Consider the following 118,575-nt stretch of genomic DNA (forward strand, 5'->3'; position numbering starts at 1 on the left):
TTGGAAACCAGGAGAGAAAGTGTGATGTTAAGGAGGACCACTTTCATCTTATGAAATATATAATATCCCTATTTAATTACAAGGATCAAGGTAGTTGCTTAGGCTTTTAAGTGAAGCACAAAGGAAGTACAGATTTTAATCTATGGCAACCATATAAAAATGGAAGGATTAGAATAGCAGCTCCTCTGCATTAAAAAGATCCAATCTGAACAGAATGTTTCCTGGACACCACCCTTTGGAGGTTAACTGGTTGACCTTGGCATCTCAGGACCCTTCAGAATGAGCATGGGAGTGGCTCTGGGGTTAGAGACGTTCTGGTTTCCTTCCTGGTTGTTTTGCCATCACCATCTAATCTCTGATGAACAGAAGGTGCTGACAATAAATTTGTTCAATTCAATTCAATTCAGTTTATTTATATAGCGCCAATTCACAACACATGTTGTCTCAAGGCACTTCACAAAAGTCAGGTACATACATTCCAATTAATCCTAACCACTAAACAGTGCAGTCAGATTCAGTTATTTATTCAAATTGGATAAAAAGTTTTTCTATCTAAGGAAACTCAGCAGATTGCATCCAGTCAGTGACTTGCAGCATTCCCTCCTCCTGAATGAGCATGTAGAGACAGTGGACAGTCACTGGCATTGACTTTACAGCAATCCCTCATACTGAGCATGCATGTAGCGACAGTGGAGAGGAAAAACTCCTTTTTAACAGGAAGAAACCTCCAGCAGAACCAGGCTCAGTGTTAGCGGCCATCTGCCACGACCGACTGGGGGTTTGAGAGAGCAGAGCAGAGACACAAAAAGAACACAGAAGCACTGATCCAGGAGTACTTTCTATGGGAAGGAAAAGTAAATGTTAATGAATGTAGCTCCTTTAGTCGTTTCACCTAGAAAGAAAGAACAGATAAACTCTGAGCCAGTTTTCAAAGATAGGGTCTGAAAGAAAGCACATATAATTAGTTACAGTTAAGCTCAGTCAATTGCCATGTCTAGGAGAGAGAAAGGGTTAAACACTAAAAGACAGGGCTATGTGGATCATCGGTAGATGGTGAGCATTAAGTTGTCGCCAGCAGAAGCTCGGACGATTCCCCTCTCCAGAAAGGTGTCACAGGTAGACACAGAGCCAGGCCAGGTGTAGCTTCTAGGAAGAGAATAGAGAGAACAAGGTTAAAAGCTGAAATAACAGCAAATAATGCAAAATTGGAGAGTAGTGTGAGAATGTAGCGAAGAGGGTGAAAGTGGTCGTTTTGTCCTCCGGCAGCCTAAGCCTATAGCAGCATAACTACACAGATAGTTTCAGTTCAGATTATTTCGTTAAACGGCGCTTATTTACAACAATGTCGTCTCAAGGAACCTCACAAAGGGTCCCTCTGATGGTCATTGTTATACTAAAAACCACAAGGATTGGGATACCTCTCTCTGTTAGACTGATTATAACCATTGGAAAAGAGAAGGGGTCATACAGGTAGCAGAAATGGAGATTGTGTTCACATCCATTTTAACAAAAATGTATTTCCTTAGAATTTTTAAAAGATCAAAACTATATGCATGCAAGCAACCCATAATAACACTCAAGACATAGGAACATTTTTTTTTCTGTTTAACCAATGGATATAACTTATACAGTTTTTTTTTCTTTTTTTTCAGACGTATCAGAGTAGTTTAATGTTTTCCAGGAGTCAAAAAGAAAACTATGATAAGGGCTTTGAGAGAAGTGTGAGGAAATTATCAAATGTTAATATTTTCCATTTTATTTTAATTGCAAACCAGTGTTTTTGAGCGGCACTGTTCTATCATGAAAACAAGTTGACGTCCAAACTGTTGTGAATACTTACAAATACTTTAATCAGTAGGGGGTTTGACACGAAACATAGATTATTGTTGGAAAACGGTTCTGTCTGCTTATGGTGATAAAACAACACGTAATCAGCTTTAATTTGTTTGGAAATTTATTTTAATTAAGTGTGCAAGTGATTCCGCAGTTGCATTAATGACACATTTATTAGTTTATTTGTGCCACTGCATCTGGGATCCCTAGCATTGTTGAATGATAAGAAGTGTGATCAGAGTTCACAGAGTTGTTTTCTGTCTGTCAGATGGTGTTTGTGTGAATGCAGGTTGTGAGGGTTACTCAGTTCCAGCTGGGACTTGATAACGCAATTTTATCAGGTTCTTTACATTCTTTGCAGCTGATAGCCCCCACCAGCACGTATTTAAAAAGAAGTCATGGCCTTATTCTTAGTATTATTCTTAATAATAAAGTAAAAATGCACAGAAACACAAGCCATGCTTTAAATCTCTACAGACAAGATTATATGGTATTGCTCTAGCCTAGCGCAATTTCATCAACAGTCTGGTGAGAACAGCAAAGCTGGAATATCAATTTTCACCCCACCAACAAAATGTGGGCACAGCTATGCCATAATTACCTTAATCCATTAGTCGAAAGGAGGGTGAGGCTGCAAAGGGTGCAACAGAGGACAGAGCAGACAAAGCAAGGTCAGGAGGAGAGCACATCTGTAGTGTGAGGTCAATTTTGGATGACCTCTCTGAGACTGATGGAAAATATTTAGTCGCCTGCAGCCAATGGGCCTTACGTGAGGGGAGACTGCTGATGTTTAAAGCAAAGCCAGGATCTGTTCAGAGGCTGGATGGCCAACAGTGAACCAGTAAATCTGTTACAGTGCTGTGAACAGCAGAATTACACATGTTTGCCAGACTGCCTCTGTGCCACTCCAGGGTGGAGTGGAGTTTCAAGGTTTCCAAAGTGAATATTTGTTGAATTAAACAACAAAGTTTTAAATTGTTCATGTGAAGTCAGTAAATGCGGGCTATACTGTTCACCTTAAGCACGGTAATAAAAGAAAATGGTCAATATTGCACAAGAGCTGGCAGAAGGGTTTGCATATTAGCCATAATTGCATTCACTTGAACATAATACATTTGTTTACTGTCATGTGTAAGGTTAATGTGTATTGCAAGTAAATTATGTGTCCACTGTTGGAAAGCTTTCACGCTTATCTCCATGATGGTTTTACACAACTTAGACTTTCATCTCTAACTGCATGCGTGCATTGCCTCAGTGTGGCCCTTAAACTGTGTCTTTTTGCATGTATTTTTGTGTTATAGTGAAGGCAAAAGGGCCAACAAGTGCTAAGCATCTCTGGGAACTCCTTCAAGACTGTTGGAAAACCATTTCAGGTGACTACCTCTTGAAGCCCATCAACAGAATGCCAAGAGTGTTCGGAGCAGTAATCAAAGCAAAAGGTGGCTACTTTGAAGAATCTAGAATATAAGACATATTTTCAGTTGTTTCACACTTTTTTGTTCAGTATATAATTCCACATGTGTTAATTCATAGTTTTGATGCCTTCAGTGTGAAGCTACAATATTCATAGTCATGAAAATAAAGACAACTCTTTGAATGAGAAGGTGTGTCCAAACTTTTGGTCTGTACTGTATAACCTATATATATTTGAGGTTAAAACATATGAAAATTTTGTCACTTCCAAGGGTTAAAAAAACAACAAAACAAAACTTATTTGGTATTTTTATGTAGTGCACTTTCATTGTTGAACATAGTAAAGTTTTCATTCGACTGTGTTTGACACACAACTGCAGAATTTCCTGAAAGCATATTTCAGTTTAAATTAGAATATATGTTGTTTTGCTAATTCTGGAAGTCATGCACTCTTTGCTTTTTCACATTAAAAGGAATTGCAGCCGTGCTTTCAGGACTAATCATACTCTGCTCAAGTTTCTGGTAAGTCTCTGGTGATGCCCTTGAGCTATTGTCACCTGGATCTTACATTAACAATAAACTGCAGAATTCACAAGTACAGAGTCAGCAAGCTAATTAAAATTAGAGCTAAAGAAGAAAGAAAAAGGCCAGAGGGAAAGACTTCTTGGCATCTTTAGGTGAAACATATTATGATACATTTTGGTTACTGACCTTTTAAAGGAGAGAAAATTATTATCTAATGAAAGCAACTGTTGAACAGGTACTCCCCTTGGTTAACTAAAATGTATGTAATCATATCAGGTTTAGTTGAAATCGACACCTAAAAATAAATATTCAATGTTAATCTTACTAGCACAAACAAGTTATTGTGAAATGTCAGTCTCATAATGTAAAACAAACAAAAAAAACAATTTCAAAAGATTTCAGCTTGTTATATATAGCCAAGCATGCATACAGAGGCAATATACTACTTCAACAGGGTTCTCAATATGAGATCTGAGAGCTATGTTTTAGGCATCTCTAGCCTTTTTTGTTGTTCCTACTTAAAGAAAAAAAAAAGTTTTACATTTTATCTTCATCCTTGTCTAATAAATTATGACACAATGGAATCTGTGGTATGTGGTTTCTGGGGGTGTTCTTCATCTTTGCCATGACCTTATGTGTTTATAGTGTAGTTCATCAGTCTGACAACAAAATGATTTTATTCATACTGGTAGTTCTTGAACGACATGCTACGTTTTATTATTTCTGAGGAAATTGTGATTGGAATTAGCAGGCTGATTTATGACGTTGTCTCCTATGGGGTTGTGCTGCCATCTGTAGATCTCCAGCAATGCACCAGTAATAATTTCGGCTGTTCTTCGGTTTCTTTCTGGTATAGCTCTCTCTTGTGCCTCGTTGTTCCTGAATCAGAAAGTGTACATGTGAGAACATAGGAAACACAGCAACATGATCATACAAAACTATTCCAAAATGCATGCATACCCACAGCCTAATGAGAGCTATTCGGACCTTTTTTCATGTAACCATTGAGAATACTGATGAAACCCCTTTTAAAAATAATGTTTTTGTTCTTGAGTTATTAAATGACTCACAGTTAATTCAACAACACATTATTATTGCATGTATTATGTTGGAGTGTAAAGGGTTGGACCACTGTGTTTAGGAGGTAGTATTTTTAACACACAATACACACTTAAAAGTTCTGTTGATACCTTTAAAATGTGTGTCCTACCTTTAAATAACATTTATAGACTATAGTTTAAAGTTCCTTGAAATCCAGTAAGAAACTAGAGTATATACAACTCAACTTATGATGTTTGTATTGTTATAAAAAAAGAAGTACTATTTGAAAAATAGTAAGAAGAGCTTTAGTGTTCTCAATGTGATTTTGTAAATGTAACACTTTTTTCAGTTTCAGTTTATGTTATTCAATAAATAATATACTAAATATCACTTATTAAATCAAATAATTTATAATAACATTTGTTTTTTCACAGCCATACAACCTAAAGCTTTCCATAGGAAACCTTGAACACAATGAAAAATGTGAATTCCTGTTCCCAAAGTCAGACCAAATCTCATAATGCTAACTATACCTAACCATAGGTAATGTCACATTTGCTCTTACTGCAAAAAGACTAAGCACCACATTATGTCTGCATTGTTATGGAATAATGTGAACCATCTGACCATCTCTCACATACAAATTGCATGACCTTCTTCACAGTCCTGTTAATGATATATGAGGCTTTTGTATGTTTAAAAGCTGCAGCCTGAATCACCTTTTGATAATGATGTCTTCTCAGTTGGTATGCAGCTAAGACGGTTAAAATGTCATCTGACTGTAATTGTGAGCATAGCCCTTCAAACATTCCCAATGGGTGTAGCATTTAATGTTCATTTGAGCTCTGTGTCAAACACATGGCAGTAAAACCCCAACTGAAGTCCAAATTAAGATGATTTAATTGAACTCATTAGAGGAACATTTAATTACCAATGGAGTGTAATTGAATGTTTCTCTGAAGTGAAGTGATTCCCAATTAAATAGAAAAGACTGGGTGGAAACTGTTTGATTCTCAGACCTATTGTCAGGACACAGAATGAGCTAAAGAAGATTCTGTTGGATTAAAAAAAAAAAACTAATTAAAAATATTAGATGGTTGATAATTTCCAATAAAATTGTGGAAACAGATTTCCATCTGCTCCCTTAGTTATCATCAGGATCAGGTTTTGCTTTCTCCCAATGTTGCTTTCTAATGGGAGATGTTACTCGGAAACCATGGATAATAAAGTAAAAGGAGGCTGTATTTAAAAAGGCAGGTGTGCTGCGACTTAAATGATTTTCCTCTGGATATTTGTTGTTAAGCAAAGGCTAGTATTGTCCCTGCTGTTAAAGCTTGTGTATGTCATGGACTTTGGAAATTCCTGAACCACAAAGTCCTCACACTTGCCTTATACATCACAGAGAATGTTGTCCTCAAGAAGTATACATATTGCAAGAGTAATTAAGTCAGTAATAAGTATTGAACATGCATTGCTATATTCTGTACATTAATTTTTTAGGGGGCTATTGGCATGAGACTCACATGAAATATTGGTAACAACTGAAATAATCCACACATACAAATAATAAAAAAAATGAGTCCACAAATTGTATTATTTGTAAAGTGCATGGGAACAAGGCACTAAGGAAGTGGAGACAAGGAAGAGCAAATAGGCCTGCAAGGAAAAGAAAATAGCTGAGATCGGTCAGTATTTAGAAAGTTATATAAAGTAAATAAAATACTTTAATGTAGACATTTGGCATGCTTGAACAGAGCAGTGCACAAGAATTGCCTTTATTTTCCAGACAGTTATCACATGGTTCTTGTACATCCACAGCCGTCAAATTACTTGTTAAGCGTCTCACTGTTTTCTGAATGCACTTCCCATGGTCGCATAGGAACTAAATTGGCCAATAAACGTTCATAAACTAAATTGGAGTTTGTGAACCCAGAGTCCTGACACTGGAGCGTTCATGGACAATGACTCCCAGTAGTCTGAAACACATCTTCTAACTTGCCTGACATTCCAATCAACAATTACAGCACTGGGCCCACCAATCCAGACTAAAACACCTACTTGCATAAACAATGGCAACAGTGTTCACATACAACGGCAACTCTCATTCCTCTGTCTCCTTTTCTCCTTTGCTCCCACTGCAATCCCGTTATTATTTGTAACACATGCATTAGGGACTCCTCGGTCATTTAATGTTCTCACATTAATGGAACAACCGTAACAGCTGAACAGGTCTTGGTAAATTTTGTATAAATACTCTCACCTGTTGCCCACCGCCACAATCTGGGTTTTATATTCTAGGAGGTACTGGTGAACTTCACAAAATACATTGAATCATGAGGAAGGAACATTTTGTGAAAGTATTGAAGCAACATCACAAGACATCAACCAATGAATAAAAGGGTAGAAACAAATTGTTCTTGAAATGACCCTAATCATACACCCAAAATATGAGTTTTATTGTGGCCATCATAAATCCCACATCTCAGTCCCCAGGAAAAATTGTGGGCAGAGCTGAAAAAGTGTGTGCAAACCTGACTCACCAACTTCTGTCAGGAGGAGTGGGTCACATTCCATCAAAATATTGTGAGAAGCTTGTGGAAGGATACCCAAATGTTTGTCCCAAGACATACAATTGAAAAGACAATTCAATCTGAAAAGACTCACAAAGAAAAGGATGGCTATTAGAAAAGTTTTAATGATGTGAAATTACATGGTTATGTCTTTGGCGCTCGGACCTGGGAGGAAGACATGAATGCTGAGAATGACATGAGTTAATATGAACTTTTGTAAAGTTTAGATTTAGAGATGTCTTCCCCCCGGTCCGACACTGGTGGTGGATTGGCGGCCAGGGAGCGAGGAAGCTGGGAGGAGATGGGAAGGAAGATGGTGGAGGTGGAGTGGAGGAGGGATGAGTTCAACTGACAAGCAAGGATGAACACCGCTGAAGGTCCTTTAAAAACAAGGCATCGGAAGGTGATTGGATGGAGAATCAGGCGGACAGGATGCTGATTGGAAGGCCGGGAGACGCAAAGAAGAGTCATTGGAAGGTGGAGGCGGTGAAGGTGAGTCTTTCATTCTGAATTTTAATCTAAACTCCATTTCCACTGAATATCAATGAAATAAATGTATGTAACAAAAACACTTTGAAATTGTCTTGCTCATTTTCTGTCATCTAACAAATAGAAATAATCCCAAGTGACCTATAATAGGTAATGTTTGGTCTGAGAGTTAGATAAAAATGGTAATGTGTCTTTCTGTACATTGTATGTAAACATTTGGACATTTGAAAGTCAAAGAATTACAACTTGCTTATTACAAATCAAGTAAAATACTGGGCTTTTTAAAGTTCTCAGATTAATTTTCTCCTTCCTGGCACCTCTTAATTTTCCTATTTTCTTCAAGGTACTTGAAAAACTGAAAGCTGCTGAAATGCTTACTGCACAGAAGATTGCATGTAAAATTTTATTTTCCAAGTTAAAACATCCCATATGCAATTGTAAACAAATAAACAGCTACAGACTTTGGAAATATTCCTTAACAAACAGTACTTGTTAACTTGACACAGCTGTGACAATGCAATAGTCATTTCTTAAAAACAATAAGTTCACATGCGGTTGATTTATTACAAATTTAGGTGATGCATGTAAAATTGCTGCTACAACAATCCCAGCTTCTTAAAATGAGTTAAGGGTGATGATGTTGAAATATAGAGGCTGATTAGCTACCATTTAAGTAGGCCATGCTTCAGCTTCTTTGATCAATGCTGATCAATGTGTAAAATGATTTGGCAAGTGCTCAGCTGCAAACAAAGTGAAAAATGCTTTAAAGCAAACACAGATCCCAATCTTCTTGGTGTGTTGCATCACAGATCAATTGAACAAGCAATGTCTGCCATGAGCGCGTTTGCTGGTGGCTGCTTTTCAAAAGCATTTTGCAGCAAAGTAAGCTGACTGCTGGCCTGTGTACGAGCCCAGTCTTGTGCAACGCTCCCTCAAGAACACATTTGTTCTCCATCTGTGAATGTTACTCTCACTCCATGTAAAGCTGAAGTTAAGACACAACTCAAGATATGCTGCCACTGATTTTCTTTAACATCCCAAAAGACTAAAAACTACATGTCAAGTAATTTTATGACTGTGACTTGGCAGGCTTTTCAGGAATCATGAAAGCTCAGTCAATGCATAAATTAAACGTCTTTTTTAGTCATCTAGACCTTTGGCTGCAGGAGTGTGTCTTGATGACAGCTATGTGTTTCCTGTTGCACTCCATTCAGGCTGCATCTGGCTGCTAAAGACATTAGTCTAGGCTGGAAATATTGTTACTCTGCCATTTGGACTCATATGTCTGCAGACTCACAGACAAACCTCAGCTACAGAGCAGCAGTGGAATACATCCATTAAAGACCATTACTTTATATTTGATATTTACGTAATTATAATGAAGTGCAGAGTGAATCAGATTTTGTTTTTGGTGATTGCTGAATACAAATAAAAGGAAATTCTAGGTTTTGACTAACAGACTGTCCTATTGTGGGTTAGACATATGTATTTCGAATTGTATTACTTAGGTTATAAAAATGAATCAATTAGCATTTAATCAATTTCTCTAAGAATTTTTTAAAAACAGGGTGATCATGTTCATTGTTTGGAGAAATATGTGACAAAGACAAAGAGTTAATATCTTGTGTCTGCTTCTGCACAGTCACATTCATACATGTCCAACCTAGAATGTGTCGTTGTCCAATGCTGTGAGAACTCTCTGGTCTTTTCTTCTTTGCCTGTTTTGTTTGGTTTAGCAGGGGCCAGAGGTTTGGCTTTGTCTGTGTAGGCGGAGTTTTCACAAATCCAACTAGTTTAAACTGCCTGGTAATAGTTGGCTGAGCACCAATCCCAAGTTTCGCATAATTTATCATGTTTTCATCTTCATCCACAAAATCCCTTTCTTGCACTTATTAGAACAAAGTGAAGGATTAGACATGTACAGGGGGTGGACAATGAAACTGAAACACCTGTCATTTTAGTGTGGGAGGTTTCATGGCTAAATTGGACCAGCCTGGTAGCCAGTCTTCATTGATTGCACATTGCACCAGTCAGAGCAAAGTGTGAAGGTTCAATTAGCAGGGTAAGAGCACAGTTTTGCTCAAAATATTGAAATGCACACAACAATATGGGTGACATACCAGAGTTCAAAAGAGGACAAATTGTTGGTGCACGTCTTGCTGGCACATCTGTGACCAAGACAGCAAGTCTTTGTGATGTATCAAGAGCCACGGTATCCAGGGTAATGTCAGCATACCACCAAGAAGGATGAACCACAACCAACAAGATTAACTGTGGACGCAAGAGGAAGCTGTCTGAAAGGGATGTTCGGGTGCTAACCTGGATTGTATCCAAAAAACTTTTTTCCCCACATCCGGGAGAGTTACGGTGTGGAGAAGCCCCAAAGAAGCGTACCACCCAGACTGATGCATGCCCAGAGTGAAGCATGGGGGTGGATCAGTGATGGTTTGGGCTGGCATATCATGGCATTCCCTTGGCCCAATACTTGTGCTAGATGGGCGCGTCACTGCCAAGGACTACCGAACCATTCTTGAGGACCATGTGCATCCACTGGTTCAAACATTGTATCCTGAAGGCGGTGCCGTGTATCAGGATGACAATGCACCAATACACACAGCAAGACTGGTGAAAGATTGGTTTGATGAACATGAAAGTGAAGCTGAACATCTCCCATGGCCTGCACAGTCACCAGATCTAAATATTATTGAGCCATTTGGGGTGTTTTGGAGGAGCGAGTCAGGAAACGTTTTCCTCCACCAGTATCACGTAGTGACCTGGCCACTATCCTGCAAGAAGAATGGCTTAAAATCCCTCTGACCACTGTGCAGGACTTGTATATGTCATTCCCAAGACGAATTGACGCTGTATTGGCCACAAAAGGAGGCCCTACACCATACTAACAAATGATTGTGGTCTAAAACCAGGTGTTTCACTTTCATTGTCCAACCCCTGTACGTCTTAAAGTTAAGACTACTGGATTGTACGTGTTCATTAATAATCATACTTACTGATAATTGAAATAACATAGTAAACAACCAAAGTTCAGTCATCCTCAAACATATTGATTATGTAACTTTAGGTATGCACTTTGATTATGATAAAAAAAGAAAACAAGTGATAGCTTCTTCACCTGAAGCAGTAAACATGATAGTGGTTTATATTAGCCTGTAAATGCCTGAATAATAGGGCAGAGAACACTTTTGGCGACTTTATTTATTACTGCTTATCATTTTTTTTTTACACTTTCTTCAAATTCAGAGGTGTACATACATCTCTGTTGTATTTTGCAGCATTGCTTCGAACTGTATTTCCTGGCTCAAACTTTTTTGGTGAGATTATCATAAATGTTTGGTGAAAGTTTGCCCAATTTCACAGAACAGATGAATTTAAGTCAGGTTTGTAAGCGGCCTTACTTACACGCAACCTTTCAGCTCTGCCCACAATTTTTCCATGGAATCGAGATCAGAGCTTTGTGATCTGTATTCCCCAACTTTGACTTTGTTGTCCTTTGTCACTAATTTGGCTATATACTTAAGGCCACTGGAAGACCTGTTCTGCCCAAGTTTTACTTGGCTGATGTTTTGAGGTGTTGCTTCAATTTGTCCATGTAATGTTTTTTTTCCTTATGATGCCATATTTTGTGAAGTTCACCAGTCTCTCCTGCAGCAAAACACCCCACAACTTGAGCTCCATACTTTGAGATTAGGATGGTGTTCTTAGGCTTGGAAGTTTCCTCCTTTTTCCTCCAGACATTATCCTTATTGTCAAACACTTCGATTGTTGTTTATTCTGACCGCATGATACATTTCCAAAAATCAAGGATTTTGTCCCCGTGGGCATTTTTAAATATTACATAGAGCAGCAGTATTCAGTTGGTATGCTACTCTGTTTTATGTTTTATTTTAGTTTTAATTTTAGATTTTTTTGGAGTAATGTCTTTTTAAGCACTGAGTGACATTTTACCTGATGGTGGTGCAGGAGTGGTTTCATTGTGAATAACGGCACTCTATTAGCCAGGATCTTCACAATGTCTTCTGCTTTTGTGCCATTTTGTGTCAAAATAAGTCCATCTCAGTATCTATTTTCGTCTTGAAAGGCAAGGGCACTCCAATACTAATCATACTTGCATATAATTGTTGAAATAGATGAAAGTGGCCCCATCAAGAATTTCGTTCCATCCTGCCTGACATCTTGTTTGATTTCTTTTAATGTTTCCATAATCTCATGAAAAGAAGCAGCATGTATGTGATGTTGACTACATCCTCATGTGTACCTGTATTTCACTTTTAAATGTTTTAAAAACATTTTAAAAGTTTACCAAGACATGACATCGTCATCTAACCATTCCTAAATTGCTTGAAAATATAGTAGTTTACGTAAACGTCTGACTTTGAAGAAAGTAACAAAAACAACAAAGAAATATTTGGAAAACAGAAATAACCTATGTAATCTTAACCAACCTAAAGCAGGAAAACTTTTTTCTAATTCAATTTTAGACAGTGAAAAAAAGATTTGGCTTTTCATGTATGTGTAACTTTCTGGTTTCAGCTGTACAGGTCCTTCTCAAAATATTAGCATATTGTGATAAAGTTCATTATTTTCCATAATGTCATGATGAAAATTTAACATTCATATATTTTAGATTCATTGCACACTAACTGAAATATTTCAGGTCTTTTATTGTCTTAATACGGATTATTTTGGCATACAGCTCATGAAAACCCACAATTCCTATCTCACAAAATTAGCATATCATTAAAAGGGTCTCTAAACGAGCTATGAACCTAATCATCTGAATCAACGAGTTAACTCTAAACACCTGCAAAAGATTCCTGAGGCCTTTAAAACTCCCAGCCTGGTTCATCACTCAAAACCCCAATCATGGGTAAGACTGCCGACCTGACTGCTGTCCAGAAGGCCACTATTGACACCCTCAAGCAAGAGCGTAAGACACAGAAATACATTTCTGAACGAATAGGCTGTTCCCAGAGTGCTGTATCAAGGCACCTCAGTGGGAAGTCTGTGGGAAGGAAAAAGTGTGGCAGAAAACGCTGCACAATGAGAAGAGGTGACCGGACCTGAGGAAGATTGTGGACTGAGTCTGGAGTAGAAACATCCAGAGCCACCGTGCACAGGCGTGTGCAGGAAATGGGCTACAGGTGCCGCATTCCCCAGGTCAAGCCACTTTTGAACCAGAAACAGCGGCAGAAGCGCCTGACCTGAGCTACAGAGAAGCAGCACTGGACTGTTGCTCAGTGGTCCAAAGTACCTTTTTCGGAGGAAAGCAAATTCCGCATGTCATTCGGAAATCAAGGTGCCAGAGTCTGGAGGAAGACTGGGGAGAAGGAAATGCCAAAATGCCAGAAGTCCAGTATCAAGTACCCACAGTCAGTGATGGTCTGGGGTGCCGTGTCAGCTGCTGGTGTTGGTCCACTGTGTTTTATCAAGGGCAGGGTCAATGCAGCTAGCTATCAGGAGATTTTGGAGCACTTCATGCTTCCATCTGCTGAAAAGCTTTATGGAGATGAAGATTTCATTTTTCAGCACGACCTGGCACCTGCTCACAGTGCCAAAACCACTGGTAAATGGTTTACTGACCATGGTATCACTGTTCTCAATTGGCCTGCCAACTCTCCTGACCTGAACCCCATAGAGAATCTGTGGGATATTGTGAAGAGAACGTTGAGAGATTCAAGACCCAACACTCTGGATGAGCTAATTGCTGCTATCGAAGCATCCTGGGCCTCCATAAGACCTCAGCAGTGCCACAGGCTGATTGCCTCCATGCCACGCCGCTTTGAAGCAGTCATTTCTGCCAAAGGATTCCCGACCAAGTATTGAGTGCATAACTGTACATGATTATTTGAAGGTTGACGTTTTTTGTATTAAAAACACTTTTCTTTTATTGGTCGGATGAAATATGCTAATTTTGTGAGATAGGAATTTTGGGTTTTCATGAGCTGTATGCCACAATCATCCGTATTAAGACAATAAAAGACCTGAAATATTTCAGTTAGTGTGCAATGAATCTAAAATATATGAATGTTAAATTTTCATCATGACGTTATGGAAAATAATTAACTTCATCACAATATGCTAATATTTTGAGAAGGACCTGTATATTCTTGATTATAAAAAAGATTTACCAATTAGTCCTGAATAACAAACCCTTCAACTAGAAAATACATGATGCTTCTTACTGAATAATTCTGCACCTTGGACTAACAAAAATGATTGTGCTCTGTAAAAACCAAACCATTTTTTCTTCTGTTTTTTGTGATGTAGTAATTGAGGATGATTAGTTTTAGAACGCCTGTCTTCAGACCACAAGAAAAATGCATGGAACACTAATTGGTGCAGATGATGGTATGTGTTAAGGCTTACTGGCTGCAGCACTGGTACCCATCAATGAAAAGAAAAGTCTTTGCAAACAAAAGTAAAACATTAACAGCTCCTAAACAAGCATTGTTAGCTTTAGTGACATGTTGAGGCTAAGTTGCAAATGGAAATGTTTTTTCGCTTTCAAGCATTTTTGGTTATGTGCAAAGTCAATGGACAAGAATGTGTGTCAGTAGACTTTAGCAAACGTTTTAAAATAAATGTACAATTTTACCTTGTTTTTTTGAAAGTATTCCATACCTAACAGATTTGCATTTCTACAGCACAGTTTGTAATCACAGTTCCCCTGGATTCCAAGATGGAAAGTAGTAATTAAAATCTGAAATGTACAAATTGCCACATTTTACAGAAATTACACTTCCTGTATGCACATGAAGCCTTGCAAAATAATCAAGTGATTTTTTTTTTTACTGTTGTTAAACGTCAATGTATTTTAAAGGGATTTTATGTAACAGACTACACAAACCAGTGTATACATTCGAAGTGGAAGGAAAAACTGCATCTATTGGGATAGGTCTCTTCCAGCTTTTCACATTTAGAGATTGAAGTGTTTGTCAAATGTTTTTTGTAAAATAGCTTAGTTCAGTCATGGAGAAACTCTGTGCCGATCAATTTGTAAATTTTGCAAAAGGTTCTGAACTGAACTAAGATCTGAACTTTGACTGTGCCCTTCTAAGACATGAATACCCTCTGATCCAAACCATTCCATTGTAGCTTTGCCTCTATGTTTAGGGTCCGGCTGGAAGGTGAATCTCAGTTCCAACCTAAAGTATTTTTCGGCTTCTTCCTGAATTGTCCTGTGTTTAGCTCCTTCCATTTCCACATGAACGCTGACCAGCTTCCCTGTCCATACTAACTAACTGCATCCCCACAGCATGAAGCCACCACAACCATATTTTACTGTTGAGATAATGTGTTCAGGGTGCAGCTTAAAGTTTTTGCTTATCAGACCAGAGCTCCTTCTTCCACATGTTTTGTGTCCCTTACATGGCTTGTGGCAAATTGAAAATATCTGTCAACAATTCCTTTCGTATTCCCACTGTTTCATAAAGGGCAGATTTCCTGAATGCTTGGTGGTTGTGCCATACATTTTCCATTTTCAGGTAACCAATTAAGAGGTCCTCCATAAGACATTGAAAGTTTGGGTCCTTGTTAAATACCTTAAACCCAAATTTAAACTTCTCTACAACTTTATACCAGACCTGTCTGCTTTTTTCCTTGTTCTACATGTTGCTGTGTACACACAGGTAGGCTCTATTTAATAACTGACTTCACAACACATCGCCGTAAGGCACTTTATAAAAGCAAAAATCAATCAAATCATATAGACAGGTTCCAAGTCATTTACATACATTCTAAATAGATCTTAGTTAATAAACAATGCAGTCAAGTTCAGTTTATTGTTCAAATTGGTTAAGAAGTTTTTCTTTCTAAGTAATCACAGCAGATTGCATCAAGTCACTGACTTGATGCAATCATTCACTCCTCCTGAATGAGCATGTAGCGGCAGTAGACAGCCACTGGCATTGCAGCTTTGACTTTGCAGCAATCCCTCATGATGAGCCTGCAGGTAGCAACAGCGGAAAGGAAAACTCCCTTTTAACAGAAAGAAACCTCCAGCAGAACCAGGCTCAGCGTGAGCAACCATCTGCCACGACCAACTGGGGTTTTGAGAAGACAGAGCATACACACACAAAAAACAAACTAAACAAACACGGAAGCACTGATCCAGGAGTACTTTCTATGTTAAAGAAAAGCAAAAAGTTAACAGCAGTAGTGGCTTCAGTAGTATTTTATTGAAACCACAGGAGAACTGGGTCCGTCTTTCTGGTACAGCACTTTGAGATGGAGTCTTACTAAAAGGACAGGGAGTTTCTGGGTGAACTTTACATCTGAGTTGACAAAAATGACATTCCGGGTTCCCCAAGCTCATTTTATAACAAACAAGATAAGTTACCATAACTTAACAGATGACACACAGCTCTACATTTCAAAGTCACCAGGTGATTATGAACCCATTCAAGCATTGGCTAGATGCATAGAAAAAATCAATGCATAGATGTGCCATAATTTTCTTAATTTTCTGAAATAATTATTTTTGGACCATAGAGCAATCAAGAGTCAGAACACAGCTTTATATATTACAGCTAGAAACCATTTATCAGGCCTGAAATCTGGGTAGTGATGGAGTCAGACCTGAACATTTAGAAGCACACAAAGACAATTACAAGGAAGATCTGTAGAGTTTGGTACCAGCATAAAATGTTTGACAGATGCTTTATATGCAGCAATTAATTACCCACATCAAGCTGCTTAAAACCTAATAACTTAACACACTGAATACTACCTTACATATTGAGGTGATACTCGGTCAAGTGAAGCTTTCCTTGAGGGAAATGTTACTTTTAAAGGTGCTAAGCCCTGAAATTTAGGCCAATTGACCTAGGACCTATGAATGAAAATCAAACATGGTTTAATTGGAGGTTAAAGGTTGTTATGGGTCAGTGATCGTCCTTGCAATCTACATGTTAAACACACTCCTTTGGGAAAAGGAAGGATGGTACATTGTCTGACCAGATCAGCTGTGGCGGCCTAATTAGATGACACAGGACGGCGTGGATTGTCCCTTTTTTTGAGAATGTATGTAAAAACGTTTATCTCCTTGTGCTGCTGTTATAGTTTTAAATAAACCTAGGTTCTCCTCTTTTTTTCTCTCTTGTAATTTGTAAAACACTTTTCCCTACCAACAAGGATTTATTGTTTGAAGTGTAATGAAGAGATGCTCCTTTAGGGAACAGCTTTCTCAGGGGAAAAGACAATTAGTCCTTCAACAAACAACACAAATCAGTTGCTTTAATTAAACCCCTCCCCATGATTGCCTTGCTTTGGTTTCCAGCCATTCCCTCCCCTCTTTTTCATCTATACATGTCTGTTTCTTTTGCAAATAAATTTGGATTTTGATCCAGAGCCAGATGACATCCTAATAATTTATTGTGTTCTTGGTGTGTTCCTAACCAGTGGATTAGATGGATATTTGTTTGTGGGGTTTGTGGAGTTAGCACTAACAGGATTTACCATCTTCAGAGTATATCAAAGGCAGACTCCTTTGCTAAGGACTAAGCACTTCACCAAATTAAAAAGTGACCCACAGGTAGCCACTCTGTGCTGTTTGTGCCGATGGGCCCTGACACTAATTGCTTTCTAACTCCGTTACAGTCACCATCAAATTACACACTTCAATTAAAGTGAAGAGGAGTTTGAGGAAGGTGTGAGACCTTATCCCAGTAAACCAGTGGGATATCTTTCTTATGGTATTGCACAATGAACATTTAGTCAGACACAAACACCACAAAAATGACATCTGTTTTTCCTTTTAATGAGACAATGAAAAGGTTGAGCTGAAAATACATAAAAGCAAAGGAAGACAAAAAGCCTAGAAAGTATCGGTGAAGCCAAAAAGCAGAGAAAACAAAACTGAAACACCAAAGGAAACAACTGAAAGCATGTGTGATCTGGGAACACTACCTAAGCACCTCTAAATGTGCCTTTTCTTTAATGCTAAGTGCTGAAGCAGTGAGAGGAAGGCAGGATGTTCTGCCGCATATGCATACACAACATCCGGTGATGTTGGGGATCCCCACGCTAGTCTTTCACTTAGAGAAACTCTATCAGTATACCTCAAGATTTCCTGTGCTCATCAGTGTCAAAGAGTTATCTTTAAGTGACAGAATGGGAAACTCTTTCAATCCTGTAAACTGCATTGAAGCATCTGACTTGTGGTTTGCATAAATGTGATAGAAGTTGCAATGTCTTTTCTTGTTTTTGAACAATAATTGGATTAGGTTGTGTTAGCTCAGAGGCTGTTGTGAAGGAACTTGCTCGGCCATTCAAAGAAGCATTAAGGAAAAAAATTACCAAAATGCTTATTATTACAAAATACAAAATATAGGGTTTCATTTGTGGAATTGATCTGTTTGGCTCAGCATGAATTCGGTATATTCTCTGCATGCTTTCAGCTGACACAATATTTTTGGGAAAGTTGTGCAGCTCAGTGAACCATAACCTCAGTTCATGTGCCGGGTCAAAGGATGGGGGTGGGACTTCTGTACAAGATGCTTTACTGGCATCGAAAGACGTACAGCTTTCCTGGAAGAGTCCAAATAATGGGGGAAGAGAACAAAGAGAAAAACTGTTTCCCTCAGACATCCAGATCAGACAACACACCTGTAGCAGGAGATGAGTGTGTAAAGTGGCGCAATCAGGGTAGTAATTCCATCCATGCTTCTTACCCCTGCAGGCATAAACTAACCTAACAGCCTTTGTTAGTGACAAATAGCAAGAGAAAGGTATAGTTGGAAGTGTAGTTGTTGAACTTGGATGATTGCCAAGTAGCAAGCAATCAAATACGTCCATTGTATTGAATATTGTGCTACAGCATCTTCTCAGATTTCTGTTTTACCCCAGCAAGCCCTTTGCGCAAAATCTCTTTCTCTTCTTTGTATTCAAATGTTGATAGTTTCATTTAATAACTGCTTCGGGGCACTGCATCTCTCTATAGCATACAGTGGCCATGTTATACACCATGCATAATGTGTTTACATTTGTAAATATAAAAAGAGGACAGAATAGGAGGGGGCACTTACATTAGGTAGGTCACATTGATAGGAGTCATGTTTTATTGTAATGCAATATCACATGTTTGTGCTATAACTTAAAATACATTCAAAAATTCAACTGAATCTTTTCATTTTCATTATGTTTTTTCCAATATCTTGTAAGAGCTTGTTTCAGAGATGTTTCTCTGTCATGCACAACAGGAGGGGGTTAAAAATGTAATTGTAAACTTCTCAGTAACAAGGAGTGCAAGCATCACTCTTGTCAAGTAGTTATGACTAATGCTTTCAAGAGATATTTAAAATTTAAACATGTGGCATATGTGTAAACTGTAGACCCACCCAAATAGTAAAAGCAAACAAGTAAAGGAAGTCAAAAGGGAAGTAAATAAAGTGAAAAAACTGTGGATTGGATTTTCTTGAATTGTTGCTTGTGGTATATTCGACAAGAAGCAAAAACACAGAGAAAAAGAGTTGTTCACCAATAATTCATTAATTACTGTGACTTTGTTTATTATTACCAGGACATTTATTGTTGTAATTAGTAGTAGGAGTAGCAGTAGTAGGAAACTCAATAAATGTAGAAAGACTTTATCAAGTATAGAATATTTATTTACTCTGTTAACCGGGACTTTATTATAAACTATCACCAATATAGTCAGTGACATTTCCTTTAAAAGGATTCTGACAGAAAAGTAATAAAATAAAACAAACAATCTTAGCTTTTGTGTTACATTTCTAAAATTACTATTTCAGTAAGAAAGTTGAAAGTATATGTGCATTTAATCTAGAAATTCTCATGTTGATATAATTTATTTCTTTGTTGGACTAGCTACAAGTCCAGTATAATTACACCATAGCTGATAGAATTAAATGAGTTACACCAATAGCACAACTGTTGCATTTTGGTGAAACATTGTGCATTCAATTTTGTAGAATTTGTTCTGTAGTATGATGTGTGTGCCATAATGCTGCTACACAGAAGTTTCTTTCTGGTCCTCTACATGCAGAGGCATGCACTGAAGTGGGACATCTGCCAACACAGAAAATCTTTGTGTTAACCCATGTTTTTCAGGAAGCAATAGTCAGGGTAATACTTTCCTCGCCTTTTCAACAAGAAAGAGTGAGAAATATATTGTCTGCAGAGATGGAACATAATCTGAGAGAATGACCAGACTGGTGTTTCTTTGCTGTCTGCTGGTGACAGGAATATGATTTTGCTGATGGTGTGAATAATACAATTACACAAGATGTCTTTACTATTCAGTCAAATTGTTAAACAATATTTGTAAAATTTCTTATTGGCAAATTTGGCAAATGCTGATACTCAGACATATTGCTTTGCACGTTTTTGACCACATTGTAAGCTGCATTCCATACTGCAATAATCTGAAATGCAGAAATGTTAAAACTTAAATGTGTTTCTTTATGGTTTAGGCTTCAAAACTGTTCAGTTACTAACACCCCCCCCCCCCCCCCCCCCCCAACAGTATAACTCACACACATTTGAGTAGTTAAAATAACCATAGATCCCAAAACACTGTCAAATTCAGTACTTGTTTTCACCAACTTCCAAATATCCTTCTTCCTGAGGCGAGATGACTAAAATCAAAAGATTCACTTTCCCTAAACAATTAATGCTTATGTATGCACACATTAAAATCAGTTATGCATTTAATGGGCCATGTTAACCTAAGAAACGTTTTTTGGAGGATGCAGGGATCAGAAAGTGAAGAGACAAACACACAAATTACTTTACATTTTTGCCACTGGGGTCACAACAGTCATAGCCTTTAAGCTTAATTTTTCTCTTAGGCTTCAAATTAATGCATGTTACTAAAATTTATTTACTAAATTGGGCTTTTCTGTTCCTTGTTTAGGCAAGAACAAATGTTCAGTATCATATTTATGCTCTATTTAGTCATCAAAAAACTTTAATTTCCAGCTGTGTGCAACATCTGCCCAACTGTAAGGTTTTTGACAAAGTTTCACCCTGTTGTCACATGTTTGTCTTTGATAGAGCTTAGTGGGTAGGCCTTATTTCTATAAAAGGCAGTGCTGTCTTCTATGTGCAAGAGGCCTTAGGAGAGAGAAAATATTGGCACAAGGATAGCGTGGGTTTGTAGTTGTAGCTGTATAGTGACAGACTGGTGAGGACATGCTGCAATCAGTTTGGTTGTAGGGAGAGCAGAGTTAAGGTACAATTATTGTAGCAGTTGGGTTGCAAATGCATTGCTTTGAGTGCTGCTGGGACAATGTAGGTGCGATGAAGTCCTAGCCTGAGACTGAGGCCAGCTTTACAACTCCAGCTTCAAATTCTCTTCATGACCAAATCATATCAGTGCACACATACTAAATGGTAAATAGACTGAATTTATACAGCGCTTTTCCAGTCATACCCACCACTCAAAGCACTTTACACTAGAGCCACATTCACCTAGCTGGACTCTCTAACACACATACATTTACACACCAATACGCAGATCAGTAGGCAACTTGGGGTAAAGTGCCTTGCCCAGGGGCACACCACATATGGCAGGAGAATGCTTGAATCCAGTCCACAACTTTCAGATTGCAAGATGACTAGTCTTCCATTTGCCACCATCACTGGCACCAGGATCATAACGTTCCCCCACACATCACATAAGCAAAATAATCATTTTTATGATTTACATGCATGTGTTCAATTTGTAGCTAGATATGTCTAGCTCAACCCTATGTCTGCTGACCAGGGAGAAACAGGAAAGAAGGAAACTACTGTATAAAATGATAATGACTGATTTTTTAAAATAACTTCTATGATTTATCTAACAGAAATATACAGGTTTTGAACGAGCAGATCAGTATGATAGACCTTTGACAACAGAAACATGTAAATACATGTTGACTGTACTTATTACCTAACCCTGGACTTATTTTTTGTAGATTTTTTAATTGTGTTTCCTTAAGTAAACATGTTCATTTCACCTGCCTGCCTGCCTTATTGCTTTTAGGTCCTGCTTTACACTATTACATGATAGTCAGTGGGTCTCTTTTACATTTTTGTCATAATTCTAATAATTTGAATGGCACACAAAGACAAACAAATGTTGCACTAATTTTAGTCACATTAGCACAATGATGTTTGGAATCGAGTTTTCATAAAATGCAGCCTAATTCTAAGAGATGGACCTCATGGCTGGAAGAAGTCATGCGCATAATTTGTCATGTTAACACCTTGTGTTTTAAAAGAATCTCCCCATGCTTTGGCTGCGCACAAAAAAGTGAATCTGATTGAAAAAGACATAACATTTGTCCTTACAATTTGGTCAACTGCCAAGTTAATTTTAGTTGAACATCAGGGGGTACACCCCTTATAGTCCACTGAAGCTCTGAAGATTACCTCCCTCTGCTAGTTTACATCTTCACTTGGTTTTTAGCCATTCTCCTAACCCTGTTCTTTTCTTTCTCTCGACCTGAGACCAATTTGTTGTGGCAGGCATGCATCTCCAGGTCCAGATCTTGTTACACTAATTTAGACTTTGTTGGAAGATTTTGAATTTTGTCCAGACTGGATAAAGGAGGCAGTGCGCACCCCTTAGTGCCAAACAGAGAAGAAAACCGAGATGATATGGGGTGTTTGAGATTTAATAGGGCAGCCTTGTGTGGTGTGCCAGCAACATGATCTGTAGGCTATAAAATCAAAAGTTTTTTTTTTTTTTTTTTCATAGCTGTTTTCCAATTCATATGCCAAATAACCAGAAACTGTAATATTGAGCACACATGAGAACAACACATAAAAGTGATCTGTCAAAACCAATACATCTGTTAGTCTGGCTGTCATTTCAGTGGTTCTTCATTACAGCTCTCATCATGATAGTTTAATGGTTTTCCTTTTCTCTACAGTCATCCTTGTCCCTTGACAAACAGACAAAAAGGATAAGATAGGATAATAATAATTATTTGCCAGATGAAATCCTGCTGCATTCTGTGATACAGGAAGCAGTGGCCATAGGATTTGTGCTCAGAAGGAAGAGACGCTACTATGTATTTTTTATTCCACCCTATTGTTGTTTTAGGGATTGGTTTGATGATGAGGTTGAGCTGGGGTTGAAGTGTTGAACAGGGATGTCCGGCAAAGATAACCATCTTGAGGCAGTGTATTGCAAGCCTGGTGATGGTACGGAGCCTATCACAGATGAGATAACACGTCTTTCATGGTTCAGTCACAAACAAAATGCTTAGGTAAGCTGCACTTTTGTCTGGCATCCAATATGTGCAGGTTCCTGTGAAGTAATTTGTCTAGAGTCAAAATTCAAAGAAAATTCTTAGTCATTATGATGCTTTCTAAAATGTTTATGCTATATGACTAAAGCTTTGCATTTTTTTTTTAAGGATCTAACCCATCTTCTCAAAAACTATTGGCCTAATATTTGGTTGACGTGAAGCACAATTGCTTTGAATGAAAAAAAGAAAACATTCTGGAGTATTTATGAAGTTCAGCTTAAGATTACTTTGTTTATATGTACACTTATTCTGCAGCAAGATAGCACATTAACCATAGCACCTCAGTTCTAAAACAATAAAACATAGATTGAAGAAATTTTAATGTAATGGAATGTAATGTGATAAAAAGGATACCTGCACATTATAAATAAATAGCAAACTAAAACCAAAACAGTTTTCAACAGGATTAAACAAATCTAAAAACAAGCAAAAACAATGGTCTTAGTATTTAAGATTTAATCATCACTGTTTAAATCTGTAAAAATTAGAAATACAGTTCAAAGTAGCAATGCTATAGAACCTAAAATGACCAAAAGTCTAAGTGTTTTTGCAAGGATTTACACGTTTACAGATTAGAATCATACATTAAAATGTTATCTGCCAGCAGTCATATGAATTAAACTGTTAAGCCCTAAGGGGTTTTAGAGCAATTTCTGCCTGAAATACCTTAAATAAATCAAGTATAGCTCCAGAGTTATAAGGCCTACATGCAACTTTTGGTACCTGTGTAAAGGTAAGACATAAAATAATATTTTTCCAGTGGAACCACTATTGTAACTGTTACCTTGTATGATTTATTTGTGATTAAACAAAGAAAAAAATAAACATTTTTGAGCCTCGCCAAAAGTTTTTTCTAAATGAACATTGCAAAACACTATGGAAATCCTTTGGAATTCTTAGGAGAACCACCAGGTTGCATTAATCCACATCTTCATTATAACTGCAGCAAAATTGGCCTGAATAAGTTGAAGCATATATGTTCCACAAAAGTTTTAGAGGACAATGTGCCAGGCGGAAATGGCCATTAGACAAAGTGTGCCAAAACATTTCCACTGTGTTTTTCACTTCATAAAAAGGAAATAAAAGGGAATCTGGTCAAATAAAAGTGCTGATTTCCATTGTAGGAGTCCTTCTGCATATAACATAGCCTTTGGTTATGATATTTACTCTGTGTATCATCAAAATGTACAGTTTCAAATATAGCTGGAAGCTAACAGAGTAGCACGCAAGCTAGCAGCCGGCGAACAGCAACCAGCAGACTGCATTGTGCAAGCAAATTACATCACCAGAGAAGGAGCTAGAAAGACAAGTTATGCCTCATTAGACAGGTGAGTGTCTCTAGTTTGTTATGATATGAGACATGTGGGGGCGCTGCAAACGCTCCTGTACCGTTATGTCTACAGAGTCAGCAATGTCTGAGGGACCTTAAAATGTCATCGCCTGTGTTTAAGTTGCTGTAAAACTAAAAGGTATTTGTGCAAAACTCATTTGGGGAATTGTTTTGTGAAGCTTAAAGCCTCCTCTTGCGATATATTTAAGAAAAAATAAATTGGTGGAGTTTTACCTAGTTTTATAAACCGCCAAAAAGGGTCGTGACCTAGTGGGCCCGCTGGCAGTCCGGTCGGGTTTAAGAGGGTTTAACAAATTCTAAATCAGTTTCCTCATGTTATGAATTTAATAAAGGTTTGAAATTACCAGCATCCACATAATGTTCAAGAAGAAAGCATGCAACTAGCATGCACAGTATATATTACATTTAACAATTATCTCTTGTCGGTCTCTGTGTCTCAGCAGTCCTATTATTATCAAAAAATAACTGGACATTCATTAGATGCTAAGCTTAAGGTTTCACGTCACTTGTTGCCACTTTCCTATTTCTACATAACATGAAATCCACTGAGTTATTTTTGCCATGTTGCTTCAAAAAGGCTAATGTGTGCTTCTTTCTATTTTGCTGACATGTTTTTCATGTAGCAGCCATTATTAAATCTGTATGACTAAACTGAACATGTATAAAAACAATAAACAATTTTCAACACAACATGACCAGAAAAAAGTTAAATGTTGAATTGGCCAGCGTGATAAGATAAAGTCATTTAGGCCTGAGCATCATCAACAGTCTTTGCACCAACCAGAGTCTTTGTTTGTCTCCTACAGAACGGTAAGAAGCAAAGCTGCAAACAGAGGGCAGAGAGAGCCCTTCAGAAAGTAAACAAGCACATAATTGAAGAAACAAGGAAGAATAAGGCATCTGAAACATGTGGGCATTATGGGAATGCTTGTTTGAGTGGACAAAGACTAACTGTGATGGCTGAAAACTATGGACTTGTCCCTCCTAGTTTGGAACAGATTATAAAATTATGACCCAAGTCCTTTTTCCCACGGACCATAGGTAAAAGTACTCTGGGCCAATTTCACTGACAGACATTTCAGTGTTCAAACAGAGAGTGGGCAAATATGTAGATATCCATTGTGAATTAATATGTTTCCTAAACAGTGATGAGTTTATTGACACTGAACCTTTTCTTTCAAGCTCACAATCCTTCAGACTGTATCAAAAATGGTAACTGAAGCAGCCTTCTGTCAAACATAAGGCACGTTGGCCATTTAAGCTGTTTTCAAACAGCTGAAGACTCGTTTTGAATACGGCTTAAAAATGGCATGAACATTTAGTTACAAATGTGACATATTGGCGTCATTAACAGTATTTTCATACTATACTTCAGTTATAATTCCATTCACACTGGCTGACAAGCAGAGAGTTTAAAGAGAGTCGTTTTTTCCTTGACAGATTCTTCTTAAACATCCAATTTTCTATTAACATGAGACCTAGGGCAGCATGTGTCACAGAAGGACATAAATCTTCTCTTTCCCTTCCCCCCCTGCCTGGCCCCACACAATGTCTGGAGGAAGAGAGTACAGTTCAGCTAGAGCTGCCTTTTCCTTAACCCTGTCAGGCAACTGAAAAAGAAAGACTTGTTGCAGTTTATGCTCAACTTCTTTGCAGTTAGCCATAGTAAGTCACAATATCAAAACTATGTTCATTTTCTAAATCTTGAAAGAACAAGGAACTAATAGATAAAACTACTAAATAGACCACTGGGTAAGTGCTCTATCTCCAGCCCTGGTGACAGTCATTAGCAGCTTATGCTCTTTTAAAAGAACTACATAAAACTAGTGATGGATGACTTCTTACAGGGGTCTCTCCCAAAGAGAAGCTTAAACTGGTCTAGAGATGATATGCAATTGGTGAAAAAGGGCATTGAATGAGTATTGGATACTGGCACATAATCACCCAGAGCCTACACGTGTCTGGTTCGAATCTCTTTGAGGATACCAAGTATTAACGGAAAAATGATTCTGGGAGGTCTCAGACAATGGCTTCTGTTTATACAATTTTTATCTAGTATCAGGTAATCCTCTGTGAAAGAGCAAAGCTAGAAGTGACTGCTTTAAACACATTTATCTTTTATTTAAATGTAACAAAATAAACTGAAGGTTTTTCCTACTAAATTAGAGTGCATGTCGGGAGTCAGAGTTTGCAGGTACAACAAAGACAATCAGTAGAATGAACCTGCAGTTTAAAGCATTGTGGTAGGTTATGAGTTATATACAAAAACTGGTCCCTGCAGAGGCAGTAATATATGTAAGCAGCTGTGCATGGATACACATGTACAGAAACACATAAGTCAAGCTATCACCTATCTGTCATAACTCTTGTGGTGAGTAGAAAATGTTTAATAAAAATAAAACAAAAACAAAGCAGGCATGAGGGGATCCAGACGTGGAAGACTGGCAAGGCAAGGCAAGGACAGAAACAGTCAAGGATATGGACAAGCTTGCCATGGCATGGCCAAACAGGATACTCAAGCAAGGAGTAAACAGAACAGAAGGGTAAGTAAAGTGGATGGCACAGGTGAAAACAAGACTGATTGGCACGTGCAGGTGTACTGAATGAATCTGATTAACTAAACAAAGATACTGGGAATATTCCAACAAAGAATACTAACAAGAATAACTCTGGAAAGAGTATAAAGAACACAAAAATAAACTAGAAAGCTAAATGAAAAAAAAAGCATGAAAAACACCAAACAAAATAATAAACAAAGAAAAATGAACTGATATGGCAAAAACCATTTAGAACATAACCCAAAATATTAAAAATCATGAAATATTTTGTTCACTTCCAAAGGTAAACTGTTTATTGATGTCTCAGGGGGAAGTAGAATTCCTCATGTAGGAAACAACATGAAGTTCAAAGTTCACAAAATAATACTCAGCCCTTATTAAAGGGCACAAACCTGGATACATCAAATATTATTTTTAAGTGTAAAAGCAGTTCTCTTTGTTCATACCTTCTCATCAAGTCAGTGTTTCAGTATCATAATTTTCTTTTTCATGTGAAAAAATGTAACTGCTGTTGAATGTGACCACTGCAGCGCGAAAAAACCCAAAATGTCCAAAATATTCAAAATTATTTGTGAAATCCAATTTTACCACTGGTGTAAAGTCAAAAAGGTAGGGGTCAAAGTTAATATACCTCTGATGTGACATAGGTAGTTAAATGGCCTCAATAAGCAGACCAAGGTAATGTTGCACATGAACAGGAAGTAAACGTGTTTTTTTAGCTGGTTATCAATATTTTTAATGTTTTTTCGGCGATTCCAAGATTCTGTGTACACAATAATTTTCTATGTCCACATTTGTGGTTGCAGGTTTAACCTACTTGTATTGTTATTTTATTAGGTATCATGCCCATCTTTCAAGCCTTACTGTATCACTGACCTGATGCAGAAATGGACAAAATCATTAGCCTTTAACTGTACTCTCATTAGTAGTAAACGGGTGTTAATTCTTAAAATCCAATCTGATGGTTTCTAATGGGACTGGGAGAAAATAGGACAAGGGAGGAAATCCTGAGCCAGTCAATTATATTGCCTCATGAGTAGCAAGGTTCTGCTGAGAAGGTTGCCTTTGGACACATCTGCCTCCCATTGCAGATTTCATTCCTCCCACAAGTGCACACATTCCTCACTCCAAGAGAATGAGCATCTACACTTCTACAATCTAGTATCTTCTACAAATAAGTAACCAAGGTGAAAACACACCCTGTTTACAAGCTTGACAAGTCAGGAGTTAATTACAGGCTTTGAGATGTAACCCATGTTATGAGGTATACTTGAATAAGTACCATTAAAAGTATATACAAACAACTAACATTCAGTTTAGTAGTGTTAACAATTGTTAACTGAGCTTATGATATACAATAAAGCATCAGCAAATACAATAAAATAGAAATTGGTTAATTTTAATGCAACCTAAATTTTCAGCAAAAGAGCTGAATACATTACTTAGGCACATGTATTTCCTGCATGACTGCGTAAAAATAAAGAAAATCCATAAAATTGCTGCAACAGTTACTTTGTAAACTAAATAAACACATTAAAGGTAGAAGCTGGTGTCCAAAATCGCATGAGGTGTTGGCTGAATGGAAACGACACAGCAATGTAAAGCAATGCAGGCAAAAGCTTAAAGTAAGGCTGGAAAATGGCAGCTGTCTCCAGCGTTTCCTAAAATGACACCACACTCAATGGCATTCTCATATGTCTGGACAGGACATGAGGCTTGGGGCCTGGCCAATACCCATCACCAGGCACTGCTGTCGGGCCCTGAGCTCAAGAATCCGCTCTGTACTCAAAGCCTCAATTAAAACTTAAAGCAGACAAATTTTAAAGTCTGCCAAACCAATCTTGTTTAGAGGCGTTTCATGGAATGAATGAATGTAAAATCTGAAAATTATGTATAAATAAATTGAAAAGGCATACGAAAAAGAAAAAGTTCATCACACAGCAATAAATACCCTCCCTTACTTTAACGAAAATATGGCAATGGTAATCAAAAAGTAAATAATGCAAAGTAGGTTTGCTGAAAAAAAGAAATGGACACAGAGGCAATAAGTGACAGGGTACTAGCTCAGTTTTGTCCCACTGAGAAACCTCCAAACCACTGCTTCTCCAGAGGAAAATGTTTTGACCATCCTCTAAGTGCCCATTAACTGTCTATTCCCATTCCAGCCACACTCTGCACTGTGCTCTGGCATAGTGGGAGCTTTGGCCAGAGCAACCCACAATATTTCAGAGAAGCTGAGGCAAGCTGAGAGCAGAGACAGGTAAAAGTATGTGCAGAGAACTGTACATTTCCTTCTCCTGCTTGAGGACATGTAGGTAAGCACTTTCACAAACAGTGTTCATAGAGACACCAAGAAATTCAGCATTTAAACAGATGTTCAAAATACATAGTGGTGCACCTTTGCTAGGATTTAACTCAATCAAGGATGTTAAAGTCTTCGTTACCTGCAGCTCCTTGCAATTATATTAATCCCCCTTGAGATTTTTCACATTTGGTCACATTACAACCACACACTTTAGTGTATTTTATTTGGATTATATATTATAGACCAATGCAAACTGTGAAATGGACAGAAAATGATATACGTTTTTCTGATTTTTCAAATGGAAATCTGAACAATGTAGCATGCTGCTGTTTACATGTGCCTGTACTCCAATACCCGTAAATAAATTGGTGCAACAAACTGCTTTCAGTAGTCACCTAATTAGTAAATATGTTTTTGTGTTTTATTTGATTAAATTAAATGCAAATACAAGGTTTTTCTGAATACCTTGGAACTTGGTTAGAAAACATGACTGAACAATCAGCAACACACCAGACAAGTCAAAGATAAAGATGTCACTATGAAAACACCAAGCCCACAGTGAAACATGGTGGTTCCTGCAGGAAGGTCAATGTTAATTTGAAAAGGAATGGTGCTAAATAATTCAATTCAATTCAATTTTGTTTATTTATATAGCGCCAATTCACAACACATGTCGTCTCATGGCACTTCACAAAAGTCAGGTACATACAGTACATTCCAATTAGTACTAACCATTGAACAATGCAGTCAGATTCAGTTATTTATTCAAATTGGATAAAAAGTTTTTCTGTCTAAGGAAACCCAGCAGATTGCATCGAATCAGAGATTTGTAGCATTCACTCCACCTGGATGAGCATGTAGAGACAGTGGACAGTCACTGGTGTTGACTTTGTAACAATCCCTCATACTGAGCATGCATGTAGTGACAGTGGAGAGGAAAAACTCCCTTTTAACAGGAAGAAACCTCCAGCGGAACCAGGCTCAGTGTGAGCGGCCATCTGCCATGACCGACTGGGGGTTTGAGAAAACAGAGCAGAGACACAAAGAGAACAAAGAAGGCAGGTACATACATTCCAATTAATCCTAACCACTGAACAGTGCAGTCAGATTCAGTTATTTATTCAAATTGGATAAAAAGTTTTTCTGTCTAAGGAAACCCAGCAGATTGCATCCAGTCAGTGACGTGCAGCATTCCCTCCTCCTGGATGAGCATGTAGAGACAGTGGACAGTCACTGGCGTTGACTTTGCAGCAATCCCTCATACTGAGCATGCATGTAGCGACAGTGGAGAGGAAAAACTCCTTTTTAACAGGAAGAAACCTCCAGCAGAACCAGGCTCAGTGTTAGCGGCCATCTGCCACGACCGACTGGGGGTTTGAGAGAGCAGAGCAGAGACACAAAAAGAACACAGAAGCACTGATCCAGGAGTCCTTTCTATGGGAAGGAAAAGTAAATGTTAATGGATGTAGCTCCTTTAGTCATTTCATCTAGAAAGAATGAACAGATAAACTCAGAGCCAGTTTTCAAGGTTAGAGTCTGAAAGAGAGCACATTGAGTTAGTCACAGTAAAAGCTCAGTCAATTGCCATGTCTAGGAGAGAGAAAGGGTTAAACACTGAAAGACAGGGCCATGTGGGTCATCGGTAGAGGGTGATCATTAAGTTGTTGCCAGCAGAAGCTTGGACGATGCCCCTCTCCAGAAAGGTGTTACAGGTAGACACAGTCAGGCCAGTTGTAGCTTCTAGGAAGAGAAAATAGGGAGAACATAAAGTTAAAAACTGAAATAACAGCAAATAATGCAGAATTAGAGAGTACTGTGAGAATGTAGCGAAGAGCGTGAAAGTGGTCATTATGTCCTCCAGCAGCCTAAGCCTATAGCAGCATAACTACAGAGATAGCTCAGGATAACCTAAGCCACTCGAACTATAAGCTTTATCAAAAAATAGGTGAACTCTAAATACAGGGCAATCTAAGAAGAAAATCTATTATGGGTGGCAAAAGCCTTGAAACCCAGTCAGGGATTTATCTTCCAGCTCCCAATGACCCAAAAGATAGCCATAAATACAAACTAATGGTTTAAATCAAGGCAAATTCACATGTTAGAATGGCCCAATCAAGTACCTGACCAAAATCAAATTATTGATCTGTGGCAATATTTGAAAATTGCTGTCCAGAGTAGCTCCTAATCCAGTCTTAATGATCTTAAGTTATTTTGCAGAAAAGAAAGCTAAAAAGCTGTTAAAGGCATAACCCTAAAAAACCTGCAGCAGTACTTGCAGCAAAAAGTGATTTTGCACTTCTAAAAATGCTGTTTTGTTAAAGAATTTAAGCCAAACTTAATCTTCTTCAAATTCACAATGATTTACAACTTTGAGTGTTTTATTTAACAAAACCCTATAAAATACTTTGAAGTTTCGGCTTGCAAGGTGTTACCTTATCTTATTTATGGTGTTACTTATTTTTCTTTATTTTGATAATAATTTATAATAATATTGGGAATATTGTTACGGTTGTGAGGGCAAGTGCCAGAACAATTTACAAGTATTATTAGCTCATTTACTATCTGCCATTTCCATCATTTATTTTAACCTCCTATGGTGAGAGCGATTGCACCCCAATTAAGGTGTGATAACTAATCAATATTTGCATATTCTGCAAGCAGGAAGTAAACGATTAGGTTCTTGGGAAAGGCAGTACAAATTACAGTGTTGTCAATGCTGTAAGACAGAGAGAGAAAGGCAAACAAAGCAAGCTCAGGGATAGGAAGCACACACTGATGCAAATAATTAAAGAGCAGGTTATCTTTGTAGATACATACTTTACCTTTTTCCCTTTAAAATATATATATATATCTGGATATCCTTAGAGTTCACCTAAGTAAAGATTTCTGAAAATAACATCAATTTGTGTAGTACTGGAAGAAATGAGTTACATCTTGTCCCTGGTTTGGTGTTTGGTATTCGGGGTGGGGGTGGGGGTGGGGGTGGGGGTGGGGGGGGGGGGGTTGTACCACCCAAGCTGAAGTTTGTGGTGCAGAGAGCATATGAGGAAGTCTGTTCCAATGATAGCCAGAGGCAAACCACGGACAAGCAAACCACAAGTGGAAACAGGGAAAACCACCACAATCTCTTCAACCTCATTCCCTTATTTCTTTATTTACTGTACCATGCTGCAACCTTAAAGACGAGGAGAACCATAAAAACTGATGGCACCAGAGATCTATTTTCAAATACTTTACCATTAGTGTCCTCTTTAAAATTCATCTTAGCTGTTATATTTTCAGCACTCAAATTCGCAAAGGGCTTGGGTTACTTGAATTTAAAAGGGTTGAAATATTAAATTACATACATTAAGATGCCAATAAAGGCAGATTCTGATCTTTGGTAAGACATTAACATATAATCTCTTAAACATTCACAATGACAAACACTCTCTAATATAAGTAGTCATCCTGCTTTTTTGTTGCTTTTCCCATTAACTCTGAGGTAATGAATCTTCATCAAAGCATAGTGCTCTAGAACATGGTGCAAGCTATCCTTTATGAGTGGGTAGACTAGACTTGTCTTCTTTTGCTCTCAGTCAATCTGGTAAGATAGGGGCAGTACATTGCAGAAAACTGAGCCCATCAAAGGGAAACATCACATACAATAAAAAGTGTGAAATCACTGTATACATAAATCCATTATGTAATTATCACAGCAAGATACACAATCAACAGTTGCTCCTTAGCCGGTTTGTCACTTGATAAAAGTAATTTTTTTTATTTTGTTGGTAAACAGTCTTGGCATAATCTAAAACTGCCCTCTGTAGCTCATGTTTACAAATACTATAGTATCTAAAGTATTTGTAAAATAAAAATAAAAAGTAAGGCATTCAGAAGTTAAACTTTTGGTGGAACTAAGACAAAGAAAAAAGGAATCGATTGATTACAGTTCCCTTCCTTTGATGAGGCTAATCCATGTCTTATTGTGAGAATGTTAAGAGTATTACATTTGCATATCAAAAGGTTTTGGACTGTAGGTACTCCTTCTTACTATTACTAATGTGTTGCAATAATCTCTTTAGCCGTCAGAATTAATGAAATAGGGAGATGGTATACGTAAGATTCTACACGTGGATTTGTGTGTGTGTGTGTGTGTGTGTGTGTGTGTGTGTGTGTGCATCTCTTTAAATCCCAATCTTGTGGGAGTCTTGTGTGACGCCTGCAGAGGAACTCTGTGAAAGAAGCATTGTGCAGAGGGAGTTTTCTCCTGGTGGGTAAAGCTTGTAAGCTGCTCTCCTCCGCATGGGGCCTGCAGTCTAAGCTCTGAGCTGTGGTCTGGATGGCACCAGAGATTGCTCCCTCTGAGACAAGGCCAGTAATAGCCATGCTTGTTGCCCAGAGAGAAAATGAGACACACAGAAAATATGTGAAACAAAATGATACTCGAGAAAAGACAGCAATGGAAACAGACAGAGAGAAAACAAGAGAAAACGTGTTTTAAAAAGTGATTAATGGATGAGTTTTTTTTATTTGCACATCTGGTGACTGGATTTAATTTGACCTTTCCTGTCATTGACAGCGCAGTGAAATATGTGCTCATAATTGAATATAATGAAAAGTAACCTGTTCAAAGTAAAGTTGAATGCATGTTACAAACTTTTGTTTATTTATGACTTCAGTGTAGAAGGTGGTCTCTATTGTGTCGCCCTTACAATGTCAGATATAGAGAGGATATCTTTAAATAAACTTCCTTTGTGAAGTGTCATATTACATGCAACTGAACAACTAAATCTAAACAGTTATCTTCACATACATTTTCCTGTAACCCCAACAATCTAAATTAGACATAGAAGGTATCAGGCAATACATCATTTTCTGTACACATTGCCAAACGTATGTCTGCTTACACATAAATGTGAATTTGAGTGATGTCCCAGTCTTATTCATAGGGTTTAGAATGATGTTAGCCTACCCTTTGCAGCTATACCAGCTATAACTCATCTGGGAAGGCTTTCCACAAGGTTTTGACCATTCCTCCAGAGGTGCATTTGTGAGGTCAGTCACTGATGTTGCCTGGATTGTAGGGCCTGGCTTGTAGATCCCAAAGGTGTTGTATTGAATTGACAGAGGAATATTGTGTAGGCCACTAGAGTTCTTCAACATAAAAAATCAGTCATCCATGTCTTTGTGGACTTTGTATTATGCACTGGTGTGCACTCATGTTGAAAAAAGAAGGCCCTATCCTCAAACTGTTCAAAGTTGGGAACATAGGAGTCGCTTTCACTGACACTAAGGCCTCACACCATAATTCACTCTCTCCCAAATTTTACACTTGACAGTATCCAGGCAGGCAAGTACAGTTCTGCAACTTACAAACCCTGGCACGTCCGATGGATTGCCTCACAGAGAGGTATGATTTGTCAATCCATAGAACTCCTCTAGAGTCCAATAGCGACACGCTTTAAACAAGTCCATTAAATGCTTTGCATTAACCTGCTGATTGAGATTTGGCTTGGATCCAGCTGCTTACCAGTGGAAACCCATTCCAAGAAACTCCCGAAACATTGTTCTTTAGCTTCTGGATGTTCACTCCTTGAAGTTCAAATGATTGGAAGTAAATATCCAGGTGTTTCAGTACACCTTGTTCAGTAGGTCCACCTTGTCTTTAGAAAAGTAACAGGTAGTTCTTATAGCTGTCTGTAGTGACATTTTCTACTGCCACTCCTGCCACTAATTTGTTTTTGGTTTTTTTGCACCACTGCTTCTGTGTTTTTGTGTGTGTATTCTCTGTGCTCTCAAACCCCTAGTTGGTCGCACTGGTCACACTGAGTCATTTTCTACTGGAGGTTTCTTCCTGTGAATTGTGTTCTCCTCTCTACTGTCATTACATGCTTGTTCAGGAGGAGGGTTTGCTGCAAAGTCAGTCACTCAATGCAACTGACAACGTCCCCTTACATAACTTTTACCTATTGGCATATTAAACTAAACTTGAGAGCATTGTTTAATTACTGAGATTAAATTGGAATGTATGTAATTGACTTTGAATCTGTCTATATGATTGGACTGAATTGAGTGCACGTTTTTATTTTTCATTGTAAAGAGCCTTGAAAAAACAATTAACTGTACTAAATTAAGCTAATCTCAGAATCTCATGAATATAGCTATTGTGACTCTCTGAATTTCTGACTTTTTTGCACTACACGCAACAGCGTCAACTGACCCTTGTCTGTGATCTATCTTTCTATCTTTGGTGGTTTATTGCATGATGATAAATTCAGTGTAGGTGTCACACTGCTACTAAATGTAAGGATTCATGTCAAACATGAGACTGGTGATCTATCACTATTGCATCGGGATTTCCAGGATCTGTACTGATCACACCCACGGATAAGGCCACGTGGTAACAACCTCGGTTAGCTCGACACCACAGGAAATCAATACCAGGCACTCAAGGTCAATGTACTGTTGGGAAACTACTTAAGCGCTGACGGATGGTGGGCCTGCCAGCATATGAGACAAGTCAGTGACAGCTCCTCCTCATACTCTCATATGTACACACATTCAGAAATTAACAAATATATATTTCCTTGAATCATATGATTTTAGTCTGTGCCTTTCAAGATGGGTTTCCTGATTTAAGATTTCATATAACACATCGATATTCAAAGAGACCAATATTGTATCCTGGTCATATATTTAAGTTCTAAAGTAATAAAATATATGTTTATACATGTATATATATATATATATATATATATATATATATATATATATATATATATATATATATATATATACACAGTATGTATATATATATATATAAAACATGCAGTGCAGGATCTGCCCACTACTCCAGTAGATACTAAGTGAAAGGAGGAGAGGTGAGGTAAAAGGAGTGTGTTTCACCTTCAGAGAGTTAGTAGGAATGATTCCGGAGTACATCAGGAAGATAGTACCTAATGATGAATTGCTTAGTGAATATTCCAGGCAGTAGAAACCCACTGTGCAAGAGGAGAAACAGAAAAAACAAACATAGAAGGCATCTGCGTGACATGTACCACAGGCAGATTAAGACAGTGGAAAGAGATGGTTGTACCAAGGGACAGTGGAGAACCCACTATTCGGATTATGCAAAGACGTCGCTGTGACAGACCAACTGATCTAATGGCTAATAAAGTGAAGAAAAAGGTGTTCATTATAAAGAGAAAGAGAAATACAGAGTATTCAGAACAGAAAGATATTGTGTAGGACATGTAAACTCCCAGGATGATTTAAAATTACCCAAATGAAAAGGACAAGTTTCTGTTTTTATTACACCTCAACGAAAGAGGCCACTGACAAAAAATAAGAGATCAATTGAAACTTTCAAAAAAGACTTCCAGTGTCCAGACTTCTGTTTTCACAGAGAATGGGTCCCATGGTCTGTTTATACCCAGGTTTAAGCCTTGCCTATGTCTTTGCTAAAGTGCAAAGAAGTACCTTCCAAAAGTGTGCGAAAGTATGTATGCACTGCTGTGTACTATATCTACTGGTATAGTACTTTGTTCAAACTGATCAACCTTTATTGGTTTTATTTTGCAAATATTAACTTATTATGAATTTGATCCTTGTACATTCCAAAAAAGCTTAAATGGGGCAGCAAAAGACTGGGAAAGTTGAGGAATACTTAAAAAAACAACTGTTTGGAATATTCCACAAGTGAAAAGATTTATAGGAAACAGGTGAGTGTCATGATTGGGTATAAAAGCAGCATCCTGAAAGGCTCAGTCATTCACCAGCAAGGATGGGGCGAGGTTCACCACTTTGTGAAGAACTGCATCAGTCCAACAGTTTAGAAACAACAATGTACATTTGGAAGGAATTAAAAGATTACAAAATCTACTTCCCATAATATTATCGAAAGATTCAGAGAATCTGGAGAAATCTCTGCACGTAAGTGGCAAGGTCAAAAAACCAACACTTAAAGCTCGAACCTTTGATCTTTTAGGAGGCACTGCATTAAAAGCTGACAACATTCTGTAATGGATATTACCACATGGACTCAAGAACAAACCATTGCCAGTTAACACAGTTTGTCTCTACATCTAGAAGTGCGAGTTAAAACTCTATCATCCAAAGCAACAGCCATATATCAACAACACCCAGAAACTCCACCGGCTTCTCTTGGCCCGAGCTAATTTGATATGGACTGACACATTATCCGGATTGTTATCAGCGCAAAGTTCAAAAGCCAGCATTTGTGATGGTATTACGTGTGTTAGTGTTCATGGCATTGGTAACTTGCACATCTGTGAAGGAACCATTAATGCTTAAAGCTACATACAGGTTTAGGAGCAACTAAGCTGCCATCCAAGCAACATCTTTTTCAGAGACGTTCATGCTAATTACAGCAAGACAATCCCAAGCCACATTGTGCACATGTTAAAACAGCATGGCTTCGTAGTAACAAAGTGAAGGTATTAGAATGGCCTGCCTGCAGTCCAGACCTGTATCCTATTGAAAATGTGTGCACAATATGAAGCACAAAATAAAACATTAGTGACCCTGTACTGTTACGCAACTGAGGTCATACATCAAGCAAGAACGGGAAAGAATTCCACCTACAAAGCTTTAACAATTAGTGTCCTCAGTTTGCTTATTGAGTGTTGTTGAAAGGAAATATGATGTAACACAGTGGTAAACATGCCCCTGTCCAAGCCTTTTTTGAAAGTTTTGTCAAAATTTGTGAATATTTACAACACATAAAAGGTTAATCAGTTTGAACATTAAATATACTGTCTTTGTAGTGTATACAGTTGCATATAGGTTGAACAGTATTTACAAATCATTGTATGCTGTTTTTATTAACATTTAACACAGTCCCATTTCCATTGGAATTAGGCTTGTATAAAACCACACCTCACAAGACACATATTCACTTATCTTTTTTTTTTTCTCAAACATTCTTTTACCGGTAAAAGTTCAATACAATTAATTTCCTTTTCCTGAAAAAACAGTGCTGGGCTAGATGCCAATAATTCAAATCTGACAAGACAAAAACAAAATGTCCCTTGTACATTTAATTCATATTACATAAGGCCACATGGTGCTTTCATTGAGGTTACAAATGTGTGCTAAACGAAAACATCAAAGACCTACATCCTGTGCAACAGTTACAAGCTTTCATTGTAAGACCTCAAGAAAAAGTCCGGGTTTATCAAGAAGCAACAAACTGGTTTTTAACCCTCACACAGGAAAGCCACAGAGAGACTTTTCGAGTAAGAGATAAAGTGTTTTTAGTTCAGTAATTCACATTCTTACTTGGTATGGGTACTGGATTGCCTAATGTAACTGTTGTCACTTACAAGATATCTACAATTGCTTTTGATATCTTTCATTACCATGACATATAAATGTACAGAATTAAAACACCATAGCCACAGATACAAAACATTGATGTGCTTCTGATAATAATATGTACTGCTAAGAAGTGCTGCATTTAGCAAATTCAAAGCAGTTCACTCAGTCTCAATGAGAGGGAAGTTTTAATGTTTTGGTAAGTCGCTAGGAAATGTGTTACAGTCAAGCTTATGTCTTCTCAAATTGCAAAAAAAAAATATTTGGTGTCACTAGATTATGTAATAGCAAAAGAAAATTTCTGCTTACTATTGTTTCATTTATGATCTTCAGCAAAAATGAAAACTTTTTTTATATTACGTATCCATTGCATTATAGTGCCAACTTAGTGTGGATTATTTATATATTGAGATTTCTTTATGATTGGTTATGCACAGTAACATCACACATGTGAATGTAGACACGGTTGTGAGCATCACCAAAAACCAGACTTTAACAGTGATTATTGTCCTAATCTACACAATGGTTTATGTGGGTCACCATTGAGATGGTCTATTTCTCTTACTCCAGCTCATCTAAACCTTATTTCATTTATACCTAGAAATAATTAGTGGATTTAGAGAGCACAACATCTTTCTGTATCTGCACTCGTTTCTCTAACCTATTTAACGTCTGCAGTCACCCACACATATTGTAGCCAACTGTGCCTTTAGACAACAATCTAGATTAACTGGCTTCCAACACCATGTTTATGCCCCTTTGTCTCAATGCTATTGTTAATACATATAGACTTTGCTTTTCTTGCTGCTCACCATGATTTGCGTGTATCATGAACATTGCATCAACATCACTAGGCAGGACAGAAAGTAAAGAATTTAAGCACTGGAAAAAAGTAGCTTCTCTGTGGGGATCTGAAGTGAGAGGAAAATGTAAATAAAATAATTTCCCGTGAATGTAATAAACCAGAATAAACAGTAACAGCACTGCGTTTGACAGTGTACATGGACAGGGGTGAGCTTACTGCAAGATGATAGAGCGCTGAGGGAAATATATGTATCCTGCTATACACTGTTCAAAAAAATAAAGGGAACACTTAAACAACACAATATAACTCCAAGTAAATGAAACTGTCCACTTAGGAAGCAACACTGATTGACAATCAGTTGCACATTCTGTTGTGCAAATGGAATAGACAACAGGGGGAAATCTTTGGCGATTAGCAAGACTCACTCAATAAAGGAGTGGTTTTCCAGGTGGGGACCACAGACCACTTCTCAGTGCCTACAGGTCCTTCTCAAATAATTAGAATATTGTGATAAAGTTCATTATTTTCTATAATGTAATGATGAAAATTTAACATTCATATATTTTAGATTCATTGCACACTAACTGAAATATTTCAGGTCCTTTATTGTCTTAATACGGATGATTTTGGCATACAGCTCATGAAAACCCAAAATTCATATCTCACAAAATTTGCATATTTCATCTGACCAATAAAAGAAAAGTGTTTTTAATACAAAAAACGTCAACCTTCAAATAATCATGTACAGTTATGCACTCAATACTTGGTCGGGAATCCTTTTGCAGAAATGACTGCTTCAATGCGGCGTGGCATGGAGGCAATCAGCCTGTGGCACTGCTGAGGTCTTATGGAGGCCCAGGATGCTTCGATAGCGGCCTTTAGCTCATCCAGAGTGTTGGGTCTTGAGTCTCTCAACGTTCTCTTCACAATATCCCACAGATTCTCTATGGGGTTCAGGTCAGGAAAGTTGGCAGGCCAATTGAGCACAGTGATACCATGGTCAGTAAACCATTTACCAGTGGTTTTAGCATTGTGAGCAGGTGCCAGGTCGTGCTGAAAAATGAAATCTTCATCTCCATAAAGCTTTTCAGCAGATGGAAGCATGAAGTGCTCCAAAATCCCCTGATAGCTAGCTGCATTGACCCTGCCCTTGATAAAACACAGTGGACCAACACCAGCAGCTGACACGGCACCCCAGACCATCACTGACTGTGGGTACTTGACACTGGACTTCTGGCATTTTGGCATTTCCTTCTCCCCAGTCTTCCTCCAGACTCTGGCACCTTGATTTCCGAATGACATGCAGAATTTGCTTTCATGCGAAAAAAGTACTTTGGACCACTGAGCAACAGTCCAGTGCTGCTTCTCTGTAGCCCAGGTCTGGGGAATGCGGCACCTGTAGCCCATTTCCTGCACACGCCTGTGCACGGTGGCTCTGGATGTTTCTACTCCAGACTCAGTCCACTGCTTCCGCAGGTCCCCCAAGGTCTGGAATCGGCCCTTCTCCACTATCTTCCTCAGGGTCCGGTCACCTCTTCTCGTTGTGCAGCGTTTTCTGCCACACTTTTTCCTTCCCACAGACTTCCCACTGAGGTGCCTTGATACAGCACTCTGGGAACAGCCTATTTGTTCAGAAATTTCTTTCTGTGTCTTACCCTCTTGCTTGAAGGTGTCAATAGTGACCTTCTGGACAGCAGTCAGGTCAGCAGTCTTACCCATGATTGGGGTTTTGAGTGATGAACCAGGCTGGGAGTTTTAAAGGCCTCAGGAATCTTTTGCAGGTGTTTAGAGTTAACTCGTTGATTCAGATGATTAGGTTCATAGCTCATTTAGAGACCCTTTTAATGATATGCTAATTTTGTGAGATAGGAATTTTGGGTTTTCATGAGCTGTATGCCAAAATCATCCATATTAAGACAATAAAAGACCTGAAATATTTCAGTTAGTGTGCAATGAATCTAAAATATATGAATGTTAAATTTTCATCATGACATTATGGAAAATAATGAACTTTATCACAATATGCTATTTTTTTGAGAAGGACCTGTATGCTTTCTGGCTGATGTTTTGGTCACTTTTGAATGCTGGTGGTGCTTTCACACTTGTGGAAGCATGAGACGGACTCTACAACCCACACAAGTGGCTCAGGTAGTGCAGCTCATCCAGGATGGCACATCAATGCGAGCTGTGGCAAGAAGGTTTGCTGTGTCTGTCAGCGTAGTGTCCAGAGCCTGAAGGCGCTACCAGGAAACAGGCCAGTACACCAGGAGACGTGGAGGAGGCCGTAGGAGGGCAACAACCCAGCAGCAGGACTGCTACCTCCGCCTTTGTGCAAGGAGGAACAGGAGGAGCAATGCCAGAGCCCTGCAAAATGACTTCCAGCAGGCCACAAATGTGCATGTGTCTGCACAAACGGTTAGAAATCGACTCCATGAGGATGCTATGAGGGTCCGATGTCCACAAATGGGGGTTGTGCTCACAGCCCAACACCGTGCAGCACGCTTGGCATTTGCCAGAGAACACCAGGATTGGCAAATTCGCCACTGGCACCCTGTGCTCTCGATGAAAGCAGGTTCACACTGAGCACTTGTGACAGATGTGACAGAGTCTGGAGACACCATGGAGAGCGATCTGCTGCCTGCAACATCCTTCAACATGACCGGTTTGGCAGTGCTCCTGAATGCTTAAATATGGTTTTAAGCATGATGTTCACATTATGGATTTGCATCACCATTTGTTTCCAAGGTGATTTATAATCAGGTAAGCATTCAGTTTGTACCAGAAGGTCTTGAATCAGTCCATGACTTTATCACTTTCAACATGGACATTTAAGATTTTACACTATTGGTATTGCTGTATCGTTAAAAAGCAGCCATTTAAAATCTTTGAGGTCTCTTATTTCCTCATACAGGCTGAAAACATCCATGTTGGTTTCGCTGGTGGCTGTAATTAGACCTTAGATGTGAATGTGTTTGTCTATATATACACTGCTCAAAAAAATAAAGGGAACACTTGAACAAAACAATATAACTCCAAGTAAATCAAACTTCTGTGAAATCAAACTGTCCACTTAGGAAGCAACACTGATTGACAATCAATTTCACATGATGTTGTGCAAATGGAATAGACAACAAGGAGAAATCTTTGGTGATTAGCAAGACACACTCAATAAAGGAGTGGTTCTGCAGGTGGGGACCACAGGAAACAGGCCAATACACCAGGAGACGTGGAGGAGGCCGTAGGAGGGCAACAACCCAGCAGCAGGACTGCTACCTCCGCCTTTGTGCAAGGAGGAACAGGAGGAGCACTGCCAGAGCCCTGCAAAATGACTTCCAGCAGGCCACAAATGTGCATGTGTCTGCACAAACGGTTAGAAATCGACTCCATGAGGATGCTATGAGGGCCCGATGTCCACAAATGGGGGTTGTGCTCACAGCCCAACACCGTGCAGCACGCTTGGCATTTGCCAGAGAACACCAGGATTGGCAAATTCGCCACTGGCGCCCTGTGCTCTTCACAGATGAAAGCAGGTTCACACTGAGCACATGTGACCGATGTGACAGAGTCTGGAGACACCATGGAGAGCGATCTGCTGCCTGCAACATCCTTCAGCATCACCGGTTTTGCAGTGGGTCAGTAATGGTGTGGAGTGGCATTTCTTTGGAGGGGCGCGTGGCCCTCCATGTGCTCGCCAGAGGTAGCCTGACTGCCATTAGGTACCGAGATGAGATCCTCAGACCTCTTGTGAGACCATATGCTAGTGCGGTTGGCCCTGGGTTCCTCCTAATGCAGGACAATGCTAGGCCTCATGTGGCTGGAGTGTGTCAGCAGTTCCTGCAAGATGAAGACATTGAAGCTATGGATTGGCCCGCCCATGCCGCAGACCTGAATCTGATTGAGCACATCTGGGACATCATGTCTCGCTCCATCCACCAACATCACGTTGCACCACAGACTGTCCAGGAGTTGGTGGAGGCTTTGGTCCAGCTCTGTGAGGAGATCCCTCAGGAGACCATCTGCTGTCTCATCAGGAGCATGCTCAGGCATTGTAGGGAGGTCATACGTGAAGGCCACACACAATACTGAGCCTCATTTTGACTTGTTTTAAGGACATTACATCAAAGTTGGATCAGCCTGTAGTGTGTTTTTACACTTTAATTGTGTGTATGACTCCAAATCCAGGCCTCCATTGGTTAATAAATTTGATTTCCATTGATGATTTTTGTGTGATTTGTTTGTCAGCATATTCAACTTTGTACAGAACAAAGTATTCAATGAGAATATTTCATTCATTCAGATCTAGGATGTGTTATTTGAGTGTTCCCTTTATTGTTTTGAGCAGTCTGTATTAAATTAATTCCTTTTCAAGTTCTAAACTTTTGTACAAAATACTTTAAAGCTTATAAGCCTAAAAGCTATATTTTGGAGTGATGAATTAATATTCTTTCAACATTCATTGAATAGAAACCAAATTGTTGAAGGCATACAAGTGTAAATTGTGTCTTTGTTTACTGGGTCACAAATTCCACCTTTTTTAATCTTTTTTAATGTATCAAGTATTTATCTTGTTAAGCTTTTTCCAGCAACAACTAAAGGTTGTCGTGAGGTTTCTACTGTAAATTTCATAAAACATATCAGAAACTCAGGTTACAATGTTGAATGACCCCTGGAGGGTACTTAGAAATCTTAAATAAGTCTGGGCCTGGGAGTCAGCCGCCAGTTTGTACATGAAAAATTAGCCAGGCCCTGAGACACTGGTCATTATGTGGTCACCACTTTGCTTTTCCACCATAAGTGGGCCAAAATGGACATAGTGCTGGGCCAAAGAGATTCATGGTAGAATCTTCTGGAGGAAAAGTAATGGCTCTCTAAATTGTGGAATTACCTGAAGAAACCACAAAAGTGAGTAAAGTTTACAATGATTGAGAGGATGGAAAAGGATTAGAAATGAAAAGAAAGAAGAGAGATGCAGCCATTGATGTCTGCGTGTGAGAATAATGACTGGTGTGAATGCCAACATACTCTCGCCAGATCCATTGGCATACATGAAGAGATGCCATAAAAGTGCAAACCAAATTTCCCTTTGAGCTGCTGGTTTACTTTTAATAACCAACTAGGGCACTTCATTAGAACATTATATTATTTTCCACTTTTACAAGTGTACAATGAATAAGATTTGTGTTACTGGATAGGTCCACAATTTCTGTGTGATGATGAAATATGATCATACAAATTCTGGACTGGTTTTGAAAACTCTTCCCAAAGTATAAAGGAACATAAAGGCAAAGGGTCAGTTTCAGTGAGTACATTAAATCTGTCTGATGTCTATAAACGTTTGGATCTGTAATGCAAGTCAGAACTTTTTTTGCAATATCCTAACTAATTTCACGTCACTAAAACTTTAAACTTCATCATTACAGTGCCTTGTCTTTTCTACAGTGATTCTAAATGCAATGTAATTTAATAAATAGAGATGTGGTAGTTATATTTGTGATAATATGGCTAAATGTACAATTTATGAATAAAATGTCCCTAGTAGTCTCACAGACTAATAAGTGACCATTCCTAATGGTGTTCCTGTTTCTTAGCATTGCTGATGAAAACGTTAGTAAAATGCCTCCCCTATTGGTAATATCTAATGTAGAGCTAGAAGATGCAATAATGACTGTAGATGGAAAACTTTTCAGGCTTTTAGTAGGAGTGTAACATTACAGATTAGTCACAGTTTGGGTTCAGGGCAACAGCAAAAGCAAACTAATTCGAAATGTTTGATTTTGTTTCTCTTTTTAAAAAAATAGAAACTAAGCATTACAAAACTAACCACCTTGCTACTGAGGAGACGTAGAACATAATATTTTCCAGCTTGGAACTGCTCTTAAGAAAAAAACAAAAAACAAAACAATATTTACACAAGTTTGAACTAAGCAGTGCACTATAGACCATCTGCCAAATAAAAGGGTTAAATCTAAAACTGAAAAGTGTCCAATGAAAATAGGAAAATATTTAAAAAAGTGACTAAACACTAAAATTTACATAGCCTGCAATTTTACAGGATCATTAATGTGCATGAAATGCAAATAGAACCCCCCCCCCCAAAAAAAAAAAAAAATGAAATAGTTTTTCTATCCAGGAGAGAGAAAGGGTTAAACACTGAAAGACATAGTATCATCTACATAACAGTGAAAATGTATCCCATGCTGCCTGATAATTTTACCTATTGGAAGCACATATATAGCAGAGAGAGTTGGCCCAAGTACTGAACCCTGTGGTACTCTACAATTAACCCTGGAGTTTAAAGATGATTTATCATTTACATGAACAAACTGGAATCTGTCAGACAAATAAGATTTAAACCAGCCTAGCGGTGTTCCCCTGATCCTTACAGAATATTCCAGCCTTTCTAAGAGAATATTGTGATCGACTGTATCAAATGCAGCACTGAGATCTAACAGAACCAGTACAGACACAAGTCCATTATCTGAGGCCATAAGAATATCATTAGTGACTTTCAGCAGAGCTGTTTCAGTACTATGATGAGCTCTGAAGCCTGACTGAAACTCTTTAAACAGGTAATTGCTGTGTAAATGCTCACACATTTGATTAGCAACTATTTTCTCAAGAATTTTAGATAAGAATGGAAGATTGGATATAGGTCTGTAATTTTTTAATTCATCTCGATCAAGCGAAGGTTTCTTAAGTAAAGGTTTAATTACAGATACCTTAAAAGCTTGTGGTACATATCCATTTACTAAGGATAGATTAATCATATCTAAAATGTGGCTGGTAATCAGAGGGAACACTTCCTTAAATAATATGGTTGGGATTGGGTCTAACATACAAGCTGAAGGTTTAGATGAAGCTAATATTTCTGATAACTCAGGAAGCTCCACAGGATCAAAACAGTTGCAGCAGGAATGTTAGCAACTTCCAGTACGACAGTGGGAGCTCCAGTAAAGCAATTTACTATTTATTGATATGTACAGAGCTGTATTTTTGAAGTCACTGGCTGGCAATTTAGCGAAATTTCAGCTTTAGCTAAACTGCAAGTGCTTTGATGATCACTCACCTATGGAGAAGCCCCTGCAAAGCTTGGATGTGTCCTGACATGACTATCTGTTGTACTCGTACTTGTCATCTTCCGCTTCATCCAGGGCACAGGGGCAACAGACTCAGTAGAGACACCCAGACACCTCCTCCAGCTCCTCCGGGGGGAGCCCAAGGCGTTCCCAGGCCAGCCGAGAGACATAGTCCCTCCACCGTGTCCTGGGCCATCCCCTCGGCCTCCTCCCGGTAAGACGTGCCTGGAACACCTCCTGAGAAAGGCGTCCAGGAGGAATCCGGTATAGATGCCCGAGCCACCTCAACTGGCTCCTCTCAATGTGGAGGAACAGCAGCTCTACTCCCGGATGGCCAAGCTCCTCACCCTATCTCTAAGGGAGTGCTTGGCCACCCTAAGGAGGAAGCTCATTTCAGCCGCTTGTATCCGGGATCTCATTCTTTCGGTCATGACCCAAAGTTCATGGCCATAGTTGAGGGTAGGAATGTAGACCGACTGGTAAATCGAGAGCTTCGCCTTCTGGCTCAGCTCTTTCTTCACCACAATGGACCGGCACAGTGTCCCTATCCGTCTGTCGGTCTCCCGCTCCATTCTCCCCTCACTCGTGAACAAGACCCGAAGATACTTGAACTCCTCCACTTGAGGCAGGAACTCCCCTCCAACCTGAAGAGGACAAGCCACCCTTTTCCGGTTGAGAACTATGGCCTCAGACTTGGAGGAGCTGATCTTCATCCCAGCCGCTTCACACTCGGCTGCGAACCGCCCCAGCTCATGCTGTAGGTCTTGGATAGAGGGGGCCAGCAGGACCACGTCATTTGCAAAAAGAAGAGACAAATCCACTGGTCCCCAAACCAGACCCCCTCCGGCCCTTGGCTGTGCCTATAAATCCTGTCCATGAAAGTTATGAACAGGACTGGTGACAAAGGCCAGCCCTGCCGGAGTCCAACATGCACTGGGAACAGGTCCGACTTAGAGCCGGCAATGCGGACCAAACTGCTGTTCCGCTTGTACGGATGGCGCCAAATAAAGGGCCCCCATCTCCATACTCCTGGAGCACCCCCCACAGGGCGCTATGAAGGACACAGTTGAATGCCTTCTCCAAGTGCACAAAACACATGTGGACTGGTTGGGCAATCTCCCATGAACCCTCAAGTACCCTGCAGAGTGTGTATAGCTGGTCCAGTGTTCCACGGCCGGGACGAAAACCACACTGCTCCTCCTGAAGCCGAGGTTTGACTAACGGCCAGACTCTCCTCTCCAATACCCTGGCATAGGCCTTACCAGGGAGGCTGAGAAGTGTGATCCCCCTATAGTTGGAACACACCCTTTGGTCACCCTTCTTATGAAGGAGGACCACCACCCCAGTCTGCCAGTCCAGAGGCAACCATGACAGCCCCACAATATCCAGAGTCTTGAGGTACTCATGGCGGACCTCATCCACCCCCGAAGACTTGCCACCATGGAGCTTTTTAGCCACCTCGGTGACTTCAGCCTTGGTGATGAAAGAGTCCAACCCCAAGTCTCTGCTTCCAGTAGGGAATGTGTTATGGCAGGATTGAAGAGATCCTCGAAGTACTCCTTCCACCGCTCGATAATGTCCCCAGTCGAGGTCAGCAGCTCCCCACCCACACTGTAAACTGTGTTGGTGAAGCACTGCTTCCCCGCCCTGAGGCACCGCACAGTTTGTCAGAATCGCTTTGAGGCCAACCGGTAGTCCTTCTCCATGCCCTCACCGAGGCCTGAGTTTTTGCCTCTGCCACAGCCCGGGCCTTGGCACGCTTGGCCTCATGGTACCAGGTCAGCTGCCTCAGGAGTCTCACAAGCCAACCACAGCCAACAGGACTCCTTCTTCAGCTTGACAGCATCCCTTACTGCCAGTGTCCACCACCAGGCTTGGGGATTGCTGCTGCGACGGCCACAGCTGCAGGCAGCAGCATCGACAATAGATGCAGAGAACATGGTCCACTCGGGCTCTATGTCTCCAACATCCCCCAGAATCTGCTCAAAGCTCTCCCGGAGGTGGGAGTTTAATACATCCCTAGCCGAGGGCTCTGCGAAACGTTCCTAGCGCTCGGGTCTGCCAAGTTTTTCAGGCTTTCTCCTCCTCCAGCAGATCCAACTCAGTGGACAGCTCAGCCCCTCTCTTCACCCAAGTGTCCAAAACATGCGGCCGAAGGTCTGAAGACACAACAATAAAGTCAATCATCAACCTCCTGCCTAGGGTGTCCTGGTGCCAAGTGTACTGATGAACACCCTTATGCTTGAACATGGTGTTCATTATGGACAATCCGTGACTAGCACAGAAGTCCAATAACGAAACAGTTCGATTCAGTTTGGGGAGGCCATTCCTCCCGATCACGCCTCTCCAGGTGTCACTGTCATTTCCCACGTGGGCGTTGAAGTCCCCCAGCAGAATAATGGAGACTATCCAGCAGCCCATAGGCCGAAATGACAGTCAGAGACCTGTCCCCAACCCACATGTAAGGAGTTGACCCTCTAATCCATTGGGGTAAATTCGAACACGAGACGACTGAGCTGGAGGGCAAAGAGCAAACCTGGGCCCGCTGCGTCTCCACCTGGGCCACTCAAGAGTAGAAGTGAGTTCAGCCCCTCTCAAGGACATGGGTTCCAGAGCCCACGCTGTGCGTGGAGGCGAGCCCGACTATTTCTAGGCGATATCTCTCGACCTCCTGCACAAGCTCATGCTCCTTACCCCCCCAGCGAGGTGAAATTCCACATCCCTAAAGCTAACCTAAGCATCCGGAGATCGGGCTGCCGAGGTCTCCGCCTTCGTCCGCTGCCCAATCCTCTTTGCACCAGTCCCTCATTGTTCCCCCTGCAGGTGGTGGGCCCACTGGGGGATGGCCCCGCGTCTCTCGTTCGGGCTTGGCCCGGCCAGGTCCCACGAGGAGCAACCCAGCCACTAGGCGCTCCCTGACGTCTCCCAACCCCATGCCTGGCTCCAGGGTGGGACCCCGGCTCTCCCATAGCAGGCAACGTCACGTGCCTTGATTTTGTGGTCCTCATGAAGGTGTCTTGTATCTGTTGTCTCTTTCTGGCTTCATAAGATGTGTGTAAAATGCACCCAAAGTGAAAAGTAGTTATTCCTGCTATCAGTGGATCAGTTCCAACAGAAGAGTAATCAAGAAAAAGGTGGCTGAAGAATTTAAATTTAAAGTGAACACCAAAATATCTGCAGGTAGGCTCATTTTACTTTGTGAAAGCTGTGGGAGGAAAATCCTTACCCCATCGTAAAGTCAAATAAATGCTTGGAAAATGAAGGTGATGTAAGGAGAATTCAGTTGCTTGCAATTATCAGTTCCACTCCAGGTATAGCTGTTACTTAGCTCTACACACTGCTTCTTTAATGAATTGTGTCTTAAATTAACTGATTAACTATTATAAAATAAATGCACTAGATTTGTGCCACATTTAAACACAAGAGGAAATTCATCTTACAAAGAAAGTTAATATTTTAGCTGCAAGACACAGACCAACCCTTTTTAACCTACTTTACAATATTTTTTTGTTCAGTATGATAGAATCTGTACTTGCTTACAGAAGGATTATCTAGTGGGAGCTGACCTGCTTTTCAAGAAACAAAGAAGTGAAAAAAACATGGATTTGTTTTTACAGCCATTTAGAATTTAAATTTAATGCAGCTGAAGAAGGTTGTATACAGCTATTGTTTTCCAGCCAGAATAACCAGCAGCCTATTTGTCATAGCTGTTTAGAGTAAAGCTCATCTTTCACCTTAGCTTCACATTGTTTTTATAATACCACTCAAAATGTCCAAATCCTCAGCACTCACTTGGTGCTTCATAAGATAAAGGTACAAAAAGACAAGTGAGACAATGAAAAAAGAACACTGAGTGGGAGATATTATGAGAAAACAAAAAGAGTGAGATGGGGAGGAAAGCCTACCAAAGGGTGTTGCCTGTGTTCTGCTGTTGTTAGTGACCACAAAGGTAAAACTCCACAATTATTCTAGCTTCCAAGAATATTTTACAGGTGTTAGAAAAGCCAGCTTTATTCTATATCCGGAGCTAGACTGGTATGCCTAACTTAAACACTATATTATTTTATTATTCTTTAAAAATATATACAGTATATGCATATTCATAGGCAAACAGTTTGGCACTGGATGTTGTGGTGGAGTAGGACCCTTGTGCAGGCAGGACAATGACAGCCTCATGATGATGATTCAGAGAGGGAATACTGAACAGAAAAATCTGGCAAGGAGGTAAAAACACTGACAGACTTAGGCCCTTGTGCACACGCCAACAATCCATTGAAATGCATTTATTTTTAAACCTTTGGTAACATATTTAAAAGTATATTACAATTAGATAAATCAAATTTTGGGGGAAATAAAATTATTACACTTGGTAATCCACAATACAAGTTTAAACATAAAGCTCTTGCTTGATGTTAGATGCAGTTAGATGCAACAAGTTTCCCTATCACTGAAACTCTCCCAGCTTATGGCCATGGGAACCTGAAGGAGACCACAGACTACGTTAAAATACCTTTTCAGGAAAACTGTCTGACCACACACCTTCATCTAACGGAAAGGATTTTTATATGAACAAATGAAAGGGTTTAAAGGCATCTTTAAAACCTTACACGACCGCATTTCATGAAAGATCTCCTTTGTTTCTCTGTCTAATTGTTGCCTCTTTAAAGTTTTAATAGCAGCCTGTAAAATATTGATAACTTATATCAGGTGGAGGCCAGGATTACAATTTGGCAAGTAGTAAATGGCCCCCATTTAGGTTGTGTGCACCCTGCCTGGCATATTTGCACAAGCTAGAGTAAGTGCTAATGTATACAGGCTCTTAGTGTTTAACCATTGTTTATTTGTTCAGAAAAAGGCATATTATGCGCCCTTTTGTCATAAGCGAAATAAACATGAGCAAAGGTCACAGATCAGCAATCTACTTTTTTATCTGAAGATTCAACAGCATCATGCTGAGTCTCACAGCACTATCTTCCTCCATATGGTGTTCTCTACTCAAGCTTGGCAGATAGGCAGGGCCTATTCTCAGATTTTTGCCCAAAGGCAATTAAACACAGTTCACTCTTCAGTTCAAATTACCCAGATAAAGTGTCAAAACTGCAATGAGATGCAGAAAAGTCCTGAATGAAACTGAAAGAATTAGCTATAAATACATTTAGAGTGTAATTAAACATTAGGATGACAATACACATGTCAAAGCCCATGTCTATGTGTCTAATTATGCAGAGAAATACAAAACAAACTAAAACATGAGGAGCTCTATAAACTCAAGAGTACAAGAATTAAGTTGTGACACCATTGAAAAATTAAGAAATCGGTGCATTGTGAAAAGATTAAACAACTCTGTTTACTCTCTGTAGATTCTGGGGAGATTTCTCATTTATCTCTCTGCTTAAACACAGCAGTTCACCCTGCTGTTAAAAGCCCACCTCAGCAGTTTCTCTCCTTCTCCTTACCCTTTAATATTGATGATTCTCACAGGATAAAATAAGTTAAGTGGAGATATGGTAATCCCTCCTCTGCTTGCTGAACTCATTTGTTTACTCTGGGGTGACTCCAGTGATGTAGCCATGTCTTACTTGCAGCATATAATTTCACGTTTAGCAAACACTCTCCCCTTTAATGTGTCCACTATCAAGGTCATGAATAACTACTTTTTTTTTCATCTCTAGAATAAATTATTCCTAGATAAAAAGGAATAAGGTTTTTTTCTAAAATGTTTAGCTGCAGCTTGTCTTTGAAAAGTGAGTTTGAGGGACTGTTTTTCCCCTCTAGGGTTGTAAGTTTAGGTCACACACATATCTGTACATGTTTGACTGTTTGCTTTTGTTTAAATAAAAAATAATACCGATTTCTGACCTGTGCATTTTTACTGTTGCCCATTTAGCCCCAATAAATGGTATTTTTTCCTAAACTGAGTGGTGCTAACATCTCATACAGGGGTTGGACAATGAAACTGAAACACCTGTCATTTTAGTGTAGGAGGTTTCATGGCTAAATTGGACCAGCCTGGTAGCCAGTCTTCATTGATTGCACATTGCACCAGTAAGAGCAGAGTGTGAAAGTTCAATTAGCAGGGTAAGAGCACAGTTTTGCTCACAATATTGAAATGCACACAACATTATGGGTGACATACCAGAGTTCAAAAGAGGACAAATTATTGGTGCACGTCTTGCTGACGCATCTGTGACCAAGATAGCAAGTCTTTGTAATGTATCAAGAGCCACGGTATCCAGGGTAATGTCAGTATACCACCAAGAAGGACGAACCACATCCAACAGGATTAACTGTGGATGCAAGAGGAAGCTGTCTGAAAGGAATGTTTGGGTGCTAACCCGGATTGTATCCAAAAAACATAAAACCACAGCTGCCCAAATCATGGCAGAATTAAATGTGCACCTCAACTCTCCTGTTTCCACCAGAACTGTCCGTCGGGAGCTCCACAAGGTCAATATACACGGCCGGGCTACTATAGCCAAACCTTTGGTCACTCATGCCAATGCCAAACGTCGGTTTCAATGGTGCAAGGAGCGCAAATCTTGGGCTGTGGACAATGTGAAACATGTATTGTTCTCTGATGAGTCCACCTTTAGTGTTTTCCCCACGTCCGGGAGAGTTACGGTGTGGAGAAGCCACAAAAAAGCGTACCACCCAGACTGTTGCATGCCCTCAGTGATGGTTTGGGCTGCCATATCATGGCATTCCCTTGGCCCAATACTTGTGCTAGATGGGCGTGTCACTGCCAAGGACTACCGAACCATTCTTGAGGACCATGTGCATCCAATGGTTCAAACATTGTATCCTGAAGGCGGTGCCGTGTATCAGGATGACAATGCACCAATACACATAGCAAGACTGGTGAAAGATTGGTTTGATGAACATGAAAGTGAAGTTGAACATCTCCAATGGCCTGCACAGTCACCAGATCTAAATATTATTGAGCCACTTTGGGGTGTTTTGGGGGAGCGAGTCAGGAAACGTTTTCCTCCACCAGTATCATGTAGTGACCTGGCCACTATCCTGCAAGAATGACTTAAAATCCCTCCGACCACTGTACAGGACTTGTATATGTCATTCCCAAGACGAATTGACGCTGTATTGGCCACAAATGGAGGCCCTACACTATACTAATAAATTATTGTGGTCTAAAACCAGGTGTTTCAGTTTCATTGTCCAACCCCTGTAAGTAGACAAGCCCATCTATCTCTTTTAAAGCTTTTATGAGGCAACGAAAGTTCGTTCGTTCATCGTCTTCCGCTTATCCAGGACCGGGTCGCGGGGGCAGCAGACTCAGCATAGACGCCCAGACGTCCCTCTCTCCAGACACCTCCTCCAGCTCCTCCAGGGGGAGACCAAGGCGTTCCCAGGCCAGCCGAGAGACATAGTCCCTCCAGCGTGTCCTGGGCCGTCCCCTGGGCCTCCTCCCAGTGGGACATGCCTGGAACACCTCCCGAGGAAGGCGTCCAGGAGGCATCCGGTATAGATGCCCGAGCCACCTCAACTGGCTCCTCTCAATGTGGAGGAGCAGGGGCTCTACTCCGAGCTCCTCCCGGATGGCCGAGCTCCTCACCCTATCTCTAAGGGAGTGCCCGTGCCGCTTGTATCCGTGATCTCGTTCTTTCGGTCATGACCCAAAGTTCATGGCCATAGGTGAGGGTAGGAACGTAGACTGACCAGTAAATTGAGAGCTTTGCTTTTCGGCTCAGCTCTCTCTTCACCACAATGGACCGGCACAGCGCCCCCATTACTGTGGCAGCTGCACCGATCCGTCTGTCGATCTCCCGCTCCATTCTTCCCTCACTCGTGAACAAGACCCCGAGATACTTAAACTCCTCCACTTGAGGCAGGAACTCCCCTCCAACCTGAAGAGGACAAGCCACCCTTTTCCGGTCAAGTACCATGGCCTCGGACTTGGAGGAGCTGATCCTCATCCCAGCCGCTTCACACTTGGCTGCGAACCGCCACAGCGCATGCTGTAGGTCTTGGCTAGAGGGGGCCAGCAGGACCACGTCATCCGCAAAAAGAAGGGACGAAATCCACTGGTCCCCAAACCAGACCCCCTCCGGCCCTTGGCTGCGTCTAGAAATCCTGTCCATAAAAGTTATGAACAGGACCGGCGACAAAGGGCAGCCCTGCCGGAGTCCAACATGCACTGGGAACAGGTCCGACTTAGTGCCGGCAATGCGGACCAAACTCCTGCTCCGCTCGTACAGGGACAAGATGGCCCCTAATAAAGGGCCCCCGATTCCATACTCCTGGAGCACCCCCCACAGGGCATCACGAGGGACACAGTCGAATGCCTTCTCCAGGTCCACAAAACACATGTGCCTCTACAGGGTGCAAACTCCCATGAACCCTCGAGCACCCTGTAGAGGGTATAGAGCTGGTCCAGTGTTCCACGGCTGGGACAAAAACCACACTGTTCCTCCTGAAGCCGAGGTTCGACTATCGGTCAGACTCTCCTCTCCAATACCCTGGCGTAGGCCTTACCAGGGAGGCTGAGGAGTGTGATCCCCCTGTAGTTGGAACACACCCTCCGGTCCCCCTTCTTATAAAGGGGGACCACCACCCCAGTCTGCCAGTCCAGAGGCACTGTCCCCGACCGCCACGCAATGTTGAAGAGGCGTGTCAACCATGACAGCCCTACAACATCCAGACACTTGAGGTACTCAGGGCGGATCTCATCCACCCCCGAAGCCTTGCCACCGCGGAGCTTTTTAACCACCTCGGTGACTTCAGCCTGGGTGATGAAAGAATCCAACCCCGAGTCCCCAGCCTCTGTTTCCACCACGGAATGCGTGATGGCAGGATTGAGGAGATCCTCGAAGTACTCCTTCCACCGCCCGATAATGTCCTCAGTCGAGGTCAGCAGTCTCCCGCCCCCACTATAAACAGTGTTGGCAAAGCACTGCTTCCCCCTCCTGAGGCGCCGGACGGTTTGCCAGAATCGCTTCGAGGCCAGCCGGTAGTCCTTCTCCATGGCCTCACCGAACTCTTCCCAGGCCCGAGTTTTTGCCTCTGCCACAGCCCGGGCTGCAGCACGCTTGGCCTCACGGTACCCGTCAGCCGCCTCAAGAGTCCCACAAGCCAACCACAGCCGATAGGACTCCTTCTTCAGCTTAACAGCATCCCTTACTGCCGGTGTCCACCACCGGGTTCTGGGATTGCCGCCACGACAGGCACCGCAGACCTTACGGCCGCAGCTATGGGCAGCAGCATCGACAATAGATGCAGAGAACATGGTCCACTCGGACTCTATGTCTCCAACATCCCCCGGGATCTGGTCGAAGCTCTCCCGGAGGTGGGAGTTGAATACATCCCTGGCCGAGTGCTCCGCCAGGCGTGCCCAGCAGACCCTCACTATGCGCTTGGGCCTGCCGAGTCTATCCGGCTTTCTCCTCCTCCAGCGGATCCAACTCACCACCAGGTGATGATCAGTGGACAGCTCAGCCCCTCTCTTCACCCGAGTGTCCAAAACATGCGGCCGAAGGTCTGATGATACGACAACAAAGTCGATCATCGACCTCCTGCCTAGGGTGTCCTGGTGCCAAGTGCACTGATGGACACCCTTATGTTTGAACATGGTGTTCGTTATGGACAATCCGTGACTAGCACAGAAGTCCAATAACAAAACACCACTCGGATTCAGATCGGGGAGGCCATTCCTCCCGATCACGCCTCTCCAGGTGTCACTGTTGTTCCCCACGTGGACGTTGAAGTCCCCCAGCAGAATAATGGAGTCCCCGGGAGGGGCACTATCCAGCACCCCCGACAGGGACGCCAAGAAGGCAGGGTACTCTGCACTACCACTCGGCCCGTAGGCTGAAATGATAGTCAGAGACCTCTCCCCAACCCGAAGGCGCAGGGATACAACCCTCTCATCCACTGGGGTAAACCCCAACACGAGACGGCTGAGCTGGGGGGCAACAAGCAAACCCACACCAGCCCGCCGCTTCTCCCCGTGGGCCACTCCAGAGTAGAAGAGAGTCCAACCCCTCTCAAGGAGATGGGTTCCAGAGCCCACGCTGTGCGTGGAGGCGAGCCCAACTATTTCTAGTCGATATCTCTCGACCTCCCGCACAAGCTCAGGCTCCTTCCCCCCCAGCGAGGTGACATTCCACGTCCCTAGAGCCAGCCTAAGCATCCGGGGATCGGGCCGTTGAGGTCTCCACCTTCGTCCGCCACCCAATCCTCTTTGCACCGGTCCCTCACGGTTCCCCCTGCAAGTGGTGGGCCCACTGGGGGATGGCCTCGCGTCTCTCGTTCGGGCTTGGCCCGGCCGGGTCCCGCGAGGAGCAACCCGGCCACCAGGCGCTCTCCGATGAGTCCCGACCCCAGGCCTGGCTCCAGGGTGGGACCCCGGCTCCGCCGTACCGGGCGACGTCACGTGCCTCGATATTGTGTTCTTCATGAGGGGTTCTTGAACCATTCTTTGTCTGACCCATCACCTAGAACCTGTTTGCCATGGGAGACCCTACCAGGGGCATTTAGGCCCCAGACAACATAGCCTCTAGGATCATTTGAGCACTCAAACCCCTCCACCACGTTAAGGTGGAGGGTTTTGCTCATTAACAAAAGTTAATGAGCAAAAATCTAAAATTACCTTTGCCATTAATTGGCACTTGGCTGAATACTTTTGAGATATAGAATATTAGAAAATAAGAAAAAAAATAAAAATACTTATTTTATTTTGTGTAGTTATGTTGGTATTTGTTAGACCTAAAACTGTCATGAACCAGGCTTGTGGACCCAAAGCATATCCAGTCCTGGGGATGGTTTAAAATGTGCAAATTTATGACAGGAGGATATGGGGTTCATGAATGTGATCTGTGGCCCTTGGGGGATTCGGTGGTTAAATGTTACTACCTAGGAGGAATGATCAGAACAATCTCGTTACTAATAGGCATCATCTGAATAAAATAGATCTAGAAAGTAAACTTTAGACTGGTAAAGACCTTCTAAATATGTCAGAAGAGGCCAGGACTAACTATTTAACTGATCAGAATAACAGTAGTGAAATTACTGTTTAGCTAAGATTCTTATAGGTGACAGAGAATGGGTATCAGCTGGGCGCCGCTCCAGGGCACAAGCAACTTGTTCTGCAATTGAAGGCAGGGGGGCTGATATCCTCAGACAAAAATGAGAAAACCTTATATGACACTGGGTGTTAAAATATTTTATTGTTAAGACGACTTAAAAAAAGCAGTTTGTACACAGTCATTGAGAAATTCTTCTATATTTTTGTCGAGAAATAAGTTTCATCTGAGAATGAATTAAGAAAACATCTAGATTCATACCCAAGGTTAAAGCACTGATAGACCAGGACTCCCCTGTGGATTCCAAACATTGGAAATGGACTGTGAATACCACCAGATTAGGGCCTAGCTTCATTGTATAGTCTGTTTGATAAAGGATTAAACTGTCTAAATCCATCACGCTATACTGAATTTAACGTTTAAATTATCCTTTGCATTTTATAGCAGTTCACTGCTAATTTTCTTCCATATTTTACCTTTTTGGTAGCATATATTCAGTAAAAAAAAAAACATTTTTAATTTGGTCTATAGTACTGCATTCAGTGCAAAGGGCGAAAATAGAGCCATGGAAATGTGAAGCATTGGTTTGGCTCAGGATATTGATACTATATTTAAGAAGTCTTAAGTAATTAAGCTAGTGGATAAATGTTACCTTTAAGTTCTGCAGTTTCCAAATGTTTCAGAATAGAATGAAGGAAAACTTTTTGACATATCTTTTATTTACGCATTCTAATACAAAAGACGGCAGTAAAGGCTTTACTAGATCTTCACAGAAAAATGGTAAGAAAAATCCATTTCAGCTGATGCCAAAATTTGCAATTAGCTACTATGCTGTTCTATTCATATGCTCGGTTTTGTCTTTGAAGGAATCACCTGTATGCTTTAATTATTGAACATCTTTCCAAAAGCCCACCCACTGACATCACCCTACCTCTGTTAGGTCTCATTACCAAACCAGGGAAAGAGCACCCATCCAATCCCCACCTCCAACTCCCTCTCTGATGCGTAGATGCTTTGAGCAAGCCTTATGCTGGGCAATAAAACTGTTAGAGCAAAGCTGTATAAATGATCTGATGAAGCTTCATGTCCCTGACATTACATGTCTCATATCATCTATCTATCTATCTATCTATCTATCTATCTATCTATCTATCTATCTATCTATCTATCTATCTATCTATCTATCTATCTATCTATCTATCTATCTATCTATCTATCTATCTATAAGGTACAGCTAATCAGCTGATTTAGCCTGGTTAAATATTAGATTTCCAATGTATAACTAGATAAACAGTTATTCACTTTCAAAATTATTCTTAGTTCGGGAAGACAGAAACGAACCATGCCCCCTACCTGAAATGATTGAAAACTGTGCCCTCTTTTAGATTTACTTTTGAATTACAGTCAAATTACTTGTCTGTTTTTGTTCTCTGTGTGCTTTGGGTTCATGCTTATTTGAACAAAGGAATTGGATATGAAGGAAAAATGATATGTGACAAGAAACATTTATAGTCATTATGATATTCTATTGTGTAACTATTAAATAAAATAAACAATACAAGTAGTCATGTTTTAAAGAGTCAATAACATTTCTTATGTAAAGTTTTCTTCTATCTTGAGACGACAAAACTAATTGAGTGCTGGTCAGGAAACATTGGCACCTCGGTTTTTTAAAAAGCACAATTCTAAATAACGTATGAAATACATGTAACTAAAATAAATTTGTCATAATCCTTAGATTTAGTGTTAGTTTAGTTTTGGTTTTCAGTTTCGTGTCATTCTTGTATCCCTATTGATTATCTTGGTGTTTAATTATATTTATTTCCCAATGTTCAGTTTCCCTGATCCAAATGTTGCCTCTGAAAATTAATTTTGTGTTTCATGGTCATTTTATCTCCTCAGTTCAGTCTAACTCCATGCTGCAATCTGTTAGTAATCTCACCTGTTTTCACTCAAGCCATCACCTGGACTGCATATATATACAGTATATACTCCCCAGTTCATTGTCAAATCCTCCAATGACTCCACTTGTTCCTCGTTAGTTTGCTCCCTATTGGTGTTTCCTTTGTGTTCTCGTCTCTTTCATTAAGCACTTTCCTAATAATTTTGCTGTTTTCCTGCCTGTGCTTGGGTCCAACTCCACAAAAGATTTTGGCATTTTAGGGCCATAATGTTCTTATCCTCTGCTACTCAAGATGGCTATAGGAACAGTATTTTGTTAAGAAGGAAGGAGATCAAGCTTTGTAGAAAATGGAGGACAATAATATAAGTATGGTGCAATTACACTTGATGCACAGCAGGAACCAATGTTCTGCATGGCACTAGAATCTTCCTCTTTGAATTTGCTGCAGGTGAAAGGCAGCAAACAGGGTGGTCTTGCAACTCATTGCCATTAGGAATCCAGGGGCAGTTTGGCACGATCAGCCATCTTGGTGTCAATAGATGACATCTATGATGGTTTGCCCCATGCGGGGTTCAATAATATCACAATATGCTATTTTTTTGAGAAGGACCTGTAATTTAAGGGAATAATCAAGTAAGCATGCAAGGCTAGTTGAAGGTAAACAAGTTTGCAAACAAAAAACTAATCCAAAAATGGTTACAATCAACAAAACAAATACTGATTACCAGGATTTGGTTGGACAGTGTTGGGACCCCAGCCATGGTTACAAAATGACAGGCCAGTATGAACTTTTCTGGAACTTTCAAAATAAATCGCATTAACCTACTTCCAGCACAGCCAGGAAAAGGGTTAACAGCTGGCTTCCCATGACGTCACTGTCCAAATAAAATCGACGCTTTCGCTACATCCTGTTTCTTCCACACGGGTCCCCAAGGGAACTGGACAGGAGGGACACAGCGCGCTAATGTCTCTTTGCAGGCAAACAGACATAACTCTTCAAACTGTATCCAAGAGTGTCATACAATCATGCGATCATATGCACTAAGTTAAGTACGAATGAATTGCTGTTTGTGTATCCGGTATTCATTCATGAACGAAGGTAATTAAGGTACAAGCGTGGCTTGACTTTTCTCTCTGAGGTCTACAGAAGCAAACTGTGTTATAAAGAGTCCCCAGCAGAGACCCTGTCTCTACAATGCTGAGTGGAGCAGTTTTACCGGTCTGAAGGAAGGACAACAGGACCGCATCACTGTAGTTACAGCAATAATGTGCAGTTTGGCTGGCTGACAGAGCGAGCCACCCCTCCCCACAGCTACGGAGGTTAGCTGCAGCTAACCCTTTGTTAATTGTGGATGTTTTCTTCAAACTCGGTCACCCTGGACAACTTTTCCTCAGCACAGTTCACCTAAGAGGTTAGGTTTGGGCAGAGAGAAGTAGTTTAGAATGAAATAATCTAAACATTTTTTCGTTTTATGAAGTTTGGTTTTGTTTGTGTTGAAACTCAGCTATCTTAGTGCTAGCAGATTATCTGTTCAGCACACGTACTCAGTTCGTGTTCTGTGTTTGTGTTTTTTAATTTTTTAATTAAGGCAAACTTTATTTAAAGGGTGATTTTAAACACAGAAGATCGACCACAACGCACTGTCCACGCTTATGCATTTTAACCCTTTCATTAGTAGTATTTTAAACGTACGTGTTTGATTCTGATGATAAGCTATAGGCTTCTTTTGTTAGCTCCAACCGCTAACAGCTAAGAACACATGCTTGCCTACTAAAGGCCAATTACCCAAAAAGGTTGTTAGTTTTCAATCCAGTAAAATAATATTTCTCTAAATATTGTTTTACTAAACTTGATAACTAAGTAACACAATTAAGCCCATATCTCAAAGATTTGGTTCTTATTCAAAGGCAGTTAATTATACACCATTGAGAATTGGTCATCCAAAAGGTTGGTTTTATTCAACAAATCATTCTTTAAAATATTACTTTATTAAAATAATATTTTATCTGATCTTGCATTGTGAATGGTTGTCTAAAGGTATGCCAATGATTGCCTAAGTTAGTTCCAAGACTAACTTAACTTCACCTCTAGATTCTTCAAGATAATCCTTTGTTCTCAAACATAAATAACATTGCATGGTAATGTTGCATCACTCTTTTGGTCATGGTTTTCAACCATCTTTCATCAACTTGTTTATATTGTACATAACCTATTAGTCTTCGTTATTCTTTAATTCTGCTTGGTAGTTTAGTTGGGTTGTTTCAGCGTGGTGAAGAGTTTGTTGACGGAAATATGTTTGACTTTGAGTTGACTTACTTTTGTTAATAAATTCTTGTATTTTAAGAAATTGTCTGAATTTATTCCTCGTGTGTGCAGAGTTTTGCTGTTCAATGATGTCAGAGCTTGGCTCATCCCTTTCAATTTTGTCCTAATACCACCGCCTTATTGGGCTGGTATTCAGAGGACAACCCTTAACAGACCATAATATTATTTAATTAAATATTAAAATAGTAATATTAAATATTAAATAATATATTCATATTCAGAATTACAACAACAGAATTACACTTAAACAGTACATTGTGACACAGCAAGAGATTTTCTTGCACACCAAGGAAGGGGGAAGTCTTCAGTTTCACAGTAAAAGCAAAGTGCTACTTGCTTTGAATTAGGTGGTGGATGCTGAGGCATAGATACATAACTGGAACCAGCACCTGGAACCATTTTTTGTGAGGTTTGTTTCTCATTTTATGCATAAGTAAGTGAACAAAGAATTTTTTTTTTTTTTTACAAAGGCACACATGGAAACACACAACTTTTTGCTGCTTTCTTCCAGTACAGATCTTCAGGAGACACCAAAGCAGTAACGGGGCAAGTCTTATATTGCCAGGATGAGAATTAGCACCTCATAGGCTAAGGAACCCAATTAGGAAAAAATGGATTTACTTAGTCTGAAAGGGGAGTGAGCTGCCGCCTCATTTAAATGACCTTGAATATCTTGAGGGTTTAAGCACAAGATGAATTTGGCAGCAATTACACGTGCATGTGTGGGTTTTCTCCGGGTACTCCAGCTCTAGGCGTGAATGAGTGTGTGCATGGTTGTTTGTCCTGTGTGTGTCTGTGTTGCCCTGCAATGGACTGCCGATCTGTCCAAGGTGTACCCCCATCCCGCCCTTAGACTGCTGGAGATAGGCACCAGTTTCCCTGCGACCCACTATGGAAGAAGCGGTAGAAAATGACTGACTAGAGTCTTTACTATTTTGCATCAAAAGTTGTCTGTTAATATGGTTTGTGCCTTTGGTGAGGATGACTTATCTTCCATGAAATGTACTTCAGATCTGAGGAGAAGGTCTTGGGGGCCTTAAGTAGGCTAGTGCTGATGAGCATGGTATATTTCTTACTCTCCAAATTGTAAATGAGAAAGCTACATGTTTATAATGGGGACTTACTGGTTATAAAGGATGATATGTTCCTGAGAAGGTATTGCTATTAAGAAGATCAATAATTGACAGCTTGCTGCAAATTAAATAGTACATCTCAGGAATGACTGCAACTATTTTTGATGGCCAATACAAAGCCGGACAGATGTCTTTCTGAGATCTGAAGATACAATGAAAATTATAAAACTTATCTTTGAATCTTTATTTAATGGTGCAAAGAAAAAAGGTGAAACAGACTAATTCTAAAAAATACTAATATTTGATGGTGACAAAACAAAGCACAATTTTAAAGTGAACTTCTCATAGATAGTGTACAATCATAAATGAGGACATGCTTCATTTTATCTGACAAAATCCAGAGCATTACAAAGCATGATGCAAAGAGATGAAGTACGATAGAGAGAGTTTTGCCGAGCAAGAAAGCAAGTCTGATAAAACGAGTGTATCCTTGTATGACAAGAAAAAAGACTAAGACCCTTGAAAAATATGAATGTTGTGCAGTATTGGAGCTGCTTTTAACAAGAGAACTTTGAATTCATCCTGAACTTTAAGCTGAACACTGTATTGACCTTATGGTTTTGCTCAAATAACACTTAATTGCAACAGAAAAAGTAACAGTAGCTTATTGGTTTCCTCAGTACTCACTTACAAAGTTTACAATACTCATTCATGTTACATAAATACACACCTTGGAAACTTTTCCTTTTTGAGTGTCCCTTTTGGTGAAACTGAATTCTTTGTGTGAGAAAATGTGGAATAAAAACAAATGGCTCACATTTCAGGATTGGTTGAAGACCTCAACCATGTTGCAGTATAGTCACTGCAAATCTGCATCAATAGTGCCCAACTGCAGCCAGTCATTAAAGAATTATCATACGTCTAAACTGGTGGCAACTACAGTGTCCATCGCTTTCTGAATTGGAAGGATCACTTCAAATATTGGTCTTTAGCCAGATTTCTGACTAGTAGTTATGTACTGACCATCTATGGCAGGCCTTCTCAGTTTGCAAAAATTGAACCACGTGGCACAACTTCAAGAGCTCAGACCAGAGAACAAACTGATGGTACCGCACTCATAAACTCAAAATAATATTATCCTACGGTTCTTTAATGTTTGTTGTCTTCCTTTCTTTTTTGGTGCTTGTGATGAGACTTTTTGCATTTCTAATTTGTGGTTGAACTCCAACAACTAAAGGCCAAATCTCTTGCGGACAGCCATAAGTCACGTCTGGGTTTAGCTCATTTCTGAGGCTGGCTGAGCTTTCCTGACAAACCACAACCTAATTCGCCCAGTACCATATGGAGACGGTTCGTCTACAGCCTAAAGCTATGACCTACTGTAAGGTTGGGCTTAGAAATATTATTCTGGACATAGTGATTACGAATGAATGAATGAATGAATGAACTAAATCTGGTTCTTATTTATTTAGTGATCTTTGAGCTGTTGTGTTATTTCATCTTCTACATCCATTTAAATACCTATTAAATGACTTTTAGGTTTATATTTTCCAAACATCAGGGTAGATTTATGTATTTATGTATATATAAATATATATATATATATATATATATATATATATATATATATATATATACATACATGTGTGTGTGTGTGTGTGTGTGAACATGTCACTCGAGAGCTGAGTAAATGGGAGGGAGACTTTAGGGGTTTTAACAGTACAACAATCTTACCATAGCTCCTTCTCAACACAGCACACTTTTTCTCTGCCACTTACTGGAGATGTGCAGACATGATAACAGAGAGTGAACATTCAAAGACTGTGCTCAAGTGCGCGCGCACACACACACACACACACACACACACACACACACACACACACACACATGCACTCTGTTCAAATTATCCCCTTGTGCCGCAGCAGCTACTTTAAGAATAATAGCCCCCATGTGTGTTTAGGGCTCTGAGGCTGTGTGAGGTAGGAGGACTGGGCTCTTTGCCCAGTCTGATACCCTGTCAAGATCATTGTAAATTTCTCCCTGTTTTCAGCAGTGGTAATTTAAGAGCCAGATGTGCAGGAGACTACAAATTGAGCAAGATAATCAGCTTGTTACATGATTCTTTACCATGTACTGTATACTTCTTTACAGGGACATATATACATCACAGTATATGTGATTAAGCCAACCCCAACTGAATTTATAGTATTCAGCAATACATACTGGGAATGCACAATATATATATATATATATATATATTTATTTATTTTTTATTTATTTTTTTTTTTTTTTATTCTTTTATTTATTGTTTTTACTTATACCTGTCATGCTTTCAGGCTTATTTTGACAGGTAGCTGGCGTGGAAAACAAATACATAGTAAATACACAGTTATTATCTCTACATTTATGATGATAGCTTATAGTCAGAGCAATACACATTTATCTTATCTATTCGCTATTTTCAAGCAAAACTATTAACATACTACTTTAAGTTTGCATCATCCTGATGTTGCCCTATCTGACCACTTTTCTGTTATTTCTGAAAGCATCACATCCAATGACTCAGTTAACCAAAGAGACATTAAGGATGGTGCTGCCCGCATCCTCACTAGAACTAAGAAAGTAGAGCATATCCCCCAAGTTGTAAAGTCCTTACCCTGCCCCCCGTATCTCAAAGAATAGAATTTGAAATACTTCTGTTAGACTATAAATTACTGCATGGCTCAGCACCAAAATTCACAACAGACTTGTTCTCAGTGTATTAACCACCCAGACCTCTCAGGTCTTCTGGCTCAAATCTACTCTGCATACCCAGAACCAGAACCAAATATGGAGAAGCAGCTTTTTGTTCTTATGCTCCACTAATCTGGAATAAACTCCCAGAAAATTGTAAAAACGCTAAATTGCTTTAAATCAAGATTGAAAACTTATTTGTTAAGAGTAGCCTTTGACTGTGCTATCTAAACATTATTCGTTAAGTTTTCAGTCCAACTTTCCTTTCATTTTCTTATCAATCATTTTATCATTAATTTTTAATCTTTTTTATTATCATCTTATCATTTTAATTATTTTATTCTCTTTAATTATTTGTATTTGTTAATTATGTCTCGTTCTCTTTTTTTCCTGTACAGCACTTTGAATTGTCTTACTACTGAAATGTGCTATATAAATACACTTGCCATGCCTTGCCTTTCTCAGTGGAAATCTGGAAGTTTTCAACAATCAGTTTAATTTGACCTTATCTAAATGTCTTGTCAGATCAAAATATTTCATTTTATAACATTTATTAGCAGATAGCAATTACATGCCAATAATATTATATATTCATTTAGTGCATACCCTTCCAGCTAATATTCTAAATTTGCTTGAAACAATTACAGTTACTTTCACACAGACACTGCCAGGCAAATCGTTGTTTTTTATTATGGAAAACTGTGCTAAATTCCAAATGTAGACTCCAACTACAAAAATAACAAGTACCATTTTTTGTAGGGGGGAATGCCCGATAAATGTGTGTTGACTGTATATGTAGTGGAAACTCATGTGTCTTGGCAAGGAGGAATAGCGCACTATTAGGCTTTAAGAGAGACAGCCTACTGTTAGACCTTTTGTGAAAAGTCACACTTTTTAACTTGGATCAATAAATGATGGGGTTAGGTCACGGTGCCCTAAGCGTTAGACCAGGGGTGTCCAATTCCAGTCCTCGAAGGGTCAGTGTCCTACAACGTTTAGATGTTCCCCCAGTACAACACAGCTGAGGAATTCAGGAGAAATTATGCTTCGATCCCACAGGGCTGGGACCGCAAGCATCGAGTCTTAGATTTCAGCCGTAATAACTGCCAAATATACAGATAATGATCTTAAAATATTTTTAAGCTTCTTATTGTAAGGTTTAAAAGGTTCAAAAGTCTTTCAATCGATCAGTAAGTTTAAGATATATGAACAAGCGGCCCCTTATACGGCGAGTGACATCAGCAAAATCCCCGACACCACTATGAATGCTGGGAGATGTAGTTTAATAAGTTTATGAGTGGCTGGGCCCAACACATTAGGAAAATAGCCAACCTACCTTGTACAATATCAAGTGGAGCAAATATTGTGCATTTTCAGAAAGGGGCATAAAAAGAGGGACTGCAGTAAATAGAGATGGTCTGGGCAACCATTTAAATTCATTAAGGCATGCAGATGGTGAAGCTCCATTTCTGTCATCATGTACTTCTTTGATCCTTTTGATCACAGAATGACAAACGGGTATCTAGTCATACATAGTAGTGATTGATAAAGTAGACAAAAAAAGACATAAATGTTTGGCATTAGGATTTTTAAGGGACTGCAATATCAAGAAATAGGAACACGAGAACCTCAAGAAATACCAAAACCACAACGAGGAAGTACAGAAGTTGTGGAGAGTCAATAGTTGTGCCAGAAGTCAAAAGCCTCTTTAAGATCATCGTTTCAGTCCACGATCAACACCTGTTTTTGAAGTCCAGTGATTAACTGAAAGTTTTGGAGATGGAATGGGAGGTTAAAATCAACCTTACATCCCTGATCCACCTGAGGAAGTAGTTACAAACCAATAACCACTTTAAATTGTAAGAGTAATACAGGATTGTGCAACAAGTGTTATGGAGTGAGATGTTACAAAGCAAAAACAGGTGAAGCAGTAGCACGAGTCTGCAAGTGTTTCAAACAGCAGAAGCACTGCGGTGTCCATTTGATCAGAGAAATACCTTGATCGACAAAATCAGATGCAGAAGGTGTTAAGATGCTGCACTAAACTTTCCGTATTCTAAATTCATTTGAACAGTATGAGAACAGTGACACAGAGTTCAGCCCTGTGGGGAATTTTTTGAGGGGCAACGTATATCTTGCACATATTGTTCAGATGAAAGCTACAAGTTCTAAGCTACACCCCAATGGTGCCGTCATTCCAGCTGCATACACTGAAAGCACATATGGCCTGTAATCTCTACAGTTTTATATGATGTGAAAGAAGAAAGTGATCCCTGATGAAGAGTTTGTGCCTGACTGTTTGTTGCAGGACTATGATTTGAACTAAAAGCTGTAAGCCCCAAACTGGTATGGTAACTCTGAGATCTTTGTCCATAAAAGCTAAATACGACAGCTAAAATACGACAGTCCTTTTACGCTTGTGTTGAATACAGATATTTCTTAGCAAGAAAGGCAAAAAAGGAACATGGATAGAAATTGCCTCCTTAAAGTGAAGCCTTGTAGGATCTTGTTGAGAAGTTATAAATTATGGGCACATGCATCCAGTCTTACCATTTTGGGCAAAGTCTCAAAGTTCAAAAATAATAGTAAAAGTTGGTATCACAAATTCCAGCGATATTAGTGTAAACTGTACCTTAAAGTGGCAGACCCTCTTCCATCTAGTCAAAACGAATCTTCATGCATGAGTTAGCCCTAATAACAGTGTCAACAGCAATGATCAGCAGTATGAGAGGCATCGTGTTTTAAAACATGCATGCATTCAAAGCGGTATCCATTTGTTTGTTGTTTGAGTGCTTCACAGGATTATATAGTTGTAATCTGTGTGTGTGTGTGTGTGTGTTTATGTGTGTGCATCTTCCAAAAAAGGTTTCCTCATTGACCAGACAGTCTGTGACCACACAGAGTGAAGCAGCAGGAGGTGAACATTTCTCTCATTTGCAACCTTCTGAAGGGGTAACCTCATTTGCTCCTGTGGCTGCTTTGGCACTTTGCTTTTCTGCTTATGGCGTGAGCCCTAATGTTGGATCGGCATTGGCTGTTGCTCAGTAAAAACAGTTTTATGCTTGTTAAAATAATTGCTCTCAGTTTACCAACGTAAAAAATTGCCATTTGTATTTGATGGGAAATCTATCTTTTGAAACCTTCTGTCATTAGAGTTATGGCAACAGTTTTAATTGGTACAATTGGATATCCAAAGAAATTAATTCAAGGTGCTGTACAGAGCTGTAATTGCTGAGGTAATAGTCTTCTTAATTCTGCCACTAAGGCCAACAACTACACCTTCCAATATAGACACACAAATACTCACACACACATTGACAGTTGCAATAACATTCTATGAAAATACATAAATAATTATGATTTTTTATTTCATGCACTATTTTATTTGGCAGAAAAGTAAAGATACATGCCATTGGATGTCAGAGAAGACCTGCTGTGCTGCTTACAAAGGCAAAGGCTCTGTTGGTCCAAATAAAGAATTCCACCTAGAATTTCTTTGTGCCACAGGAATCCAAGCAGTAGACTGGTTGCTACAGAGGGCTTTCACAGGAATGGACCCTTCTGGTGTAATCCCATAATCCTACCGCACAGGGGTCTCAGAACTGTGATGGAAAGTGGGGAGGAGTAGTGTGCTTTAATTAAGAAATAAAAAGGGTTCAATAATGTTGAGAAATAGAAGACAGAAACTGAAGTTAAATTCTTAATGACTTCCTTATTCTGTTGAAGTCTTTAAAACTTATGAAATACTCCAGGAAAAGAATATTTAGTTTATTTTTAAAGATTTCAGAATACTAGTCACAAAATGAAATGTTGCATGTCAAAATTTATAAAGTCTGTTTATTAAAAAGTTTACTCTTCAATAAAAATCACCTTATTTGCCTTGGTCCTCTATGTTTCGTCATATTTTTTTCTCCTTAGTTAGTTTGCATTATTGCCTCTTCTCTTGAGATGTTGATTTTGGTGAATGGGACTTATTCAGCATAAAACCATTTTAATGTTCATAATTATTTTTACTACAAGATGAGGACTAGGCCATTGTAGTAAGAAAACATCAAATTAAATTGAAAAACTTAATTTCTATGTGTTCTATGTTTATTATAACAGTATTAATGATATCTGTGGCTACCCTAAATGGTAGCTTAACGGCAATGATTTTTATATATTCCTATTTAGAATTATTGTATTCTCTTAATGCCATATTTTCTGTTGGACTTTCAGTCAGCCTTTGGAGCAACACAGCACCTGGCTAAACTTCTAAAGGCCCTCCAGGAGAAGAAGCGAGGAAGCACCTGGGGTTTTCACAAAGCTGGCAGCAATGCTAGACTAACTTTAATCCAATCACAAAGTAACAGCAGGGTGGCTCCAGCTGAGTCTGATGCATATTACTTCTGTCAAGACTTGACCCTGCAACTATACCCCCCATCTTTTCATACTGTGAATATAAGCTTGTGATTTTCAAATTTTATGATATCTAAGATTACATGGGTTTCTTTGTTTCAAAAGTAAATACAACCCAAAAACAATCATGCCAACATTCTATGGAATTGGCTGTTTTTTATTTTGCAGAATACTCTTCGTCTTAACTATACTTTGGTGCTGCAGAATAGGTTAACCTGACATGCACGCAGTCTGGGCAGTTGGGGAAACAAATGTTGTTTTTTTTTTGTTTTTGTTTTTTATGTTGCTGGCAAATGATAAAGTGACTCTACTCTGAATTTACTTTATTGCCAAACCAGTGGCTCCAAGCAGTCTGATTTTGTAAAAAAAAAAAAAAAAATCAATGGAAAAATACCCTGTTTCTCTCTGTAAACCTTCAATAAGGCCATGCTTGTAACTAATAACTTAAATTCCTCAGTACAGTGTGATATTTACTTTGGAAAATATAGTGTTATTGAAGTTAAACACCATAAAACAGGTTAAACTTCAGTGCAATAAGATATTGCCAATAATAATTGGTGACATTGGTGCATAAACACTAAATTCCCATTGATTATTCCCTTTTTCAGTATTAATATCCAAACAAATAAAACGGCACCAATTACATACCTTCATAGTGACAAAAACAGACGAGGTCAAAGTCCACATGTTCATTCATACTGAAATGTCTCTTATCAGTGCCTGGTACTCTAATCATATGACACAGACATTTGATCTGGTTGATTAAATCTAATTACATTTCAAAGGTTCCTAAAGTGTGGCCAGCAGGAGGAAACACCCCTGTGTTATAACCATAAAATAGCAGTATGTTGCTCTGTTTTCAGAGATAATACATAGATATGTACCCAGTAGTGTACATATCTAAAGTACACTAAGTAAAAAGATAAAGGGTAAAAATCTTGTTCATTAGCTATAGTGTAGTAACGCAGTACATAAGTATACTGCATATTGTAATGTATCTGCCTTCATAGTTAAAAATAGTACTTACTTACATTTTGAGTTTGTTTGGTTAGGATGTTTTGATTTTTTTTTGCAGAGGGGGTGCAAATTCAAAATAATTGGCAGAATGGGAGCAAGGCTTTAAAACTGTTATAAAGGTCTCATTGAAGCTCAGCAATTTACTGCTAAAACTGCCTGATGAGACTGTGGGGTGGAAAAAAACACTTTCTAAAAGAAACCCTTGTAATTAGGTGTACTGCTGGATAGGTCTATTATAAGACAAAACTACAAGACTACTTATTCTAAAGTCTAGCAAACCTAAAGCTAAAAGGATAATAGCTTGGCCTTATAATGAAACATAGCTGAGCCATGGAATAAAAGATATTAGGTCCAATTGCTCTGCTGAATACAGAAACTGAATCAAGTAGGTGCAAATTAAGAGATTTCTTAATTACACCAACTGCGAGTGAGAAGCACTTAAGAAGAGCAACCTGGAGACTACATGATTCCCTTGTGAGATGGTTGGATTATCTCTGTAATCTCCCCTGTCACATAAAGCGAAGCCCCAAATCTCCCTTTGCTTTGAGAAGCATTCAACACGTCAGTTGAATTGAAAGAGGCCTTAACGAACATCTCTCCCACTCATGGAGTGCTCACAACCACTCGCTGTTTTACATGGGCGATATAGCTCTCAATGATGGCATGTGTTGTTCTGCTAAAACTATCAGATCAGATTCCTCTAAGGAGCAGGGTAATTCTCATATCCTTTCAAAGAAAATAGGCTTTTTTCTTTTTGTGTGTTTCTTTTTTGTGTGCGAAACAGAGACCGCTATCCTGAGTACATTGAGTAAGCTCTTCCTGAGGAATGTCAAATATTTGCATTGACTGCAGCAGATCATGGGATTCACAGAATGATTAAATAATTTTGGACAGACTTACATGAAAAATTTAAGTAAAGATATTTACTGGAAAGAAAATAAAAATGTAGTAAATGCTAATTTTACAATCCCATGCTGTAGTGAATGGGCTGAGGGTAGAGGCCCCTGTTTTTTTTTTCTTATGCATTATCATAAATCACAGTAGGCCTATTTAATCATTCAATACCACACTGTCCCCCAGGACCATAATCTGTTTACAGGAGCACTGCAGCTTTGCATAGTACTTTAAAATCCATACCAAATGCATTTTTAATTGGTAAATAAATGCAAAATGCATGCTAACAGGCTATTGTGGCAGTGCTCCTGAATGCTTAAATATGGTTTTAAGCATGATGTTCACATTATGGATTTTGCATCACCATTTGTTTCCAAGGTGATTTATAATCAGGTAAGCATTCAGTTTGTACCAGAAGGTCTTGAATCAGTCTGTGACTTTATCACTTTTCAACATGGACATTTAAGATTTTACACTATTTGATGGGATTTCCTAATAAAGTCTGTGTAAGGTTGTTAAGAGGTGTGCAAATATTTGTCTTACAAAAGCAACTTTAAAGCTTTAAATTGTTTAAGCAGTTGCAAATATATTTTGGCAAATTACCATAATATTCCAGATGTTGTACAGTGCTGTGCTATATCACTGACAAATCAAGAAATCAATATCATCAATGTCATTACTGTGAAAGACAATGGCTAAAAGTGAAGGAGAAAAACAGTCTTTAAATTGGCACTGCTGGTGGTTTCTTATTAGCCTAATTGCATAAACATATTAACCAAGTGCAGAAGCAATCTTCATCTTGACTACATGTGGACAGAAATACAAGGGGACCTAAATCTTTGTATTTTCATGAAAACACATATACATATTTTAGCAAAGTTACTTTATATTTGTCAATGAAAGATCACTTTCTACATTGCTTCTATTTTAAATAAATTGTGAGAGTAACAAGGAACTGCCGAGTAAGACATGGTCCAATAAGCAAAGCTAAAGTGATAGTGCAACTAAATTAATCTAGCTCAAAATAATAATAAAAAATTTGCTAAAAACTTAATTATAGCATTTTTTAGTAGACAGGTTAACATCTCAGACATGAAAAATTAAACTCGTTGGCAACAGGAAAGAAATTAACTTTTCAGTACATAGTAAAGCTGCCTTAGTGCCTGAGGTTGGTATTGCTGTATCGTTAGAAGGCAGCCATTTAAAATCTTTGAGCTCTCTTATTTCCTCATACAGGCTGAAAACATCCATGTTGGTTTCGCTGGTTGCTGTAATTTGACCTTAGATGTGAATGTGTTTGTCTATATATACACTGCTCAAAAAAATAAAGGGAACACTTGAACAAAACAATATAACTCCAAGTAAATCAAACTTCTGTGAAATCAAACTGTCCACTTAGGAAGCAACACTGATTGACAATCAATTTCACATGCTGTTGTGCAAATGGAATAGACAACAGGAGGAAATCTTTGGCGATTAGCAAGACACACTCAATAAAGGAGTGGTTCTGCAGGTGGGGACCACAGACCACTTCTCAGTACCTATGCTTTCTGGCTGATGTTTTGGTCACTTTTGAATGTTGGTGGTGCTTTCACACTCGTGGTAGCATGAGACGGACTCTACAACCCACACAAGTGGCTCAGGTAGTGCAGCTCATCCAGGATGGCACATCAATGCGAGCTGTGGCAAGAAGGTTTGCTGTGTCTGTCAGCGTAGTGTCCAGAGCTTGGAGGCACTACCAGGAGACAGGCCAGTACACCAGGAGACGTGGAGGAGGCCATAGGAGGGCAACAACCCAGCAGCAGGACCGCTACCTCCGCCTTTGTGCAAGGAGGAACAGGAGGAGCACTGCCAGAGCCCTGCAAAATGACCTCCAGCAGGCCACAAATGTGCATGTGTCTGCACAAACGGTTAGAAATCGACTCCATGAGGATGGTATGAGGGCCGGATGTCCACAAATGGGGGTTGTGCTCACAGCCCAACACCGTGCAGGACGCTTGGCATTTGCCAGAGAACACCAAGATTGGCAAATTCGCCACTGGCGCCCTGTGCTCTTCACAGATGAAAGCAGGTTCACACTGAGCACACGTGACAGACGTGACAGAGTCTGGAGACACCATGGAGAGCGATCTGCTGCCTGCAACATCCTTCAGCATGACAAGTTTAGCAGTGGGTCAGTAATGATGTGGGACGGCTTTTTTTGGAGGGCTGCATGGCCCTCCATGTGCACGCCAGAGGTAGCCTGACTGCCATTAGGTACCGAGATGAGATCCTCAGACCCCTTGTGAGACCATATGCTGGTGCCGTTGGCCCTGGGTTCCTCCTAATGCAGGACAATGCTAGACCTCATGTGGCTGGAGTGTGTCAGCAGTTCCTGCAAGATGAAGACATTGAAGCTATGGACTGGCCTGCCCGTTCCGCAGACCTGAATCTGATTGAGCACATCTGGGACATCATGTCTCGCTCCATCCACCAACGTCACGTTGCACCACAGACTGTCCAGGAGTTGGCGGATGCTTTAGTCCAGGTCTGGGAGGAGATCCCTCAGGAGACCATCCGCAGTCTTTTCAGGAGCATGCCCAGGCGTTGTAGGGAGGTCATACAGGTACGTGGATGTCACACACAATACTGAGCCTCATTTTAACTTGTTTTAAGGACATTACATCAAAGTTGGATCAGCCTCTAGTGTGTTTTTACACTTTAATTTTGTGTGTGACTCCAAATCTAGGCCTCCATTGGTTAATGCATTTGATTTCCATTGATGATTTTTGTGTGATTTTGTTGTCAGCACATTCAACTTTGTACAGAACAAAGTATTCAATGAGAATATTTCATTCATTCAGATCTAGGATGTGTTATTTGAGTGTTCCCTTTATTTTTTTGAGCAGTGTAGTTTCCTGTATGGAGTGTCTCTATGTTGGTCTTAATGACAACTCATCCAGAGTGCACCATGCCTCTCACCCTTTCCCTGCTGAGATAGCCTCCAGCACCCCCAGCAACCCTGAATGAGATTAATCAAATCAAAAATAAATGTGAGAAAACACAAAAGTACACAAAGTACAAATAGTACAGTGTAGCTCAAAGTGCAATAGTTGTTGGGGAGACAGGACTACTGCTGGATCCATTGACTGAAATATTATCTGTGCTTAGATGTTTATTTGGAGAACAGTATTTTGGAGGACAAGTGAGAACATCTTCTGTATGAAAAAAACTAGAGGAACAATACCTTTCACCAAGGTCTTGTTCTTGGAACGTGGTAGATGTATCAAGATTTTTTGGCATACTGGTATCCTCGTGCCAGCCCTGTCACTTGAAGAAATGTGAACAAAGACAAGAAATGTCATCCTACTTGTAATAGATTCTGTAAAATAAAAAACAAGAGTAATATCTGCCATTTTCACATTTTTAACACTAAAATAAACTAAAATACAGCAAAATGGTATTTTTTTTTTATCTGTAGTACCTCACTTAATTATTTACACCTGAACCAAGAGCATTTACAAAAATGTGACTGCTGTTCCATATCCAAACAATGATCAAAGGCTAAAGCACAGTACCATGTGCTGAAGCATGTGATATCTGTCACTAGTGAGGGAGTACAGATCATAAAACCTGCTTTAACAAGAATGGCAAACTAAACCATTCATGTTGTTTCAGCAGGAGTAATAGTTCTCACACTCACAATGAACCCAATAGTGATATTTTTATTTTATTTGAGTATTCAAAACTAAACAAGATTTCTTAGATAAAATATATATCCTCAAACTATAGATAATCTGAGCTGTTATTTTTAGCATTATTACTAGATTACATATGTTACCAGCTTTAAAAGATTGTTTAACCCTCCTATTACCTTCAAATTTACTAATGTCTTCCAAACACCTTCCAAAATGATGAAAATGTATGTGTCAAGGACCCCCGCCCCTGACACACACACCACCACTCACCTTATATATATAGAATACCTGTTACGTGACTATGGAGAAACATGCACATCACTATAAGATCTCATTGATTCAACTAAAATAGGTAAGAGATATATTTTTGTAATGCCAATGGCTCTTTATTTTAATTCACATTTTTGTGCTATATAAAGTTTAGAACGAAAAGCAATTTCTGTTATCAAGAACAGTAACACATTTTATATTTGTGGTGAATTTGACCCCAGCTTCTCATGCTCTCGTCGGCTTTGTCTTGTTTCTCTGTCATCAAAGCGTGTGAGAAGCAAGAAAACATGTTATCCTCTGTGTCATCAGGGTCCTCATCAATCTTATACTCGTGTCTCACTTTTGCCTTTATATCACCTTCATGGTCAAACAATTAGCAACACCTCATTTACAGAAAATATTTTCTTAGAAGTCATTTTCCCACCCCCACAACATGGGAAATGTCGAACTTCTTGCATTGTTTCCCCTTCTCCATGTCGTATGAACTATCATTCGTTCACACACTGCCATAGTCATGGTTAGTAGGGTTAGGGGTCAAACCTTTTTTGAAGACTAATTTTATGTTATACTGACCTCAAAATCCAATATCTAGAACATCCAGAACATATGTGTTTAAATATTGATATTTGTTATATGTTTTATACAGCTAAAACAGCCTGAGGGCGAATTGACTCCAAAGAACACCAATGTGTACAGAACGATGCAACATGTGTACAGGACGTTAAAAAATATTGTCATTTTACTTTTAGGTTTAGCCATTTGTCCCCATTAAATTAGTAAATGTCACTCAATATGAAGCCAAATAATGATTTCAAATATTTATTTAAATTTGTTGAACATTGAATAGGGTCAACCTGACCCCAAAGAAAATAGAAGGGTTAACTTACAAATACTGTTGCAGCAATCAGTTACTATTATGGCCCCATAATGCCATCCTATCAATAATCCTGGCTGTACTCCCAACAGGCTAAATTACTGGGAATTAGGTCCAAAGTTGAAACCTTGGCTTTTATTACTCAGTTGTGATGAATAAAATCAGACATTTATAGCATTGTAAAGGCAGACTATATTATCCTCATTTTAAAATAGCTTTAAGTAAAAGACAAATGACACCTACATGGCTGGCTGTACAAAGTATTTTCCATGAAAGTTTGAAAGACATTCATTTTGTAGACCATCATAAAATAAAAGAAATGATAGATGTCTTTACATGTAACTTTTGTGCAGACAGGACAAATTTACAGAATGTCTTTCATGGCCTGTTATTTTGAAAATATAAGTTCTGTAATGTGCCTTAACTTACAAATTGAATGCTGGCTCAAGAAATGTAATAGGGTTTTGGATATCTGTATCTAATATAGAAATGTGTAGGGATATGCATAAAAGAACAGTATTTTCTGACTATATAAGAAGTTGTTAAGGAAGGAAGGAGACAGCGGTATATCATTTGTAGAAGCCTGAGCAGTAAATCAATACAGCCAAAGATTTAAGATACTGTCCTTATCGTCTTTTTATCAAACTCTTATCAAAATATAAGCTTCTACAGCATCGGGGGTGACCAATGAACAATCCTACTGCTACTGAAATGAACACAAGGGCACCCTGTGCTCTGGGTGCTGTTATCTTAACAAGTTATCACATTGTCATCAAACATTACTTGATCAGTAATCAAAATGAAGTAGTTGCTCTGAATTTGTGTCACCTTTGCCACTGGATCCCAGAGTTATTTGAAGCAATAACTGGAACCTCTGATGCAAGCAGATAATGCTGTAATTAAAATCAGCATACATGTTTGATAAAATATGAAGAAAATGTGTGTAGATCTGGTCATGATCATTAATTCATGGTGACACGTTTCTATAAAGAAGCTATTGTGTTTTACCAAAAGCTGTTTGAAGCTGGTGTTAACCATGAGACACTAGTAAATGAACAGTGAAGGAGTTAATGTTTACCTGGGTAAAGAAAGAAAATCCCTGATGTTTTCTCAGTAGACTGTTATAAATCCTTAGGGAATCCTAAATGTTGCATTGCTGTGTTGTGAATTATACATTTTACCATTACCTATAAGTAAACATTAAGTGCAGTCAGAAAAGTTACTAAATTGATGTAAAACGTTTTTTTATTATTGGATGAGTTACCAGACAATAGAATTTGCAGAAATATCAGCAATTATATTTGTAATTGATTCCACACATTCTATGCTCATTTCAAAAGATTAATAGAGAAAATCATGGAGCCCGAGGTTTTCATGCATTAAAATGGATTTTCATATGGATTTGACAGTGAAAGGTTTACTGGAAAACCACTAGACCCACCATTGTATTACTCAAGCTGTCAGTCAAGCTACAGGAGAGGCGAAGGGTAAGACGGTGACAGGCATGCTGGCTAATCATTTTGTAATCAGGAATCAAAACAAAACAGAAAGAAAATGTTTATCTGAAAGTTGCAGGCAGCTGCCAGAGTTGACACAAATGTTTTTTTCTCCTGTGTCAATATGTCAGGGCTAATGGACAGTGCTAAAGAAGGGAGCTAATTACTTTTGATCATGTTCGCTCCAAATTTTCTTGTATGACATCCCTTTTTTTTCCCTCCAGGATCCATTAGGCAAACTACAAGGTTGCAAAAGATAAGTCTGAATATTTACATCATTTACATCTCCAGACATATTTACTTACAATTTGTATCATGAAAGGGATTGTTTCATAATATTTCTGAAAAGTTCAGATCAAGGTAAACAATACTATATTATTCCAGCAACGCGTATGATAGGAAGAAATAGAAAAAAAAATATATCTAAATTATTAAAACTGGATTATTAAAGCCTGAATTAAATAGCTGCTTTGACCCACATGCAGAAACACACTCAGGAAAAAGGAAAGGTTTAACAAGTTTATCATGAAATATTTTCAATGGTGGAGAAGAAGGAACTCGCCGCTGTATGGAGAAAGGATCAATGGTAAGTAGCAGAAATAATTCTGGGTTGTTGATCTTGATATATATTTCTTATAGGTGGTAACTTGAAGAGCCGCCTGGGGGGGGAGCGGGAGAAAGATGGAGGGGAACTCCGGGAGTGTGTCAGGTAAGTGAATGGTCCAGGTAATCCTGTCTTACTTGCACTTGAGGTTGAGGTGGCACCAGGTGGAGGGGAGCACGGTGGAGGGTGAGCCAGGTTCGTTCGCAGGAAGTCTGAGGAGCCTTGTAACTGGAATGCAGCCAACTGAGAAGATAATCCGTGAAGTTTTCTTGAGAAGGTAAGTACTCAGAATAATCACAAAGAGATTTGTCTTGCCCAGCTACAGTTACCACTGCAGGTTAACACTCAGGCACTGGAGTGTTGGGTTCTTATGCTCCTCTCCTGATGAGGCTGATGGAGAACACCTGTGGATTGAGCTCCTACCGTGCGTCTGGTGCCATCTAGAGGTTGGATGGGGTTAGTAGCAGGCAAAAACAGGTGAACAGAAAAACTCCCAGAACTCTGACAGTCTACTGTGTGATATTTCAGTCTTTTACATTCTTTTGGAGATATTTTGGCCCAGTTTTAATTCCTGTATTGCCTGGTATAATTGAGCTTTAAGTTGCATGTCTTGTGGATGGAATACAAGAGTGAATCAAGATTCCTCCAACACCTTGCTGTACCCTTAATTTGTAGGTATTTGCTTTCATTGTGTGTTAGTTTTCTGCAAATAATGACTATGCTGTTGCCCTTTGTCAAAATATCAACACTTCCAGTGTTCGCAAGACACATTTGTCTGTACAAGCCTATAATTCAGACAACAATTTTAGATATTCACATTGTTTTTGTACAATTATAATACACTGCTACTTTGATGTATCAGTTGACCCACCCAGAGCTGAGACAAAACGATGCTGGAGATAAATATGATAGACTTATGTTTATGGTTCACATAACACCAGTGCCAACAGATATGGGAAGGAACTTGTGCCATCAGAAACTGAATTTGAATTTCTCAGACTGAATCTGTATTTGTGTAATTTGAAATTAAATGCATTGGTTTGAAAATTAATTTCACTTAATTGAAACTGAATTTAATGGTTTGAAACTGAATTCATTTGCTCTGAAAATGTATTTTGTTGAATTGAAAATTCAGTTTCACTACTTTTACTTTCAGTTCTAAAATTCAATTTCAGTTCTAAAATTCAGTTTTTTGTGTCACACATCCAGGTCCTTGAAGCCACAGATTAATCAAACACAGATTCACGGATGTCATTCACTATTGCTGTGTCCAAATTGAGGGGCTGCATTCTTTGAAGGACGCATTTGTTGGCCGATTACGTCATTGTGAGGCAATGACGTCTACAGCTTCGCAGGCTCCTCCAAATAGGGCCGACAAATGCGTCCTTCTTTTCCCCAGATATGAAGGATGGGTCCGGTGTATCCTTTGTGGGCCACCCTATCCCATGATTCATTGCGGGTCAAAGTAGATTGTGCTAACGGAAGTAGCAAAGCCTGGAGGAGAGGGAAAAGCTGTGAATAAAGTTGGATATATTGCGCTTTCTGTGAAACAAAATGAACTTGTTTTTAGACTAGAATGTAGCTGTGTAAACCTGAAATATCTGCTCGGTTTATCAAGATTTCGCTTAATTCCACACGTGCTCCAACGTGTTCGGAGACGTCCGCTTCTCCTGCCCTGACACCGGGCTCACAGCAGGCTCGCCTCGCCAGCGCACAGCTGACCGGGGGGTTGAGGTGCGATGAACCCTGAGACTCCCGGCACGTTGTTTTCAAGCTCATGTATGCTGCACTGCTCCAGCTCACCATGCCGTAAAGGAAGTTTAACCTGATGTGAAACGTAAATCGATGAATCTGTGTTTGTTTAATCTAAGGCTATCCTCAAGGACCCGGATGTGTGACACAAAAAAACTGAATTTTCGAACTGAAATTGAATTTTCGAACTGAAAGTGAAAGTAGGCAAAATGAATTTTTAAAACAACAAAATACATTTTCAATGCAAATTAATTTAGTTTCAAACCATTAAATTCAGTTTTCAAACTAATAAATTCAGTTTTCAAACCAATAAATTCAGTTTCAAACCATTAAATTCAGTTTCAAATCAATAAATTCAGAGGATAGAGATTTACAGAGTTCCTTAATTTAAATTCAGTTTGTTAACTTGCTGCATATCAAGCAACTGTGGCCATGTTCCATAATGTTAGTATTGTGAAATTGTACATACAGCAAAAGGATTTTAAAAGCAGTTTGAACAATGAATGTGCATAGACAAATATTTAGCAAAATCATCAGACATGCATCAGAGTAACAGATAATGAATTATTCCTTCATAACATCCAGTACCTGTTAATAAAGTGAGCAGCAAAGCATTCTGCTTTTTACTTTTTTCTTTTTATTTTGTTGTTGTCAGGACCATTCCTGGAACTTAATGTTAACCCACAATAGGCATTCCAAAACCAGTTTCACATTGCGTGAAGAATAAATGTTCTTAAAGAACATTAACTTTCAAACATCTGACCCAAACTGTCACCTTTAGATGAAAGGAACTATCTTGGGATTTTCAAGAACAACCCACAAACCACAAACCAGCCTATCACTCAAGACTCAAGCCTATAACTGCACTAACTTCACCTGTCAAGTGGGACGCATCACCAGGGTGGGGGAGTAAACCATTATGAAGATCTTGTAGGACATTAATATCCAGATTAACCTAGATAGGTTTAGCATGTCTCACCAGGAAAATCTGGCTTCTTAGAATGCAGTTCAGTTGAATGTATGTATGTAGCTCTAATTTGGAACAAAGCCTGACTGACCCCAAATGCCTGTGGACATTTGAAAATCTAAGATACCAGGCCTGGTTTAAAATTATTGCACAGTACTGTATATGTAGGTCTGAAACATGACCCTGCCAGTTTCCTGTGAGCCTCATAGAACCCCAATCACCCCAGCCCATTTTTATTCTTATATGTTATCATAATGGTAACAGTCAGTATACTGATGCGGGCCTTAAAAAGGATTTCCGCCGCTGGCAAATATAACTGAAAAGTCTAAAAGTGAAGAGTAAAGGATCTGTGAAAAGAAGTGCAGATGGTGATCATTCATTTTAAAAAGGGTATTGCGGGCTGCTACTGCCAAAAGCTATTGTTGGTGGGTCCTCAGTCTTTGACAGAGCAGCTGAAAATGATGCCATTTCATGAGATTCTTAATTTTGCAAGGTACTCAGTGCCAAAGATGCTTTGTCACCGTAAAAAGCACAACAATGGGAATTTGAAATTGAGTACTAAAAATGAAAAATTTCTTCATCGTTTCTATATGCATGTCAACAAAGCTCCAAGAGGAAAAGAAAATGGATAAAAATCAAATAGAAAAGTCACTAACCAAAAATAATAAGTTTATTTCTATGTTGTTTGGGTTGTATTATGATTCCTTAATGATTTATATTAGACATATGTCCATGACTGAATGGGAATTGGTGATATCTGTATTTACCTTGTGGGCCATAGAGAAAGATGATGACACACTCACAAGCCTGTCCTCTGTGTCTTCTCATAGTTTGGATGGGGAATAATAAGGAATTTTTCTGTCACATATTCACTGAAAAGCTAACGGCACTACCTTGTTGCTCTAAGCAGTTGCTCTGTATAGGGGTAATTCTTACAGGGATAGCTCTTTGAAATCCAGAGATTGACGTGCATTTAGACATGACGCCAATCAATCAGCAAGACAAATCATCTGTGCTATGTGCTGCTCCATGAGAGACAGGCAATCTCCTTGCATGCAAACAATGTCCCCAATTTGTCAGATACACAAAAGGAGCTCTGGCAGACCCAATTAGCATTACTGTGTACACAACAATGTAACTGATCACAATCTTGATTATTTTATAGTTAGAAAAAAAGATGTCCCCATAGTGCATTTAAGGCAGATGATCAGTCAAACCCTGAAATGTATCTTCTTTGACTTTCCAAAAATATCTTAAAACATAAAAAAAAAAACAAGCAAGGTGAAATGTGTCAAGGCTCTCACAGAAAACTCAAAGATACACTTGAAGAAATATTCACCCACTTTTTTATAAAAATACAATCTATTTATGCTATTTGCTTTTTTAAAGTCATACAAATCGTTCAGCTAAATACACCTGTTTGTAATGTCAAAGTCACTTGATCTAAGTGATCTCAAGATCTAAATATATCCGGAGTCATGTTGGAAATCTAATACCACCTCACCACCAGGCTTAGGAAGTAATTCTCATTTTAGATTGTCTGAAAAAGCAAAACTCACTTATTAATGTCTCAACACTTCTTCTTACTTCATGTTATAATGTAATTGTACTGGAGAGACTATAAGGTGCTAGTTTAGGTTTAATCACCAAGTTCACACTAGGGTGCCAGCCAGAGCACTCCTTAAGGCCAATCAAAGTACAGGTCAAAAAAGGGACTGGAGTCTGATCCAATATTTCCTCTTCTCTTTATTTTGGGGAAACATATGAGGAGGGGATATTTGTATGTGTGTGTGGTTTCCTATGGAAATTACAAACACAACTTGGGTTATAATAAAATAACATATCCATGAACTGGCTTAACCAAGTACTGTCAGCAGACTGGTATAAACAGTATAAATCAAATAATGTTGGTAATTAAAGATTACAATATTCATCCTCCTCTTTATGCCGCTAAACATAACATTAACTACCTACAGACAGATATCTCAAATGTGTCAAGTCACCATCGGTGTTAACGCTGCACTTCCTGTAGCAGAACTGGCATGGTGCTCTTATTTTAAAATACCGTGCATGCTACTTTCGGTTAGTGTTAACAGTAGCTTTGAACAACGCACAATACAACTTCAGCTTAAGCAAATCATGCCGCATATTGTTGCAGGAATAACACTCTGGGAACTGTACTGAAACCGGACAATGGACATACAAATGTTAGTAGGCATGAACATGATGCATTTATGCCCAAGCTGCAGGCGCCGATTTGCAAGTGGCTAATCGGCAGACACGGGTACTGAGTCGACAAAGCTGTTAATTAAGGTAAGGAAGCTCCGGACTTTCATTTGCAGCAGTGAACAAAGAATATCTAAATCATCCCTTAATTATACTCACTTGTCATTCACACACACGTTGCTCTATCTAGTATTTGGATCTCCCACAACTGTAGCCTGACATTAGATTTCCTTATACAAAGTTAAACAGTGACATCACTAACCATCCAACCAATCCCCTGAGCAGGCTCACCTTGAAAGATTAGCAATAACTGAGTACTATAACTGGTGACTTTGGGGCCTTTTGTACAGTAATGTTAAGCATTTTCATTCACCTTGATGGCGATACATCCTGGACGATGTTATGGAGAGCTGTGGGATGCGGATGGATGTGGCTATGACGGAAGGCTTTAGTCCCTTGATTTTAAGTTGAAAGATGCTCAATTGCGCACTCTACCACTATTCTCATATTTACGATGCCTAATGTTTCTACTCTGTCTACAAAGATTTTCCACACGGTCCTTGTTTCTAGCTTTTCTTGATTGTGGTTAACCTCTTAAGCCACACCCCCGGAAACGGGGGAAGCTCCAAGTTTTTTTTTTTTTTCTATGTTTATTGCTCCAACTTCCCTTACTTAAACATAGACATGTGATATCCTCTGAAACATCAGACTTTTGGCTAAAAGCTGATATAAACCATTTCTACGAACACCAAACACAGTTAAAACTACAAGCAGTTGAATCAGATAAATGCAGGAAGTAAACGCACTCTACAAAATGGACGTCACCGGACGTCTTGGTGGGATTTACGTGAAATACGTGGAGATGACTTTATTCTAGTGGCTCTAAGGATGAAAAAGAGGGATCATTTGTGCAATTCGGCCAATCCAAACTCGAGTTATTGGCGTGCATAATGTAGGTTGTTAGTGTAAACACTGAGTACGCTGTATAGCAAGGCGCAGTCGCTACAGCTGTTACGCACCGGACCTTCCTACCTCTGGCTGTTTATGCTCTGTGGTTATCATTTTGCGTGTTCGAGTGTTTGTTTTTGAAACACAATGGCTTCCCACACAAAGTTCTACACTGTCGCTAAAGCTTTGGACCTAATTACAATGGACTGCGGTACTGAGGTCTCTGCAGAGGATTCCTCATCTGAAGACAAAGAGCTTCTTTATCCCGGCAAGATCAATGATGAGTTGGATTATGCAGTTCTGCCGCTTGAAAGATATGTAATTTTAGTTTTATTGCGAAATACTTATAAAGATTGATTTTCTTTGTACACTATTGCTTCGTGATGTCCCATAATAAATGAATTTGTAAGCCACACAGTGGAAGATAGCACTGAAATGTTTGCATCTGTAATTAGCCCCTGACACACCCACCCCCACCAGCCTGGTAAACAAAGGTGTTGTGAACACATACATTCATTCCTAGTTGTAAATAAATTGATGTTATTTTGTTTTTAGCGATGCTGTTACATATTTTATTGCGAAGATTGATCGATTTATTATTTTTTTTACACTGGTGCTTCCTGTTCAATAAATGTGCTCCAGTATGATTCAACATAGCATTTTCTTGTTCTATTGAAAAGTATTAAAAAATAGATGTGGGTAATAAAAACTAAACAAATCAAAAACAGGCTGTTTTAGACATGTAAAAAGTATTTTATTAATTATTTTAAATAAAAACACAAGAAATCTCCACTTTTGCAGATGCTGCTGAATTGTGCCAAAATGTGCCATATAGTGCCAAAAGTAAAAACGCCTACGTATGTCTTTACTAAAACCTCTGTAACTTTGCTTTACCTCAGCTGCATGAAACTTTGCACAGGTAATGTCCACACGTGGATTTAGGGTTTTCTAAAGTTTGTAGCCTTCCTCGTGATATTTCTAAAAGGTTTATATACTGTACAATGCAGGAAAAATTCTGGCGAGGGAAACATTTTTTATTTGTTTGTTCCTCATTAACTCTGAAACAATAGCTGCTACTGTGATATGTACACTTATTTAAATAAAGTTTGTAATTGCTTAGAAAAACTCAAATAGATGTGGCTATCTACTTTTAAGCACAAACTTCACAAAAACACCTTGGGTTACAAGAGGTTAAGACACCAACACTTCAGAACTTTTTCAAATTACTTGACATGTCTTCTTTTGTGCATCACTGCATTTAAAAACTCTAATTTGTTCAAGTCTTTTTAAGTTTGGCTAAACTCCCAGTTTTGTAAGGAATAAAAAGTAATATCAAAATGTGCAAGAGGCACATCTTAGTCCAAAGGGAAATATTGGGCTCCTTCCAAACCCACAATCAGGAGGACGTGAACACTAAAGACCTTAACCTAATTTGGTAAAGGACTTGTTAAAGCTATCTTCTGCTCTAATGGAGTTTAAACGAAAATTCAACATGGAAGACTCACCATCACCTCCAGCTTCGTCTAATTACTCCTCCGTGCGGCTCTGCTCCACCAATCAGCGTCAAGTCTGCATTTCTCCCTGGCCAATCATCCTTCAAGGCTCCGCTTTTAAAGATCTTCATCCATGGAACCCTCCGTTCTGCAGCTGAACTTTGACGTTCAGCCGCGGCATGTTCGACTTCAGTCTGACATTCTAGCCGTACCTGGCGTTGTTCGCAACGGACCTTTCCCCTCCTTCCTCCTTACTTTAGTGATGTCAAAATGAGGCTTTTTGAAGCATAGAATCATCTTGAACCATTGTGTCATAAAGTGGTTCACTACCCGAAGGTTCATTCAATTATCTTGGGTGACATCTACTGGCAATAGTGATTGTTGCACCAAATTAAGCCCTGCGAATGTGATGCATCTCTTGTGTAAATAATAGCACTTATATGTATATATATGCCTGTTGTACATATGTGTTTTTAGTAACCCATTAAAAGATTCTGAGTAATTAACTCATGAAAAAATAATAATTTAAAAACAATGTGAACTGTAGGGGATTTGTTAGGTATTATTTAGTCAACTCAGAGGTAAGAACGATACAGTCATAGTTACTTGCAGCAAGGGTAGCCCACTTTGCAGTGAAACTACAAAGTTTTTGACACCCTATCTCTTTATTTATATGCACAGTTCAACAGACAGTTCAGACAGGGTGTATGTGTGTGAGACAGAAAGGAGGCTGGTTCACACAGAGATAACAATGATCTCACACACACAGGGAGGAAGGCATAGTGCAGGTGCCTTGCAACACAAAGTTTTTACATGAGTGATAACAAGTTTTTGCACCCATCCAACAGTCCCTCCTTTTATCACAAGTAAAAACATTTAATATAAAAACGAGTAAGAAAAATACTTTGTATGAGCGAAAACCCACGGACGGTAAACAGATTATATTTTGTGGGAAATACTCATACGGCCCCGCCGCCCTCGGCGACCATTAAAAGTTAAATGTTGATTAATACTTGAAATCATAAAAATAAAAGAATAATACTTGAAATCATAAAAATAAAAGAATAATACTTGAAATCATAAAAATAAAAGAATAATACTTAATGAAAACAGTGAAACATAATAAAGGAATTAAAACATCTGCCCTGTTTATGTCATCATTGTACTTTTTCTCATTTCACTTAAGCAACAACTTCTTTCGATTTTCTGCTGTAAGGTCATTTTATGAAATACAATGTATGAGTACACTCAGGCTTTTGATGTGATTTATTTACAACATGTCATCATAATCGTCCCCTTCATTTTCGTGCATTTCTACCTGGTTCAGTGTTGCATATGCCACTGTGACTGACTGAGTTACTATTCTTTGTACCATGCATTTGCAACATGGGATAATACAGGTCCTTCTCAAAATATTAGCATATTGTGATAAAGTTCATTATTTTCCATAATGTCATGATGAAAATGTAACCATCATATATTTTAGATTCATTGCACACTAACTGAAATATTTCAGGTCTTTTATTGTCTTAATACAGATGATTTTGTCATACAGCTCATGAAAACCCAAAATTCCTATCTCACAAAATTAGCATATCATTAAAAGGGTCTCTAAACGAGCTATGAACCTAATCATCTGAATCAACGAGTTAACTCTAAACACCTGCAAAAGATTCCTGAGGCCTTTAAAACTCCCAGCCTGGTTCATCACTCAAAACCCCAATCATGGGTAAGACTGCCGACCTGACTGCTGTCCAGAAGGCCACTATTGACACCCTCAAGCAAGAGGGTAAGACACAGAAAGAAATTTCTGAACGAATAGGCTGTTCCCAGAGTGCTGTATCAAGGCACCTCAGTGGGAAGTCTGTGAGAAGGAAAAAGTGTGGCAGAAAACGCTGCACAATGAGAAGAGGTGACCGGACCCTGAGGAAGATTGTGGAGAAGGGACGATTCCAGACCTTGGGGGACCTGCGGAAGCAGTGGACTGAGTCTGGAGTAGAAACATCCAGAGCCACCGTGCACAGGCGTGTGCAGGAAATGGGCTACAGGTGCCGCATTCCCCAGGTCAAGCCACTTTTGAACCAGAAACAGCGGCAGAAGCGCCTGACCTGGGCTACAGAGAAGCAGCACTGGACTGTTGCTCAGTGGTCCAAAGTACTTTTTTCGGATGAAAGCAAATTCTGCATGTCATTCGGAAATCAAGGTGCCAGAGTCTGGAGGAAGACTGGGGAGAAGGAAATGCCAAAATGCCAGAAGTCCAGTGTCAAGTACCCACAGTCAGTGATGGTCTGGGGTGCCGTGTCAGCTGCTGGTGTTGGTCCACTGTGTTTTATCAAGGGCAGGGTCAATGCAGCTAGCTATCAGGAGATTTTGGAGCACTTCATGCTTCCATCTGCTGAAAAGCTTTATGGAGATGAAGATTTCATTTTTCAGCACGACCTGGCACCTGCTCACAGCGCCAAAACCACTGGTAAATGGTTTACTGACCATGGTATCACTGTGCTCAATTGGCCTGCCAACTCTCCTGACCTGAACCCCATAGAGAATCTGTGGGATATTGTGAAGAGAACGTTGAGAGACTCAAGACCCAACACTCTGGATGAGCTAAAGGCCGCTATCGAAGCATCCTGGGCCTCCATAAGACCTCAGCAGTGCCACAGGCTGATTGCCTCCATGCCACGCCGCATTGAAGCAGTCATTTCTGCAAAAGGATTCCCGACCAAGTATTGAGTGCATAACTGTACATGATTATTTGAAGGTTGACATTTTTTGTATTAAAAACACTTTTCTTTTATTGGTGGGATGAAATATGCTAATTTTGTGAGATAGGAATTTTGGGTTTTCATGAGCTGTATGCCAAAATCATCCGTATTAAGACAATAAAAGACCTGAAATATTTCTGTTAGTGTGCAATGAATCTAAAATATATGAATGTTAAATTTTCATCATGACATTATGGAAAATAATGAACTTAATCACAATATGCTAATATTTTGAGAAGGACCTGTATCTTATAACACAAAAAAAAAAAAAGAAACCCAGAGAGCAAAGTGTACCGGAGTCAAATTCCTTGTTTGTTGTATGTACAAACCTGGCAATAAAGCTGATTCTAATATTTTTTTTGGGAGTGTGCTTGATGTACTGAGTGTGCTTGGTGTAATAAAGATGGTGCTTGTTAGTTCAGGTGTTTTTATACAAGAAAAGTAATTTCTGCACAGTAGAAGGGCTCAAACGGTTTATTTTTTTGAGACAATTTCTCCAGCTTTGGAAAATACTCTTTGACAGGGAACAGAGGAGGTTGGTGTGACAAGGAACTGTTTGGCTTGGTGGTATATGTTTGGATACAGAGAAAGGCTGGGAGTCCTTCACTATGAAGTCCACAAGAGCTTCATCAAGCTCTTGCTTCCTGGATCCTAAAAAAAAAGAAAAATAATAAAGACAAGTAACTTCATTTTAACTTACAAACATTTAACTGTCATTCCTTCTAATTCTGCATCTATGTTATGACGACCTTGATTGGTGGCACGAGACTGAGTGTTCTCGTGTTTGGCTCTATAATGCCTCAGCATTGATGACGTATTATTATTATACGTCAGCAGCTGCGGGCAAAGCAAACACTGCACCTGTAAAACCAAGATAACAACCCATTACCGCACCTCTTGCATAACATGATCCCCTGACTGTAAAACTACTGCATAGTATAGGCTATAGGCTTTCTAATAAACACTTTGAATGTGATGCGGCCTCTGCTCCGATGAGTTGGGAGAGGTAAGTGGTAACTTTTGAGCTAAAATGAAGCACAGAGACGCAGCCGTTGTCTTTACTCCATTACGCTTTATTCAAGAGACCTCCCACACTTCTTTGCACAGGCGTACAACCAGTTCTAACAAAAGCAATCGATCTGAGAATCCTCAAACTTTTACTAAACTGTAATTAGTACACATAGAATAACTCTTGTACCATATTAGCGATGATTTCTAATTCCTAATGAATTGTAAATAAAGTACATAGTATTTAAACCTTCTGTAGTGCATTAGCAACATTTCAAATGGAATTATAACAAAAACAATAACTATAAAATGTGAGTCTATAAATCCTATGAACCTTTTTCTAACCCGTACTGTTGAACCTATCACATACTCCCCCACAAAACAGATATTGTCCCCAACATCAGGACCGCAAAAAAAGAAACGCTGGTAAATATCACAGTCATAGTACAAAATTCAAGTGCATAGTCACCTATTCAAAAGGTTTATAGGCTGGAACTGTTTTCATTCATTCTGTTAGTAGGGACACATTTAGTCTCAAGAGTCCATTCCACTTTTGAGTGCATACCTAACAGAGAGCCCTTCCTCTTATTAATTGTTTTATGTTATTTAAACAACCATAAGGAAATTCAGTCTTTCAGTGCAAGTATAATGTAACTGCATGTACTCGACTTCGGGTAAACAAAACCATCGCCAATGGATTAACATCGTCCATAAAACTCTGAAAAATAATGAGGATGAACACAGTGTACCCACGGTGTGGTCTTGTCTGGATAATAATGTAAAGTCTGTATGTTGTAACAAGCTGGTGTATCCAGTGTATCATAAGTGAATACCTTTGGTCTCCTACATTCACGTCTGGGTCTCATAGTCACTCCATCATCAGAAGCACAGTAACTAGGATGAAGCTGATTAGGTGAAGGAAGGCTCACCTCTGCAGGTATGTCCTCTACCTGACCAATATCACCCTCTAATTGCTGATCAGCCTCAGGCTCGGTCTCCTGCAGCATCTCCTCAAGTTGAGTGTCCTGGTGGGCTAGTGACCCTGGGGTATTCTCAGGATGTGGCGAATTGGGGTGAGTCCTCAGGTGACGTCACACTGGATAATACTCGTTCACGTCATCATCATCATCGTCGACCTCTTCTGAGTGGGTCCCTGAACCCTTGGCTGATCTTGTAGCAGTTATTTTCTTTGACTGATGCTGCAAAGAAGTTTCTAAGGGCAAGTGATCACAGGGCAGTAGAAGGTTACGATGTAAAACTCTGGACTTTCCCTTACCCCTTTCAGGTTTCAGTTCATAAACAGGAATGTCCTTGCTTACTTGTCGAACCACTGTATGTGCCATGTCCTCCCAGTGGTTTCTCAATTTGCCCGTACCTCCATGTGGAGTCAAGTTCCTGACTAACACGCAATCACCACGTAACAGTGTAGAATACCTCATTTTCTTACTCCGAACAGCAGATTTGCTTGCATTCTGTTGCGTGTCAGAATGCAAGCAAGTTCGAAAGGCTGAGTAGTAACTATGTTTGTGAGAGGAGCTCTAGTCTCGTGGCTTGGTTTCTTGTTCTTAAGGCACACATACTTTCTCATTACATAGTTCTCTATTTCTTTCTGCATGAAGGGCCAGTAAAAATGGTCCCGTACCAAAGAAATAGTCCTTTTTACACCATGGTGACCCATTTCATCATGTAGTTCTTTTAGGACTGTTGACCTGTGTTTCTTTGTTAACACCAGTTACTTTCTGTTTGCCGTTTGTCTGTATAAAACACCTCTATCATTAAACTGTAACTTGTCCCATTCCCTAAAAAGGCACACGACTTGTAGATAAAACTGTTTCAGTTCTGAACTTGTTTCGTCTCTGCCAGTTTGTATTGTACAATCTGTCCAATAACAGGATCAGTTTCTTGGTCCAGTTTGATCTGTCCTACAGTAAGAGGAGCTATAGGCACGCTCACTGATACTGTGGCACACTTGGCTGAAATACCCAAAGACCAGGCGGCATTAGACTCACCCTGGTGGTCAACTGCCTCTATGACAGCATTTACAACATCGTATGAAACTTATTTTGAGCATTCTCCCATATAAGTCTCCATGTCAAACTGTCTGCATCTATGTTTTATCTACCAGGGCAATAGTTCACAGTAAAATGGACATTGGCAAGTTCTGTCACCCACCTAGCATTTAACCTGGCTGTCGACAGAACATAAGTAAGTGGATTGTTGTCAATAAACACAGTGAAAAATGGTGCATAGTACAAGTAATCACGAAACTTGTCAGTAATCGCCCATTTAAGGGCTAGAAATTCTAACTTGCCTGAATGTAAGTTGTAATTCGTCTCAGCTGCAGTTAGAGTTCTGGAGCCATAAGCAATTACGCAGAGCTTGCCATTTTGCCTTTGATACAATACAGCTCCTAATCCCTGGTTAGAGGCATCTGTATGTAGGATGAAGGGCTGTGTAAAGTCTGGAAAACCGAGAACAGGTGGCTGAACTAAACAGTCTATCAACTGCTCTAAGACTGACTGATGCACATCGCCCCACTGAATGGGGGTACCCGAGGGCACATTATTGTTCTGTCTCATTTTACCTTTTCCTTTTCTTGTGTACTGCTGAGCTTCTGTTTTTATAGGCGCTTTAAGCAAGTCATAAAGGGGACTAGCAATATGAGAAAAATCCTTGATATATTGCCTATAGTAGCTTAACAGTCCTAGTATTGCTCTAGGCTCACCAACAGTACATGGCTGCTTGTTCCTCAGGGATTGCACTGCTGCTGTGTCTGCCGGGTCCATTTTGCTGCCCTCAGTAGAAACAATTCTTCCAAGGTATCTCACCTCTGGTTTGAAGAAATCACATTTTCTTGGTTTTAGCTTAATTCCATTGTCTCTGAGGCGTTGCAACACCCTTCTGACGTCCTCAACATGGTCCTCAAAAGTCCTGCTGAACACAATGATGTCGGCCAGGTAAGGAACACATATCTCGTCCCGCAGTCCTTCCAAGCATTGCTCCATGCACCGTTGAAATGCAGCTGGCGCATTCATAAGGCCGAAAGGTATCCTAATCCATTCGTAAAGGCCCCAAGGGGTCACAAAAGTGGTTAGATGTCTGCTCTTTTTGGACATAAACCCCTGGTGATATGTCTTACCCTGGTCCAGTAAGGAGAAGATGGTGTTCCCCCCCAGGCTGTCCATCACGTCTTGCACCCGGGTATGGGGTGTCTATCTGGGTGTGTCTATCTGGGTGTGTCTTGCGGTTCAGTTCTCTGTAATCAATGCACAAACGTAGTGAACCGTCTTTTTTTCTTACACAGACAACAGGAGATGAGTAGGAGGAAGTGGACTTTTCCACCCATCCCTGTGCTATCAAGTCCTGTAAGTAGTCCTTCATCTCCTTGTACAGTGGCTTTGGTACCGAGAGGTATGTCTTTGAAACTGGTTCTGTGTGTTTTAACAAAATGTCCATTTGCAAATCCTTCACACATCCTATTCCGTCATCTGTTTTTGAAAATGACGCTGATTCCTCTCTTAACATCCGCTGAACAATCTGTCTTTTGTTTTCATCCAGATGGGACAGGTCAACAGGAGGGTCCCATTGCTCACTGATGGGATTGCATCCTGTGGTGCCCTTGGTGTGGATCTTGTTGACAGCAGCACACTGGACGTTTTCTTTGAAGATATTGGCAGGGTAAACAGACCTTACCGACTGCACAGTACCAATAATCGTTTTCCTTGATAGTAAAATGTCATGGTTAGTAGGATTTTGTACGCTAACAGTAATCTTGGTAGTTGATCCGGCTTTCACTGAAATCAATGTGTCACAAAACTCCAGGCCATCTGGCCACTGTGGATTTTCACACGGCTCAAAAATCAATGTAATGTCCTCTTTAAATGTCTTAGGTTGGACCTTGCATTCAATAAACACTGAGCTCCGGCTGGGCACAATTACTCTCATTTGTTGTTTTCACATTGTAGTCATGTGTTTGTCCCTCACTGACTGCTTTTATAAAGGTCAGAGCTTTGTTGTTTCCATTAAGATCTGGGAAGGCTAATTTCACTGCTCTCAGAAATGCATCCTTTCCCCCTGAGTTATTCTCATCTTTCATACTTTCCAAAACCAAGTGTTCAATAACATTAAATCCAATAATTGGACACTGTCGCTGGTTAAGCACTAAAACAGGTATGATTAACTCTGAATCACTGGGTGCATGTTTAAATGGTACCCACCCCACATACGGCATCTCTGTACCATTGGCTGCTTCTAGATGGAGGGGTTCATTTGGGCCAGTAAGCTCACCCACATTATTCAGTGGTACCTCAGGGAAGTTTATGTCTTTCCATGACTCATCTATAGCACAAACCTGTGAACCAGAGTCCCAAAGAGCTTCAACCCTCTTATTTCCTAAAAAGCACCTGATGAGACATTTTCTCCCCACTAACTGCCTCACAGAAGGTATTTTGTCTTTTTCACACATTTTCCTTTTGACTGGTTTTTCAGAGAACTTCCTACCCTTATGAATACTGCCACAGGTGTAGGGCTTACATTCGGTTTTGTGTATGGGCCAGTGCTTCCCTTGACACTTTTTGGAGCAGTAAAAGGCATCTTTACACACTGAACAACATGTTAAATGCTGATTTTCACTTTGTATAGCACAACACTGGGACTTATCAGTGTCAATGGTCACACCATGTTCCATTGGAGTGACCTCTTCTAGTTTAAATGGGTACTAGCTGGTTTCACTGGCTTCTGTGTTTTACAACCTGCTCTAAAATGCTCACTGCTCCCACATCTAAAACATTGTTGACAAAACTCTTCACCTGTCTGAATACAAACATAACACCTTGATTGTGGATGGGGCATATAGTACCGCTGATGGGCAAAGCGCTGCTGGAACTGTGCAGTGCCTCTCTCTGGTGCCAGTCTGGCTGCTGGATAGTAAGGCTGAAGAGCTGCTTGGGGGTGTTGAGGATAGTATTGCTGGGCAGATGGGTCAAGCTGGTATGGTGGGTGAGAAGTGAAGGTCGGCGCCGAGTAGGGGTCATCGGGTCCTTCACTGGTGGGCTGTGTAATGGCTGTAGACTATTGCACGGCCTCTCTGATTTGCAACACCTCAGCTCGCAGGTCCTTTTAAAGCAACATCTCAGACCGCATCTCTTTAATCTCTGACAGCAGATCAAGTGGGGCAGGGGTGGTGCTCTGTTTTTGGACAGGCTTTCTCTCATTAGGTGCTGGAGTGTCACTGGGGTAGACAGCATTCACGGTAGTCACTCGTTGGGGAGCAGCATGTTTCTTCTTGTCTTGTCGTTCCTTTTCAATTGCACATGCTATATTCACTTTCTCCAACAAAGCCTCATCAGATGTAGTGGACTGAAGAAGGTAGGACTGCATGTCAGTCTTTACATTGTCATTCTGCAAGCCTGTTAGGATGGTGTGCATGAACAAACTCTGAACCAAGGCGGGATCATATTTCAGACCTGACTCAGCTTCTTGGGATGCGAAGAGAATCTTCTGACGAAGGTCCGTAGCTCTCAGAAGAAAGTTTTGTGGAGTCTCCTTACTGTTCTGAACTTCTGATGCGAACTGCTTATACAGTTCAGTGGCCCCTCTCTCCTGGTAGTGAGACCTCAGGATCCTCCGCAGGGCAGGGAGTGAAAGGTCACCTTTGCCTTCCAAGTAACTCCTTAGCTGCAGACCTGGTGTAATGGCTCGAATCACTGCATCCCTTATTTCATCTTCAGGGTAGCCTTTATTAACCCCATTCTCCATCTGTCTGGCCAAACAAGAAAATGTGAGCTTGTCTTTTTGTCCAGGCTCCCCTATTTGGCCTGCTATTTTAAAGTCTTTGCGCCACATGGAATTATCTGGGGGCGCTGAAGATCGTCTCTGTACTGGTGTGCTATGCAGGCTCAGTTTCTTACTTAGTTGATGCATAGCCTCTTCTTTTTACAGGTCTCCTCTCTCTTTATCACCACGTGTTGGCTCCAACTCTGGTATTTTTGTATTTTCGATCAAATCTCTAATACTGAGCAAGTTAGACATTCCCTCATCTTCTAGCTCAGCTAACTCTGCCCTTTCAATATACAGGTCCTTCTCAAAAAATTAGCATATTGTGATAAAGTTCATTAAATTTAACATTCATATATTTTAGATTCATTGCACACTAACTGAAATATTTCAGGTATTTTATTGTCTTAATACAGATGATTTTGGCATACAGCTCATGAAAACCCAAAATTCCTATCTCACAAAATTAGCATATTATTAAAAGGGTCTCTAAACGAGCTATGAACCTAATCATCTGAATCAACGAGTTAACTCTAAACACCTGCAAAAGATTCCTGAGGCCTTTAAAACTCCCAGCCTGGTTCATCACTCAAAACCCCAATCATGGGCAAGACTGCCAACCTGACTGCTGTCCAGAAGGCCACTATTGACACCCTCAAGCAAGAGGGTAAGACACAGAAAGAAATTTCTGAACAAATAGGCTGTTCCCAGAGTGCTGTATCAAGGCACCTCAGTGGGAAGTCTGTGGGAAGGAAAAAGTGTGGCAGAAAACGCTGCACAACGAGAAGAGGTGACCGGACCCTGAGGAAGATTGTGGAGAAGGGCCGATTCCAGACCTTGGGGGACCTGCGGAAGCAGTGGACTGAGTCTGGAGTAGAAACATCCAGAGCCACCGTGCACAGGCGTGTGCAGGAAATGGGCTACAGGTGCCGCATTCCCCAGACCTGGGCTACAGAGAAGCAGCACTGGACTGTTGCTCAGTGGTCCAAAGTACTTTTTTCGGATGAAAGCAAATTCTGCATGTCATTCAGAAATCAATGTGCCAGAGTCTGGAGGAAGACTGGGGAGAAGGAAATGCCAAAATACCAGAAGTCCAGTGTCAAGTACCCACAGTCAGTGATGGTCTGGGGTGCCGTGTCAGCTGCTGGTGTTGGTCCACTGTGTTTTATCAAGGGCAGGGTCAATGCAGCTAGCTATCAGGAGATTTTGGAGCACTTCATGCTTCCATCTGCTGAAAAGCTTTATGGAGATGAAGATTTCGTTTTTCAGCACGACCTGGCACCTGCTCACAGTGCCAAAACCACTGGTAAATGGTTTACTGACCATGGTATCACTGTGCTCAATTGGCCTGCCAACTCTCCTGACCTGAACCCCATAGAGAATCTGTGGGATATTGTGAAGAGAACGTTGAGAGACTCAAGACCCAACACTCTGGATGAGCTAAAGGCCGCTATCGAAGCATCCTGGGCCTCCATAAGACCTCAGCAGTGCCACAGGCTGATTGCCTCCATGCCACGCCGCATTGAAGCAGTCATTTCTGCAAAAGGATTCCCGACCAAGTATTGAGTGCATAACTGTACATGATTATTTGAAGGTTGACGTTTTTTGTATTAAAAACACTTTTCTTTTATTGGTCGGATGAAATATGCTAATTTTGTGAGATAGGAATTTTGGGTTTTCATGAGCTGTATGCCAAAATCATCCGTATTAAGACAATAAAAGACCTGAAATATTTCAGTTAGTGTGCAATGAATCTAAAATATATGAATGTTAAATTTTCATCATTACATTATAGAAAATAATGAACTTTATCACAATATGCTAATTTTTTGAGAAGGACCTGTATTTAATAACAAGTGCAATTAGCTGGCCTCGGATTTTATTTGAAAGTTGCTCTTTTCCCAGTCCAGATAGTGGTAGTATATTACAAATTTGTATCAGTTGTTCAACATTCAGCTCATATAAAGCACCTTTGAGTTCTAACTGCACATTCTCCAGTTCCAACTCCATTTTCATCTGGATTTCTATTCAACTTTGTGATACGATAGTGCCCTCTAGTGGTGGTAAAGCGCACTATGGATACAACCTGATGCACGTGCTGACAGAGCAACGGAAATGTCGGCGGTGGCTTGAGTTTCCAATGCCGGTTGTTGCTAGGGTTCATAGGATATTCGAATCGGGCATCCACTTACGGCAAGTGGATTTTCCTCTTACCAAATATCCCAGCGGTGCCTCCAAAATGATGCGGCCTCTGCTCCAATGAGTTGGGAAAGGTAAGTGGTAACCTTTGAGCTAAAATGAAGCACACAGACGCAGCCGTTGTCTTTACTCCATTACACTTTATTCAAGAGACCTCCCACACTTCTTTGCACAGGCGTATAACCAGTTCTAACAAAAGCAATCGATCTGAGAATCATCAAACTTTTATTGAACTGTAATTAGTACACATAGAATAACTCTTGTACCATATTAGCAATGGTTTTTAATTCCTAATGAATTGTAAATAAAGTACATAGTATTTAAACCTTCTGTTGTGCATTAGCAACATTTCAAATGGAATTATAACAAAAATAATAACTATAAAATGTGAGTCTATAAATCCTATGAACCTTTTTCTAACCCGTACCGTTTAAACTATCACAAATGCAAATTACCTTATTAAGTTGCACCAAATTGAAATAATCCCACACTTGGGAACACTTCCTAGATGGTTGCTCCATGACAGAATAGTCCACCAAAACTCCTTATATCCAAAAACGAGAGCTGTTCGTAATGTATAATACATGTAGAATAGGGATGTGAACTGGGGCTTGAGCCATCTTAAATACACTGAATCACGCCAGATGTTTGAAACTCTGCCAGTTAACTCAAAGCAGTCAGCTGACTCGGTCTGAATGAAGCAGTGAAGTGGTTCACACGTCATCGGTGACGTCACATGAAGCACGCTCCGGCCCATTGCTTCACCATAACTACCCTGTCGAGTTTGAAGCGTGCTTTGAAGCCTCAGTGTTAGAGGTAACATCACCACCTTACTTGCTTGCAGAACCATTCGCCTGGCCTCCCAGTCTAGACCGTGCTGCATGTCTCCACACTCAGATCTGGATTTATCCCACCTCGGTCTGCTCTCCGTGCTCCTGCCGCAGCATGATTCTCTCCTTCCACCTCCTACCTCCTCCGGAAGCTCCCTAAAATCCTCCTGCCAAGCGTCGCCGAGGTTGACCTCCTCCACCCTGGCAAATCTAAAGAACGGGAGAGTGTCTAATTTAAGGCTCCACTCATCGTTGTCCCACTCACCAAACCAGTTTAGACTTTGGTTCATGCAGCTTTCAGAGCTCCATAAGGTTCGATCTGCACAAAGCTCTTAGTGTGATTGAAGAGTCACATATAATGCGAGGCTTTAGTAGCGTGAAGATATAACCATCAGTTTTTTCAAATATTATTTTTTCCACTCAATCCGCATAAGACAAACTCATTTTGAGATTGATTAGTTATTTTCTCTGGCTGAATTCCTCATTCATAATCATATCATTGGCAGGTTTTAACTTTAACAACTCATTTATGTTGGGAATCTGCAAGTGTAGGAAGCCTTATTTGCTCAGTAGAGCAGATCTTTCTTTGTGTCTTTTAGAAACTGTGGCACTTGCAAGATTAGGTCTGCACATTTAGCAGCTGCTAACAGCGTTGTGCATCAGTGAGCCCCTCAGAGTCAGAGGTATGGAAGAAACAATAACTTTTCATTAAATTCTTATAAAGGTAAGAGAAATCAGTACAACTCAGAACCTTTAATTAAAATCTTTCAAGTGTATGTCAGGTGCAGCTATTTCTTTTCCTTTTTCGCACTCCTTCATACAAGCCAATCCCTCACTCTCTACCTTGTCAGTTGCAGTCAGGCCTCCACGCCTTGTCAGACTTGTCCAAGTCTCATTTTGTGCTCGCCTCGTTCTGCAAGTTCTCATCCTCTTGCCTAAGTCAGGCTTTCATTATTTTTCCCTCTATTCCTGTTAGGCTAGCTCAGGTCCACACCCTCTATACCTAGTCAGGTTTGTCTTATATCCCCTCCACGCCTTGCCAGGTTCGACAGGTCTCCTCGTCAAGCGCAGCTGATTCTACATCCTCCACGCCAATCATGTTGTACCATTCCCTTTCCAAGCTCAGTCAGCTTCGTCCTTTCTCCTCCATGCATTAGGCTCTGCTTAGCTCTTACATACATCTTCTTATGTTTCCTTTTTCCTCGTCCCTTAGCCAGTTTCTCATTCTTCCCCTTCTGTGCCTGTCAGGCTCACTTCATCCACTCTTCTCGCCCCCCTTCTTCCCCTTTATTCGTATATCTTTCACCTCGGTCTTGCTCTGCATTTTTTGGGGGAAGACATATTTAATCTTAACCCTATGATGTTCAAGCCTTCTACGGGCCTCTCAGGTGAATTTACTTCCCCTATCAATTTGTTAGTTCCATCTAGAAATTTAGCTTTCTCAAACCTCAAGTTTTATCCTGATCATTTCAAACTCAACCCTAACATGCCAAAGGGAAAGCCCCATTGTTTTATCTCTTTTGTTCACCTCGATTGGCCCATTCTGCCCATCTCAAGCATGCTTGAATTCACCCTTAAAACATTGCAAACCTATCTCACTCAGCATGCCCTTCTTTCTCACTCTAGAAGGAGCCCCCACGTCTGCCTCCTGGTTCTTTAAGTTTTGAGGCATCTTTAGACTGGTACAACCTGCTTCCTAGTCAGGTCTTAAGTCATTTACTTAGAATTGGAGCTGCCAATCAGCAGCAATCCAAGCGTTTATACAGCTTCCCTCCATCGACTCGGCCGTTGGCCTTCTTCAGCCACGGTCGCCAGATTTCCACTGTGTGCTAGCTGTTCAACGATCTCCCAGCTCTTAGGTATGAGCTTCCTGCACTAACTGGTGGTGGTTGGCCTTTCAGATCTGTCTCTTCGTTCTAATCAATTTGCTGATTTAACCTTTTTAATCCTTCTAGATCTTCATCCCCTGACATCCTTCAGCTGCAGATACGTTCTATCTTCACGCCTATTCTTCTCAGTCTCCGCCTCATTTTTCTCCTCTACAGGCATCATCATTAATTAATAATTTTCTTTTCTTAGATCTTCAGCCCCATCGATGCCTTGTCAGGCACACTAACTTATTCCTTTTCTCTAGGCTCAAATCATCCCTTCTTCATGCCCGTTATTCGAAGCTTTATGAACCTCAATAACTTCCCTTCCTTTCTCATTTTCCTTTTTTTGGGGGGAAGACATCTATAAATCTAACCTTAAGATGTTCATTCAAACGTATGTCATTCTCAGCATTCACGTCTTTCACTGGGGTCCGCGTGCCAAATAAATAAACATTTACTAATAAACTTTTCTAATTGGATCCCTGTCTTCTCTTTGTGAGTCTTTCCAGGTTGAAATGGAGTTTAAATGAAAATTCAACATGGAAAACTCACCATTACCTCCAGCTTCGTCTAATTACTCTTCTGTGCGGCTCTGCTCCACCAATCAGCGTCAAGTCTGCATTTCTCCCTGGCCAATCATCCTTCAAGGCTCCGCTTTTAAAGATCTTCATCCATGGAACCCTCCGTTCTGCAGCTGAACTTTGACCCTCCTTCACCCCATCTCCACCATTTGGCTTTCAAACTCTTTCCAAATCTCCTCAGGCCTCCGCTCCACCACCAGGATCGGATCCCAGGGGGGAAGACATCTTTAAATCTAACTTTAAGATGTTCATTCAAGCGCATGTCATTCTCAGGATTCATGTCTTCCACTGGGGTCCGAGCGCAAAGGAAATAAACATTCACTAATAAACTTTTTAATTGCATCCCTGTCTTCTCTTTGTGAGTCTCTCCAGATTTAATTAGATATCAATCACAGGTCCTTCTGCAAAAGGAACAGAGTGGTCACTTTGCTTAGGTAACCAGAACCCAGAAAATCAGGAAACAAAGCAAGAAACCATATGAATATTTTTGTATATCAGTATCTGCCTAACATGAGATTACTTTATCGCTGCCTTTCACAAAATAACAGACCTTTAGGTGGAGCCCAGCTTTAGCTGTCAATTTGCGAGAAGCCGGGTACACCCTGAACAGGTCTCCAATTCCTTACAGGGCAACACAGAGACACATAGGATGAACAACCACAAATGCACCAACACATAACCTAACATTCATCTGTATTGTGGGATGAAGTCAAAGTACCAAGTGAGAATTCACACATCCATGGGGTAGAATGTGCAAACTTCATGCAGAAAGGCCCCTTGCAAGGATTCTGCCCCACTGTGCAGCCTCAAAATCAGTAACATGTATCTAGTTTTGTTTTTGTTTTTTTATAACATGATATTATTTCTGGTAAAACTGGTTTATTTTGAATAACCCCAAATGTTTGCAACACAAGTATGCACGAACCAGGACAAAATTACCACAGACTCCTATAACATAGCAAAGAATATTGTGGAGAGTTGTGGATAATGATCAGAATATATTTTATTCATTAATTTACAATGAAAAAAAACAGGAAAGGATGCAGCGAGATAAGATGTGTTTAAAAACAAACATATTAAAAATACACCAAAAGTTGGTATTGAATACCAACACGTGGTGGAAATACTCTAAGCATGATTAAGAGGCTGAGACTAAAATTAAACTTTTAATCGTTAAGATAAACTCAGCATGTCGAACATATTCATTATCCCCCAAGAACAAATTCTAGTGAAGCATGGTAAAAGCATCATGCTGTGTCAATATTTTTCATTAGCAGGGTCTATAATATTGGTCAGAACTGGAGGTATAATGGATAGCCTCAAAATCTTAAAAACATTTAGGAAAAGCCAATTTCAGTTTTATGAAAATTGAAACCAATGTGCACATTTACCACAAAAAGAGCCCTGAGTGAATGCTTTGTAGAATCATCATTCACTGCAATTACAACTGCAAGTCTTTGGGGGGCATGTCTATACTAGCTTTTGCATATCTCGAAACTGAAATTTTACCCCATTCTTCTTTGTGAAAGAGCTCTAGCTTGGATGGAGGGCATATGTGAACAATAATAATCAAATCTAGCTAAAGACCTCGAATTCGATTTAGGCCTGGTCATTCTAATGCGTGAAAATTCTTTGATCTAAATTATTCCATTGTTGCCTTCACTAAAATGCATTAAAAATAATTTAATAATTTAAAGATAAAAAGGTGATGCTGCACATTAAACTAAATAAAATATTTATTAAGCCATTATGATTTATAATTAGTAATTGTGGTAAATGTCCACATCTTTGTGGAGTGGCACATTGTTTTGCAAAGGTTTGTGGAAGATGATAAGGAAAAGTATAATGCAAGGAGTAGGATGGATAGCTGGAAGGTACTCTTAGTCGACAAACAGTGCTAACACCCCACTTGTTTAAATCAGCTAGTACTTAGCTTCGCTCTTTAATTGAATATGTACAGCACATTGTAACGGTTGCATATTATTACCACACAACAAGGACCAATTGATTATCGGGACATCAATATGTCGTTTGCATAAAATTATTTCCCCTAAATAGTCTATGTTTGAGGTGATCCAGTGTTGGTTTATCAATAATGTAAATTAGCAATTTGGGCATTAAGAGGCAGTCTCTGGGATTGACAGACCACCAGGCATTATAAGTTAATATCCAATACAATACTCCCTGCCACTAGAGCCATTGGCTAAAGTGATTGGTCTAGTCATTGAGGTTTTTACTTTTTTGTTGGTTCATTTCTGTGTTGTTTTGGAGGAGGGGTTGGTTAAGCAGATCTTAATTGTGATTAAAATTTATAAAAAGTTACACATTTTTTTAAATGATCTAACTAAAAATTGGGTTTCATCATTAATAGCCTACAGAGGATTACAAATGGAACACACACTAGAATCATCTTAAAACAGGCATGTCTAAAGTCTGGAGCGGTGTTCAAATTTCAATTTACCCAGAATCTGTGATAAAAAACAATAATAATAATATAAAACAAACCTGTAAAAAAAGCAATTTTACATTTCACCAGAAGAGCACAGCAGGTCTGTAGTATGCAATGTGACCCATTTGTGAACCTTTCCAGCCCATTTTTAAAATGGCGACTATAACTAAAAAAATAAAAGTTGACATAAAATATGTCCTTAAAAGAAGCAAGAGTTTGTCAACATCTCCTTGTCTCGTAACACTGTGGTATGAAGTACTGAAGACGTTTAATCTGATATTAAGAGAGAGTTAGAAACAAAAGGAGTGACCTTTGACTTTTTTTTGTCAGATTATCAACCCCAGTCTGTAACCAAGTCAGCAAAGAAAGAGGCAAAGCTACAAACCTCCACAGTATTATTCACCAATAAGTACTCTGTGCCAAAAATCTGAAATACAATCATGTTTTGAACCTGGTGATGAAGGATATTAATTAGGTTCAGAGCTCTGTGCCACCGCCAGTTCCAACAGTTTCTCCTCGGCATCCAGGCTGAATACGGAGATATTGTGTGTCGCAAAGAGGTAAGATGACTCAGTCAGAGGTCTGTGCCGCACTTACTGTATACTCTCTTAGGAAGGAAATTGGACAAGTTTTGGCAAAAAAGGGACAACCAATGCCAGAACTATCTGATCCTGTCTGGCTGGCTGATTTTGGATTTTTAGTTGACATTACCCAACATCTAAATGCACTAAACACAAGTCTTCAGGGGCAAAATGCAGTGGTAAGTCAAATGTATTCACACATGAAAGCCTTTAGGACCATGTTGCAGCCTGTCCAAAGGCACCTGTCAACCATGCAGCTTAATAGCACACAATTCCCATGGCTGCAGGAAATAATGACCAGTTTTCCAGAGAACATTATCAGTGCAATAGAAGGGGTATGCAACAGACATCTCACATTTGGCTGAGGAGTTTTATAGCACTTTGAGGATTTTGCAGTTATTGAAAAGAAGATCACTCTTTTTTTCTCTTCTTTCTCCATGGTTCATAATAATGCTCCAGACCACCTGCTGCTAGACCTCATTGGAGTGCAGTATGACGCCTAGTGTCACTGTTGGCACCAACAGCTTCTTGTTAACTTTTACCGCCAGCTGGATAAAGGCAGGTTTGAAGAGATTTGAACATTTGCTAAGAAAATGCTGAGCTTGTTTGGTTTCACATACCTCTGTGAGAAGACATTCTAGGTTATGAACCTTAACAAGAAATTAAGATATCAGTATCACCCTTCATATTTAAATAAAGTTATTTGTTAAGTCGTCTGATGTGAACCAATTCTAAAATCTTAGTGAATTGATTTTTGTTTTTCTTGTGATGATTAAAACTGTAATTTTGAGCCCATTACATATTTTTGATCAGTCTAAAATTTTAATAATTAAAATCCTTTTAGTTTTTAATATCCAATTTAAAATTTGAATAACATATTCTTGTTTTTTTGATTGTCAACACAGCCCTCAATGGTTTGTACTCATGAATAATATAACTGTCTGTGTTATTTTCCTGTTCATGTTTTCAATACAAATTTCACAGTGAGCATTTCTTGGTGAGCTATACATGTTTTAAATGATATGTTTAATATTCCCAAATGTTTTTTTTATTTTCAGTCAGACTTTTTCCTCATTTTAGTTGGTCTTCAAATATAAAAGTCAGAGTGATTTGGTCAAGAACTGTTTAGATTTACTTGTGTTCTGTGTGTAGAAATGAAAAGTATTTGCAGTTGAAATTTCATTAAGTAGTTCATTTGCATTTAATGTTAATGGTTCAAAGAATGACCCCCCCCCCCCCATACATTTTCACCACACAAAATCTGTCCCTCTTTGCAAAACGTTTGTAACCCATGTTTTCATCTTACCTTGAGTTATTTTTTAGGACAAAGAGGCAAACTAGAGCATGACACCTCCAAGGCCTTATATAGACCCATGGATTGTGGGATGTTTCCTTTTTACCTTTTTAGGTGCATTGCCTGGGGGTGTTTGGGGTTGCCACACCATTTTTAAGAAAGAATACATGCATGTCTATGTAACCAAACCATTTTTATCATAGTTGTTTTTAATGATTTAAAGTATTGCTGAATATTCTGTATCTGTTTGATGGGTTGGGATGTTGTAATGGGGACTGAGCTCCAATTAATGATGGTTTGTCTTGTAGGAGGAGCTTCCAGTATAAAGCCTAGTGCAGAAGCTCCCTTGCGAAGGTTGTACAGTTTGAGCTTCAGGAGGCACATTTGGTTAGTCTGAGATAGTCTTGTAATTTGATTAGAAATTTGAATGATTAGTTTAAGATATTTGGATTTGTTTTCCTTCAGAATGTTTCTTGTTTCTTGTTTTTATAAATATTTTTCTCTAGCTTATATTTGCGTAATGCACTTCTACCAGTTGAAAAAGGAAAAATAAAATAAAAGCTAGCACCAGCTAAGGTATGACATCTGAGTCCTCCTTGGCCAACTCTCCAGGGCCAACCCTCTCTTAGACTGTGCCATTTCCCTTAATCTAAAAGGGCTTCTGGCTGCCACCTGCAACCATGGTACTCCCCTTGTCTGGTTTCGTGCTTGACAATAGGAGGCCAGAAGCAGTAGCTCTGTGGGGAAATATTTCTTACATTATACAATATTTATTATTATTGTGATCTATCACAAAATTGATTATAAAGTATAAACTGATTCAAATTATATATATATTATATATATATATATATATATATATATATATATATATATATATATATATATGTGTGTGTGTGTGTGTGTGTATGTATGTGTGTGTGTGTATGTTTTGAACGTTCTGAGGATGAGTACTATGCCAGTATGATTATGTGTCTCAGTATGACTGAGTCATATCTTTACCTGCCACTCAGTACCAATGCTCTGCCATCATCTTGGAATGCTAGCACACAAGGGGACTCATTAGCCTGGTATTACAGATGTGACAAGCAGACTATAATAGGCCAATTATCCCAAAATGCCAGATTTCACTCCAAAAGAAAAGAAGTGTGTTGTGATTAATGAAGTACACTTAAGGGGAAGAGTTAGACAACGCTGTTGGATAGGAGAAAATATGTATCAGGCTGCCACCACCACAGATGCTTCCTCCCTCCTGACAACTGCAATTCATTTGAGATGCTATTAACATGCATAATTATGCTAATCAACCGGTAATTAAGTGCCAATTCATCAGAGACCATTTTTTCGTCTGTAATTTCATCAAGCGTGGCTGTTGGTTTTTTTTTTTTTTTTCTTTCGCATATTTCTTCATACAATATTGCCAAAATGAGACTGTCTTATCTCATCTGACAGCTTCCTTGCTGTATGTCTTTGCAGTTTGTAAACAGGGTGTGATAAATAGAGGATGCAATGCATTCTGTCTCTAATATTTTCATTGTATTTACACAGGAGGTTAATGGAACCACACTACCAGGCATTTTTGTTAATACGTGTAAAGATTACATTCTACAAAGGTGGAAAACTTGCTGTAATAGTAAAATAATAATAATAATTCAATTCAATTCAGTTTTATTTATATAGCGCCAATTCACAACACATGTTGTCTCAAGGCACTTCACAACAGTCAGGTACATACATTCCAATTAATCCTAACCATTGAACAGTGCAGTCAGAGTTATTTATTCAAATTGGATAAAAAGTTTCTCTATCTAAGGAAACCCAGCAGATTGCATCCAGTCAGTGACTTGCAGCATTCACTCCTCCCGGATGAGCATGTAGAGACAGTGGACAGTCACTGGCGTTGACTTTGCAGCAATCCCTCATACTGAGCATGCATGTAGCGACAGCGGAGAGGAAAAACTCCCTTTTAACAGGAAGAAACCTCCAGCAGAACCAGGCTCAGTGTGAGCAGCCATCTGCCACGACCGACTGGAGGTTTGAGAGATCAGAGCAGAGACACAAAAAGAACACAGAAGCACTGATCCAGAAGTACTTTCTATGGGAAGGAAAGTAAATGTTAATGGATGTAGCTCCTTTAGTCGTTTCACCTAGAAAGAAAGAACAGATAAACTCTGAGCCAGTTTTCAAGGTTAGAGTCTGAAAGAGAGCTCATATAATTAGTTACAGTAAAAGCTCAGTCAATTTCCATGTCTAGGAGAGAGAACGGGTTAAAGACTAAAAGACAGGGCTATGTGGATCATCGGTAGAGGGTGAGCATTAAGTTGTTGCCAGCAGAAGCTCGGACGATTCCCCTCTCCAGAAAGGTGTCACAGGTAGACACAGAGTCGGGCCAGTTGTAGCTTCTAGGAAGAGAATAGAGAGAACAAGGTTAAAAGCTGAAATAACAGCAAATAATGCAAAATTGGAGAGTAGTGTGAGAATGTAGCGAAGAGGGTGAAAGTGGTCATTATGTCCTCCAGCAGCCTAAGCCTATAGCAGCATAACTACACAGATAGTTTCAGTTCAGATTATTTAGTTAAACGACGTTTATTTACAACAAAGTCGTCTCAAGGCACCTCACAAAGGGTCCCACTGATGGTCATTGTTATACTAAAAACCACAAGGATTGGGATACCTCTCTCTGTCAGACTGATTATAACCATTGGAAAAGAGAAGGGGTCATACAGGTAGCAGAAATGAAGGGTGTGTTTGCACCTCAACCATAACTGAGCTGGTTTAGGCTAAACCTGACTACCCCTTACTCCAACCAACAGGGAGGGTAAACTAAGGTAAACTAAGCCACTCTAACTATAAGCTTTATCAATAATAAATAAAAGTAATATAGCAGTATTTTCCTGGTTGCCAAACAGTTGTATTATGAGTGCTTTAAATTATACACTTTGTAAGAAAAGTTGGCTTTTTTATTTTTTTAAGAGCATACATGTTGCAGGAATTTTGTTATTTGATGTTCTTCCTCCTAATACACATCAACATTAACATCTCGTGACTAACTTTCCTTGTCTCTTATCCACCTAATAAAAGAATATCTGACCAATATATAATTAATCTGTATGACCCCAGTTTTTTACAGAATGAGTTTGCAGCAAAGGCAAAACGTATGTGATACTGGTAGCTTTCTTCTGTTTTTTGCTTTTTTGTTACACTTAAATGTTTCAGATCAGACATGTTTTCATAGCAGTCAAAGATAAACTGAGTAAATGTAAAAAAAAAAAAACTATTTTCAAATGATAATTTAATTTAATAAATGACAAATCTATCCAAACCAACCTGGTTCAATGTGACAAGTATATAACTGGTTGTACTACCCTTTCCAGCAACAGCTGGCATTAAACATTTTCCATTACTGGCAATAAGTCTTTTACATCACTGTTAGGAATTTCGCCCTCTGTTCTTTGCAATATTGCTGTAATTCAGGTATGTTGAAGATTTTCAAGAATGAACGACCAGTTTAAGGTTCTGCCATAAGATCTCAGTAAGTTTGAAGTCTGAATTTTGACCAGGTCCCTTTAGATTCTCCTTTTTTTAGTTATTCAGTGTTAGGCTTGCTGGTCTGTTTCGGATCATTGTCCTGCTGAAAAACCCAAGTGCACTTCAAATTAAGATCACAAACTGATGCCAAGACATTCTCCTTCAGGAGTTTCTTCTAGAAAGAAAAATTAATGATTATATCAGTTACAGCAAGTCATGAAGAACCTAAAGCACATTTGAGGTTGACTGTATTTTAAAATTTTGGGTCAGCAGCGGTTTTTTACCTTGGAATTCTCCCATTGTTGCCCAGTCTTAGCTTATTGTTTAATCTTGAACACTTGCCCTAACACTGGCAAGTGAGGCCAGGACTGGTTTAAATGTTAATATGTTTTTTTTTTGTGACCTGGCAGTAATCATGGAACTGTGACAATAAACTCAGCTTTCCAACAAAATACAATCAATCTCAATTCAAAATTTAATAAAGACGATGATAAATTTTTAAAATAGGGTCAGCTTTTTTCCCTTAGTAAATGAAGTTAGAAGCTTTTTATATTTACTGGGGTTATTTATGTTTGATACAGTGTTTGACGATCTAAAACATTAAATTTCCAGAAACAAAAGAAAAACATTTAAGGGGCAAATGCTTTTTTCAAGGCACTGTAAATTATTAAGTAGATCTAGGAAAGTATTTGAATTAAAAAAATAACTAAAGCAAAGTTTTAAACATCATGTATAGAATTTGCTCAAATTTTGTGCTTGCTGGGTCTTCTGTTGTGTCAGCACCACAAAACTGTTGTCTGAGACAAAAGAGCAAATATGAAATGTTAACTGCAATGGGAAGCCTCTGTCCAGTCTCATCCTGAGAGTCAGACAGGTGTTCTTATGTGTGTCAGTCTTTATCACCCATGATGATGATCAGAGGTGAAGTAATGGCTTTCATTTTTCTAACATAGGAACTCTTCACTTTCAGCACTTTTATGACAGTTCTAGCTGTCAGATCAGCCATTCATTGGAAATTTACTCACATTTCATCAGCGGGTAACATAACATCAGTTTTATTTTTTTTAATTAAGAGGGTGTTTGTTATTTAATTGTCTGCCAGTGTCTATGTGTCAAAACCTATTATCTTTAGTGGTTTCAGGTCTGTGGAGTCCTGTCTGCCTTAGTGCTCAGTGATTATTATATAAATGAAAAGGAATGCAATATAAACATCTTTAGTTGTGGTGACATTCAAAGATTTTTCATTAAACGTACACCTCTATGTGATCACATAAGTACCAGAAGAATCAGTTTTATCAAATGCTATATTTTAGGCAAATCTTTATTTCTAAGTTACTTGTGGCAGGTAAATTTGTTCTAGAAATGCTTAGAAGGACGAACCCTCCCACATTGTTTGTTTGAAAACATGTCATTCAGTCAGTGAATTAGATTTGTTAGGTAAAAATTAATCAGAGGATAGGTTTTCAAACTCATCTATTTCTACAGCCAGGATTTCAATCTTAGCATAATATACATTCATGACGCACATGCTTTATGCTCTGCTTGAAAATAAAAGCTCACTTCAAACTCAGAAAGTGTAAAACACATGACTGAAGTAACATACACTGCCTGGCCAAAAAAAAAGTCGCTGCCAAAAAAAAAAAGGTCTGCTTTAGCTGTGGCATTGTTTCGATAAACTTCTGCAATGTCACAAGATTTTTTTTCCACCCAGTGTTGCATTATTTTTTCACCAAGATCTTGCATTGATGATGGTAGAGTCTGACCACTGCACAAATCCTTCCCAGCACATCCCAAAGATTCTTAGTGGGGTTAAGATCTGGACTCTGTGATGGCCAATCCATTTGTGAGAATGATGTCTCATGCTCCCTGAACCACTCTTTCACAATTCAAGCCTGATGAATCCTGGCATTGTCATCTTGGAATATGCCTTGTCATTCATTATATTCATGTAGTCAGCTGACCTCATTCTTTGAACACATACTGTTGCTGAACCCAGACCTGACCAACTGCAGCAACCCCAGATCATAGCCCTGCCCCCACAGGATTGTACAGTAGGCACTAGGCATGATCAGGTGCATCACTTTACCTGCCTCTCTTCTTACCCTGATGCACCCATCACTCTGTAACAGGGGAAATCTGGACTCATTAGACCATATGACCTTCTTCCATTGCTCCAGAGTCCAATCTTTATGCTCCCTAGCAAATTGAAGCATTTTTTTCTAGTTAGCCTCACTGATTAGAGTTTTTTCTAAGGCTACACAGCTGTTCAGTCGCAATCCCTTGAGTTCCCTTCGTTTTGTGCATGTGCTCTTACTTTTACCATTAAACATAGCCTGGAGTTCTACTGATGTGTTTCTTCGATTTGATTTCACCAAACGTTTAAGTGATCGCCAATCATGATCATTCAGGATTTTTTTCCGGCCACATTTCTTCCTCGAGCACGATGGATCCCCACTATCCTTCCAGTTTTTAATAATGCGTTGGACAGTTCTTAACTCAATGTTAGTAGTTTCTGCATTCTCCTTGGATGTTTTCTCTGCTTGATGCATGCCAATAATTTAAACTTTCTGAAACAGACTGACATCTTTTCCACGGAATGTGTCTTTCAACATGGTTGTTTAAGAAATGAGAAGCAACTTATTGCACCAGTTGGGGTTAAATACACACATGGACAAAATTGTTGGTATCCCTCGGTTATTGAAAGAAAAACCCACAATGGTCACAGAAATAACTGGAATCTGACAAAGGTAATAATTAATAAAAATTAGACAAAAATGAACAAATGAAAGTCTGACATTGCTTTAATTGCTTTAAATAAATAAACTCACGAAACAGCTCTGGACAAAAATGATGGTACCCCTGAAAATAATGTGACCTAAGGGACATGTTAAATCAAGGTGTGTCCATAAATTAGCATCACAGGTGCCTACATTCTTGTAATGAGTTAGTAGGCCTATTTATAGGGCTACAGGTAGTCACTGTGCTGTTTGGTGACATGGTTTGTACCACACTCAACATGGACGAGAGGAAGCGAAGGAAAGAGTTGTCTCAAGAGATTACAAAGAAAATTATAGTCAAGCCTGTTAAAGGTAAAGGTTATAAGACCATCTCCAAGGTGAACTTCAAGCTCAAGGAACATGAGTGTCAGATCGCACCATCCGACGTTGTTTGAGGCAAAGTGGATTTGATGCGAGACGACCAAGGAGAACACCATTGTTGAAAACAAATCATGAAAAAGTCAGACCGGAATTTGTCAAAAATGTTGAAAAGACACAAAGCTTCTGGGAGAATTTCCTATGGACAGATGAGAAAAAAATTGAACTTTTTGGCAAGGCACATCAGCTCTATGTTCACAGACGGAAAATTGAAGCATAAGAAGAAAAGAACACTGTTCCCACTGTGAAACATGGATGAGGCTCTGTTATGTTCTGGGGCTGCTTTGCTGCATCTGGCAGAGGGTGTCTTGAATGTGTGCAGGGTATAATGAAATCTCAAGACTATCAAGAGATTCTAGAGAGAAATGTGCTGCCAAGTGTCAGAAAGCTTGGTCTCAGTCGCAGGTCATAGGTCTTGCAACAGGATTATGACCCAAAACACACAGCTAAAAACACCCAAGAATGGCTAAGAGGAAAACATTGGACTATTCTGAAGAGGCCTTCTATGAGCCCTGACCTATATCCTATTGAGCATCTTTGGAAGGAGCTGAAACGTGCCGTCTGGAAAAGGCACCCTTCAAACCTGAGACAACTGGAGCAGTTTGCTCATGAGGAGTGGGCCAAAATACCTGCTGAGAGGTGCAGAAGTGTAATTGACAGTTATAGGAATCATTTGATTGCAGTGATTGCCTCAAAAGGTTGTGCAACAAAATATTAAGTTAAGGGTACCATCATATTTGTCCAGGCCTGTTTCATGAGTTTATTTTTTTAAATAATTCTGTTGAAGCATGTTTGAAAAGCAATGTCTGACTTTCATTTGATCATTTTCATAGAATTTTTATTCATTATTACCTTTGTCAGATTCAAGTTATTTCTGTGACCATTGTGGGTTGTTCTTTCATTAACTGAGGGGTACCAACAATTTTGTCCACGTGTGCAACTCATTCCCAGCTTAAACATAATCGTCCATGCAGTAATTATCCAATGGGAGGCTCATACCTATTTGCTTAGTTAAATCCAGGTGGCGACTTTTTTTGTTGGCCAGTCAGTGTATATGTGACAAAGGTACATTTTTTCAACTCAACAGTGATTGAGTACATCTGATGGGAACATGGGACAGGAATAGCTCAATGAATCCATTGTCTAGACTGTGAATCTAAAATGCAGGATTACATGAAACTGTAAAGCTGCACATAAGCAAGTTGGGTTGGGTTTGATGATATTTTGGGACAACAATCAAAATAATTCTGAGTCCCAGCCTGAGTCCCAGCTTGAATCTGAGGAGGGAGATGCAGAATAGGGGGAGAGCAAAGAGGCCTTCCCACCTCATTATTTTGTCTAAATCTGCCCAGGGTATTGATGATTTCGGGCTTAACCGCACAGTCTGGACTGTGTGAGGAAACCAAAGTACCCGGAGAAAACTCACATGCAGAAAGAGAACAAGCACACTCAACAAAAAAGGACCTTCCAAGGATTCAAAACACAACCCTTTTTGTAGTGAGGCAACATTAACAACTGCTCCTTTCTTGAAGCCCTTATATTTTAGCAGTTGTAAGATATTTTTTAGCAACTATGAGTGTTGAATCACCTTTCTTAATTAATCTATTATAGGTATCATTTCTTAAACGTGGACTGGTGTTGAAATAATCTTTGGTGAGTTGTTAGAACATTTGTATTTGTACACATTGTATTTTCAAACACAGCTACTGCTGCTGGCCTCCTATTGTCAAACCCAGGACCTTCTTGCTGCAAGGCAACAGTGCTACCAACTGCACCACCTTGCAGCCCAGCCCGTGCATCCTATTGCACTTTTTGCATCATGTATGTTTTAGATCGACACTGTTACAGTTTTATTGCAGTAAGTTCAGAAGCCTCTTAGATAATTCAAAAATTTAAAGCTGCAACATATTGCGAGAAATATAAAAACAATCTAAGCCACACCAGTTTGTCACACTGAATTAACTTAGTGTGGAGAGCAAAAAGAAACAACCAGCCTGGATGATGCTGGCTGGTTGTACAGGATGAGATGGGCTCTGAGGTTTGATGGAGCAGAATGAGACTCATGCAGATGGCTGGCTGCTCCTTTAGACGGCGTGTCAGCGTTGGCTCGGAAGCCACTCTGTCGATGCAGTCATCATTGTGGCAGGCCTGTCAGAACAAACTGGTGTGCCAGAGACAAATACAGCTTCAGTGTCTGGATGGAGAGTTTGCAACACATGCACCTCCCTAACATCAAATATGTTCCCGCAGCTGGCAAGCTGATGGTACGTTACTGACAGGGATGCCCAGTGACATCAGATGAAAACATGACAAGAAAAATTTGCATGTCATGCAAAAATGTGGTGTGAAGGCTGTAATCTGAAATTTTTCAGCTGAATACTACTGAAGAAGGTGAAGTAAATATAAGAAAACATTTTTAAAATTAATTGGCAAATATTTTAGAAAAGTATAACTGTCTGGTTATCTGCTGAAGAAGTACAACTGCTACCTAGAAATGCTAAAAGTCAACACAAAAACAGTTGCAAAGATGTAAAAACATCAACTGATATTTAAAACAAAGGTAGACCTGCTAGCTGATCTACTGAAATAGCGATATGCAAGCTGAAAATTGATGAAGAAGGTGTGGTGAACGAAAAAAAAAAAACAATTGCTTAAACATTATGAATCAAAACAATAACTTTTGTATTTTCTGCATTAAGCTGGAGTCAGTTCTGACCTATCCAGTCATGGATATTTTGAAACCTAATGTTAGCTCATGCATGCCTTGAAGCAAAATCAGAAAAGACAACCAACCAGTTAAAGATTTAATGTGTTTTTATTCAGCTACTCAGCACATACGGTACAATTGGTTTGGCACTGTTAAAGAACACAGCACATTTTAAACCTTTACCAATGTGTGAGATTTTTCAAAATCAGGGTTCATGAGAAATAAGTTTTTAAAGTATTACATACTTTTGTATGTGTATTCATACAAGACTGTACAGCATGTGGACATCACTTTGAAAACAATTCAAGCATTCAGAGTTATCTTTTTTTTTTACAAATAAAAAAACAAATTAGGGGTCTCAAATTCCATTTCTTGGGTACCACGGTATTGGGCCCTCACTAGAGTCTTACCCTTTTATGGCTTGTTAGATAGCAAACAGGTCAAGAGTTAGGGCACTGGTGCCCAACTAGTTGATTGCAATCGATTCAATATTCATGTTTCAGCAATCACTAAGTTATGGTAAGCAGTTAAAGCTGTTTCCCATTCATTCTAGTGGGATTTTAAAGAGTGAGATATTTTAAAATGTACATAAATTGGAAAAAAAGTTTCAAGAAGGTCCTGGGTTCAATTCCTGTCCGGGGGTCTTTCTGCATGAAGTTTGCATGTTCTCCCCGTGCATGCGTTGGTTCTCACCGGGTACTCCGGCTTCCTCCCACAGTCCAAAGACATGCCTTTTAGGTTAATTGGTCTCTCTAAATTGCCCTTAGGTGTATGAATGAATGTGTGCATGGTTGTTTGTGTGTTGCCCTACGATGGACTGGCGACCTGTCCAGGGTGTGCCCTGCCTCTCGCCCAAAGACTGCTGGAGATAGGCACCAGCTTCCCTGCGACCCAATATGGAATAAACGGTAGAAAACGACTGACTGACAAAAACTGGAAAAATTAGCCGGCATGTCCTGGGGTGGCAGAATAGAAGTTGAATGGCTGTAATTGCACACAAATTGCAGGAGTTGAGGTTCAAAAAGTACAGAAAGAGGATCTCAATAGTGTGAAGGCCCAACAGCCTTCACTCAATTACACCTCACTTAAGGTATCTAAAAGAGTTGATTGATCAAGCAGGAAGTGGGAGGAGTTAAAACACAAATAGACAGGTTGGTATAAGAAACCTAAACTAGCTTTGTGTGACAATGAATAAATAAATAAAAACCACAGACAAAAAAAAGGAAAACGCTGAGGGGTAAAATAAAAGAAGCTGGAAACTGATGCTGCCAAGAAGGGTTTACGGTGCATCAACTATCCAGCGTTTTTATTTGTGATGCATTTAAATAAATTGACAGTCATGGTGGGAGAATAATGTGTAATCATTAGCAAAGGGTTTGCAAATTATTTATGTAATGTAAACCATAGTAATTTAATTTCACTTTTTTCCTCTTGGTGCCATTAACAAGTGACTTGGAAACCAATAAATGTCACAAACACTTTCACTTAATTAAAACAATAGATACCATATTGCAAGGTAAGATGTCAGTCAAACCCCACTTGCCTGCATGTAGCAATTTACAGCTGGGGAATTATGAGAGAGGGTGACACAAAGAATAGCAATTAAACTGTCTGCTGGTGCAGGCAGGGCACATTACTGAAATTAGCCTAAGATGCACTCGTATAGACAAATCCATCCTCTCTTCATATAGATATGCACACAAAAACAACTAGGGAGGGAGGGAGGGTGAAACTGAATAAAATGTGGATACATTTGAATGGATTTTAGAACTATTTCTTTCTTTTTTTAAATGTTTAAGGTCGCGCATGATATTATCAGTTACTTCATAGAGTAAAAGAGCAATTTATTAATCCTATACTCTACAACGCTCATATTGAAGATGGAGTTCATTGTTTGACTTAAATACTCATCCCAAAATAAATTGATTAAAGTGATTATATTTCCCCTGTCCAGGGTGTACCCCGCCTCTCGCCCATTGACTGCTGGAGATAGGCACCAGCTTCCCCACGACCCACTATGGAATAAGCGGTAGACAATGACTGACTGACTGACTGATTATATTTCTTGTCTGCCAAATCATGAGTGAAAAAGCTGAAACCAACTGTAAAAGCTTAGAATTGGTGGAGTTTTTGTCAGACCACATAGGCAACACTGACACCTGCTGGTTAAAAATGCCAACCTCCACACCTAAAGCTCTCTAGTTTCTCACTGATCAGTTGAGTAAAATTCACCTCAGCAGGATTTATGAACCTTTTATTTGCAATATATGACCAAGATAGTGGTTTTTTTTGGCAAATATGTGAAGCTAAAAAATCACTCATTGTTTTGTTTGTGTGTTTCTAGGTTAAATTGGAACCCAGCTGTTCATCTGTGTGCTACAATACCAATTATTGTTACTGCTATGGTTTAGATTTACAGACAATGCACTTCTTTTATGAAACCTTTGTTTTCCTGTATCACCAATTTTAAACATGGCTTCAAAATATGCTCCTTGTATAAAACAAACAGGAAAAATGTTTAAGTATTTGATCTGGTTTGACCCACTGACAACCAGGAATTCCATATAATGGCACCCATTTGACTGATTTAACAAAATGTGATCTTAAATAGAAAGAAGAAAGACGATTTAAACCATTACAGATGTGCCCACACTTTGATCAAATGTTGACTCATAAAAAGATACTATAAACTGAATGCGTAAATAAACTGCAAAATTAAAATGACAGTCTTTTGGTGAAAAGCACAAACTACACCTCAAGCTAATATTTCCAGTTTTTTCCTTTTTACCACAAGGCAGATATTTATGAATTATTATTTCTGTCTTTTTTACTGCAAAGTAGAGCTACAACACTAACAACTGTTGTGGAAAATTATTTTAGTGCTCTGAACTTTACCCCTTTATCTTTACCCCTCTCCTCTCTGACCTCTGTGTTTTGGTTACTTAAGATGGGCTCTAAATTCATTATCAGGAGTTTTATGGTTAACACTCCTTGAAGTGTTGTATCTAAAGGGATGGTAGATGGGTGCTTTCATAAATAACCTGGTTACCTCTGACCTGACTGTGGCTCAGTAGGAAGAGTAGTCATCTTGCAATCAGAAGGTTGTGGGTTCGATTCCAGCTTCCTCCTGCCATATGTTGATGTGCCCCTGGGCAAGGCACTTAACCTCAAGTTGCCTACTGATCTGTGTATCGGTGTGTGAATGTGTTAGTGAGTGCGATTGGGTGAATGTGGCGCTAGTGTAAAGCGCTTTGAGTGGTCTGTATGACTGGAAAAGTGCTATATAACTTCAGTCCATTTACCATTTACTTCTGTTCGTTGCTCTGCTTCACTGACTAAACTCAGTGACAGAGTCTTCAAACGCTGAAATGCCTTTGAATAAACTTATAAAGACAAAGTCTGTTTTTTCTGTTGTTAATGAGTTGATTTCTCTCCCACTTTGATAAGAAAATCCACAGCACAACCAAACCAGACAAACTTGTTCAGCCTTTCTGAGGCTGTTCCAGGCACCAGCTGCATGCACGCACATGAAGACATGTTTGTTAAACAGCACCGTAGAACAGATGCAAAAGTACATTTAAATAAG

General features: G+C 39.6%; 1 long non-coding RNA gene across 1 annotated transcript; it reads right to left on the bottom strand.

Annotated features, from left to right (window-relative positions):
- Window positions 1–3,450: 3,450 nt before the first annotated feature.
- LOC124867387 lies at window positions 3,451–84,353 on the bottom strand. Its single transcript, XR_007038036.1, has 4 exons — window positions 84,182–84,353; window positions 75,169–75,251; window positions 74,904–74,943; window positions 3,451–4,650 (listed from the first exon to the last, which is right to left on the bottom strand). It is a non-coding gene; the product is annotated as an uncharacterized LOC124867387 (long non-coding RNA).
- Between the last annotated feature and the right edge of the window lie 34,222 nt (window positions 84,354–118,575).

This window comes from Girardinichthys multiradiatus, chromosome 4 (assembly GCF_021462225.1).
Source record: "Girardinichthys multiradiatus isolate DD_20200921_A chromosome 4, DD_fGirMul_XY1, whole genome shotgun sequence".
In the NCBI taxonomy this organism is placed as follows: domain Eukaryota; kingdom Metazoa; phylum Chordata; class Actinopteri; order Cyprinodontiformes; family Goodeidae; genus Girardinichthys; species Girardinichthys multiradiatus.